We start from the raw sequence: 118,309 nt of genomic DNA, 5'->3' as shown, positions 1-118,309 counted from the left end.
AGGCCTTTGGGGATTTGGGCAGAATAGGAGAAACATTTCTGTGCACAAAGTATCTGCTCAGACTCAAACTAGGGAAATGTGCAGAATATATTAAACATCCTTAATATCCTTTAAAAAAAATCCTTAAAATTTTTTTTTTTTTAAATATCCTTAAAAAAACCCCAAACAGACAGGTTTTTTTTCTCAAAAAGGAGCTCTGTACAAAAAAATAAAAGTCTTCCTGGTATTTCTCACTTCTTCACTGGTAAGCATCAACATTCCACATCATCTACAGCATATAGAAATAATTCTCACAATCCAGTAGCAGAGTTTGCAAAGATGAGATGTGGGAGAGAAGATTTGACAATTTATTGTTCGTTTGAGGTCTATGGCCATTTCTCCACTGGTGACATGTAGCATCTTCATAACATCAACCATAATTTCAGTGATATAAAGCCTGTCTTCATTACTGTTGTTTTTGCACTAATATGGTTGGATGGCACTAGAACAGTGTTTCTCAACCTTGGCAACTTTAAGATGTAGGGATTTCAACTCCCAGAATTCCCCATGCTGGCTGAGGAATTCTGGGAGTTGAAGTCCCCACATCTTAAAGTTGCCATGGTTGAGAAACACTGCTCTAGAAGATGCTATAAGTTGCTTGAGGGAAATGACCTCAGAGAACTAACTCCAAAGAAACATTTGTGATTTTTATTTCTTCCTGTCTCATACATATACATACACTAAAGCTGTTCAATGCCTCAGATTCAAAGGGAAAAGATGCTTTGGAACATGCAGGAGTGCTCATGAGGTTCATGTTGGAAACTCCTTAAAACACAGTACTTTTTCCTGGGATTGTGTGCTTGCCCTCCGGAGTTGCAATATGTTTCTGGGAAAAGATGTGTTGGTTTAAGAAGCTGCTGCTAAGTGACTGCAGATAACTGCAGATGGATTGCACAATGATTCTCTGGAAATATGTTTAAGATTCCTTGGTTGGAGCAACTGCTGAATCATATTGGCTCAGAGGCTAACTTAGACCTGAGTAGAATAGTGGGATATAAATTGAAATGGGCAACATACTTTAAATCCAAGCTAATTGGGTACAAAAGGGGAGGAGGACTATCACAAAGCCCATGTTTGTGAGCATCCTAAAAGCCTCTAGTCAGCCTCTGTGTGGCCCAAAATACTGGTTTAGATGGGCTTTGGCCTGATCCACCAGAGCTCTTCTTCCTATGAATTTATAATAATACCAAAGACTCTTAGCTGATAGAGCTATCAACTCTCTAATGTTGGATGCCTCTGCAGTTGGTTCATCCCTTGATACGTTATAATCTTCAACATTTATAAAAAGTCCTCTGTCTCCTCTCTTTTATACATTTTGGCATGACTAGAACTGAAGCTTGGACTGGGATTATAAAAGTAATCCTACATTTAGTGCTCAAATGTTCCCTCTTATATGAGACAAAACAGAGAACGGAGCCTGAAGGCTTGACTCCCATCTTCCATCATCTTCTTGGGGAGAAGAAAGATTGTGTCCCTATGACAAAGAGACCCTACCTTATTCTACCTGTTTTACAGCTACTTTGGCAACTAGCAACACCATATTGTTTCAGTACTTCCAAAAACAAGGCTGCATGTGTCCCCAAGAAAATTGAAAATCAGCTGCATGGCTTTCTGACATTTTGAGACAGAAAGCACACACAACCTGGAAGGGTACCATTCTAAAATGGTCTTAGTTTAAGGAAATGAACAAAACCCCAAACCATTGTCACCTGAAAGCAGAAAAGAAATCAAGATGTGGCCCCACCCATTTGTAACACTGGCTCTACTCACTTCAGTCCCAACCCCCAAAAGGATGCATACCCTATCCTAACAGGAATACTCTGTTTGGGATGCCAACCAATCAATAAATCGGTCCATGTTCCACAATATTGTGGCCCATCTTACGTCCCTCTTCACCACTCATTTTTCTATTTTCATATGCCAGTTCATCTTTTTTTTTTAATTTCTGCAAATTCCCCCAAGTTTATTAGCACCTTTCTCTTGTTTTCTCAGTAGGAAATACCAAAGGTTTTTAACCTGCTATTGGAGACAGGATGGGAGTTATTTATTACAAGACAATTATTGTTGTTGTTTAGTCGTTAAGTCATGTCCGACTCTTCGTGACCCCATGAACCATATTGCGCCAGGCCTTCCTGTCCTTCACTGCCTCCCTGAGTTTGCTCAGTTTCATGCTCATTGCTTCAGTGATGCTATCTAACCATCTCATCCTCTGCTGTCCTCTTCTCCTTTTGCCTTCAATCTTTCCCAGCATCAGGGTCTTTTCCAAAGAGTCCTCTCTTCGCAAGACAATTATTACAATTTTATTATTGTATCTTGCCCCACTCAAAGGCTCCGAACTGTGTAATAAATTACACAATAACTAAAATAAAATTCAAACAACTCAAAACCACTTTTAAAAAAGTAAAGATAAAAATACTGCTTAACCATATGAAAATTTAAAAACAACCTAAAACCCCAAATGTCCAATGGAATAGATGAGTTTTCCCCACTTTCCTGAAAGTTTTTGTGAATGTGATGATGTTGCAATTTTAGATATGGTGCCGTTTCTACCAACATTACCTTTAACTTACCTACTTTTTAAAAATAAAGCAGGCAAACCAAATGCAGAATTTCATTTGCTAAATTTCAACCTGTCAAAACACTGCAAAGCACTATATCACAGTAGCTGATGTAATGGCATTGTTTAAATATCACCATTAAAAATAGGAAGACTCCCAAACCTAAAACATGGGTGCTTTACTGTATTCATTTCTAAGAGCTATGGTTTATACAAAAGAGAAATATATTTGCAGGTAATTTCTTAAGAAGGTGCTCTCTTGCCCAAGTTAATATATAGTAGAAGAGAGTTTAGAAAGAAAACAGGTAGATCAGGTTATTCCAGATAAATGCTGGGAACTCAGAATTGTTGATGATCTTTGGGAAATGAGCACATTTGCCTACACGAATACCCTGAAGCACAGCAGCTTGTGGATCTGGGTGATAAGACCCAGTCCAAACTTGGTGAACATTGCAAGTTTTTTTAGACTTCTGTGTTTTCAGCAGCAGTTCCAAAGCAAACTGTACCCAAGAAAAAATGAAAAATAAGTGGTTGTTGGGCTTAATTAACTCCATATAAGTTTAATAAGAAATTAATGTATAGGGCAGCTAATCTCAGTTCCTTTTGTAATGAAGTATGATTGTTATCTGTTTGATCATTTTAATAGTCATTTCTTACTTTACAAAGTCAGTTATAGATAATACATATGGTTGCTAAGAGAAGCACAGGTGAATTGCAAACATATTTATTATTATGACGCAAGACAACTTAAGCAACTAATATAATTTGTATTAATCACCCTCAGCTTGGTGCCAGGAGTTTAATTATTGGAATTCCCCCAAAGCATCTCAACCACCAAGATGCCAGTCCTCTGTTGTATTGAAAAGCTCCTATCATTTTTGAAAGTGAAATGCAATCATGTCAGCAATTTTGAAACTACAGTAGTTGTTTTTCCCAAAAGCCCTAACTATAGTTGCATGTTTAATCAATTGGGGTGGGAGAGATATAAGTTCTCTTCCAGACAAGCACCAGGATCAGAATGTTGAATCTCTAACAGGTGAATGACAGAAAGACAGTAACAGCTGGATTACGTCTGGGAGCTAGCAAATTACAGCAAGATTTGCTGCAGATGAGAAAACTGATCATGCGGTGCAGTTTCTGATGGAAGGGCAGAAGGGAATGTGTGTAAGGCAGAATGAGCATGTGTGTGTCTATTGACATATTCCTATGTGCAAGATTGCTTAGCAGGTGTGTGAGAGAATGGCTGATAAATTCAAAGAGGAGATTCATTTATTTATAAATAGAATAATTTGTTTTATGGGCAATTGTAATGGTATGAGGGAATGACCTAGGGAGACAGGAAGAAGATCTGCAGGCTAGGCAACAGTCAGATAAGAGGCAGCTGAGCCTGCAGAAGGAATGCGGATATGGCAAACATCTCAGAAGGGACCCTCCCTAGTTTCTTGGACTGTAAAGGTGAGGGGGGTAGAGATGTACTTTCAGACTTGTAAGATTCTGTTACTGTAACCTTACAATCAAGATAGAACTAGTGCTTCTGGATGTACTTCTTGTCTGAACTACCTCACAAGGTTGACAGCAAATCATTTTAATCAGATGTTATATATTCAACAGCTTCAGCTGGTGGCTGTACTGCTGACCTTGTATAGGCTTAAGGTCAGTGCTTGGATGGGAGACTACCAGAGGACTACCTTCAGGCTAGAAGGAAAATTAAACAACACACCTCAACAGAAAGCAATAGCCATCCTGTTGCTAAAAAAAATTGCATGGGCATATCCAGGCAGTTACCAGGAGTTGAGTTTAACTCAAAAGATTGTTTTATTAATCAATAATTTATTATTGTCCTGGCCCTGCCCTTTTTTGGAGCATGTCTTCTGGCAGGTATATAGATAGACTTGCAGACATGTCTGTCTCTCTCGCGCTCTCTCCCCCCCCCCCGCCATCTGTAGACATGTATCCCAATGTGTCATAGGTACACATTTATTGGGGAAGGGAATCTCCAGGTTTGGTTTCATCTGGAATTGGCAATCTAAAGTTGAAAAGGTGGGAAATCAGGACACTGACAAATTTTTATACTATCCCACTTTGTTCTTAAATTCAGAGTCAAGTTTCTTCCAGGAACTATCATATTGGGTGGTAATGTCCATTTAGTTGCTGAGGTTGATTAATTCTTTTAGAGGTATTAGGAAGAAAAATACAGTAACATATATACAGTACAGTCAATTCAAGGGTGGTTTATTGTCCATTAGAAAGTAAATTCTGATAGATTACATCTGTCTGTTCAAATGTCTTTCTAGGCACCTCATCCTCAGGCAGTCTTCTGTAAACCAGGGGGCATATCAGGGTCTGTGCACGGTGAGAGTCCATGTAGATACAATTTGATCCAAAGCTTCTGCCACTTCATTCCAAGAGGTGACCAAGGCCTCAGCCAAAGCCTGGATCAGGGCCTCAGGGACAACTCCAAGCTCTGAAACCCAACTGGGTCCATTAGGTGTCGGGGGAGCTGATCAAATAGGTTCAGCCTTCCTGCAAGAGGGGGAGAGGTGTCCTGTAATAAACTCTAGGGTCAACAGGGAGTGATTTGTCCATGACAAATAATGTCCCTGAACTCCAGATCACATTATCAAGACAAAATTTGAAAACACTTATGTTTAACTGATTTAAACATAACTAATGCAGTACCATAATTACAGTCATAATGCACTGGTTATATTATAAAAACACTGATGAAAAGTTCAAAAGGCTAAATTGAAAAGGTCCATCTTGATGCCTTCCAATTGTAAAGAGTGGGCACCAACTGCTTCTTCAAATGGGGGTGAGCTTTAGGTGGGCTTCCTCTGCAGATTGTTCTGTTGGTAAGTTCAGAATCAAGCATTCACTCTTTCAGATTTCTAGGTCTTGAGATATTCTGGGTTTTAAAGATTAAAATTAACACCATGCACTGAGCTCAGGAAACAATGTACTGTTTAGCAACCTAATCTTTATATGTTGCATCAATTAAAAGTGCCAGATGTTTTGCAAAACCAACCTCATGTAAATTCTCAGACTTCTCAGACTTCTTAGACTTCTCAGGAAACAACAACTGAATGAAAAAGTGCTGGTGACCTTCTACTGCTGTACTATAGAGAGCATTTTAACCTGCTGCACCTGTGTATGGTTTGCTAACTGCACAGTGGCAGATAGGAAAGCGCTCCAGAGGGTTACCACCATCCCAGAGGATCATTGGTTGCCCTCTCCCCTCTTTGGAAGAACTTTATAGTTCCCGCTGCCTTAAGAAGGCTCAAAACATTCTTAAGGATCCATCCCACCCGGGACATTCTTTTTTTGAACTATTACCATCTGGCAGACGGTACAGGATAATGAAAACAAGGACAAATAGGCTGAAGAATAGCTTCTATCTTAGAGCTGTAACTATACTGAATTCTATCATATAGTGCAGTATTAATGCAGCATCAGGGGTTGTGCAATATGGAATGTGAAGGTTGTGTTTTATGTGTTTTATGTGTGTTATGTGTTTTATGTGTTCTATGGTTTTTATATTTTTAAAGTTGCACTGGGGTGGCATTTAATTTCGTTGTACAAGTAGTACAATGACAATAAAGATTTCTATTCTATTCTATTCTATTCTATTCTATTCTATTCTATTCTATTCTATTCTATTCTATTCTATTCTATTCTATTCTATTCTATTCTATTCTATTCTATTCTATTCCAGTCTTGATGGGTCGTTCTTAGGTGAGCTAACACAGCAGGTCTCAACTATTTAAAAAAATGCTCCTGTCCTCTAGGTTTGTGGGAAACGTTTTATGTTTAGGAGAGGAGGCCCCAAGTGGAGGCAACACAATGGGACAGGGTAATGTAATGGTAAAAGTGTTGGATTAGGACCAGAGGATCCAAGTTCAACCATGCAACTTACTGGGAGACATTGGGCCAATCACTTTCTCTCAGCCCAGTCTACCTCCCACAGCTATTGCTATGTGGACGACATTAGAAGAGGCCTCCATGAATTCACTTTTTATGAAAAGATGGATAAAAATGCAATAAATAAACAAATAAAATATCCCAACTTATCTTTTGCCTATAGCCAAGTGGAAAGGCTGCTCAGAGGAGTAGAGGGACACAGCCAAACAGCAGTCAGGTGGAGAAAGTGCTAAGAACAGAATGTTCCAAGAGAGGGGTATATCTTTAGAGAGAAAAAGATACAAGTTGTCCCATTCTAGAGATTCCTGTTTGGCCAAAACTATATTTTGCTGATTAAAAAAAAAAAAAGTGCAATCATGCAAACCTTGACTCCTTTTTAATCTGTCTCTATCATTTAAAGTTCATTTGTTCAGTGTTCAAAGTGGTTTCCAGGTCTTACTTCTTTTGTGTTAGATATTTCAGTGGAAGATTACATGAAAAGGTTACAATTTATACTTAGGAATTGATTCTCATGGATGAGATCTTGAAAGAGAGAAACTGAACTTTCCAGAGCAGGTCCTTTGCTGCCCTGCCACCCACCCACAAATTTCTAGCCCACAAAGACCTGCTGGACAGCCTTTTTCCACCTGTTGACTGCAGATAAAGATGATTTGCAGAGGTCTGCCTTGTTATGTTTGTATGTATTGTTACTGATCTTGATTTATCTCCTTTTCCAAATATTTTACATGTGGGTTCTGTATCCCAGGTTTCTCCTATCTCGTACTATTCTCCAAAAATGTTGGGGCTACAAAAATCCTACCATTTTGGAGGGCATGAAGTTAGAAGGCAGATATGCGTAGTTACCTGCAGGAAACTATCACACCCACAAAAAAAAACCCTGATCAATGCAACTGAGGATTGCCCTGTAATATATTTTTGAATAGTTGTGTATAAATGCTCACCCACATGTTGCCTTCCTATTTCAGGATCTAAGTCCAAACCTTGACTCTTTAATGCTCAAAAGAGACATCCTAATACTGGAGCCTAACTTCTGATGTGTTGCAAGAATGTACCATATATTCCTGAAAAGCAATGGTATCTTTCTGGTGTTAAGCAGACATTTTGTTTGCCCAGACAACAACAATGTAGAATGTTTTATGGCTAAGTGTGTGTGTATGTGTTTGTGATCGAATTGTATGATTGTACTGATGCTGCTAATTTTATCAGTTCCTTGCACCTGTGATTTTTATTGACTTTACATGGTATTTTATCGTATTTCTTTTATTGCATGCAGCCCTGAGTTTCTAAGCAATGGTCTATACATTTATTAAATTCAGAAGATGCTGCAAACAGACCACTCAGAAATAAGCTTGATGCGCAGGGAAGCCAGAACTGCTGATAGACTTTTCTGTTTCCGTGATAGTCATCTCAGCAGATTTTGAGCTGCCATGGTGAAGTTTCTGAGAACATAGGCTTCTTTCAGATACTTTCTGTGGCTTTACACTTAGATATTTTTATAATAAAAATGATTTAGAATGTCCTGTTTGTTAACCAAGTGATAAAGTATTAACAGATGGTGTGATTAGATGTGAGAGTGGAGAAAAACAATCATGCTGCTGGGTGTTGCTAGGAATTCAGCAATGTCTGAAGATTCCTGCCATATGAATGGATTGAACTCCCCCATTTCATCAAGTATATTCTCCACACACACTAAAATCCAACATTCATACTCACACTCTTTTCTTCCCTTATTGCTTAGTGCTCCAGAAGGCTTCTTTGAACTTTCCGGGGGAAGTGCAGATAAAGAAATTGTATTTCTGTAGAAAGTGGATTCTACAGATTGTACATAATAATGTACTAAAATCTTTCTTAGTGTAAACTTACTGCAAGCACAAATGTTTGTAGTGGCAGGAACTCAAAGCAGCTACCTGGACCCATGCAGACTTCTGGCTGGTCCACAAACCAGAGAAGAATGGTATCTGAACTCATGTTTAATGTGGCTAGTGAAAAGCTTATACAGAAGTAAGCAAATCATCTGGTTCCAGGTCCCCATATGTGGCTCTCCAGGCAATGGGAGTACAGAAAGCAAACGTAGCACCTTATTTTTGCCGTGCAGGACTGCATACAGGAATTAGAAAGCAATTAAAAGAACAATACCAATATAGTGGAGAGCACCAAGGAGAAGGATAGTGGTCAAGGAGATCTGGATGACTGCCAGTTGGTGATGAGATGATAATGGCTCAGAATGGGTTTATCTCAACAGATTGAGAGGACTCTGAAGCATATCTAGTGACTGCACATACTTTAAAAAACTGACCAAAGCTGGTGATTAAGAGGCATACCTAATAGTTCTCCTTAACTGGCAACTGGTATGGAATGGAGGAATTTATTAGGGTGCTATTAGTCTCCTTTCCTCCATTTCTGAGGTGCTAGGGGAAGAAAGAGAATTGATGAGTCCAATGTAAGTACATAGACAAATGTTGTCCATCTCAACTTGCTCCAGCAATAACCTGTAGCGCTTCTAAAGACAAACCTGTAATTTCTTTGGTATTGTCCATTCATCTTATCTATTGTCTTCCCCTACTTCTATTTCTATCAACCTTGGAAAGATTAGTTTTTTTTTCTAGTCCATAATCCTCTTGCATCACATGCCCAAAGCAGGTGAGTTTCTTCTTGCTGATCATGTCCTCAAGAGATCAATCTTTATTTGGTCCAGGACTGACAGACTGGTTGTTCTTCTGAGACCATGGTACTTTCAGTACAATTCCATATCTATAATTCAAAAGCATCACCTTTATCTTGCTCTTTCTCAATATCTAGCTTTCACAGCCTTACATTACCACTGGAAAGACCATTGCTTTGACTATTCTGATCTTTCTTGTCATAAGAATATCCCTTTCATTCATGATTTTGCCTATGTTTCTCATTGCCTTCCTCCTCAAGCAATGGGGAGTAATCTCCTCCTATACTTTTTCAGCATACAGTCCAACTTTATTCTTGAATTCAAGAAAACAAAACTATCAGCTTCCTTCCTTGTTAACTCTTCACTAAGAATGCTAGTTGATACTACCTTTGTCCTCATATTTAAGATAAATCCTTCTCTTTCATTTTCCATTTTACTTCATAATCAGCTCTTCTACATATACAGCTATTTTCATATAACAAAGTGGTGTGATCTGTATATATCAGCTTGTTAGTGTTTTGGCCTTGTAGCTTGATTCTAGCCAGTTGTGCTATTGTTAAAATAAGTTAAATCACTTCTGAACCACTCTTTTATACACATTCAGAGCTGTACTTTCTTGTTGTAAAGGTTCCTCTGAAAAATAATTAAATGTTCTGGAATACCTATTAGCCTTAATATAGTTCACATTCCTACACTAAGGCCTTGAAGTGGTCAATAAAGCAGCAATAAACCTCATTCTTGTGTTCTTCATTATCTATCATATGTTAGCTATCTATCTTATATCCTCTGCCTTTTCTTATACCAGCCTGTTTATTTGGTATTTCTGTCTTCATATATAGACCTATGCTTCTTTGCCTGTGTGAAAAATTAGTTAATAATTCCATAATATACATATTATTGCATTTCTCTTCTCAGAATAAGTTTGTCTGATCTCTGGGCCACACGGTATGGTTCTATGTTCACTGACATAGAGCTGTCAACATTTTTAATTGGCTCTTCTGTAGCTGAATAGATATTTCATCTGTGCCTGCATTATTGCATTTACCTAATCCAAATCTTCCTGTAATTCCAGGTTTCTCAATTTCCCCATGTTTTTGGCATTTCAATTACCCATTAGTAGTACCGTGTCCTTTCTTAAGGATACTTAGCCATGCCCTTTTTGAGTAACAGTATAGTACCATGCCATTCCTTTGTATGGTCTCATGACCTGCATAGCATATATCTGATTTAAGATGGCCAATTCCAGTCCACCTAAGTTCATTTATTCTAAAAACATAATTTAATATGCTTTATTTCTGCTTGGACAATTTCAAATGTTCCTGGGTTTTATGCTTCTCATATTTCATATTCTAATTGTGTATATCTTTATAAAAAAGGAACTCTTCTTTCAGGACTAAAACCATCAGTGATCAGACTTCTTTGCTGCTTTGGTCTAGCCATATAATCATCTCCAGATCTGCTCATAAAAGTTTGAGCTTGTCCTCAGCAACTAGAGTGATGACTTCTGATATGGAGATCTCATCATCTGTCACCAGATTCCTCTATAAATTCCATACAGCTTTCTTGGCTAGAGTACAGAAATGGTTTCCTATTGCCTTCTTCTAGATTTGGTTTTGGAGATCCTTCCACTAGATGGGTTAGCTTTCCTCTAACTGCAGAGCCCTACCTGCTCTCAACCCCATTGTGGATTATTCTTAGCTTCACCCCTCCCTTTTCGACCTTACCAGCAAGGGTGACCCCACCAAGGTGTCTTCTCCTGCCAGTTTTGATCTAAGGATAACTGAAGCTACTAAGCAAAGTGTCAAAGTTGGTAATCCCTTTGGAGTATAAGAGAACAACAGCAACAAGAAAAAGCATAACATTCACCTAGGCACTTATAGATGCTGTGGAGAGAAGTCCAACACTGCCACCTTAAGGTCAAAGATTAGGATATCCAAAGGATCTAGATTGCTCCATATTAATTTGTGGTTTTAAGTTTTAATAACTTTGTGATCTGTTCAGTTTGTTTTTGACTATTTCTCCTTGTTCCATTCCCTTGCTATCAAAGGTAGGTATACATCTGACTCTGTGCTTTCTCTGTTATCAGGCCTGACCCAAGTTTTATGGTAGCTTTATAGCTGTGATGGGGAGAAAGCCCAGTTGAACCAACTTTGCAATTTTATTCCAAATAAAAATGCTTAGGATGGTGCTGCAAAATAGACTTGCCTCTCCCTTCCTAACTAATTAATAATCTCCTAGGAAGTTACTTGCAGAAAATTTGCTGGGATTAATGGAAACTAGGCATTATTGTGATGACAGAAAAACTTCCATTGGATTGCATCTCTTGAATTAGATCTCTCTGGACCTTCCATATGCAAGACCATCCCTGATCTCAGATCAGCACTCCTCTGGTATGTCTTTAGGATGCTGTGGATTTTACAGCTTTCTGGAAAGTCCAAATTGATTAATTCTGTAAATTCATTAGCTTTGCTTCCGTCCCAGAGGAAATGCTAAAACAAGATTCAGTCCTCTTCCCAGTTCCTCCTCACCCAACTGTGTCCAGCTTGAGACCTCCTTTCTTGTGCCAAAGTATCTTAGTACACTGAGGTGGAGAGTTGCACAGGACAGAATACTGACCATATCTGATGCTTCCCATTGGCTGGCAGGAGGGATATAGAACATTCCTTTCCTTCTTGCTGCCTTCATAGCTACCTTCTCCAACGGAATCTTCTGGATGTGCTGGGACAATTCTTAAAATTCCCAATAAGCATCACTCTGCAAGCTCCCAGGGATAATGGGAATTGTGGTCTAGAGGAGGCTACCAGATAGGGTGTGGCTATCTTTAAAACATCTATGATTAGGCACTTAGAGCAACTGCCTCGTGTGGCTTACGCCATTCAAAATGTTATGGACTGCATCAAATTTTTAATATATTTAATTAAATTTATTAAACATTTAATATATTTACATAAAATTACTTTAATGTATTCCTTTTTTAAAAAAATATTTTTTATTGAAGAAGTTTTCAACAGAATAAAAACAATACAAATTTTGAGTTGAAGAGAAAAAGTATAGAGAAAAGTAATAAGAAAGTGAAAAAGAAATAAAGCAAAATAAATAGAAAAGAAAGAAAGAAAAAGTAATAAAGAAGGGGCTTCTGACCTCCTTAACAGCAGTTATAAGTATATTTATATTTTACCCTCTCTCTCTCTAAGGTTACATAATAATTTCCTTCTTTCCATAATCTACTCTTTCTTATAATCAAATCCATAAATCACCAGTTCATTTTTTTTCTTTTTTTCAGCAAAAAGTCCATAAGGGGACTTTAATGTATTCCTAATGTTGTGTGCTACCCAGAAATAGTACTGTATATAGATGGTATATACTTGTTTTAATAAATATAATTTGGCAAGCTCCATGCTTTTTCCTAAAGGTCTCCAAAAGATCTTTTCTTGAGCCATGACAGTTTTCTTTTATTACTCATTTAGTCCTATGATCCATCCCCAGAATTCTTTGTCAGTTTTTCTTTTTTTTTTTACATTTTTCGTCACCCTTCCTTTAACATAGGATAATATCTCCCCGATTTCATCTGCCCATCCTACCACATCCAGCAGAGAGGGCATTTTACGGGTTCCATCACCTAGGGAGCTATATTTGGCAAGCCCCAGGCGGTGGGCCTTTGCTATGGTGCCTGTGCTGTGGAATCTTCTCCCCCCTGAGGTGAGGTTGGCCTGGTCATTGTTGAGCAGGCTAGGGACCCCAGGGGACTGGGAAATTAGTGAGGTGGCTCCCTTATTTTTAACATTCTTTTATTCTCTGTTTTATTTTGCTTTTTTTATTTTTAATGTATTTACTGATTGTTTTTAGCTTTGTCGTATGCCGCCCAGTGTCGTCTGTGGTGAGATGGGCGGCTATATAATTTGGTTTAATAATAAATAATACATTACATCACATTATGCAAATTCCACATATATTCTCTTGAGAAAGCTCTTCAGTGGCAGGCATGTCATGTTTTCCATGCGTTCAACAGGTCTCATAGAAATGAAACTCAGTAAATTTCATCATGACTTCAACAACTTTCACCCTTCCATCAACCTCAGCCTAGAGCTATCTACAGAAGAATCTACTTCTTTGATGTCACTGTAAATTACACAAAGGATATACAGTATAAATACTACATCATACAGGAAACCTACGGATCTACAGATTGTCATGCATATCTATATGCTTCTTACTTAACCAGAACACACCGCCAAATCCATGATCTATAACCAGGCTCTGTGTTACATCCACATTTGTTCTGACCCCCTTTACAGAGCGGCTCAACTGATAGAATTAAAACAGGCATTCAGGTGACTGAACTACTCACCCAATGAGATCAGTAGACAAATCAATACAGCCAGGGAATTTCCAGGAAATTTCCAGGGAAGATCTATTAAAATACAGACCATAGAAACAGAACACCACTGGTTGTCATTTACTGTTCACAGCTCAAACCACTCAAATACATTATTAACAGGCTATAGCCCATACTGAACAATGATGTTGCACTTTCGAGGCACTGGTGGCAGGTCTACACTTGCACACAGGCAACTTGCACACAGACCCTACCTGAAGAAGTTTGTTTCAAACAACAAGAAACAACAGGACAATGATGCCTGCAACAAACCCAATTGACTACTTTGCACCCAACATCTACACCAGCAGTGCCATCACAGGCCCTAACAAATACACAGGATGAGAGGCACCCTCACATACTCTTCCTCCAATATGATACATGCCATCATCTGCCAGCTGTGCCCCTCTGGTTTCTACATAAGACAAACTGGACAAATTTTGTGAAAAAGAATTAATGGACACAAGTTTCACATCAGGATTCAAAACAAGGCAAAGTAATATCAGAGCATTTCAACTTCCCAGGACATTCTACCGCAGACCTCAAAGTGACTGGTTTGGAAAAATGGGTCTTCAACAGCACCACTGAGTAAGAAATTGCCGAACTCACATACATCAAAAGGTTTCAGACAATCTCAGAGTCTCAACAAACCCAATGGATTTTTAATGCATTACAATCACTGCCAATTTTAAGAAAGCCCCATATTTTATTTATTCCCTTTAGCTTCTCCTGAATGGCCTTTCACCAGTGTATTCTGAGCTTTAACTGTAACTAATGTAATATCACAGCACATTGTTTAAACTATTCTGAGTCTGTGTACACTGCATGTTTCCTAGTTTGTGGGATATGGGCAACAGTATATTGGCTTTGAAAGTAGTCTCTAGATTAGAGATCCTAGCTTGCATTGCAGAGCGAGCATACTTTCAACAAAACTGGAGTTTAGTTGTGCTTGTGGCATACTGACAAAAAAGTGTCAAAACTGAGTAGATAGCAAGGAACACTAGATGTTGTGTGGATATGACTAAGTCTATACTTCTTCTATCTTACTAAAGAGCATTCTGTTAAGCCTCAATGACTAAAGCCATGATGGATGGCAGAGGTCAATATCTATGGGCCCATCTGGTGATAACTGTAGCATATGAAAGGTTGCAATTTGGAATGTCAGAAGAGCAAATGATAAAAAGTATGAATTAACAAATGACTTTGTTTCTACCTGTAGTATACCTGCCAAAATGTGCAGTGGGTGGACATTTTTCTATACAAGCTAGGATTTCTAATTTAGAGAATATCTTGCAAGCTGTCATACTGTTACCTGCATTCCAGCAACCTACATTCCAGTGAACTGGCAGAAATCTCACGCCTTTAATTTCTTTGGCTTACTACTTCATACTCCTTTTCTGCATTGTGCATAATAAGGAGTACTTGAAAAGGGAATTATGTAATGGGTATGTATGCATGTAAGTAGTGTTTAATTGCTGTTTGGGGATATTTATGACATGTTTTTGTTATTTCAATTTTATGTTTTTATCATACGTTACTTTATTGCTGTAAACCATTTGAAGCTTCTGTCCTAAAAGTAAGTATATGGAAGCTTTTCATGGTTTGGAGCTTGTGACATTTTAGGGAAAACAAAGGCAACAGTGTAGGGACTGTGGATGCAAAGTGGGGCAAGGCTGTGTCACCCAATAAGGAGGGCTGGGATCTTCCTTTTTTTTTCTTTCTGGATTTGATCCCCCCCCCCCACTTTTCTACTGTGAGAAGGCAATCTTAGGATCCATACAACAGGTTTATTGTATTTCCAGCTTCAAACAGTAGGATACGGTCTTACAGATTTTCAATGAAAGGTGGGACTTCCGGGTAAGCCACGGCTGGCTGAAGGTGTCTCCGCGAATAGCAGAGACAATGACCACTGAGAAGAACGAAGGTCTGGCAAGTAGACCGGTCCTTCAGAATCTCTCCAGAGAAGGGGAGAACAGGAGATTGTCCACAGGCACTGTGAATGGCAGCTGAGGGGACTGTAAAACAGCAGTCTCAGCACCAGGAGCTGAGGAGACAACATCTTTGCTCTCAGCAATGGCACAGCCTTTAATAAGGACACTAAGCCAGCTAAACTCTCTGTCTAATCACATTTGGAAATGTTCAATTTAACTACTTTATGGATATTAGAGACTTTCAAAATGATGAGCTTAATTTGACACCTGGTGAGTTTTACTTTCTTCTTTGGATTTAAGGAAATATAAACAAAGACTTAAGAGTTTAAAATAATATACAATTGGCAAAAAGCAAAAAAAAAAAAAAAAGATTTTGATTTGATTTTGATTTAAGAAAGTTTTAAATGGACTGGGAGATCAGACAGATTTGGAATATTGGTTATTTTTGCTGTAAGATTTGAAAAAACAAGTATATAATTAAATAATATACCTATGGGAAATGACTGAAACAGAACTAAACCCATATTAGGAACTGAGGCTTGATGAAAGTTGCAAATGGACACTAGAGGGAACTAATGGACCAGGCAGAAAAGAGTTAAAATGGCTAAGCCAGCTATAACCTTTACTTGTCTTAAAGAATCCTTCAGGAAACGCACTGAGATATTAATAACTGATATCACAGAAATGATACAGATTTCAGTGGTTAAACTTTTTTAATAATAATGTTATTAAAATTTGCAGTTACAAAGATAAAAGACTAATACAAACTAAAAAAGTATAAAAGAACGAAAAAGGGGGGATAGAAAGTGCAGAAAGAGAATATAAAGAAAAATAGAAGGAAAAAATAAGAATATAATACAGAAAAAGAAAAGAAATATATAAAGAAATTACTTCCCCCTTCATCACAAGTACAAACAATTTCAGTAACTCATCACCTTCTCTAAGAATACAACAAAAGATCTCTACTTCCCATATCTCATCTCTTATTTATAAACAAATTCTTAAAGCCTCATTGTTCAGTCCTAGTCAGCAAAAGTCCATTAACGGTTACCAGAAAACAACATATATATTTTAAGCTTAATCAAATAAACCAACTTTATATTCCTTCCCTATACTTTAACACAGTAATTTAGCACTTTCTCTAAAAGTACAACTGTCTGTCTGTCTGTCTGTCTGTCTATCTATCTATCTTTTTCCAAATCTTTAAAGCCTTGTCATTTGGTCCTGGTCAGCAAAAATCCATTAAGGGTTACCAGGAATAACAACATATATATTTTGACTGATCAAATAAACCAACTTTATATTCCTTCCCTTTAATTTTAACAATCTTGATCTTTAATCCCTTTAAATAATGTCCCAGAAGTTGATTTCTTTTCATTTTCTCTTTTTCTCTTCTCAGAAAATCCTTCAAAACTTTAATGTCACTTTTGTAAATCCAAAATAAGAAAATTATCCAAGCCACTCTTCTGGTTTGTTACTTGTATATCCCTTTTAATCATTAAGAGGTCAGCCATATCCAGTGTAACATCTTTTTCCATATCATTCTTATAACTTGTCATTTTTAAATCCACATTTAATTCAGCCTCAGTCTTAATCTTGTCCAGTAAAACTTGTTCCTCTTCTATAACCTCTTTTAAATCCAGTTTATTTATGATAGCAGACAATCTTAAGATTAACTGCTGAGTCCATTGTTCCCAAATATCCTTGATTTCATCCGAAGTTAAAGTATTTTGCTCCAATCGATATTAGTAAATTGAATCTAAGTGTTCTTCTCCTTTAGTTCCTTCTGTTTCCCTCTGGTGTCCAATCTTCAAAAGCCCATCTTATCTCTTTTTTTTTGGCAAACAACAGCATTTTCCCATGGGAAGATATTTTATATTTAATTTCAAAATTATTTCAAATCCCTCTGGATCCCTAATCCATTTATAACTTTTTAAAATCAAGATTCTAATCACCTCTTTGCTGTTTATTCCCCCCCACCCCCATTTTTTAAAGGCCCTTAATCTTGCACTTAAAAGTTCTTTCTCCAAGGATCAAAGGAGACTCACCAGTGAATGTTGTAAAAAGGTTCTTAATAATTGAAAAGCATTTAAAAAGCAATTCCAAAAGTGATTAAGAAATTAGGCTTGTCTGAGCTTTTTGTCCAACAGGCTACATTAATGGCTGTGAGCTTGGTGGAACTCCCTCAACTCCCAGCTGTTCCGTTCATGAGCTGACTACAATAACCTCAGTTCCTGCAGTCTACTCGCAAGGAGCAGCTGTCTGGAGTGCATGTGGGCAATCTCACAATCTCTCCTTTTTCTGGAGAGATGAAAAGTGGCCAGAATTTGCCTTCTGTTTGCTGATCTCTACCACAACGCTGTCCCCACTCCTTCAAGGATGTTCAGCTTGCCATGTCCTCACTAGAAGTCCAGATTTCAATGGTTAAACTTTTGGAAGATGATGAGAAAAATAAAAAAAAAACAACTCTTACTGACACAGATATTATCAAATTTAAAGGCATAGAAGACAACAAAACTGAGTTTACCAAAATGGGAATACAAAAGACAAATAGAAAAAAGGATCTGGACATGGAGCAGCTAAGACAAGAAATCCTGGATGATGCCTCTTTATGGGATTTACAAAGTAGTCTGGTGAAAGCTTTGAAGACTCCTTTTGAATGTCAAAGATTGATGAAAGATCAAATCCTGCAATGCCATTGGAATGATTTAAAGGCCAAATTTATGAAGAGCAAAAAGTAGGAATATAAAGTTGGACTATTTGATCAGGGATAAACCATTTATTTTATATTTCTGGTAACTCCTAATAGACTTTTTGCTGAACCAGGACTGAAAAGATGACAATTTGTGGATTGTGCATAGATAAAAGTTAGGCTATGGGAAGAAGAAGGGTTTTTTATTTGTAATTTTAAGAGAGGGTGAAAAGTTATTCACCCTCTATATTAGCTTATGCGCGATGTGATAAAGGTTGGAAGCCACTTCTTTGTTTCTTTTTTCTTTTCTTTTCTACTTTTTTCTTTCTTTTTTCTTTTCCTTGTTCCTTCTGAACTTTTTTATTTTTATTTTTCCTTCTAGTTTAGTTTAGTTTAGTTTTTATTATGTTTACTAAAAACTTCAACAGAATGATTTTAAAAAAAGATTTTCAAGCAAATGTGCTGTTGAAATTCAGTAGAAAGGTTAAAGAGCTTGGGGAGCTACAGGTTGTCTCCCTTTGTCTCAAAATCATTTGTCTCCGCAGGTGAAAGCACCTGTCTGGGCTTGAAAGACAAGCAGGATAGGGCTGCTTGGTACTTGAATGGGAGGCCACCAGCAGATACCAGGGCTGTAGGCTAGACAGGGAAGTAAAAAAGAATTCCAGAAGAATCAAGAAAATTGCATGGTTGTGTCCATAGAAACACCAGAATTTGAACTCAATTCAATGGTCTGTGTGTGTGCATGTGTGTATGCTTCTATTTATGGAATTCAAGAAACAAAAAAAAAATAGTACATAATGTTATTGATTGCGTGGCTAGGATGATCTCTCCCCAACCTGGCCCTTCAGGTCTCCCAATGTGCACTCATCACCATTGTAGTCCAGTTCATCCACCTTGGTGCTGACCACCTTCTTCTCTTTTTTTCCATCTTTCTCAATGTTATACACTTCACACAAAGTTATGAAAAAGAAAAACAAGGTTAGAGTGGCCCTGACCCTCCTTTCTTTTGAGAGGCTCTGAAGACATGGTTTTGTCTGGGGATGCAGTTAGGGCAGTGTTGTCCAAACTTGGCCACTTTAAGATGAGTGGACTTCAACTCCCAGAATTCCCCAGCCAGAATGGCTGGCTGGGGAATTCTGGGAGTTGAAGTCCACTCATCTTAAAGTGGCCAAGTTTGGACAACACTGAGTTAGGGTGTGGAGCCTGCTAGATGGTTGTACTGACTGATATATGACTTCCACTTTCCCGCTGATTACATTTTATGGTTTTAATTCAGGTTTAATGGGATTATTATTTTTATTGTTTGTCTGTTTTTTGTAGTTGTTTTAATTATGTGAGCTACCTAGAGTCATGAATGGGAGATGGGTAGCTATATATATTGAATAAACAAATACAGTCAGGTCCAGAAATATTGGGACATCGACACAATTCTAACATCTTTGGCTCTATATACCACCACAATGGATTTGGAATGAAACAAACACAATGTGCGTTAACTGCAGACTGTCAGCTTTAATTTGAGGGTATGTACATCCAACTCAGGTGAACGGTGTAGGAATTACAACAGTTTGCATATGTGCCTCCCACTTGTTAAGGGACCAAAAGTAATGGGACAGAATAATAATCATACATCAAACTTTCCCTTTTTAATACTTGGTTGCAAATCCATTGCAGTCAATCACAGCCTGAAGCCTGGAACGCATAGACATCACCAGACGCTGGGTTTCATCCCTGGTGATGCTCTGCCAGGCCTCTACTGCAACTGTCTTCAGTTCCTGCTTGTTCTTGGGGCATCTTCCCTTCAGTTTTGTCTTCAGCAAGTGAAATGCATGCTCAATGGGATTCAGGTCAGGTGATTGACTTGGCCATTGCATAACATTCCACTTCTGTCCCTTCAAAAACTCTTTGGTTGCTTTTGCAGTATGCTTTGGGTCATTGTCCATCTGTACTGTGAAGCGCATTTGTGAAGTTCTGCAGCATTTGGCTGAATGTGAGCAGATAATATTGCCCGAAACACTGCAGAATTCATCCTGCTGCTTTTGTCAGCAGTCACATCATCAATAAATACAAGAGAACCAGTTCCATTGGCAGCCATACATCCCCACACCATGACACTACCACCACCATGCTTCACTGATGAGGTGGTATGCTCAGGATCATGAGCAGTTCCTTTCCTTCTCCATACTCTTCTCTTCCCATCACTCTGGTACAAGTTGATCTTGGTCTCATCTGTCCATAGGATGTTGTTCCAGAACTGTGAAGGCTTTTTTAGATGTCGTTTGGCAAACTCTAATCTGGCCTTCCTGTTTTTGAGGCTCACCAATGGTTTACATCTTGTGGTGAACCCTCTGTATTCACTCTGGTGAAGTCTTCTTTTGATTGTTGACTTTGACACACATACACCTACCTCCTGGAGAGTGTTCTTGATCTGGCCAACTGTTGTGAAGGGTGTTTTCTTCACCAGGGAAAGGATTCTTCGGTCATCCACCACAGTTGTTTTCCGTTGTCTCCTGGGTCTTTTGGTGTTGCTGAGCTCACCGGTGCGTTCCTTCTTTTTGAGAATGTTCCAAACAGTTGTTTTGGCCACGCCTAATGTTCTTGCTATCTCTCTGATGGGTTTGTTTTGTTTCTTCAGCCTAATGATGGCTTGCTTCACTGATAGTGACAGCTCTTTGGATCTCATCTTGAGAGTTGACAGCAACAGATTCCACATGCAAATAGCACACTTGAAATGAACTCTGGGCCTTTTATCTGCACATTGTAATTGGGGTACTGAGGGGATATCACACACCTGGCCATGGAACAGCTGAGAAGCCAATTGGCCCATTACTTTTGGTCCCTTAACAAGTGGGAGGCACATATGGAAACTCTTGTAATTCCTACACCGTTCACCTGAGTTGGATGTACATACCCTCAAATTAAAGCTGACAGTCTGCAGTTAACACACATTGTGTTTGTTTCATTCCAAATCCATTGTGGTGGTGTATAGAGCCAAAGATGTTAGAATTGTGTCGATGTCCCAATATTTCTGGACCTGACTGTAAATAAAACTAAAGAAAAATTTTAAAAAAGAAAAGCATGCAGAGCCTACATTCACAGATCTGTATAAAATCCTAAATTTCAGTAAATGGCAACCATAGTTTATTATAATCATTAATAGCTAATCTACTCTGAAAAGGAATTTGTTCATCTGTTGCCCATTAACATCAACTCCATTCAGCACTGAGTAGTTGGGGTAACTCTTTTAGTATAAGCAAGGGCATGAAGAATCCACTCTGCCCCACTGTCAATTTCCATGATATAGAAATATGAACATCTGAGAATAAATCTTGTTTCATAATTGAATTAATACATGTAATAATGTCTTCCTGAAAAGCAACATTGATGGGAAACTGTACAAGCATGTGTCTAAATAAAACATTAATCTCATCGCATCTCTAACATGACTCAAACTATATAAGCACGATGGACTCAAATAAGTCTAAAATATTAATTTTTTGTTGAATAAGACATAATTTAAACATTTTAAATTATATGGATGTTTATTTTTCCCATTGTCTAGGCAAAAGGAGAAACCTCTAATTCTTTGTTTTATTACTGAAGTTTACATATCAAATTGATTCATCACCAACAATATATTATAAATAATAATTACTGTATAGGCTATTTGTGTCATAGGATTTATTATCTATATAGAAAAAAATGGAAGAACTATTGAAACAAGGCCTAGCAATATTCAGAATGGTAATTATTCTAGGTTCTTGCAGCAAAAAACAATGGATCTTGCAATAAGAGCCCATGAAATTTTCTATTAAAAATGGGCTAGTGCTCCACGCACAAAAAACATTCTGATTTTGTCCACCTGATCCAGAAATTATCAGGCCCAACCATCGATAAGTCTCCCTACTGAACCTATACATTCACCACCTTTCACTGTGAGAAAAGACGCCCGCCCCCTGCTTTTCGCAACATCTTCTTTGGACATTTTTGTCCGCGTTCTTTGGTTTGGCCTGATAAAAGTATTTCTGGATCTGGATGTTGGATACTTTCCTTGCTTTTTGTACGGGGAAACAAAAGGAACCCCAGGAACGCCAAATACCAGCGAGGAGCCCAAGTTCCGCCAGGAGGCGCTGAAGTCCCCCGTAGAGGCCTGTGCGTGGAGACGTCGGCGCCCGGCCCTTGCGTGCGGCCCCTCGCGCCCGGCCTATGCGCGCGAGTGGGCGATTCCGCGGGTGCGTGTGACGCAGGGGATGCCTGGCCCCGCCCCTTGCCGGAGCGCGGCGCCTGCAGACTCGGCGATCGTGGAAGGAGGTCGCGGAGCCCGTGAAGGGGAAGCCGCGGCAGGCACGTCCCCGTCGGTTCCTCGGCCTCGGCGCTCTGCCCCTTCACTGCCCCCTTCTCCAGAATGTCTTCCGTGCCGGACGCTGCCGCTGGGGACGAGCTGAAGCAAGCGAAGGAGATGGAGGACGCGGAGAAATACTCCTTCATGTCCACGGTCACCAAGGCGCCCAAGAAGGTGCGGGCCGCCGGTGGCCAAGCAGTAAACTCGGGGTCGCTCGGTGGGTCTCCCGGGGCGGAATCGGATTCGACTTGGGCCTGGAAAGGAGAAGTGCCGGCCGGGATTGGCGTCCCCTGAAAGTCATGCCCTTTCAATGGGAAACTCCTTCCTCTTGACCCCTGGGATGGGACTGGGGCGTGCTGCTGGCTAGCCCTCTGTACGTGCCCAGAGGAGCTCTTCCCCCTTGATCTGTCACTGGGGCTGGGGCCGAGACCTGATCCTGCAAACAGATTCCGCGAGGCGGAAAGGGAAGGGGCGCGGACCAGTCGAGAAGGAAAAAACTCCAGGCAGGAGGAAAAGGAGAGGGCTCTGGAGCTGGGCAGGCGGTGGCTCAGGCTATGGGAGCCTTGGACCCTTGTTAACGGCTGAAAGCGTCCCTGGTTGTTCAGTCTGTCAGGCCCAGGTGGGACTGGGTCCCCCAGTTGTATTAAGGCTTGTACCCACGTACCTTCCTCCCGGCTATCTAGCTGTTAGCCCAAATTTGCTCACACACTGGATGGGAATTTCATGCCTGTGGTGTTTTCTGTCAGTCCACACTTCTAGCTAGAAGCAGTGTGGGGCCAAGATCCACATAGGCGGCCCTCTAAGAAATAAGTGTTTACATTTCCCATTGACATTGTGCTTATACACTACTGCTGTAATTTGGAAACAGGCTTTGTGACATTGTATCTTTCATTGTTTAAGTAGGTTGCGTGCCATTCCATGCTGCATCTTTGTATCACAACCCCCAAGTATCTTCCTGTTATATCATTGCGGTAGTGCAGGATTAATGCACACCACCTTTTATAATCCTTTGTAGAGTCCATCTCTTCCCTAAGTGTGCTAATCCAGAGATTGCTATGAAAAAATCCCATACAACTTAAACGGAACTTAATTTGTACTCCTGTCTGCTTTAGACTTTTTTTAAAACCCCACTCTCTCTTTGCAACTATTGCTTTTAGCAAAGCTACACTTGTAACTCTTGAATAATGCACAGTTTAGAATTGCTTGGGAATTCCATCTGTGCTGAACATTGAGTCCTCTCTAATCTAGTTCATGACTTGAGTTTATACAGGATACTGAGGAAAAACTAGAGTCAGCAGGAGTGTTCTAGGCTAAATGGGTTGATAGTGAAACTGAAGCAGAATTGAACTTAAGATAGTTTCATTTTCTTTATTTGGAAAGTTTTTTCACATCTTACAAACACTTCTGCAGTTTTCAGTTAGTAAACTCAATAGGTTGACAGTAACTGAAGGAGCTGCATCAAAAGGTGCTTTAGCTGAAATGCTGTATGAACCTGAATGTAAAACTAAATCATCAAATCTTCTTAAAACATTCAATACTGAAAAACCTGCAAGAGTTTTTTTTTCCTTCGACACTGACAAATTAGGTCTTAAATATTAGGAATTCTAAAATATTAGAAATGCTTTAGATATCTATTTGCTATTTACTTATTTTTATGGACTATATCTGTAAGCAAACAAATTTAATTCACATTTCCAAGATAAGTGAATTAGAATGCATTCTGTGCTTATCCAAATTTTGTAGTGCAATTTTCCACTCAAAATTAGTGCATTATTCATGAATATCTATTTGGAAAAGTTTCATCTAAAATGTGATTTTTTTTAAAGCATGATTATGTGGAAATTTAACAGAATTATCTTATGATTGAAAATGGGCTGATTTTAATGTCCACATATCTACGCTGCATTAAGATTCAGAAGAGCTTAGGTACAGAGCATTTCCTTTAACTAACAACTTGCTTGCTTTGGACCAAACCATTTTGAACCTTATATCACCAAAATGTTTTTTACCTTAGGATGAAAAGATTTTGTTGTGTTTCTGATTTTACAAAGAAAACTTTCTCATGTTTGAGGCTTCTTCTATACAAAAGCAGAATTGTAATACTAATGGAATCCCATAGTGACTTTATTTCCAAAAACTGCATTTTCAGTGTTTGAGGTATGACATACAAAGAGATATCTGGACATATCCCTGAGATCTCAGATTATGGAAGAAGCATACAATCCAGTCCAGTTGTGCTGGCATCTGTCTCAGAAAAAATAACAGAGCACAGGGAATGCTGTCATTGAAAATGCTTTTTGCTTGCTTATATTTTATTGTATAGCTGTATTGATAAATTTTCTTATATTATCTTGCACATATTTACCAGGTAGTAAACCCTTTTGAAACTGGTAGGATTTGTTTACCATAGGATGTAGTTGTAGAAGAGGCCCCTAACTCTCCAATTTCTTGCCAGCAGAGATGGAAATTATTATTATTATTATTTAGATTAGTTCCAGAACCATTCTGTAGAATTACTGGACTTGAGGATATGATTGAAGACCAAGAATGCTTAAGATTCAGTAGGTCCAAAGCCCTTCCTGGGCCACTATGTCCTAGCCCATGACATCAGGAACTGTTGCTTTCAGAGTTTAATGGTGCAGTAGGAGAAGGATTTCAGTGTTGCATTTTCCAATCAGGTTCAGAATGCTTTCTCCAACGTCAGAGGGATGAATCTTACTGAATTCTGTGACTACAGGTTTGTATGAAAATTAAAGTTCATAACTTTTGTGAACTAAACAAACCTTTTAGAAAGGTTAGGGCCACTTAAATAGTTAGAAATCTACTTAAACTTGCTTAGTTCAGTGGGCTAAGATTTGCTTGATATATCGCAGTAATTAGATGATGCCTTTGTATAAAATGTGATACTTGTTCATTTCTTGTAATTATGGATCTTGCTCCTTAAATTCAACTTATTACTTGGAACTTTTGGCACATGAAGTATACAAGTATATGTCTACTAGTTGTTATATATTTTCCTAGATTTCTGGATTTCAAATTAATGGATTCCTGTTTAGCTTAGCTATCGATTGCATAGCATATATTTCTCTTGAAGTTTTTGTTTTTGTTTTCCAGATTGACCAGTTCTAGTTTATACATGTATATATTTGGTTCTTAACACAAACAAGGTATTCTGCTGTAGTTTTTTTTTTTTTACAGAAAATACACATTATGGTGATTATATTTCTTGACCAAAAAGTGCCCTCTATTAGAACTGAAAATATGATTGTATTTTATTTATGTATTTGTTCATTAGAGTTATATCTCACCTTTCCTTCAAGAGTTGAAAATAGTGTACATCGCACTCCATCCCTTTTTCCCCACAACAACCTTGTCAGGTAGGTTATGCTGAGAGAGACTGACTGGCCTAAAGTCACCCTGTGGCTTCTGTAGCTGAGGATGGGCTTGAACCTAAGTCTTTCCACTTCCAGCCCAGTATCTTAACTGCTACACTACATTTGTCAACTTGTTTTTGGTCAACCTTGTTTAGAATCTTCACTGTACATAATGGGCATTTATTATTATTACAATAATATAATTAATAATAATCTTATTCTTAAAACTTTTAATAAACAATATATATAAAAAAGGAACTAAGTATCTTGGCAAAATGAGATGCCTCTGAGAGGACTGAGCTTAGGAGCCCAATAAAATAAGATTTTGCACCAATTAGTTATTTTGATTAGGGCTTACGATAAAATAGTTTCTCCAGTAATAAATACTGCTTCGGCCTAGTTATATTTCATTCATTATTTTACAGCAGAATTGTCTTCAGTATTACTGCAGTTTTTAAGTTCTTAAAATTTGTAACTATAACTGTAATGACAAGTACCTGCAAACATACATGGCCTCTGAAAAAGTGAGGTCTATTCTATCTTAGCAGAACCCAGGTTCTTTGATAGATTGATGGGACTTCAGATAACAAAAGACTGAGAACCACTGTCATCAGCAATTTGCATTTCTACTTGGCTGGTATCCCAGCTACCTTTGCACTGGTTGGTACCAGTAATTTCTAGTTTTTCTGATTATGGAGTCAGAGCCACTGTGCTTGGAATCAGCTCATTCTTCCCACAGCCTTTTGTTTCTAAATAGAATCTGCCATTCACCTGAAGGGATGAAAAAGTAATCAGAGCAAAAGAGATTCTGCTGCAGAAGCAGTTGTTCTCTGTAGCCACTCTATGTCTCATGGCAGGAAGAGGAAGTTAACAACTAGTTAACTATTATTACCATGGTTTCAGTTTGTAGTTAAAACGTTCTACTTTACCCACAGTGTTAATTATGATTTGGAGTTGAATACTTGCTAAGCCTAACTCTAGAATGGCTTAGAACAGAGGTTCTCAAACTTTGCGATACCAAGACCCCCTAAAATAATTAATTTGTGTGTTCCCCTCATAAATAAAATGAACAATTTCATTGGATTAGGGATAAGCAAGAGTGAAATACATCACTTCAAACATTTTCTTTTATATTATTGCAATTTATAGAATATTCTTGAGTCATCTAACCATTGTTTTGCCAAAATAGCAGACTGGCTTTATATCATGTCATTGAGGGCTGGATGATGCGATAAATCACTAGTGTGGAAATGACCATAGATTTTCCTTTATCAGCTCTACTGGTACATTGGTACTCCTCAGTTTTTCTGTTACCACCCAAAAAACATTTTCCATTTTGAAAAACTAGGCATTTAAAATTACAGATAAAATACTGAACTTCACTAATTTGTACACTTCTACAAACTCTTCAACGATTATGTATATAGTACTACTGTATATAATGTATGTGCAGTGATTGGCATATGGCTTTGACAGATGATTAGATCCATGAATGTAGCCATCTCCCAAAACGTGTTCCAAGTTTTACTCTCTGTTTTGCCTGTGAAAACCAGCTGTGGTCTGGCCCAGGTAAATTGAAAGCAAATTTTGATAGTGTTCCCACTTTGCCTGGACAAATATGATAAACTTTTTTTTTTAATTGCAATCTTCCTCTTAAGTTGCTTGTGACCTCCTAGAAATTGTGACTCACAATTTGAAAATCCTGATTTAGAATATTTTGCAAATATACTCAAAGTTTGGCCTTACTTTTGTTAATGTAGTTTACCTAATTTCATTATGATTGATGTGATAAAAGATAAAAGTTGAAATATGAAAGCATAGAGTAAAGTTCATCAGTCTTTTTGAGTTGGTGGGTACATACAAAGCATCAGTTTTATTACAGTGCTACCCTCTCTAGTCTTTCCTTCCCCTATAGGACATTCCTTTTCACTGACTTGACTCTTTTCCTTTTTCTAGACAGATGGACATATTTCCAGACAAAGAACTAACCATTAGTTTCTTTGCTAATAATTTTTTTTTGGAAATATATTTCTGGAGGCTAGTGTTTAATTTTCTAGCATGCCATTTTCTGTATCAACATCTCTTATTTTAATGTAAAAAATCAGGTAGGGCAGGTAAACCAGAGGCTATCTAGTGAGATGTCTGTAAGATATTAGTGTCCCCAAGTATCATGTTAGTGACCTTCTGATTTGCATATAATCAGTTTTGTGTATAAATTCATGTCTAAAAAAATGCCATCTTGCAGCTAATGGCCATGATTCCCCATATGCTTACTATTAAACCAGCAGGGCTCTCTTAAAATATGGCTAAGGTATATGTTTCAAATTAAATATGCCGTATTTCCCCATTATGCTAAAAGATATGTGTGCGATATGATGGTTGGTCCTTAGAGCACTCTTGCAAAGAAAGCCATAAATGTTAAAAAGCTTTGTATTCAGACCAGTATTTAATCACTTGTAGCATATAGACATGATAATTATGGTAAATCAATCTTATTACTAAGGGCACAAAAGCCTTAAAACATTTTACCTACCTACCATATTTAGAACTTAGAAATAACCTGGGTTTCAAAAAATGCAGGTTAAGAAAAACAAAGAGTCCCAGTTTTACTTTGATGTAGTTTCAAAAAGATCACAAGCTAATATAGTCAAATTCATTACTACTGTTGCTGTTTTCAGTACCTTAACTGAACAAAAACTTTCTTTTTGCTCAAGCAAAAAACTGTAGCTTGCCTTATAATTTAAAAATGATTTGCTATATCTTAGATAAGAACTGGGGTTTTTTACTGTCAGGATTTAGGCTAAACATCAGAGTAGTGACTGACCTCTATGCATTCATAAAATGCTTTTGAAGTCACTGGATAACTATAAACAGTCTTGCATAGGTTTTATATTGTAATGTTTTGAAACAGGGCTTCCTTTTAAGACAGTTACATGCATGTTTTACAGTGCCTGCAAATGAAAAATCCTAATTAAAATTCTGGCTCAAGACAAGGAAAAAAAACCCCTACAACTGCAGGAGAAATATAATTTGCTGGCCAAGTTCTTCATTTTCCTAGATTTTGTTTAGACACAAAAGAAATAGAGGCAGCAGGACATACTGTGGAATACTTTGCCTCAGAACCACTGAGCTATCAACCTGACTGAATTTTATATTTAAGGAACTAGACCCACGCTACTGGGAATACATTGCAAGTATAATTTCATATAGGAACAATTTCTGATTATAAGTAATGCCTTTTGTGACAGGCCAGAATTAAAGTTATCTAAAACCATTAACCACTGTAACTACCAACCAACATTTAACTGTATGCACATTTCCTTTAAGAGGATCATTAAAACTGCCTTTCTCATTCTGTTTTTATTTTTGAATCAGAAAACCACACTCTTTGGAATGTCTTGTGGGCTAATTTATCAGATAGCTCATGTTTTGCTAGTTCTTGGATTCTGCAAGGAAATTCCTGATGTGTTGCTTTATGGAAAGTCAGAGAGGTGAACATTATATATGATTTTGGGAGCACTGACAGTGGCATGTGTTTGTTTTAATGTGAGAAACTGTATTTTCCAAAGAAAATGTATGAAAAGCATTAACTACCAGATCCTGTAAGTGCAATGGTATTAAAGAAAAGGGAAGTCCCTTTGGAGGAAAAAAAAAGCCATGTGTGTTGGAATGGAATTACAGTACTGTAAAATAAGAAAATAATGGCATAATAATCTGTTGCGTAACTCACTTGCTACTTCACTTCCAAACCGTAGCTTCCAGATTTGTACTTTGTTCAGATTGTAATGGAAAGAATAACTTTTTATTGATCAAATCTAGTCAGCCATTTTGATTCACAAAAGATACTTGAAAAATATGAAAGGGCAACAAAATATGCCACAACTTTTTATGCCAATGGAAACTCTGAATTTTGTTGTTACTCTTTCCTCTCTGCCCTATTAAATGTAGCTTCCTTTCCTGACCCCCTCCCCAGTATCCATTACCATAAAGGCATTAGTCTGTTTTTGTTCAGCTTTGTTTTAAAAATGTGTGATGGCATCAGTCAAATTCTGCTGAAGCTGTTGGTGTGTTTGTGATGCCAGGGAGAATGCTAATGCCATGCTACGGCTTTAACTTAGTACAGTACAGTGCAAACTGATGAGGAAGGATCATTCAGGGTAAAGTCAAACAAATGGGGGCACCAAGGAAGCAGACTGTGGCCATATATAAGGCAATATTTAATTGGTTGACTGAACTCAATCTGTGTAGAATGTACTGGGCACATTTATCTCAGGCCCTTCATAAAAAGCTGCTGTGATTTCCCCCCCTAGTTAATTAACCTTGATGTAGGAGTGTATTCTTGTAAGACACAGAAAAGGTTGCAGCTAAATCCTTTGCATTATAAATGAAACAATTGCCCCATAAAACAGTTTCTTTGGATTGCTATGGGTGCCACAGGGCTTGCTTTCTCTGCAGAACAAATAAGATTTACCTTCTTTAATAGATGAAAGGATATTTCTCACTATTGTTCTTTTTTATTGCACCCTTTCCCAAAAGCTAATCATAGAAACTACAAAGTCAGATATGTTTAAGTCTTTTATTTCATATAGGAAAAAAGTTAGTTTCTTCCTGTGACCTCTCATATTCAGGTACTTTTTTTAAAATCTGTTTGAATATTTTTATTCCTTCCCTCTTCCCCCTACAATTGTCAAAAGCTCTTAACTCTAATTTTAGAACCTACCTTAATACACAATGTTATGTTTTTCAGTTCCTGTAAAAGAATCCATGTCCAGCTAGATGGCAGTGGCTAGCCAACCTTGGCTGATCTCAGAAACTAAGTAGAGTTGGATCTGACTAGTATTTGAATGGGAGACCATCAGAAAATCAATGAAAAACCACTCAGTTTGTGGGAGTCTTTGTCATTTGTGTATGTATTGGCCTCCTTGCCCTATATGCACTTTTCTTGGTGTTCATATCACTTTAAAAGAGATCTCTTTTTATTGGTTTTAATTGTTGTTAATTCACCCTGAGGATCCACAAGGTCTAGAAGGATGGAATATAAATATATTTCCAGTCCAGTTACAACAGAGGTTGTCTTAATAAGTGGCCCATCTGACTGGGTGTTGGTGGTATTCCGTGTGTTCTGGATAGATTTATGGTTCTCCTAAATGGTCAGGGTTTTGCAGTCTGGGAGGTGCTGATAGACAGTTACTGGAGGCCCAAATGGCATGCATAGCAGATAGGATCTTTTGCCAACTAAGCAGTCCTTCCTGGACAGTTATGTGACCGTTACTTGGGCTTTAACATTTGCTGCAGTCCTGGTATGAATTATACAAAGAGCTGACTACCAGAGGAACCTTTTTGTATCATAAGAAATGCCTTTGTTTGCCACAAAAAGCCATTTTCTGAATTGTCCACATTAGTATTGCAAGGAATGGTGATCAATTCTCAGGCATGGTATCCTGTCCTTTTGTGCTCTGCATTTGATCTTCAGAAAATGCTTTGGAGTGTGTAAGTATATAAATATTAGCAGTTGAACCTGGCATCTTAAAGCAGCCACATGTTTTCTAAGGATCATACTCTAAAGCACTTTTTGAAGACATGGAATGCCTTCTCATGAGAAACATTGATTTCTTCTGCATGCCAGGAAAAACACTTAATGTTGCTGCCAAGAAAACCCAATGTAAAGTCACCAGGTGTTGACCCTGACAAGAAAGATATTTTACCTTGAAATAATTAATAAGCCTACAAGCACTTATCTGGATACCATATTTGCTTCTGCATGTACATTAATTGACTCTTGTATCTAGGTTCAGCTTCTTTCACTTCAGAATTCCACCATATCCTTTTTAAAGATTGGACCACCTTCATTCAGAACTATTGTATATTTCCATGTTCTCTTAGTTTTGTTGACACACAACATACCTATAATTTCATTCATTCATTCATGCTTCCCTTTTAGTCCTCTTACATTCTGAGTCACAATATTCCATATACCATCATCATTGCTAGATGGTACCATACTATTGATCTCTACCACCCATTATGACTTTAGTCAGTTGAGGCTTTCACCAGTGATGGAGGTACTAGTCATGGTTGGGCTCATGCTGCACTTTCTGCTAGCTTTAAGGAGAATACTGATCAATTTTGGCATGTTTTGGCTAGTCTGCCAAAATGCAACTGAAGCCAAATTTTATCATTTTACCTCAAGCATATTCACTCTATTCTATGCAAGCTGGGACCTCTAATTAGAGACTATGTAGTCCTCAGATAATGACAGCAATTGGGACCAGAATTTCTGTTGCTAAGCAACATGGTCGTAAAGCATGACGGCACATGACCATGCCGCTTAGCGATGGCAGTTCTGGTGCTTCCGGTTGCCATTAAGCGAAGACATCACGTGGTTGCTATTTTTTACCTCCTGCCAGCTTCCCCTTTGACTTTGCTTGTCAGAAGCCAGCAATGAAGGTCACAAATGGCGATCACATGACTGTGGGATGCTGTGACATCATAATTGCGAGCTGGTTGCCGAGTGCCCACATTGTGATCACATGACCATAGGGACACTATGATGGGCAGAACTCTGAGAACTGGTGGTAAGTACCACTCATTCAGCACCATCATAAGTTTGAATGGTTGCTGTATGAGTGGTCATTAAGTGAGAATCACCTGTAACTTGCAAACCAATGTAGTGTTGCCCAAATTCCACCAACTAGTAGGTAAATGCTGTACATTGGCACACTCAGGCAATGCATTTCTGTACTGCTCATTATAAAGAATCCTGAGTTGATTAATACGGTAAAAATCAAATAAAAATAATGCATTCAAAGAATAATATTAGGAGAATTTAATGTCTGGGAAAGGACAATATAAAAAGTTGGGGGATTGAAACAGGCTTAAAAAGTTGGAGGCTGGTGTTCTGCAGAATAGTCATTCTGCAAAATAAGTGCTATAACAAAGAAGGCACTCCTCTATATTGCCATCTAGTCTGTAAGTCATGGTACTTGCTTAAGTAACTTAAATAATTCAGAAGTTGGACAGATATGTCTGTACACTGATAAATCTCTGTATGCTTAGCTTCTGTTCAATATTAGAAGCAGAGTGACATTCTGAATGCTTACATTTATTCATTCTAACTCTTTGGAGCAATTGTGGAAGATTTCCCAAGAGTCTCATTAAATTTTCTCAATCAACGATGAAATGATGGGCTACTGATCTGTAGAAATAGATTATTTTGTATACATGTGGATGAGAGCCAGTGTAGTGTAGTGATTAAGGAGTTGGACTGTGAACAGAAAGACACGGGTTCTAGTCCTCCCTTAGGCACAGAAGCCAGTTGGGTGACTTTGGGTCAGTCACTCGCTCTCAGCCCTAGACTGGGAAGTCTTAAAACATCTATCATGTAACAGCTTTCAGGGCCTGATGGCATTAAACTTGCTATCTTTGGCTGTTCTTTCCTTTGTGAAGTTTCCTGAAACTGAGGCCAAGCTGCTTTAAGTTGTCATGTTGTTGTAAGGTCCTCCAAATGAAGCTTGATTTTTATGTTTTCATGGACATTTTCATGCAGTTTTCCTGGCAACTGTAAAAAAATGGTTTGTCATTGCCTTTTTACTGGGATGTTTTTCAACTTCCAATCCCCATTTATTATATAGTCCGGGTATTCCCTGGAGGTCTTCCATCCAAGTACTAATTTCACCCAAGCTTGCTTAGTTTCCAGACCAAGACTGCAGACCAAGCCAGTCAGACTCTGCCATCTGCTGAAGCAAATAATCATGTAGCACAATTTAAATATCTTTTCTTTAGATTGTATGAAGCTGAGCACACTTCTTTATAGACTGATAAAATTGTTCCTGATGGTGGAAATATATGTGATTTTCAAGGAATAACAATACAGTCTTAGTTTGTGGCCATATAACTACCTTAAATACCAAATAATCTTTTTTATTATTATTTTAGCAAGCTCTTTCAAAAGGCAGATTTCCTTTGACCTAGTTAAAATCCTGGACCTTATAGAGTACACTTTGCTGTCATTGTGAGCTAGTTGAACTATAATATGTGCTCTGATCAATACTGTGTCCTTGGTAACAGGCTTCTGCTGTGCAGACTCTGTTCCCTTAAAGCTTGTAGAAAAAAAAAATTCTGGCCAAGGATCTGGACTGGAAATGTGATGATGTATACAGAGAATCCTTGTGGATGAGATAGAAGCAGAGTGCTCCAACTTTTCATGTAAGTGTCCCAAAGTTGCTTTGACACTAGAAAAGGAAGGGTTGTATGTTTGGAAATCAGGCATCTGGATCAATGGGAGGTTGTTGTGTTTTTTTCTATTCATGTGTCTCCTTTTTTGAACATTTCTTTATAACTTTGAGCTGTGTTCTGTGGAAATATTTACCTTCAGTTGCTCTCCCTACCACCAATAGACAACAGTTCTCACAATTTCAAGCAGTTTTTTTCAGCCCTATAAGGAAAGTATTAACTTGATTGTTGTGAGCACTAGGTAAGAGCACGTCGCCAGTTAAACTTGGATTGAGTGACTGAACACACAACAAACGATTACTGTCCTCTGGCTTCATGAGACTGCTTCTTCTTTGTCTCTCTTGCTGTAGTTATATGAAATGAAGATTATACTCAGTAATTTAAGGTCAGTAATTAAAAATACCCTCCCAACCTGTACAAGAATAACCCAAATTTTCTTTCAGGCATAGGTTTAGAAAAATGTACACTTTCAGACATAGATTTAGAAAAATATTCCTGTGGCATGGAAAGTAGTTTTTGAAATCTTAAAAGTGTGTACAGAAGTAATGCAGGTGGGATAATTTGTCTTCTTATCTTGTGACAGTTGATGTTATACAAACTGTTGACCCAGTCTCTGTTACCTCTCCCATGGAGGCACAATAGAAGAAGGCTGGCACTTGAATTGAGTATGTCTGATTGACAATTAACAATTTCCTTTTGTTATTGGCAGTTGCTGTACATTCTGTTTCTGGGTATACCTGTTCCAGCATTGCAATACACAGCTGACAGTTCTTTCCTCTACTTAGCCTTCTGACAAAAAGATAAAATAATATCTGCTGGCAGTGAAGCGAATATTATTTGAAGCCTACAAATTACTACTATCAATCAATAAAGATATGGTGCCTCTGAATGCCTGTAGAATTTCCAGATAACTAATAATAGCAGGACAGCCAGTTTGGGATAGTGGTTTAAGGCACCAGACTAGAAACCAGGAGACTGTTAAGTTCTATTCCTGCCTTAGACACAAAACCAGCTGGGTGACTTTGGGCCAGTCCCTCTTTCCCAGCCTTAGGAAGAAGGCAGTATTAAACCATTTCAGAAAATCTTGCCAAGAAAACTGCATGGACTTGTCTAGGCAGTTGCCAGGAGTCAAGAATGACTCGAAGGCACAAAATATAATAATAGCAGAGCAGGCATCCTAAATTCCTTGAAGATCTCTCTCTGAAAATTAATCATTACTTTTATTTTGCTGACAATGATTTCTCCGTCACACTGTTGATGTGTTATGAGCTGCGTGCCAGTAATTGGTAGAACTAGAGCAAGACGTTTATAAGGTTAAGCCCAGAAGTATTTGGAGTCATTCATTCTCTGACTAGTCACACAACAAACTTAACTTGCTTACTGAATTAACCCATATTCTACATTTTCTCAATACACCGAACATGGTCTGGTTCACACAACTTGCTGAGCCACAAAAGAATTCTAACTAACTAAGATGAAAATTCATCCAGTTCAGTTTACTATGTATATAGTTAAATTTGTTATATGACACTATTCTCTCTCTGCTCCTTTTTTTCTTGACAGCCTAGTTTAGCTGTTTTAATACAATTTCCTTTTTGAGCATTTGTCCAAATCAGATTTTTTATATTTTATATCTTTTACATTTATATAGCCGCCCATCTCACACAAAGCAAATTTTTCCACCTCTCAGTGCTCTTGAGTGTGTTCATTAAAGACAATTGTAGGATATTTAGGAATATTTGTGTTTCATTAGCATTCTGATAATACTAATTATTATTATTAATTATTATTATTATGAAGGAGGCAGTGGCAAACCACTTATGAAAAACCTTGCCAGGAAAACTGCAGGGACTTGTCCAGGCAGTCTTTGAGAATCAGACACGATTAACAGATAAAAAAAGAAAGTTTTCTGATATTGTATAAACACTCCTCGACTTCCTCCATCTTGGTTTTAGAAATCTCTAGAACAGTCTGATCAGAACAAACAATAGCTCTTCGTATTGCAAAATACTCAACTCATTTCATAATTTTGCTTAAGCTTAAATATGCTGAAAGACTGGATTCTCTCTTATGAGGCTGTCCAACTTTTAGGATCTTGGAAAATACCCTTTTCTCTTTCTAACTGCAGTAGAGTTACATTTGGCTAGAATAGGAGAGCATGCTCTTCCAGTTCTGGAATTTCCTGCCAAGGTATTAGTGGCCTCACCAGTTGAATATTATTAATGCCAAAATGGAACCCTCTAGGACCCATTGTGATTGGACCAAGATGTCACCCAACATCATCTTCTGCAGATAGAAGCAGAACTATTATAATATTGTGCCACGAACATCCTCCCCTCAGAATGGCCCAAAAGATTACCATGTTAAATCAAGAAGAATCAAAGGGATTGTACTCTCACTTCACCTCTCCTTGTCTAGGTCATCCATTCAGGTAACCAAATCTTACTCAGTAACATAAGGCCTGAACTCAGATTGGAAGGGGTCTAATTAATCAGTTTTTTCCAAGACTATTGGAAGTTGCCTACACATTACCATCTCAAGTGACTTCCTAAAAATAGGTTATCAGTATTTCTGCCACTAGTACTTTAGACATCTTTTAATTATTTCACTGTCCGTATATATGCTAAAATCCTATGACCTGCTGTATAATACTATACAGCGTTGCTTCTTTCTACATGAAAAAAACCTGCATTTTTGTATATAACACAGGCATGGTAGAATCTAAATGAAAGAAAGTATGGATGAAGCAACTTCTTAATTCAGTCCTACAGACCAGCTATACAAAGACACGCTTTCACAGCAAAATAGGTTGTTTTGTTTAATTTATTAGAATGTTCTGAGACATCTTATATAAAGTTTGAACAAAGTCATATAGAACAGTTGTTGGCAAATCATATTCTGATATATTGATTGCTGACCGCCTCAGTATAATCAAAGCAGATCACGTCACCCTTGGCTTGTAGGTTTTCTTAACCCCTGCACATCTCATTATTCTAGTGTTTCATCTTGTTTAGTAAGAAATGATGGAAGAGTAATAGGAACCTCCACAGGAGAGGAGGAGACAAGAGATACAGAGAGAGGCAATTCTGGCCTGCCGGAAGGAAGGGAGCTTCAAAAGCATATTTTGATTAGTCTCTTTAGCACTGAGTATTAGAGGTGGGGAGGAAGATCATCCACAATCACAAGGGATTGACTGACAATTGAAGGACCCAAGCAAAAAGTCAGATAGATGCCTCTTGGAAGATTTATATAAGGAAGAAGGGCAGACAGCTGTCCAGCAAGGAGAACCACAGTTCTGTAATGTGGTGATCAAAAAATTAACTTTTGATTTAGATTTGATATCAGCAGTGTCACTACCAATAGCACTAAAAGTATTGATGGGCAGCAGCAGTCTTCCTTACTACTTCCAAGCTGGAACTGAGAATAGCTCCCCCAATACAAGTTTTATCTCATACCCCAGAAATATATGGAATGGATAGTCATGCCCAATGTTGACAAGCCTGCAAAAGCTCTGGATTCTAAATCAGTTGTTGACTGAATACATCAGGGGTCCTTAAAAATAAAAGACAATCAAGCTGCTAATCCATATCACAGGATAAATGGTCCCTGCACCGAGAGAGTTTCAGTGAATTTTGGAGAGATGGGAGCCACCTCAGTTGATGTGTTCACAACAATAGATGACAGACAAGTGTCATTTCTACTCCCAGTTCCAGGATTTTGAGAGAAATAAAACATGGTTTTGGAACTTGATGGAAAGGGCTAAACTACCTCCAACAGAATAAATGGAGGAAGGAATAAATATGATGAAATTATTTGGGATAAAATGAGGGTGTGCTGGAATATTCTAGAGATACATTGAAGGGTGGATCTGAAATGCATGATGTTCCCCCTCCAAAAAAAAAAAAAAAAGATGAAAGTAATAAATGCTGTGAGAATGTGGTTAGTTTATGATGTGCTTGTGCAGCTTGTATGTGAAAACTGCATCTGTGTCTGGTTGGTAAAATGGCATTATTGTTTCCCTATACAAAAATAAAGGTAGGAAGACTGGTTGCAAAAACTATAGTGAAGTTACTTTACTCAGTGTGCCTGAGAATATGTTTGGCAGAATTCTGGTCAAAGAGGGGACCCTGAACAAAATTTGAGAAGTGCAGTGCAGCTTTAGGCCAGGCAGAGGGTATGTAGTCCAGTTTTTTGCTTTTCAGCAGGTCATTGAGAAGTGAATGTGAGAAAGAAAGCTCATTGTACATGTTGATTTAAAGAAAGCAAATGATAAAGTGAATAAATGAACTATGGAATTTTTGTGCAACATTTGTTTGTTTGTTTGTTTGTTTGTTTAAATTGCTGCAGTCTTGTGATTCTTGGTCCTTTACAGAAATAAAAAGATCCATAAAACAACAATATAAATTCAAACAATAAGTCACAGAAAATGTTATCATTAAATTAAAACAGTATCCCAATTAGAGTCAGCACAGTGATATATTGCTAAATTAAAAGCCCTCTGAAAGAGTTTCACTTTGCCTAACTTCCAGTATGCCAGCAATTTTGGGGAAAGCCAAACCTCCTATGGAAAGCTGTTCTACAAAACAGGAGCTACAACAGAGAACCATATCCTCCTAATCTTGCCCCATTTCACAGTATAAGGGACAATCAGCAATTTTTCCCATATGGTTCATATTGGATGAGTTAATTCTGGTTGGAGGAGATGGGCCTCAGGGTACCTTGGCACCAAGCCATATAGGGCTTTATAAGTTAAAACCAGCACTGGCAATCAGTGGTGGACCTAAAGCACAGTTGTAATGGCATTTAGAACCAGTTAGGAGATAAGCTGCTCCATTTTGTACCAATTGTAATTTCTGAGTAGTCTTTAAAGGCAGCCCCTTGTTGAATGCATTGTAGTACTCCAACTGGATGGTGATGAAAATGTGAGTTATTGTCACCAGGTCCTCACATTCCAGGAAGGACCATAATTGGTACACCATGTACGAAACTGAAGATTGGTTTCTGAATGTAATAATGGGTGTATAAAGGAAAGCATGCCTGAGAATAAGTGAAACAGTGAATGTTCTAAATTGAGTAGGGAGTAAGAGGAATATATAATATCTTCTTAGTTGTTTAATGCATTTGTGGATATGAATAAGGAATGTTTGTGAGGACATTAGAGGCGTGTTGATTGGGGACACAAATATGAGTGTCCCTTTGTCTGCAAATGATGTTCTGTTGCTTATTGGCTGAGAACCTGAATGATTTCCAATGAATGTTAGAGATTGCTTGAGGCAATGAGGGGAACCATAGAAATAAATTGAATGTGATGGGTATGGATAACTTAAAAGTATGTGTGGTAAAACAAGAAGAAATAGGGCTAAGAGTCGATGTGGGATGAATTGCAAAACAAATATATGAAAGAAAATACAGTGGTACCTCGGGATACGAACGCCTCTACTAACGAACGTTTCGGGTTACGACCAGCTCCGGCTGCAAAAATTTACCTCGATGTGCGAACTCCCCCTCGGGGTACGGCCATTTTTCCGCCCTGACACGTGGTCTGCGGCCGTTTTCCCGCCCCTGACACGTGGTCCGCGGCCGTTTTCCCACCGCGCCGCGCCACACCCGGCCATTTTCCTGCCGCGCCTGGCCGTTTTCCCGCCACGCCCGGCCGTTTTCCCGCCGCGCTGCGCCACGCCCAGCCGTTTTCCCGCCGCGCTGCGCCACGCGGCGCCTGGCCGTTTTCCCACCCCTGACGCGTGGTCCGCGGACGCCAGAACGTATTAACGGTAATTACATTGAACCTTATGGGAAAATTTGCTTCGGGGTGCGACCAAATTCGGAGGGCGGAACGGATTAACCAGATTTACATTGAACCCTATGGGGAAATTTGCGTCAGATTACGACCAACTCGGGATACGCCCAGAGTCACGGAACGGATTAAGTTCGTATCCCGAGGTACCACTGTAAATAGGTTAAGAGGAAGAAGGTTGAGGAAATTGTGGCTGGATGGAATTGATATTCTCAAAGAGAGGTGAGGAGTTTAAAAGAACAAAACTAGGAAGTAGGTTGTTCATATGTGAAAACAAGGATCATTTGCAAGAATGAAAAGGTATACTGAATGGTGTTGGTGTAAAGTAGATTTGGTAATGTTTCCTTTTCTTTTTTTTTCTTATTGTCTTTGGTTCCCTTTGCTGACTATTTCTTTCTCCTTTGAACTTTACATAATGTTGCTTATCCCAAAAGGATATAGCAGGATACGAGTAATAAAATGTAAATTTCAGGAATGCTTGCAGGTGATGGGTTTATAAATACCTACACCAGTGTATGGTTTATAAATAGGAAAAAGACACACATAAAAGAAGTTAACTGAATTATGACTAGTTAGAAAAAAATAAATTATTACAAAAATATACCTATTTTTGTCTGCCAGTTTAGTTGCTATAGAAGCTGGCTCAGCTTCTTCTGCACAAAGAAGGGAAGAAAGAAAAAGTGGGGTGTTATTGAGCAGCAAGTATTTCTCCTGGATGACAGGAATCCTTCTTTCTCAGTTCTTGGGGAAAAGAGCCTTTTAGCTCTACATTAGGGAATTTAGTAAAAGAAAAGAAAGCCGACAAGTTCTCACTTTAAGATGGCCCATCTAGATCTGGGAAGTGAGAAAGAAGGCTTTCATTCCTCTTCCTGGGCTAAGGGAAGGGGGAAGAATAAGTAGATTCTTTAGCATAATTTGTTTCAGCTAATGAGAGACAAGATCTCTCAGTGGTTGTCCTAAAACAAAGGGTTTACTGTAAGAGATCAAATTGGGTGATGGCAGCAGGTTGTGATAAACTTGAACTCTGGAATTATGGATTATTTCAATGACTCAGTATTTCTTTGAAATCCAACATCTGACAAATAAGATAAATATAGAAGTTGTATCTGAGTATGTACATATATACAGTAGAACTAGCTTATAACCTATCGATTCAGAACTTTCCGGCGAGAAAAGCTTTAATTCAGTTGCAAATCAGCTGATCCCATCAGCAGTTTTTGAAGGCAGGTTTCAAAATATTCTCTGTAATTTATGCCTTTATCCATGAGGAGCAAATGTAAATGAGAGTATCTCATTATTTGTTTTACTGTCCTGTTTCTGCAAGGCCCTGGGAATAATTCTGTTATCTAACTTGCACAATGTATTGATCAGATCATTACAAAATCATTTTTCTTTTGTCTATTGACTATAATTTTCTTGGAGCTACAGCCCGATTTGCAGCTGCTCCTAGGGAGACATTTGTGCTGATGCTTGCAAATACAATCTCTCATAAGCATATGTTAGTACCTTGTCATGACCTGTTTTGTCTTGCTTATTTTTATTATTTGATTTTATCTTGGTTTATTATGACATAAATGCTGTACAAATAAAAATTACTATTACTGGAAGTGGAATCTATGCGCATACAGTACATTTATACAGTAAAACCAACATAATTTTTTTTCTCCTTTGACTTAAATAGGAAGGTTAAAATCAGCTTAGGTATTACTTGATGACTACTTTTGTGGCTGTTGCTCTTAGGCAATGTCTCAGGTTTGTCGGTGTTAACAGAGAGGAGGGTGGCAGCATTAAAAGAAGACAAAGAAGTTCATCAAAGGTACTTGAAGAAGTGTACATCCATCCATGTTTCTGCTTCAGATGTGTGTTGCCTGAATATCGTTAACGAAAAGTTTTCTCCTGGGCCTTTGCCAGGCTGGAATAGAACCTCCCCTTTCAACTTGCAGGCTATCTTTAAAACAGTTCCGGGGGGGGAGGGGGGAGTGCTTGCTAACAATAGATTGAAATACCCATAACTTCAAATTTGGAACTTATCTGGCTCTGTAGATTTAAGAACATGGAAAGTTTCATTGAAATAAACAAGTTTTTTTTTAACCTGTGTTCATTTGTTCCTTGAGAGTTTTCTCCCATGTGAGTGTCATTGATTTGATGAGGGAGATCAGTATTTGAGGGAAAGGACTTGAGTCAACTTGTGTTGTAGGAATAATATGGTTTGTACATTCCTATAAGAACAAATACCACCACATTATCTGTATAATGTGGTCAAACAGAATTTTTAAAAGTAAGGTTCATTTATCTAGATTGCTTTCCTTTCTCACTCCCATTGTATACTCCTTTGAGAAGGACAAACTGTTCATGAAGAAGTAGGTATCTTTCAGCTTGTATTTTATTAACTCTATAGAAATGATCCTAATTTCAATATAGGAAAACCCCTTTCAATGTGATTCTTTCAAGAGTTAACTTTCTATTGTTGTTGTTTCTGTCAATGATCTATTATTATTCATCAGGTTTTTATTAGATTTAATCTATTCTTCATCAGTATCTGACTTTTTAGCAGTGTTTTTTTCACAAAGACATTAGCCTGTTTTATATATTTCCCATTTTAAAAGCAGTTGGTTTAAACTGTTCTGGTTTTATTTAAGACCCCTGGGCGGTTTCTGACTACGCATCAGTAAAATTAGCATTAGTATGTACATTTTTATGGGAGGCCAAAGATTTGGAACGTTGAAAAATAAGGTTGTCTGGTTTCCCTTTTAACTCTTTCAGTGTAAACATTAAGAGTCAACAGTGATTATCTTCTCCAGTACTGTATATGTCAAGATTGACAAATGAAAGCTTGAAAACTCCTATTCTGCCTACCTGCTATGTCAAACATTGTCCATTTCTGGCTAATTTTCTTATTTTACTTAATATCTTTGCCATACTGAAGACTGGGGAACTCATAAAGTATAATCCTGGATTTTGTTTTCTAGAATGGTATCTCTCACTGTTTAAGAATAATTTGTATTGTAAGAACTGTAGCCCTTCCCTTTGTGTGTAATCTTTGGATATAGATACAGTTAATGAATTGCAGAAATATATATGTATGTTAGTGAATTGCATGCATGATCTACCTTTGACCAGCAGTATTTGTAAAATTATAATTGGGCTGTTAGAATGGGCAAATTTGATTGTACAGAGTCCTTTTCCTTCCACTTCTGTTTATTACATGTACTGTATACTATTGCCATTATCAGGGAGCAATGTGATAGTAGCAAAACATAAGAGAGAGACTATACTCACTGCCTGTGCACATTTTAACATAGAGCTTAAAATGGTTGCTTTCCTAAACATAAGCCCAGATTTTAACAGAGAAGACTTCGAGCTAATCTGCCTGTCATCCCCATTTTTATCATACTGAGTAATACCTTGTGGTTTCTACTTGATTGAGAAACAGCCATGCATTTCTATGATTGACAGAAGCAGAGCTGATGTAAAGGTCACTTTGTATTTTCCTAAGTATGATCACTTGCTTCCAGAATCAATTAATTAAAAAAAAATCAATTTAAAACCTTGGAAGAGGTGGGAACATAATGAAATAATGACTATTAAGCAGTTTGACTGACCACTACTATTCTGCAGCTTTCAATTTGTAGCACTGGCAATTTCATATTATAATTTCTGGATTTGGAAATGTTCTCCCTTCATTTTAAAAATTGTAGTAGCTTTAGTCTGAGACCTGAAGTTTTAACTACTGACATCAATTGAGTAAAAGAAAAAAAATGGAGGGAGGTGGGGAGCTGCCAGATCACTGGTATATAATTGTGTATATAAAATCAGCTTAATCAAAGGTTTACTTATTCTATGCCCTAAACCTGATTTTTTAAAAGAAATGTGTAGGTCTTATTCTCTTGAAATGTAAAAAAAAGTAGATTTGTATCAGAATGAATATGAAGTTAGGAGTGAAAACCATAGGTCAAATTAGAGAAAGCTAAAAAGTTTTACAGTATTTCTGTAGCAGTGTAGTAATAAAGTATCATGCCTTTAGTGCCACTGTACTATTGTTAGGGGAGTATCCTGGCCGCTATTGCTAGTTGTAGTGCCTGGTGCTTCTTGAGGAAGAAGAAAAATAATTTGGCTATTTCCTAAGTCTTGGCCAGCCTGGCACTAGTAAATATATATTTACTACCCCTAATGAGAAGCCTGTTATCTCTCTCTCTCTCTCTGTGTGTGTCTCATACACGCATACATACACACACACATACTCCAGTCTCATTTACATAAAATTATTGTCACCTTCAGTGCTAGCATATCAGATCTTTACTCAATGACCTCTGTTATTTTTCCTGCCTTTCAAGTATATATATTGTGCCTTTCAAGGCAGCCTTTCTGAACCCAGTATTCTCCAGATGTGTTAAATAACAGCTCCCAGTTTTCCCCAGTCAGCCTGGCCAGGGGCTGATCTATAAATTGGCATCTTCCCCCCAAATGGCTATATATTTTCCCTTACATGTTACATTCAATCTTACATAGTTCTCCTCCCACAACTTGGTTTATTTTTTCCAGGTTAGAATTTCTTCCTATCATTTTATTACAGCTAGCTGTTTATATACTTGCATTTCATAAGACTATTCAGGAACACAGTGATTTGTTTGGTTTTTTATTATTTTCTTCAAGATCTTGTTTATCTTATTTTCTGATTCTGAGGAAAGGGGTCAGTTAGTGTAATTTATTTTGTAAGAACCATATGTGCCAAACAAATAAGTCACAATGAAACTACATGCTGAGTTAAGATGTGTTCTATTTGTTCTAAGTGAAACTTAATGTGCTTAAATTAGCCAAGTAATCTCAGATATGTAGAGAATCAGTTCTGTACTGAGCAGCAGGACTTATTTGCAGCCTACACATTTTTCTTAAAAGCTCATACTTTCCAAAATAAAACCTCAAAGCTTGTAGATGTTTTCTTTCTTGCATTCAGTCACCAGCCAGGATTGTCTCCAGGAAATGCAGTGGTTCCCTTTCTACTGGCTGCCAGAGTGTGGCAGTGGGAAATTTCTATTTGGCCCCATTGCATTTGGGTTGTAGGGAACCTCAGAATTCTATTCTTGATCATTGGCATCCCCATGAAATTTTTAGGGGCAGGCATTTGGTGATTTTAAGAACAGTGTCATCAGTATATTGATGATATTCAACTTTTCTTCTCTCTCCCTGAGTCATGAGAGGCTATGCAAGTGCTTGAATGAGGTCAAAAAACAGAAGTTGAATCTAGGTAAGATACAGGTTCTAGTGATAGATAATTTTGGGGTGTGAGAGGTCAGAGGGACAGATAGTCCTTCTGAAGGAACACATGTTTAATTTTGGGACTCTTCTTGATTCCAGTCCGTTGGTAGAAATAAAGTTGGTCTCAATCTCTAGGAAAGCTTATGCCAAGCTTCCATTAGCACACTGCCTACAACCATACCTGGGCTGAGATAGCCTGTCCTCAATATCTATGCCCTAATAGTCTCAACATTTGGCTACTGCAGTGCATTCTACATGGGCTACCCTTGGAGATATTTTAGAAACACTGATCGATATAGAATATAACTAACTGCCTGTTAAGTGATAATGGATAAATGATCCTGAAAATGTTGCACTGCTATCTGTGAATTACCCTGTTTCAGTTTTAAGGCTTTGGTATTAATGTATTAAATCCTAAAAGACTTAGGACTCATGTGTTGATACACTGAAGGAGACACACATTTGTACGTTAATACAAGAACCAGATCACATAAGAGAGATCTTTTGGTGTTATGTCAGTTTATGCTGCCAGTGTAGATCCAATAATTACAAGTTCCCTGTATCAAAAATTCCCTAAATGTAGAAAACTAGCACATGTGAGAGAGAGCATGACTTCTTGTGTTTGGCATACGAATTTCCTATATTCCAGGATGGCTGCAGATTAGTTTTTGGAAATATATAGTTTCCATACACCTTAGTTATAAGATGGTAGTGTCAATAATTGGCATTGCATAGATTGGCCAGCTGCTTATGAAATTACCATGGGTTTGGCTTCATTTCTTCTGCCACCATCAAAGCAATTAAAAGTCTTTTCTGTAATAAGCATTATGTATGCAGTCTAGTTTTCAATTAAAATTACTGTTGCAAATGTAGAGTTCTGTTTGCCCTGCGGTAAACATTTCATTCCTTCAGAAGAAGCCTATAAAGTAGTTAATAAATTAGTTATGCTAAGTTGCCCCAGGAATAGTCTTATGGAACCTTAACAGTTAAGATACCAACTGGTCAGAGGTACTGTCAGTGAGTATTACACTGGTGGCAGTAAGGTTTCATGATTTCATTTTTTAGATTGTATACTTCAGCTGAATATGTTCATGGACTGTATTGTTACTTTATGGTTATATTTTCAATCTCTGGAAAAAAATCTTGTTTAGTAGGTGTAGCAAATTGGGTTTTGAGAATCTGAGACAAGTTAGTAATAATAGGGGCTAGGAATTCATTGAGCAAATCATTAGAGGTTTTTTTCTTATTCTCTTGGTTTCTGAAATGTCAACCTGTTCTTTGTTAAGACTTGTAATCAGCTTTTAAAATAATTTTTGGGATATTTGCCAAGCATTTCCAGGACAAACAAAAGTGACAATGTATTGTGAAAACCTTGAATATATATATACCTTAGTAGTATTTTAAGAAAGAATTTTCACCGATACAGTATTGTATTATGCAACAAAACAGGGGTTTTATTTGAAAGTTGAGAGCAAATGAACTTCCAACAATTGACAAATTAATGTAGCATCTAGCTTCACAAAAATCATCATCATCTGTAGTAGTCATCTTAATAAATAGCAATTAATAGTTGGACAATATATTTTAATATAATATATCTCTAAGTATGATTTTTATAGTTAGTGTCTCCTACAGATTAAGCGTGATACTGATTTTTTGATTTTTAGGATTAAAGCTCTCGGCAAGAACAAAATTACTTTCTTTGCTTTGTATTGAAGCTTTGGAATTAAAAATATTTTCTTTGCTGCTAAAAATGATGTTCCACCCAGTTAAGAAAGCAACTTCCAGTGGTAAAACTAGTATGAGTTCCAATAAAAAGATGACATTTTAAAAAATGCTCTTGGCTTTGAAAATCACCTTTTCTCCAGAAACTCAAGGTAGCAGACATTGTACCTCCACCTCCCATTTTTCATCACTACAACAACCCTGTGAGTTAAGTTAGTCTGAAATAAGTGATTAGCCCACAGTCACTCAGTCAACTTCCATGGTTGAGATGGGACTTGAACCTGGTCCTCCCCAGTACCAGTCTAACAGTTTAACCTCTGTACCATTTTAATACCAAAGCATTAAATATGAAGGCGTTTTGAAGGTTTAGCATGTGAGAAGCCTCTGTATAAAATGTTTGCAAATAACAATAACTTCTTTGGTGCTGGACATCTTTTGTCTTTTATAATGAGAGCAATTATAAGTCACTAACATTTCTTATGTAGTATTGTCCCACTCTTCCTCAAAGACTTTATTGCTGTACACTCAACTCTCCTTTCTTTTATCAACTTTCTCAAGTACAGTGTGTTAAAGCTAGAAGAGATTGGCCTAAGATGATCATGTAAGTTTTATGGCTGAGCCTTTGGTGACTTTGGAGCAACCTGCTGGGTTGCTGCTACTCAACTAATGAGTGCTGCTTTTTCCTTCACTGTTGCCTGGTTGATTAATACACCCTCTGCTTCTTATTTCAGAGCAAGCCCCTAGTTCTCATTAAGTTTTACATTAGGCAGAGGAGAGGAGACTATCAAGAGCCAGATCTACCTTCCAGCTTCCTGGCTGCCTGTCCTTGAACTTCATACCTTCCACTTTGAAATACCCAGCTGGCCCCTGCCTTTCTAAAGAAAGGAAACTCTGTAGGGTTATGTAAAACTTTCTGTCATGGGACATTCTGACCCCGAAGTAGATTGTTCTGAGTATTCTAAAAGCAGTCTGACCTCAGCATGGGCTCACTTCAAGTTCAAAATACTCAAACAAGCCCATTCTGAGATAACATTTTGTATCGCCGCTGTAGAGTCTTGCCTTCTGGGCCAAGCAGTCAAGGAGAAATTGTGGAGAGAACTTGAGTTTAATTGGAAACAAGCTATTCAGATTCCTGGATGGGGAATTAGTGTGAGCAGCAGCCACACACAGAACCAATGGGTACAGGCATCTCTCAGTTAATACCCATTGCTGGAAGCAGTGAGTGCTTCTGTTGCCAGAGATACAGTTTCAAATTGTGATGTAAACAAAGGAGAGGCCTCTGATAAGTTTCTTCTACATCCCTCCCAAAAGCATGCTGCTTGGAATTACAAAGCAGAACTCTGGTAAACCTAATCGTTGGTTGGAAGCTAGTGCTATTCATTACAAAAGTACATTCTCCTCTGGTATTTTTCTTTTACGTATTCATTTTTTGAGCCAAACTATCTTTGTTTCTAAATCACTCTCAAAACTTACTGGATGGCCTAGATTCGCTTTGAGGAGATTTGGAAGATTCCTGCTTTGTTTCAAATTCTAGATCTGTCCAAATCAGCATGACTGGACTGAGATTTGTTGTGGTATAATGCACTGTTTTTGTATTGCATTGAACAAGTATACACACATTCATAGATGTAGACTTGTGCATGGTTATGTGATATAAAACTGCAATTTAAAAAATGACTAAAATTTGGTCCAAAAATTGGACCAAATTGCTTTTTATCAATAGTTGAAATAGTGTTTTATTGACAATGCGCACATATCTTTCCAAGTTTTACAATATTTTTTTTGTCCATCCTTCATGCCCAGAAATCCCCAATTGTTGATGTTCTCATAGATTCCAAATATTGCAGTGACTTCATATACTCCTTTGTTGATTTAAAATGTTGACCATCCTGGTGGTTTCCTGAGGGTTTCAACTCAAAATAGAACAATAGAAGGACAGGCTCAGTCATGATTTAATATGAATATTCCAAAAGAGAGGTGATGGCAAAGAGGCTTTTACTAAACAGTCTTTAAGATGCCCAGTATCCTCAGACCAAATGTTCAATTGCAGTGGATACATTTCGAGATAAGGCACTAGTTTCACATTTTTTAAAGCAGCTATGTAATGCATACCTTTTTACAAAAAACTTTCTAGTTGGTTTTGGAATACAGCCCTAAGGAAAACTTTTGTGGATAAAGATTTTAATAACTAAAGCCTTGCCCAGCAGCTAGTTTTTATACCCTAGAGCATTGGTTCTCAACGGGGGCGGTGGGAGGATGCTGAGGGGCGGTGAACTTGTTTTGGGCGGTAGAGGGGCGATGAGCATGTTTTGGCATTCGAACTTAATTTTAAAACTCCCCCAAAAATTTATTAAATCGATTATCCGGTTTACACCATTTGTACCAGCAATAAAACGATCTTACGCGACGGCTGCCCTCACGCACTTCTAAGAATGGTGAGACGAATTTGTATTCTAGGTAGGCTGACCTTGAAGAACTCGACACTACGATTCTTCTCCGATCCCAACCACCACAGCGCATGCGTCAGCTGTTTTCCCGCGTGATTAATCGCAGCGCGTGCGTTGAGCGTCCTTTCAATATGAATGTTTGATTTGACCCGTGTTTCTTGAGTTGCTTTTCGTTTGCTTCATTTCTGTTTTTTCCCCTCAGTTTCGATTTACTTTCATTGTTTATTTGGCCAGTCGGCTAGGTAAGTGCGCTTATTAGTTCTTTATCGTGGTTGTGAATTATTAATTTTGAGAAAGAGCATTTAAGCATTTTTTTTTGCATTAGTCATTTTAATTTTAATAAAAGGAATACAATTACCTTCCAGGGCAAAAGTATCGAGTTAAATCGAACAAATTTGGTGTGTAAGTCTACTGAAAAAAATTACTTAAAATTTTTGCCTTTTATAATTCAGTAACTCCCCCCGCCCCATACCCTAAATTACAGGATTTTCACAAAGGGTGGCGTTGAAAAATTTTCCGCTCCTTAGGGGGGCGGCAGCTTCAAAAAGGTTGAGAATCACTGCCCTAGAGAAATGAATGAAAGTTGTTGGACCAGTCTGTATTTTTCACAATGGCATCCCCAACAAGTCTGTTTGTCACAACCACAAATGCTGTTGTTGGAGGTGGAAGGAATCAGAGCTGATTCATAACCTTTGTGAGACAACAAGAACTTCTATGATACTGCTATGGTAATTCTTGGCAATGCACAATAGCAATAACAATTCTATTTTTTTCACTAATATGAACATTTCCACCATTTTATTTATTTATTAGGTTTATGTTCTACCATTCAGAAATTCAGGTTGGCATATACAGTATAGCACTACCTCCTCCAATTTACCCTATGACAATAACCCTGTGGGGTAGGTTGAGGTGCAAGTGGCTGTTCCAGTCATCCATTAAGTTTCCATGCCTGTGGGTGGTCTCCCCATTCCTGGCCCCCATCTTAACCAATAAGTTTTAAATTCTGCCATATAACGTACAAATAATTGGACTTGAGTGTATTTAAGGTTTCAGTGATTTCAGTCATGATATGATCAGAAGAATTCATTCTTTTGGTCCTTAAGCTGGATTCCTTATCTTGAAATCAGTAAGAATGTCCCGGAGGTAAGCTAATCCTAATAATAGTGAACTTCTTTAATGTTCTCTCATTCATGTTATTATTTCTTACCCTATCTCATTAATCTTCTTCATTTTACATTTGTTTTAGTGTAACCTTGAACCATTCATATCAGTTATCCCAAAAAGCATGCATTTTTATTTGCCCAAGAAAGATAATTCATTTGTGGGGAATGCAAGATAAAACATTATTATTTAAACTGACCATTTAAAATCCCCCACCCCAAATGGCTTATTCAGACAATTTGTCTCATTATGTAAATGACTAACTTGTTTCATTTTGTGATCAATTGCAGTAAAATTATTTATAGCAGCCTAGAGCAAACTCTAAGTCTCTGTGCCATTTGACATTCAGCATTACTTATTTGAAGACTTGTTGGGCTGTTGTAAAATTAACGAGTTTTGATTTTCTTCTGATCAATGTACAGTTAGCACTCAACAAATGGCTGATGGTAAATAAATGTAAGAACAGTTCTTTCTGATATGGAAAATAAGTGTATGATTGAATTAAATATCTTTCATTAAGTTCCGTGGAAAAGTGACATTGCAATCCTATTTGTTACATGGAAGTAACAAATACTATTTTATGAATGGCTATACAGTACTGTTTAGTTGATAAAGTATAGTAATCACTTGTATTAATTATGGAATGCTTCCTCTTTCTTGAATGCAAAATAAGCTGCCTTTTTTTAGAAATAAATGGTTCCATTTTAAAAGATGAATATAATTTTGCTAGCGTATATTATAGCCAGATCCATTTTATGACATTATTTTCAAAGATAGAAACTTAAAATTACTTTTAAAAACCCCAAATGTAAAAAGCAATTTAAATAAAATCCTAATAGAAATGAAAATTATATTTTTAAACAAAATAATTTTATTTGTATTCAATTCTATATTGTAGTAGCCCAGTAGAAAACAATTCTTTTGAATCTGATCAGGTGAGTTTATTGTTATTCAGTGTTGTTATTCTCCCAGCTCTTCAGCTGGACAAAATCTTAATTTTGGCTCAGTATAGAATATTTGCTTGAAAGGTTTCTCATCTAGAGTCTGATTTTTTTTACCGCCATTTATTAATAAGAAGACTTACAACTTTCTAAGTACAGAAATCATTATTTCAAATCAGTAAGTTTTGAACCTAGTTTTTTATTATTTGATCATATATATGAAAGTTACACAAATCTGTACTAGGCATGTATTACAAGGATGTGTTTGACATAAAACAAGCACTTTTATAAATAATAGATGGTACTACAAAAACAGCTTACTATTCTACTCTTGTCTGGAGACATGGGAAACGATATGCGTTTGGCTCTTCTGAAACATAAATTCAATCAATAGGATTGATTGATCAAATATCACTCCTGCTCTAATATTTGAATGCACTCCCAAGCACTTTTAATATTAGAAAAGATTTTTGAGAACTCTATCAGAAAAGGGAAATGTAATTTTTTAGAGGTTTTCAGTTAACAGGAAAGTTATATGCTAGAACTGGGGAACCTATCACAACCATAACCCCTGACCATTAATTATAGTGACAAGAGTAGATGGAATTAGAATCCAACAATATCTGAAGAACAGTTGCTACAGAAGATTCCACTCCACTTTTTGCAGTGTTACCATTTTTTTGTTATCTGACAGTATTGAGATGGTTTTGAAATTGCACCAGTCATGATAGGAATTCATTAATTTATAATGAAAACATTGGATTAAAGTCTGCATTTCTGTGTAATACAGAAAATGTGTGTGCCAATCTGGAGAAAAATCAAAGTAGTTTATTGCATATTTGTTGGTTTTGAAATGTTTTTGCAATTCAGGAAACTTCTTTCCCTGAAGATTCTCGTATTTCAGCTCTGGCTCTTGGTACCCCCATTAATATGTTCTCAAATTCACACAAACAACTCATGGGGCTGGTTTATTGAAATAACCAGATCACAGTGAAAACAATTGTTATGATGCCTGAATTGTATACTTTAGGGATAAGTGTTGTATTTTTATCAATGGGATTGTTTTCTGATTCCAAGTGATTTCCTCTTCATAGATTAGCTATTAATACTTGCTTTCTGAGTATAAATGTATGTTTTGTATAGACTACCAACAGCTGTCAATGCAGAATGTATTTCTTTTTTGTATCTAACTAAATGAGAGAGGCCATGTTGCTTCTAGTTAAAACAGATTTTGCAACAAATACTTGAATAGTTGGGGATCAGGAATATTCCCATCTTTTTTGTTTGTTTGTTTGTTTGTTTCCCTTAATTAGGTTTTCTGTTTTCTTGTGGTTGCGGGAGTCAAGTTCAACTTGAAGGAGAATTTACCTTTAAGCCATGTTATATATTCACCATGTTTTCCTGAGCAATCCAGAGTTAGTCTTGCAAAAGAGTAAAATAATCATGGTTTGTTTAGCCAGTTCCTGTTTTGTTTTTCCTTCTTTTTAAGTTACCTCGCTTTGCACCCCTGTGGATTAGGCTGATAAATAAATGAATTCACAAAAGTGCACTAGTTCACGTCTATTACACCACCGTTGCAGTCAGTAAGCTAATATCAAACTTGTTTTCAGTCTGTCCAAAACAATTCATATTGTATTCATTTGCTGAGTTCACATAGCATATTAAGCAAACAAAACGACAATATTGCTAAGTATAATATGTGAAAGCAACATTTTATGGAGGAGTAGATCTCTCTCTTTTCCTGAGACACTTCTCATGCTTTTGATTGTGAGTTAATCACAGCCAGATGTTATTGTTATGATATCACAACTTCACCCTAGGGTTTTAATGAGAATATGCAATATATAAGTTTAAGTTGTTTCATTATGGAGATTGGAATGTATTTCTCAGTGTCTTTAGAATCTAGAATGGAAGCAGATGATTTCTTAAGTTCTCACTCAAATGTCTTCTGACTAATTCTTATTGAATAGTAGCTACAGAAAAAATATTTATCAGATATTCCGTTCAAAACATTTAAATCTGTTTGATGGTTATTACTTTTATATTATACTCTAATATAGTAATATTATATTTATACTTTAATATTATATATGAATGTATTACATGAATAGTGCCAAGTTCATGGTTGAATAATATAACTGATTAGACTTAAGGGTGTGGCATATTTTTGTATGAGACAAATTGTTATTATAGGTACAAATTGGGGTGGCTGCCTAGATTTTGTAGTCATATTTGCTTTCATTATTAGCCATGCATGATAAATTGCCTGCTAATAGAAATAACTTGCTACAGTATAACTCTACTGAATAGAATGCATCAAATCATCTGTTGTATTCAAAATGAATTAATTGATCTGCTAATGAATTTCCCTTTTTACATTAATGGAGGAACTAGCATGAATCTTGATGTGTCATCTGTTTACATTTTCTGGTACCATAAAATGCTATATTTATATAGCAAGCATTCTTCTTTGGAATATGACTTGTATTAAATACTGTAGAATGGGATTTTACATTGCTTATTTTTTTCTTTTGTGATATATGTGGAGAAAGAAACTTGTTGGTTTTAAAAAAGCAGTAGTATCTTCTTCATTTCTGTATATAGCAAATCCAGTTTGCAGATGATATGCAGGAGTTCAGCAAATTTCCCACCAAGACTGGTCGTAGGTCCCTATCTCGCTCCATTTCACAGTCTTCCACAGACAGCTACAGTTCTGGTAAGTGTCTCTCTTTTAATCATATTTATTTTCCTTTTGATTTATGTTCTGCTAATCCAGGACTAGGTAGCTCAAGAACCACATTTGGTTCCTTAACTCCTTTCTTGCAGTCTTTGAATACACACACACACACAGAGTCATATTGCTAAAATTCAGCAGTGTGATTTTTGTGAGTTATTTAACCAAGAGAAAAGCAACTTGTATTAGGATGTACTTTACTTTATAAGACAAATTCCAGAATAGAAAAAAAAAAGGCCAAAAAATTAAGCCATACCCATCCTACACATGTCAACATATTCTTGCCAGATCCCCCGCAGCTCTCAGAGGTTGGTTTAAAAAACAAAAGTTCCTACCCTGGCCTCAAACAGCTTGCCCACTCTGCACTTATTCATATAGCTGTAAGTGTTAATTGGTTCATTATATCACTAACAATGGGACTCGTAGGTAGTTGCTACCCACAATGCAGAGAAGAATCTTGACTTGGTTACCTCCTTAGTTCCTCAGTTGAAACTGACATGGACAGACTTAATCATAGTTTCAACTGGGAAACTGTCAGCATCTTAGACCAAGCTAAATCCAAAAATGTGAGGGAATTCCTGGAAGCTTGGTATTCAGACAAGGCACCCATCAGCAGGCACATAGAGTTAAACAACATCTACACACTATTCAAAAGAGACAATAAAAAGGAAAACAAAAGACCAGAATATCTTCTCACCAGCAATCATCACCTAGATAAGCAGAGATTAACACCAAGATTATCACCAGACATACAATCAAGCAGTAAACAATACCCTAATCAAGGAAGGGGGGGGGGAATAAAACAAAACCCACAGTCCCACAGGCAGGACAAGCCACTGTACAGTATATAAACAGAGAGCAAACCCCATTCCATTCTAGCACTGAAGATGTTACCTAGCCGGGTAATGAAACGTTTGCAAGAAAACAGCCAAGCTCAGAGAACACCAGGGACTCCCCATATTGCTCATCATTCCTTTTTTCTGTCTCTTTACAACCATATAGGATGAAGATTTAGAATAAAAAGCTATCTTTGTAATTACCAGAAAATTGAGTTGTAAAAAATAGCAATTTCTTTTTGTCATATCCATTTAGGGCTTTCAAAAACTTTACAAAATATTGCACTGCAAAATCATTAACAATACTGTACTTATGAATAGAGATAAATGTCATAGCTAAACCTTTTGTTTTAGTTCATTTTTTCTCAAGACATTGGCTTATTAAGCTTACTGTGAGACCTATAGAAAATTCCAGTTCTTATCCTCTTAAACGTTCTTGAACAGCTTGCTGAAAAATAAACTCCTTGTGTTTTTCTGACTTTAGTTGTTGTGATTATTATTATTATTAGATTTTTGTCCCACCTTTTCATTATTAGATAAGTCACTTTTTCCTCTTTGAGTAATATGTGGCTTATAGGAACTCTGCTGTCTATATTGCTTTTTAGACCAGATACATGATCTTATGCAAGATTGAATTTTCATCGCTGTACTATTTATTAAAAAAAAGTTTTCCCATGTATTTTGCTTTACCTTAACTATGACTTGTACAAAACTCTTAAAGAATTTGTTTTGTTTGAAAAGGCGACCAGCTTTTGTTTTATTTTTTTACTAAGTAAGATGGAAGGTGTCTGTCAGTAATCAAGAATGTAGTTGCAGTAGTTGAAACCTACATGGTACCAGCTTGTACTTCTGGATAGAAGCCAGGAACTGAACAAATGAAATGGAAAGCTAGATTAACTGGATACTTTCCCACTTTAAGATTAATCATCAAAATGGTTAAAAGAACATAGAGGGCAAGATGATGACAGTACTGAGACATAATCATTGACTTAGTTTCTTTCATCTGTATTTTGTTCTCATTGGACATTTTGGTGTTGTTTTATAGCGGCATCCTACACTGATAGCTCTGATGATGAAGTTTCCCCAAGAGAAAAGCAGCAAACTAATTCCAAAGGCAATAGTAATTTCTGTGTTAAGAACATCAAGCAAGCAGAGTTTGGACGCCGAGAGATAGAGATTGCTGAGCAAGGTAAAGCTCAAATTGCTGAAGGTCCTCTTCTGGGTGCCATAAACTATATTCCATTAGTCAGCAAACACCTTGGTAGAAGTAAGCAATTTGCAATGTCCACAAGTGATGTAAATTTATAAACAAAACCAAAAGTTTTGGATCCTTCTAACTAGGTGGTATTGCACAATCCTTATAAGCACCAAGAGGTGATCAGTGTGATTTTTAAAAAAAAATCAGTTGTGTGTTAGGAACAAATTAATTGGATCTTATTCATGCAGTTTCATTTTGAGCGATTAAGCACACCTTGACAGAGCGGGTATTCTTCAGATACGCACTAGAGCTGTTCAGTGATCTGGATTCAAAGATGAAAAGATGATTTGGACTATCTTGTACTTGTTGACAACTTTTTAAAGAAAGTGCTTCTTTTTCTGAGTTCATACAGCTGCTGCCATGTGATTCCAGGAAAAGACAAGTTTGACTTAAGGAAACACTACTAAATACAACATGTGCTTCCATGAATGCTCCAAATCACTTTTTTCCTTTCAGTTTACTATACAGCTTTATTATATGCTACTTTTTGGATTCAGAGTAGTTGATATTAAGTAAATACGTTTTATTATTGGAACCATGGGCCATAATGAATAACATAGCATAAAACACAGTAAAACAAAATAACAATAAAATTAAGTAATAAAAAGAGCATTAGATACTAAGTGGTCAAAACAAGATAAAGCCAGGGCTATGATTAAGGGCTTAAAAGTTTCTTTCTGAGGTTAAATGGCAACAAACAAAAGTAGGAATCTTACTACTAACAGTTGGAAACACACCTACAAGAACATAATTCAACTGTTTGGAGGTCTGAGCCCTTGAATTCACCTCTCATCAGTAATTTGGCCCTAATCTCATTGTAAATAAGGCAGTGGAGGAGGTAATAAATAATGTCCTCCACTTGACTGGCACCACAGGGAGACACACGCTTGTTCAACAAGGCACTACAGAATCTCCCTTGAAGAAATGCTGAAGACACAGTCTGCAAATGAACAGATGTAAAGTCCTTTCTCAGTGGAGCAAATAGTTGATACTACTTTTCTTTCTCTTTCTAGAGCAATTGTTCTCTAGGAGTTCTTCACATCCCTGTAGTTCTTTCTGGGAAGTCAAGATAATTATTGTTTGCTCAGTAATTGGCATGGGTTTTTGTTAATGGTACCTCTTTTGTTTTTTGTAGATATGTCTGCACTGATTTCACTAAGAAAACGAGCTCAAGGGGAGAAACCTTTGGCTGGAGCTAAAATAGTGGGATGTACACATATCACAGCACAGACTGCAGTGAGTGCCCCTGTTTTGCCATTTGTATCTCTCTTTTTAGCTTTTTTTTTATCCTGCCTTTATTATTTTTATAAATAACTCAAGGCACCAAACACACCTAATACTCCTTCCCCCTCCCATTTTCCCCACAACAACCCTGTGAGGTGCGTTGGCTGAGAGAAAGAGTGACTGGCACAAAGTCACCCAGCCGGCTTTCATGCCTAAGATGGGACTAGAACTCACAGTCTCCAGATTAGCCTTAGCTAACTTAACATTTTAAGATCTTAGCCTCCTTTCATTTTTACTATTTTCTGTGTGGGCCCTATCTGTCACCTCCAGCATAGGAGGTAAAAGACAAGGGATCTCAGTTCTATAAAGGACATAATTTAATTACTAAGTCATCTTGATATATATTTGTAAGTACTCTGCAAAGACAATTGTCCTTATGGCACCTCTTGGATCTCAAGTAGCTGATGATTCACTGTGGGTTTTAACTGATAGCCACAGTTGTTTGAATTGGAACTGCAGTCTTGAGTAGCTCAAGGGAATGGAAATAAATGGTTTGGGTCTTAGATAATCATGTTTCTTATGTTCTAAAGGAACTAGGATTTGTGCTGTTAATTAACAAATATAGTCCAATTAAGCCTCTAGAATTAGGTGGTGTGTAAAGAAATTAAACCTCTGGAATCAGGTGGTCTGTAAACTGAATTAAACCTCTGGAATCAAATGGTTTGTGAACTTTTTCATTCTTGAGTTTTTGTTACCGCAATTCAGTTAGTAATTACTGGAGCTTTTTAAGTTGATGCTGCTTTCTTTATCTCTTAGGTCTTGATTGAGACACTTTGTGCATTGGGAGCTCAATGCCGTTGGTCTGCTTGTAATATTTATTCTACTCAGAATGAAGTGGCTGCTGCCTTGGCGGAGGCTGGTGAGTATGAACTAGTTGTACAAATAATTGCTGCTAGCCTTAGAAATTATTTATGTATTTGTTTTTGCAGTATTTACTCATTATGACCTCGGTACTTAAGAATACATGGCATACCAAGATACTTGGTTGTGCAAGAAGCTGTTTAATTTTTTCAAGTACTAAAACTCTGTTATCTGTTTTCTGAAGCTTATCACTAATAAGCTTCATATCTTCAGGGGAAAAAAAGTGGATTTCATTCAGATGAAGAAAAGTAATTACTCTTGAAAGAGGACTCTGATTACTTAATGAGTGCCAAATTTAATCATTGGAATGTCATTTGTAAAAAACTGAGCATAGGTATCTTATCTGTGCCGATGTGGAAGCTATGTAGAAAAAAATCTTTAATTCCGTGATTAAAATCACCAGCTAATGGATCAATGCTAAGTGATGAGTAGGACACTAGATCAGATTTAGATCCTGAGATATGGCTACAGTAGTTAATATTTTCTGTTGCAATACTTGCTTTCTATTAGGAAGATCTTGTTGTATGACATTAGTTAAATATGTCATTGCAGGGAAAAAAATTAACAAATATGATACTTACAAAAGTGATGACAAATTTAGGCTTTTCAGATAATAATTCTCTTTGAAAAAGAATACAAAAATGTTTTCTCTACTTCATTAGATATATTGAAAGAAATACAACTGTGTTCCTTATTTGGTTCTTAAAACTGTCGAAAAAATAGAGTCAGAATACTTTTGCTAATATCCTTTTCCTAATATTTTTATAAATTCTCTACATGCCCAAGCTGTTGGGAAATCTGCCAGACCTTTTCAGAGAAACATTCCACAGTTAGGGAGACTCCCTTGAATCTGTTGGAAGAGAATGGGTAACAGTGAAGAGCGCTTGTTAGCTTTTAAGTTATTTACTCTGTTCTGCATGCATCTTTTTCCTGTGAACATTCACGTCACAATGAATATTTTGGTCTTAGGGTGCCACAAAATGTTGTTTTATACCATTCCTACTCCTGCATATTCTGCCAAGAATTTGCTCTGATGGATTTTTTAAAAAACAAGTTACACATTGTCTAACCATTATTACTTGTATAATTCCAAGAAATCTTAAAGCAGTCTGTAAATGTTTCCGATGGATTGCTTTGATATAGCAGCTTTTTTCCCAAAGAAGATTCACATGCTGTGCTCAGTTCTAGTTTTAATCATGGTGGTCACCATAATGATTGTGATCTGATTCACACAAACAAATTACAAGGGCTGGTTTAACAAGCCACAAGCAAACAAACCACACAATGGCTTAGCATGATGTGTGAACTCAGCCACTATAATGCTGAATTAGAATACAGTTTAACTGAATTTTTTACTTTCTTATACTGTAGTAGCTAGACACTACCTCTAACAATAGATTACTTTTTTTATATGTGTTCTGGAGATTAAAGCCTGGTTCATGTATAGAACTAAGCCATAATATAGCTTGTCTCTAGCTTACTGTTCAGAAAATGATAGTTAATGAATTTTGGCTTAGCGTTATGTATAAATCCCACCAATGTCTTTTCTAATAATTCATTCATTTACATTTGCTAAAAGCAAGAAAACAATGTGGTCAATTAAAGTTAGCAAATCTATTGCCTTAACAATGTAGCTCTTTCCAAACATGAAAAGTATTCGTTTTCAACATTCATATGGCTAAAGCATGTGGAAATAAGGGCATGTTACATTTGCTATGTGTCAGTGGTATGCTCAGCTAGGGCAAAATGCAAGAGACCCTACTTTAAAAGTCAGTTGGGGGCTTTGTTGTTGTTGTTAGGTGTTGCTGTGTTTGCCTGGAAAGGAGAATCTGAAGATGACTTTTGGTGGTGCATTGATCGCTGTGTAAATGTGGATACCTGGCAGCCCAATATGGTAATAGATCATTCCCCTAAAGTTCCCCTGTTCTCATTTTTGTTGCCTTCTCCCAGAGGATCCAAAGAGCTACTTCAGGAATGCCCAAGACTTTGGCATGCCGAGTGGAAGCACTGCTTTTTTCTTTAACCCACAGACAACCATGCCATACCATGATCTCAGATGGTGATTACTGAACGTGCAGAATATTTAAACTTAGTCATTCCTGTTCATACAGAACAATTCCCAGGTTCTCTGAATTTAGGCTACAGGAGCACAATGGTGAATTTCTGGAGAATATTTTACAAAAAGCATCATTTCAATAGAGAACCAGTTCAGGGTCATGGAAGAGTGTTGCTTAGGGGCCCAAGTTAGTCTCCACTCTCCATGAAACTCGTTTGATGGCTTTGACTAAGATACCCTCTTTCAACTCAACCTGTCTCGGGTTATTATTGTTCTGTGGGGAAAAAGGAAAAATATAAATATTAGAAATACCTCCCAGTCAAGGCAGATCACTTTGCATTTCATATCCATTCTTAATTTTGTACTTACAAGGAACCTAACGGAGGCTGCTTCATTTTGTAATCCTGTGTCACTGTGTAACTGAATAACAAACCTGAGTCACTTGAAACAAATTGTTTTTTAATGTGAACAGAACTGTTTCGTGTGCTCTATTAAAGATTGCTCACTTAGGGAATACACCTGGCCTTTTTTGCCTTAGAATAGTTAAGAGAGGAGAAAAATTGGGTGTTTTACAATTGCCTTTCACATTATCTTTGTAGCTAGTGTCAGATTATATTTTTTAAAAATCTGTAATTTTTAAGACAGCCAAAGCCTCCTGCACTTTCTTGTATCTTCACTGTCTCCTTTTGCTAATGAACTTTGTGGTCACTAATATAGCAAAATACTTCCATATTGAATACTGTATTGGTCTGGGTTACTAAGAACAGAGATTGATGATTACCTCCCCTGTTCTGGCTGTGCATTTTATACAAGTCTTCTACCTGAATTTGCACAATAATTAGTACTGCTGATTTGCACTTTATATCAGATTTCATAACAGTGGAAGTTTTTCAATATTTGTATTAGAAATCCAACCCAAGTAAGTAGCTAGGATAACAGTCCTGATCTCCTAATCAGTATTTGATTTAATTTTTTTTTTAAAAAATCATATAAGATGAAACTCTAGTGTGTATCCTAAGGTGAAGTTAGTCAAATGAATAGCAGAAGATCTGAACCAATTATATTTCCCATATTTGTAGATCTTGGATGATGGGGGAGATCTGACTCATTGGGTTTATAAGAAATATCCCAATGTATTTAAGAAGATCAGAGGCATTGTGGAAGAGAGTGTGACGGGTGTGCACAGGTAACAAAGAAGAGCCTCTTCTTTGTCTCTGTTCTTTAAATATAAAGTTTTAGCTGTTTTAGGGCCTATTTATTTCTATTTTGTAAGCACATACTTAAAAATCTTTTAAAAGTTCACTATCATGAAGCCCCTGTAGAATAATAGCTTATGATAGGAGTGGGAGAGGAGTGGAATAAAGCTATAGAATAAGTGTAGAATAGTGCTGAGTCAACATGCATTTTTTCTTCTTATTTAATTTTCCTGTTAATGCATGGAACTTCACATTATTTTAAGATAAAAATGGAGGAGTTCTTCCTTTTAATTACTTATACCACATTTTGTGTTTCTAAAGAAGAAAAGTAATGATCATATTCCATTTAATATTCTCTTAATTTAAAATTGGTTGGGGATACCATGTTCACATTTAATTCTGTTTTACACTGTTCTCTTGCTCCTATAGTTTTAGTATTAAATGTCTGTGGGAAATTCAGCCTGTACTAAGTTTCCAATAGTAACTCAGGGACAAAATGACAAACATAGGACATTGTTTTATACCAGATCTGACAATAGTGCCATTTAGTTCAGTATCATCTACACTGGACTTCAGCCAAGAACCTTTCACAGCAGTATCTACAAATCCCAAAGCCTAAATAATTGTGTTACCACTGAACTGTTACTCACAATTGAATAAATGGGCAAAGAGCATGATTCCTTGGGTGATGGCTGTTTTTGCTTCCCTCTATGTAGTATAGCTATCTTTCATAAACTTGATGTAGTTGGCATTAAAAAAGATGTTCCTTATATATATGCTATTACACATATCACTAGCTGTATACTTATATGTTCATTAAGACTCTAGTTACATTGGGCTAAATAAATCTTAAAGGTTCATAATTCTTCTCTATTCTGATCTTTTAAAAATTAGAACTCTGTGCATACTCAAAAAAGAATTTCTTAAGAGTCCCATATCTACTGCTGCTAAAAGAAAAGATGTCAAACTTTGCTTCTAACCAAAAACTGTAATAATGTCTCTTTCTGATCATTGCGTTTCTGATCTAATATTTAATTAGGGAGCCCATATCTGGGCTGCAGAAATTCAAAGACCACTAGATGGCAGCAAAATAATGTACAAAATATAACTGCTTGCTGCCAACTAGTGATCATCCAATTTTTTGCAGCTGAGATATGGTAGTCCTACTTTAATTCTGAAATATTCCATTCCTCCCCCCCTTTCTTTTTTCAGATTATACCAGTTATCAAAGGCTGGGAAGCTGTGTGTTCCTGCCATGAATGTAAATGATTCTGTCACCAAACAGAAATTTGATAACTTGTACTGTTGCAGAGAGTCCATCTTGGACGGGTGAGTTTGGGCTGGGGAAAAAAATTGAACATCTAGCTTTCGTGCCATATCTTTATGCTGGGTTTTATGCCGAAAGGTTAAATCAGTACACTGCTGTGGTATACAGTGACTTCAAATTACGGCATTATTGAAGAATCTAAGAGCATAGTGTTGAATGGCCACCTTTTCAAAGCGGGTTGCTTTCTTTTCTACAGCCTAAAGAGGACAACAGATGTCATGTTTGGAGGGAAGCAAGTAGTAGTATGTGGCTATGGTGAGGTGAGTTTTAGAAGTGATTCACAATCCTAGTCCTTTTATGAGCTCTCACGAGTGCAAGTAAATAGCTAGCTTTGTGTAACCTTCATTATTGGTTGTATTCATTATCTGCTTTTTACTAGTAATTCTTTCTTGTGCGCTGAATAAAAGCACCATTAGCAAGCAATTGTGTTGTAACAGAAAATGGTATATCTAATTGTAAGCCACTCATAGTAATTGCAAGCTGCTGTTACCAGCAAGTATTTTTTACATCGTTACAACTAATAATTTATATGTAATACATCAGATATTATATTCAAGATAATTTTAACATGCGAATGGATTGTACTATTTCAACATGGATTTTAGGTAGCATATGAATGGCAGCACAGAATTCTGCACATTTTAAGATTTTACAACAGCAGCTCATATATAAACTGTGGCAGTAGTGCAGGTGCTTGTTTATGCAAAAGAAGTATAGTAACAGCAAGAGGAATCTGGTGATGTGGAATTCTTCCTGCAGTCCCAGTCTTCGCTGTTCAAAATCAGTATTGATATGGTTCCTCTCCTCTCCTCTCCTCTCCTCTCCTCTCCTCTCCTCTCCTCTCCTCTCCTCTCCTCTCCTCTCCTCTCCTCTCCTCTAGTATATTTTTTCCATGTATTCTTGTGCAGCAAAAATTGGTGTGTGTGAGTGTGTGTATTTTTCCCCGGGGTGTGAGTCTTCATTACATGGTTTAATTGATAGTTGTCATCAGCTACAACTTAGTAATAAGATGAACAAAGGAACCATTTTCCTTAGTGATAATTTCTTGGCCACGTTTTATTTAAAAAACTCCTCTTCTTTCCTGTTTCCCCTCTCTGTTGTGATTAGATTTCCCAATTCAGAGTGTAAGTCACCTTAAAATATTTTAATTATTCTTTTTTCTAAGTTGTTGGGGAGGAAGCTTTTTTTACTGAGAAACAGCATGGTGATACCCAGGCTATTTAAGGTTTGTAAGATAAGAACATAGAGGGGCTGAGCTCTCAGATTCTTCTTCATTTTGTTTCTCTTCCTCAGGCACGTACACATTATCAGTTACATTTTCTAATTGCATCAACCATATATGTTTATGAGATGGGAGTCAGTAAATAGTAATAGTGCAGCTATGAATAAAGGCATGGATAGAAGTAATGTCTTCATGCCATAGTAACAGGAAGAAGGCTACTAAGAGTGAGGCCACAAGTTACTCTTGAGAGTTTTGTGGCCATTCCATCAATGTTCATCAGTTAAATCACTGATTATATACATTTCAATTTTAGTGTAGAAACTTCAAACCATGTTTCATTGTTTTCTACTGCTGCTTTTGAGGTAGACAAGACATTGTTTTCCAGCTTCTGATTTTGTATTTATTTTTGGGTACCACAGGTTGGAAAGGGGTGCTGTGCAGCTCTGAAGGCTCTGGGAGCAATTGTTTATATCACAGAGATTGATCCCATCTGTGCCCTTCAAGCCTGGTAAGAGATGAGCCGTTACAAGCATTCAGTAGCCATTTTTCTCACTTTTGGTTGTTCTTCTGGTGGCCACTTCAGAAGGTTGAAATGAAACTAATCTATTAAAAGTTCCTCTATCTAGAACTTAAAATCAAAGCTATCCTCATAACAGAGTACAAATCTTCACTAGTTGTGTGCTCAAGTGTTAGCCTTTTAAAGGCTTCATGATTAAGATTGCTCCTGAAGGTCTGGTGCACAGTTTGACTGAGGCCTTGGTCACTGCTTGGAATGAGAGCATGGCTGCGGCTTAGGACTGGCTTGTGCCTGTGTGGCTTTTCCCTGAAACATCATAACACCCAAGTTTTGCTTGGTCCCAACTTTACTGGTATTTTCTAAGTCCTTTAGACCTGGATGTTCCTTCGGGCATGGGGCCTGCCTATGTGTTTTTTCTTCACATGACTGTATGTAACTCAAGTATGTTGCTTGAGTTGGATTGTCCTCTGATACCACTATGCTATTACTGTGTTATTACTGTTACTGGTATTTGGCAGTTCTTATTTTTGTTTTTGTTCTTTGTTTTTAATCCTGTATTTGCTGCTAGAGTTGCTGTCCCAAGATGGGCAGCTATACAAGCAGCTTTATACATTCTGTCTAAACATGCTTATTTCATGAGTTCAAGAATATTCTGCTGCAACATATGCTGTTTAATAGCAGTGGTGGATGACTAGCTGACTCAAACTCTTGTACTGATATATGAACAGTGGTTGCAATTGTTACTGAGGCTCTTGGAATATTCTATTTTTAAAATGTAGGTGTTGGCTAAAAGGAAAATCTCTACTGGATAAAAGAGCTTCCTGTAAACAAAGGAATAAAATTGTGTACAGCCCAATCACTTTTACAAAAGTAGTAACGTTCTTGGTCACTGAAGATGGAGCCTACAGGAAAGGGTTAAATCCATCTCTTCTCACAAGGAGGCAGGATGTAAAAGTTCTTTCTGCCCCGCAGAGGAAGCCTTTGTCCTTCAGTTTTTCCTTTGCCTTCTGGGGAGAAGCAGCAGCTTTCCCATTGGCTCCATTTTTAGGGTGGAAAAAGAAAGAAGAAAGAGCAGCACTGATAGCAAAGCTATGCCCACCAACCATCTTCAAGCTAATCAGTGTGCCAATCATAGGCAACAGACAAGAGGGTACTTGGCAGCTGAAGATGAAGACACTGGGGAGAAAGTGGTGCTATCAGAGCCGGCCCAATCAATTAGCCAGAAGGATTGGGCCAAGCTAGAAGGTGAGAGCCTCCTGATGTGAAGCAAAACAAAGGCAAGTGGCAGCGCCAGCAACACAGCTACTAGCGGTACAAAAAGGTTGAATGTATTTGTGCAGTTTATCCATACCTCAGTCCTCGTAGTGGGCTCTAGGCACTTTACAGATAATAAAATAATAGTAATAAGTAATGTCTTACATTGAACCATTTAGAGAGCCAGCATGCTGTATGGTTACAATGCCAGACTAGGAACAGGGATTAACAGGTTCTAGTCCTCCCTTAGGCACAGAAGCCAGCTGTCTGACTTGGGACAGTCACTCCCTTTCAGCCCCAAATCAGCACAGAGCTCTTCAACAAGCCATCTAATAAACAAAACCTCTCGTTGCATCATGCATTGATAGTTTTGCTGTGAAGTCTAGGTGAGCACAGTGCAAAAACTAATGGGTCCTGCAGCCATTCAGGACAAAGGCAAAGAAAAACAGCAATCACAACCTTACAGTGAATATTTAAAACTACAGTAACAAATACAGGTAGTCTCCAGTTTAAGTATGAGTTCTGTTCCCAAGATCTGTACTTAAGTTGAATTTGTATGTAAGCTGGAATAGTATTATTGTATAATACTGTATAAGTAGTATTGTGTAATGAACTTGAACCATTAACTCAAATCATTGTGTATTTAACTCGAATTTCGCTACAATAGGCTCCGTTTTTAACTATGGGTCGTCTGTAAACCGAGCATTCTTAACCCAGGGACTACCTGTATATAGATACCTGTGGCACCACAGTCAGTCCCTAAAGGCCTTCCAAAAAATCCAGGTTTTTAGCACTTCCATAATGCCATATAAGATTCAGAGACATCCTCACTTCAGAGGGCAGGCTGTTTCACAGGAGAGGGAGTGCCACAGAGAATGACTGCAGTCAGGCCCCCTCCTGCTGCACCTCCTGGTAGGTGATCTCTGGTTGTTTGAGTAGGATAGGCAGAATTTGTATGGAGAAGGTGGTCTCTTATATATCCAGATCCTGAACCGTAGAGAGTTTAAAGGTAGTGAACAGCATCTTGGATTGTATTTGGAAACAAACTGGCAACTAATGTAACAATATTGAGACTGGCCATCTGGGCTACTATTCTGGACCAGCTGAAGCTTCCAGGTGCTCTTCTAGGGCAGCCACATGTAGAGCAAATTACAGCTGCATCAACAGCCTTAAAAGACCTACTAGATTTTTATAGAGCAGAGGCATGGAAACAATCATCTGCCTTTTATTATACCTTATAAAACAATTAAGTTCATCTCTACAGATGCAACTTTGGGTCACCGTGTTACACAACTGTTAACCACTCCTCCCACCCAAAAGCGGGAAATTCTCAACCAATTACACCACAAGGTTGGAGAAAGAGACATAAGATTTTAACTTTGCTATATATATGGCTTGTAATTTATATCTTTCAGTTAATGGATTTCTTCATTAATGGCTTCTCTGGTTCTTGCAAAAAACCCCAAGTTTATCAACAGTTTTGTCCTTAAATCACTGCCTGTGAGGCTTCTAGTTCCAATACTAGTTGGGGAGAACCCTGACAGTTATGCAGAGTGATGTGCAAGGTGAAGCTGTTGTTTAGGAGATCATGGTTTTCTATCCTAGTGGAGATGAGTGAGGAGCACTTCTAATACCTCCTGAAATGCCCAGACATGCTTTCTCAGTACTTGATTCTACAGATCTGGATTCTACAGCTACTCAGATCTGAACTACCTACAACTATATATGTGCAAATTGAAGGGAAACATCTCATGAGCTCTGGCTTTCTGGGTTCAGTGGTAGAAATCATCTTGGCTTCAGGTTATCTGGCTACTATCAAAATCTATCAGCTAATGTGATATGCCTTTGTGCGGTGGTATAAAAAACAGAAATTCATATTACACCAAGTTTCCTGAAGTGATTGGATTCCCACAGATGGAGCTGGAGAAAAGACTAGCAGCAAATATATTGTGTAGACAGTGGCTGCCTAGTTAGGCAAGAGGCACCACATTCTAACCATCAACATGTGTAGCATTTCCTTAGTGGCACCTCACACCTCAGGTGATTCACCATTTCACTTTGAAGGATCTGTCATTAGTTCTCAGGACTTTAATGACTGGTTCCTTTGAACTCATTAGACAAATTCCCATTAACATCCTTACCTTAAAAAATAATGTTTTTGGTAGCCCTAATCTCCAACTCTAATTCCCTTAGAGTTGGGGAATTATGGGCACTTTTAATTAGAGGGGATCTATGTGTATTCCACCAAGAAGTTGATGGTGCAACTAGATCCCTGCTTTATAACAAGGTCAAGTCTATTTCTACCTAGACTGCCCCCCCCCCGATAATGGATGTGGAACGAGCTAGATGTGTGCAAGACTCTTAAGAATCTGTATCAGACATATTTTAGAGGATCAAAGGGCTGGTAGCTTGTCTCCTTCAAAAGAGAAGATCAGGGAAGATGAATTACAGTACGTGATCCACTATTTGCAGATGGGTTAGAAAATGTATTGTTTTAGCATACCCAGCCAGCAAGAAGTAGAAGCGCTCTTCCAGCACCATAGTTTACTTGACAAGGAGGCAGCTACATCAACAACTTCAACAACAGTACTAGACATTTTGTAGGGAAGTAGTCTAGAAACAATCAACCATCTTTATTATACACTATAAAATAAATAAGTCCATCTTATACAGATGCAGTCTTGGGCTACCCAGTGTTACAAAAGATGTTATAACAGTTATACTGACTCATGCTGGGAGTCCTCCAGGGTAATAAATCCTTTCCTGTCAGCTTCATCTTTGGTAACCAAGTAAAGTAGCTAGACTTACTATGAAATACCTTTCTAGGTACCAAAAGATGGACTCAACAGTCCCACTGTACTGGAGGGGAATAAAGTTAGAGAGAATCCAAACATACAGGTTCCAAATACATATTTGGAATGTTGTTGTACTGCTGTGCTTTTGTTCATTGTTTTACACTGTTCTTCGATTTCCCATGTATTCTTTGCCAGTGCCAAGTCATGTTACTGTGAAATATTTCATGAAGTAGAAGTGGAAATGTATTCATTTGAAACAATGCATGTGATTGAAGGGAGGGGGTTTCTTCCACAGGATAGGAAGCCCTGCTTTCCAGCCATTAGAGGTGGGTTAATCCTTTCTGTTGGGTCTATCTTTCAATTACCAGAAAGGTACTTCATGGTACAATAACCATTTAACAGGTGTGGCTATTTAACTTTTCTGAAGTTATTTTTTAATAGAATGGAATGGAATGTAACTTGAATTCTAGAAAGGATTCAGACCATGCTGAATATTGAACCTCTGACTTGCATACTACTCTTTTAAGACTGTCATAATTTATTTGCTCTTTTTTCATAGCTGGCAAAATATTATTTTATGTGAACAATGTTTGCGTATTACATATATAGTGTATAAAAAAACAATCAAGTAATCTTATATGTCTTAACCTAATATTAGCTGTTCTGGGCTACTTTGGTTTATTTATTCTATTGCTACTGTTTCAGACAATGTCAGTCAATGAAATCTATGAAATGAATAACCAAATTGCCAATAGGAGAAAGGTACTGGTCATTGGGAATTGGAAGTAATTTGCTGTTGGGAGTGTGGGAATCTGTGTACTTCATGGAGTATTTCTCCTCTTTTATTATTCAAAACAGCAAAACAGATTGGTTTGGACTCTTAATAGTTTGACAAAGAGACCCAGTTCTTATTAATATTGGTATCTAACTTACAAATTCATATGAACAATTCCATTTACATTTCAGTAACAGTAAAATTATCGTTATTGAGTTCTTAATTTTTAACACCTCTGAAAATACCTTTGTATCAGTTTATTTATGAAATTAGTTTTTGAACAATACCATAAACCAAATAATAATTTAAGAATAGTTCAGTTATGCTGTGACATTGCCAGTGGATTCTTAATTTATTCAATTTTGGGGAGTTGGTTAAATGGACAGATTAGATTGTTCTATTCATTGTTTTGCAGTGTTGTGATCAGTGTCCCTTTATTCTTTCATTTCTGTGTGGTAGCATGGATGGATTTCGGGTAGTGAAACTCAATGAAGTAATTCGTCAGATGGATGTAGTCATAACCTGTACAGGTAAAGCATTCTGAGAGGGACAGGTAATGTGCATGTTTAAAGTTCATGTTACTTTCCACCAGTGAAATTTTTCTGATTTTCTGTTTTTGGACAGTTAACAAATAAGACTTCCCTACTCAAAGTTCAACGTTAAAATAGTATGTGAATCTTCTAATGAAGTGTTAGGAAATATTAGTTATATAACGTGCTACTCTGTTCCATATGTAACTTTGGAATTAAAATTTTAGCGACAGGCAAGGAAAAATATGATAGCTGAAGGCTGTCACCAACTTGCTTTAGGTGCCTTTTTTCAATGTAGGGAATAAGAATGTGGTGACTAGAGAACATTTGGACCGAATGAAGAATAGCTGCATTGTATGTAACATGGGACATTCCAACACTGAAATCGATGTGGTGAGCATTTATTATCCTTGGTTACTCTTTTCACTTCCCCAGTGAAATCTTGTAGTTGAGCCTCTCTCAATGTTTCCTTTCTCAGGCTAGTCTTCGTACCCCAGAACTTACATGGGAGCGGGTACGTTCTCAAGTGGATCATGTAATCTGGCCTGATGGCAAACGAGTTGTTCTACTAGCCGAGGTATGTCTAGGAAGATTCAGATATGTCTTAAACTGCTTCTCAAGATCCATGAATATGGTGTGGTGCCTAGCTATATATCATTACAAGTAAGAATAAATGGTTCTATTGGCAAGAGATTATGGAACTGAAACAAAAAACGTTTTTCTGGACAATTCAGGGTATTTTGGTTATGCAGAAATACAAAGCCAATGAGACCAACGTGGATATAAATGTCATCCTCATTGCTAAATTGTGCAATTCCTTTTGGGTTCAGCTGATACTGACATCTGAAATTGATTCTTTTCCCAATGAAGAGTTAATTTCATCAGGATCTAAACCATATAGGCCTATCTCAGTTCTTCAGGACTTAAAAGATTTAAGGTGGTATTTAATAAGTTCAGGCCAGCTTCAGGTTTATTGATAGTAGGCATTTGGAAAAGTAAATTGAATCTAAAATATTGTCCTCAGTTTTAATGGTTCTAATCCATGTTTGCCATTTGCAGCTATCTCAGAGGTTTCTTTTTTATGTTCTATTGTATTAGGGGCGACTTCTCAATCTAAGCTGTTCAACTGTTCCTACTTTTGTTCTGTCCATCACGGCTACCACTCAGGTATTCAGTTGCCAAATACTTAACTTGCACACTTTGCCTTAGTCTGTATTTTCAATGTGCTGTTTGTCAGGAAGGAAAACAGAAGAAATCCATACATCACAGGAGAGGGAATTTTGCTGGTTGTTGAAACCCCCACCCATTATCTATTTGAAGCATGTCCAGCTTTCCTTTTATTTATTTATGTATTTATTTATTTATTAAATATTTATTTATTTATGATTTTTTCCCTGTCCCCTGCCCCCATTCATGTCAGGTGTTTTATTATAAGAGAAGTTTAAGTTCCTCGAGATGCAAATCCTTATCCTTGCACAATAAATCCTTAGACAAGATCTTAAAGCTACTGCCTCTTTCAGTTGCCCTAATTGTCATCTTAAAAGGCAGTGTAACTGTCCATTATTTTGATATTTATGCCTTTGAAAGCATACTTGATATATGTAAAATCTATACATGTAAGGGGAGGGGATTCTTCAGTTAAATGGCTTCAGTTACACAAATACTACAGTTTAGGTTAATAACATGTTCTCATTTTTTCCCCAAAACATTGCTTGGTCGTTATGGGCAAGATAAAGGGATATCAGTCACTTCCCTTTCATATAGAATGTATTGTGTCTGAAACAAAAAAAAAGAATGTATTCTGTCTGTCTGTCTGACAATCTACATATATAATCTTAGTACTCTCTTTAATTATCCATAAACACTAGGAGTCCCACAATCCAGCATTTAAAGTAGATGTGCTATTTCTAAGTAAATGTCTTTACCACCAGGCATGTCAAAACCACAATATAAAGTCTGCAGTTACTGCTAATTTCAGCATCTCTCTGATCTTCATAGGCTCTGGCTTTGATTGAGCTTTACAATGCTCCTGAGGGAAGATACAAACAAGATGTTTATCTGTTGCCTAAGAAGATGGGTAAGCAAATAATAATTGACTTCTTAGCTATAATTCACTGATCACTGAACAATAGCCTCTGCCTTTAATGAGCCCTTGAAATGCAAGTCATATATATAAATCCAGTTTCATTATCACATGAATATAAAGTATAAATGAGTTTTTGGAGTAGCCGTGCTATGAAAATAGAAAGGAAATTCTGCAGTAGTTTAGTATACATGTCGTCAAGGTCTTGTGAATTATATTAGACCACTGAGCCTTAAGCCATTTTAATTCTAATGTTTTTATAGTTTTTTAATCTAAATTATTTTATTACTTTTTAACTACTGTATTTGTATTTCATTATTCTGACTTTGAACTTGATATAAACTTGGCATATCCTTCCTTGCAAGTAGCACTATCAAATAATAGAACATTGCCAGCACCAAAATAGGAAATTTGATAAGGAAATTGCATAAAATCTGAGGAAATTGCATAAATAATTTTCATGGGGCTCTAATAAAGTTGCTATTTATGCTGATTAGTACATGATGAGACATCTTCAGTATGAAAACAAAGCAGAAGCAACTGCTATCCCTTTAGATAAGAATTAGAAAATGAAATTTTCTTCAGCATTGAGTTTAGAATGGGAAATGTCAACATCTTTCTACCTCTTAAATTATAACTTGTATTTCAAATTGAAATGTGAGAAAATAAAAAATCCAGATTAGAATGCTGAGGGAGAACAAAAGTCAAGAAAATATTCAGTATATTATCCTTCTGCCTCAGTGTTCATGTAATCTGTAATAATGGCTCTGCTAGACTTTGCAGATGGTCTCATATAGAGACTAATGTTGGAGGGCACAGCTTTCCAGATCAACTTCTTAAAAGCTTTGAGGCAGTGTAAACAGATTTTTTTTTAAAAAAGCTTAAACTAATAGCTCTCTGTCTTTGCTCTTCCTAGATGAATATGTTGCCAGCTTGCATCTGCCATCATTTGACGCCCATCTGACAGAACTAACAGATGATCAAGCAAAATATTTGGGACTCAATAAGAACGGGCCATTCAAACCAAACTATTATAGGTAACAATCTCCATGAGTTTAAATGAGAACGAGACTTATGGCTGTAATTTGTTACAACAGGATGAATTGAAGAGTGTTATCGTTTGTCAGTGATAAGCTATTATTATTGGCTTTTTGATCATTCCCAGCCTAACCTGAATAATGTGGTTATAGAACCTCAGAGAGAAGGCTGTATTTTATTTAAACATAGATAAAATATAAAACTAATTTGGCTTAATTGTTTATAGTGCCGGCTAATGTTTTTATATGTTGAGCAAGGGAAGATTACCTTTGGTGGAGGCAATGTTCTTGATGCCTAAAAGGTACTTGATTATTGCATCCTGATGGAATCCCTAGTGCTTAACTTTGCCTTCCTCTCTTCTTTGCTTTAGGTACTGATGGACCATAACGCTGAAGAACCAGACCACATAATATACCCAAGAGCTTTAGCAAGAATATTTTTAAATAACTTTGTGTGTGTCACTTCAGAAGACTTTTGTTTTATCCATGTGATTATATTATCCTGTCCAATTCTTTTTAATATTTCCCTGTCTCAGTATTGACCTTGCAAACAATTTGGGATTCCTTGCTACACCACCACAAAATTAATGTGGTTTTAATTCTCTTGCTCTGCTACTGGGGAGAGGATTTCCATTGGTGATGTGGGGCATTCTCTTCATGTGATTTTGTTTTTTTAATTTAAAATTTTCAGAGCACCTTAGTTGTAGCTGGTAGAACTGCAAACTATTAAGAGTACTATTTTTTCTGTGTGAAAATTAATTGCAAATTCTAAATTGCCTTAATGAGCCCCTATTTATTAGCTGCTACATCAGTGTTCCTTTTCCTCCATGGGAACAGACTTGACACCTTGCGGCCAGTTGGGTTATAGGTGTATATTCCACAAATGCCTAGTCTTCATTCTTTTATGTGGAAACAAGTCCTCTTGATTTCAGTAGGACAATATCACCTATTATTTATGATCAACTAAGATATTTTTTCCTACTTTCAGTGTAGCTGCATGCCTGGTTATACTAAACTAGGCAGTTTTAACTTCTCTTTTTAAGTTGCTAGGGTGCTAAACTGAATTGAAATGGATATAGCTGTCCATTTAATAGCATTTCAATTTTAGATGATTTTATTTTATTTTTGCTGCTTTAAACCAAGATGTACCCATATCTTATTCTAAAAGGCAGTGGGTTAAAAAAAAAATCCCTTTTGCTTCTTGTTTGGAAAACTAGAGAGACTATTTTAGTTAATACTTAGCAGAATTTTGGGACCACCAACAACCAGATCAGCCCTCTTGAACTGAGATGGCATCTCACGTTCTCCATTCCTTCATTCGCACAGCACAGGAAATATTTGAATGATGATTTATGGTAGGTTTTAAGATCCTATAGAGAGTTACTCATTGTGTAAGGCACTTCCCCCCATCTTCAGGCTCCATTTGTAGCAAATGAATATTGAAGGTGGATCCCTTTCCATTGGCACTACTATCTCAAGTGCTCTGCTGCTTTAATTTCTTATCCAAGTAACTAGCCTGTTCTGTCCAGTTAACATGATGCACTGGTACCTCTCCTGTCAGATGACAGTGCAGCCCAGATTTCATATTATAGTGCCATGAAAGGGCAGCGGGGCGGGGGGGCCTTCAGCATTAGGAAAAGCAAATGTCAAGTGAAAGATGGTGAGTCAGTTGCTGGGGTCTGATCTGCTGAAGTGTCAAGGGATAGCATCAGTGAGCCAGGGACTTTGTGAACATAATGACGGACTTTGAATTTTTCTGCCTTTTTATGTAATCTTTGTGGAAAACTAGATGTAAATACTGAAGATGTCATTCTTAGCTCCTTCGTAGATTTTGCCCCACTATTGTATGATAAAGGCCTTTTTGGTAGTCCTTCACTGAAGAGAGTAAAGTACCTGCAGTTTGATAAGGATCCTGAGCCACCAAACATTTGCACATCCAACATGCTTGCTCTCTATTTCTACATGACTCTCCCAGACAGGTATCTGATTCCTTTGTGGCAGTGGCATAGTGACAACTACTAGTCCTGCAGAATGATGCTGGACATTGACTTTAGTACAGAAGCTTACCCTGCCTTGAGATGCTCATGTTCCCTTCCGTTTCAGAATCTGACTTTAATTATAGCCAAGGCAAATGAACGATGTTTTGTTTTCTTGATCATATGATAATCCCAGGCTTGAACATACGTACTTCTTTTGAATCTTTCATTGGGATAACTGTCTTGAATTTTATTTTTCACTTTTTACAGCACTCTTACAATTTCTCGTATCAGAATTAGGTAAATCCAGCAGAGTGTATTCCAGAAAGGCCTCCAGAAGCTTAGGAGGACTTTTTCATTCCATTTCTCTGCCTCTGTGTTGCAATGTCGATAAATACTTAGCTAAGGGCTCCATCTCTGTATAAGCCATGAAATAAATTCTCATACCTAGCAACACCTCAGTTCAATCAGAGGGAGCATGTTATAGCATTAGTCCAGATGGGGATAGGTTTATTTTGTATATGAATGATTTTTAATGAATGCAATATTAATAATCTTGCAAATGAGCAATAATCATTACGCAAAGTCTGAATAAAATGATTAGAAAGCTATCTCTGACTTCAGTACTCTCTTCTTCTGCTTACGTAATGCCACATTACTTTTTTACCCCTTTTTTACTGGCAACCTATTCATCCTCTTTTGAACAGAATAAGAGAGGTATGGATTGAGGAAGATAGGTATTTTCCTGCCTTGAGGCACACCTATCCTTTCCTCCACTAGCATGTTTTGTGGGGAAGAAATAACCTATGTTGTGCTAACATTGGAAACCACTTACAAAACATCAAGGGAAAATATCTGTGCTTAAATTTGCCTAGAAAAGATCCACATTAGATCTAAGCTAATTCGCATTGATCAGCAGGGTTCTTTTTTGTTATTGCCTGTAGTCTTATTACACTATATATCACTTTAAATTGAATTAACTTTAAATTAAACTAATGAAAATAATTAAAGCTGGCCTAAGATAGATTCATAGATTGGATACTGCTTGAATATTCATTTCTATAAAAGTATGTTTAAAACAAAGGATATAAATTCATGCTTAGCTTAAAACTGCCTTGAATCAGCCTCAAGTCATAGTTTTTCAGTTAAAAGGGTAGGTTTTACATACCATCTATCTGCAGATTTAGATACTGTTGAGAACTCCAGGTTTGTTAGTTAGGATTTTTTTAAAGTTGCCTTTCAGTTGAGCTGGTGACTTCACAGCCACATCAGTGAAGTGGCTTGCCATGGCCTAAGATTCTTTTAATTTTTCAGTTTAGCCTACCAGCCCTAGGATTTCCTGCTGGCCTCCCATCCAAATACTAACCAAGTATTAACCTGCTTAGATGTAGATTAGTTAGATCAAATGCTGCCACCTGGCTGAGCAGAAATAAAAATGAAATGTCCTTAAATTGAACTTGGCTCTTGATGATGTCATGGAAAAAGTCATGCTGTTTTCTTGGCATAAGTATAGAGGTTCCCACTGTTACCTTCTGGAGTTCGGTTTTGGTTTTGGGTTCTCCACCCCCAACTTCCCACTCTAGATTTCAGCCCTGGAATAAGAAGCTATTCTAAAAATTTTTAACATAGTTTACCTGATAAAAATTATAGAAATAAATGATACAGAAAATGTGATGCAGCATAAAAATCAGCTTCATCTTAATCAAGGAACAGAGGATAAAAATAGGGGCTAACAGATTTTAAAGGATACAGCAAGATTTGAAAGGTCCGGGAAAATTAAAGCATCTTGGGCAAATTTGTCAGCAGTAAGCATTCCATTACTAGGGGTCTATTCTTAAAATGGTTCTTTTACTAGTAGCCACTTACTGCACCTCATCTCATTGTTCAGAAGCATTCATAGAAGGGCCTCTGATGATTTTACAGCCCAGAAAGGTTGATAATTGATAGAGGCAATCCTTTGGGTCCCAAATTGTAAAGGCCTTCAAAGTCAAATCTGCATTTGAGGGTGAAGTGTTAGATTTGTTTTTTTAGTGTGAAGCGAAAAAAGTACATGAGATCCCAATAGAATATGGAGGTCAAAAATTTTAAATGAATATTTTTGGGATCCTTTGATAGGAAAAAAAGCAAGAAAAGGGGTACAGAGCAATTAAAAATAGAAAAGACTTGTTAGAAATCTGAAGAGACTCATGGACTACATCCAGAAGAAGTCAGAATTTAGGACTTAATACTGGGAACTTTAAAAACTGCAGCCATAAAATCAAGGATGGATCTGGCCAGTGCAGTAATAGCTTGTCTATGAGAGGATGTGGACTTGGCTTTCATTAGCATTCTAGCAGTATCAGCTCAAATTGGGGATTTTGCTATTTTTTTATTATACAGGTAGTCCTCAAGTTACAACCATTCGTTCAGCGACCATTCAAAGTTACGACAGTGCTGAAAAAGGAGACTTGTGATCAGGTCCTTGAAGTTGTGGCTGTCTCAGCACCCCCACGGTTATGTTATTGTGATCTGGGTGCTCAGCATCCCATTTGCGCTTACGGCCAGTTGCCAAGTGCCTCATGATCACATGATTGCCATTAGCAACCTTCCTTGATGGCTTCCCCCAAGCAAAGTAAATGGGAAGCTGGCAAGGAAGGTTGCAAGTCTCCGGGATAGGTCTCCCCCCACCCTGGTCTTCCTCACTCGCATGCACTACACCCTCCTTCACTCGCACACACCCCGTGCCCTCTTTCCACGGCCTCCCTGCGATTGCATATACCCTGCACCCTCTTTTGACGGCTTCCCTGTGACCGCATGCACCCCACGCCATCTTTTCTTGGCTTCCCTACGCTTGCACACAGGCACCCTGCGCCCTCTTTCCACAGCCTCCCTGCAATCACATGCACCCTGTGCCCTCTTTCCTTAGCCTCCCTGCAATTGCATGCACCCCATGCCTTCATTCCCCAGCCTTTCTGAGCTTGCACCACGGCATCAAGCACCCCCTCCTCCAACTCATGCATGGCCTGTGCCAGGTGTCCCAGGGCCTCCCCCATCCTCCTGTGGCACTCCCACATTCCTTACCTGGGACTCCCTCTGCTTCCCACTTAACAACCTGTGTGTTTTGGGTTACGACAACAACCAGGAGTGCCTGGATTGCTGTCACTAAGCGATGCGGTCACGTGACATCGCACTTTACAACTGCATCACTTAGCAATGGCAATCCCAGTCCCAACTGCAGTCATAACTCAAGGACTACCTGTAATGCAAAATTCTTATGTCTTCACTATCTTTGGCTGAATTCACATGAGAAATACTAGTAAGCGTACTCTCTGTATTGCTTCTAAATTCAGTATAATATTCAAAATGCTGTTCTAACTCCACAAGTCAATATAATATATTGTAATATGTGGATGTTTTGAGATGTTGGTTTCTCCTGTACAAGAAAGTATGACCTGGAGGTGAGCAGAAGTAACTTGTATTCAGGTGCATTCTTTTATTCCACCGTGTGTGAATAGCATAAGTATTAAGAAGCACAAAGGTTGCAAAAATATTTTCCTTAAATTGCAGTAATTGGGTGAACATAGTGTAAAGAAATCTCAGTTGACTACAATCCTATTTCTCAAAACACTCCTTTACACGCTGACTATTCACATAGTCTTCAGGAAGCACACATGAATAAATTAAACTTTCATCACCTGGAATACTGTACCTAAAGCTTGGCTTCCAGTAGGTTAATGAGCATCAGTAAGTTTCCCTCTGTCTAGAAATATTACAAATACTTAGTGTTAATAACATGTTTTATCATTTAATACTGAATTGGTTGTTGATAGATGAAGTAACTCTTCATAACCGTATAATAAAAGGCACAAAATTTTGAGCTCCATTTTTATATGTAATTAGAAAGTACTTTTTCTACTAATATGTGTACAATATTTCTCTTGGTGTGTGTCAGCCCAGTTTAAAATACCGTGTTCACACTGAATAAATGCTCACCTACTTAGAAAAGCAATTGTGTTTGATTTGTTATGCTTTAATAAGGCTAGTGTATCCAATCCCCGCTAAAAATCCGAGCAAGCGTTAGGGCAGTAGAAAGGGCCCTGGAACTCTTTGCTCCATGTAATGGGCGTCCGAATTTTTGCGGGTGAGGCCTCGTTCCCCTGGCAAATTTCATTGTAACAAGGTCTTTCTTCAGCAATACAGTAAACGGTAAAATAAAAAAGGCTACATGGATCAACGTTACATCATTTCTGCTGCACACTAATACCTTAAAGTAAGCCTGCGAATCTGCCTGGACTGCAAAAATCCACATGACCACTGCATTGCAAGGGTTAGCATCCAACGGTCATTTGGATTTTTGCAACCCAGATCTCCTAGTTCTCCATTTCAACAGAATACACAGGCATGAGGATTTAGTTAACTAAACGCATAAGATAATGCACGCAACCACCACCAACTTCCCTCCAGACCCTCTTAACAGCCTCTTCGAACCACAGAACGGTAGGTCTAAGGTTGGTGTGACGCAACCAAGAGGGCTTCCGCATTCATTCCGCGTTTTGTGATTGAATGCAGCAACGCTCAAGATGGCGCCTTGACAAAGCCGCCCCCCAACCGCCACGCTCAAGATGGTGACGCTTCCTCCGAGATTCCCGCGCTGCGTGTCTCAATTTATGCGAGAGCTCCCGGCGCGTCGCGATGGAGCCGGGTTGCGGTGGCGGTCCGGGCTTGCTCATCGTCAATAACAAACAACGGAGCGGAGGGCTTGGGCTCACGACGACGACGCCCCCGCCGCCGCCGGGAGGAAAGGGCCGGGAGCCTAATCGTAACCAGCGCAAAGACTCGGAGGTGAGGCGGAGCTGTGAAGGACGGGGGCGGGCGGGGACTCGCCCACTCGCCCCTTGGGGATGACGCTCCTGGGCGCCGGGAGGGAGGCGGTGGCCGCCCCCCGGGGTGCCTTGATTTCGCGGCGGGCCTCCGGGGCGAGCCAGGTCGGTTTGGCAGCCCTCGTTCTGTTTACGGGCGTGGGCTTCTATTGTCAGTACTCAGCCCCTCCTTCAAAGCCCCTTCAACCGCTTCCACGCGAGTTTTCCTTTTCTTTCGGATCTTGTTCAGACGAACGGCTTGCCCAGGAACCCACTAGAGCAGCATTTCCCAGCCCTGGCAACTTTAAGATGTGGGGACTTCAACTCCCAGAATTCCAAGGCTGGGAAACACCACACTCGAGTGCTGTTGGCGAGTCTGACCTGCTTCTGTACTGTACAGAGCTCTTCCTTTAAAAAATAGCTCCCTCCTAGTGATCTAAATAATAGAATGTCAAGAATTTATAGTTCTATCATATAAATATCATTGTACTGAAATAACATAATGTATCAAGATGTATGAGGACACAAAGAGGAAAAAAATAGAATTACAAAATAGCTCCTTCCTCAGTTTTGATATGAATAACTGCTAGTGGAAGTGAAGAGTGAAGGTGTTCATCTGGAAAGAACCCATTGAAATTAGTGGGTTTGGTTTTGAGGATAGGGTGGTGCTGTAGAGCTAGGGAAGATGTTTCTCCTGGCAAGTCTAGAGGGGGCAGAAGTGCCTGAGCAAAGTAGCAAAAAATAAAGACTTTTTTTTGTTTTGTTTTTGAGCTCTGCTCCACTCCTGATGAATGTACCAGTTTTGTACCCATGAGTTACCATGGTAACAGTGAAGCTGTATGGGGAAGGTTAAGCATTCTTTAATTTAAAAAAAAAACTGCCTTGGAAAACAGTTTAGTTAAGCTGTCATCTTCTTCCAGGGCTATTCAGAATCACCAGACTTTGAGTTTGAATATGCAGATGCCGACAAGTGGACCGCTGAGCTCTCAGGTAAAGCACGAATTGCTTGAGTTCCTTTGCTTAAGTCTGACATAGTTTCCTTTCAGTGACCCACTTAACACAAAAGTCAAACCAGTTGCTATAATTTGTAGGTCTCAATAGGGCTTCAGATTCAAAGGGGACAAGGTTAGGCATGTGTGTAAGCAGCTGTCAGCAACTTGGTAAACCAGACATGACTTCCTGAATCATGGTATAGCTCAGCGTTGCTGACAGGTGCAGCAGGAGTGTGCCCGTCCACTCCTTTGAACCTGAAATGTGGAGCAGCCTATTAATTTCCACTTCCACTTTCTGTGTTATTAACTTTGCATATTTTTTGTGAGGACTGCTCTATAAGGCCAGTTTATAAGGCTTTAATGTGGAAGTAGCATTCACGTGAAAGGTGTCAGTTGACATTTTTTTATTTCTTTTGTATCTTTTAAGTTGTACATTCCAACTGTCAAGTCTCTTAACTGCAGAACATGCAGTCAAGGAAGCAAGACTTACACCAATGTTATTTAATGCCAAGAACAAGGAGTTATAGAATACAGAATATTCTGTATTCTATATCTGAGAAACAAGATAGGAATCCTCCAGCCCCCCTTTATTAGTGAGTCCATTAGGATGGGTGTCTCTTTGAAGAATTTGAATCTCTTTTTCCCAGAATGTTTGCTTGATGGACTGAGTCCACTTATTTGATATGCCTGTAAAGAAATCTGTCTGCTGATGGTTTATGTTTAAGGTATTCTCTTCTTTGTTTTTCAGCCTTGGCAAAGTCTCCTAGTCACTTCTGCTAAATGTTTCTGCTTCTGAATATTAGTCAATATTCTTAATATTAGTCAATTAGTTAATATTCTGTGATATTCTGTGAGTTGCTGGTAGGAGATCATCTGAATTGATTCCTCTAGCCCCCAATCTAGTCTTATGTATTCAGACTTTACAGTACCTCCATAAAAGGGAAATATGTTGTCTCCAGACATAATACATAAACACACTCTGTTTATGTAGCTAAAGTTGACGGTTAGAACTGAATATCTAAACTGTTATTAAAGATTGGCTGTTAACCAACATGTGAAGCCATTGTTTAAAATCTGTTTTCAAATCATGCTTTGTGTTATCGATGGTGGATCAGCACCTTCTTTTCCTGCCTATTTGCTTGTAGGATGTTGAACAGAATTCTCTGGGATGATGCACCCTAGCAGGGCCCAGCTAAGCTTGGTAAAACTAAACTTTGACAACAGTTCAAGATTGCAAGTTATCTTTCAATGTTAAACTCTTACAATGGATGATAGACTTGATATAAAATGAACTGCCAAGAGTCAATTCTATTTGAAATAAATAAATGTCTAGCATCATAAAGTAGTGTGTTTGTGTTCTCTCTTTGCAGAACTGTACAGTTATACAGAAGGTCCTGAATTCCAGCTCAACAGAAAATGCTTTGAGGAGGATTTTAGACTGCATGGTAAGACTATCACTTTTTCTCCCAATGGAATATCTTGTAGGCTTGGTCTGTATGTGCTGTATTTGAAATGGGATTAAACAAGAGAGGGTTGATTATTTTAGTATCAAGTATGTTTTTATTTGTTTTCATGAGTCTTTGATTTTCTTTTAACAAAATCTTGATATATTTGTGTTTTAAATAAATCATAATTCACCCCAGGGTTTGGGGAGTGCAGTGAGATGTATGTAGATAAATAAAATGGCTAGATCACTCAGTATGGAATGCTTATTGGTGATTTTTCTTGTGGAAGGGAGTGGCATTTCTGAAACTGAACTGTCAACCACTAATTCATTCTTTGTGATCTGTAATGTTTAGGGTGAGATAGAAGTTTCTTGTTTGGTTAACATTTGATGTTAAAACTTGGCAATAATGTGAATGGCATATTTATTCATTAGCCTGTGGATAATGTTAAATTATACCAGTTCAGGTCTTTGCTAGCTTCTGGCTATGTTCATGTATTATAAATACATTATGAACTAAATGTTGTTGATAGTGCTAAAAACAGTGTAGCCCAAGGATTAGCAGCATGGCACCTATGACATAAGACCTTGTTATACCATAAAGTTTGAAGCTGACCAAAATTAAATTAAAAATTAAAAACTAGTTTCATTAATTACAGTTGGCCAGAATCTTGTAAGATCACAAAATCTCATTATAAATAAGATGTCACAACGTTTCATTGATGTTACATAAGATGGTTGAGAACTTGAGAGAAATAGTTGAAAGCTCATAAGATTGCAACCCCTTTTTTAAGGCTATTGCACAAGATTATGTTGAGTTTTTTATGCTGCTAAAAGTTACTTTTTTAAAAAAAAAAGGGGGGGGTACATAGCTGTATTATAATTTCAAATGACTTGTCTTTCCAGTGTTGGATAAGAAGTGGACAGAACTGGACACTAAGCAGCATCGTACTCATGCCATGAGACTTCTTGATGGCCTTGAGGTCACAGCTCGGGAGAAAAGGCTCAGGGTAGCTCGAGCTATCCTCTATGTTGCACAAGGTATGCCTGTTTCTTTCAGAGAAACTGCTTAGTCTTAAATATCTGCTAATTATGAACATGGTGATTTTAATAGAATTTTTTTCACACCAATGTTTCTTTTAATAACAACAAAAAATGCTGTCAAAACTAGCAAAGCTTATTTATTGGTATTTATCCTAAATACCAAAAAATATATATTTCCATTCAGCACAGTAATTGGATTACTGGGCTAGTTTCATTTTTGTTCTTAGCTGTTAGGACTGGATTCTAGAAATACAGTCACTTTGATAACAGACCAAAAGTAGTAAAAATCTATCTTTGTGCCTGAACTTTGGGTGCAAAAAGACTTTTCAATTTTTTACTGTCAAGCTCTCTGTGGTTTCTAGTTGGTTGTGTAATAATGAACACAGAAGCATTATCTTGCTTTAATCCCAACAGAGGTTCATCTGTATATTGTCCACGGGGAGTCAGTATAATCAAAACTTCTCAACACTCATGTTTTATTATGCAATTCTATAACATTTTCCAGCTTGGTCCTAGAAATGGTTTGTAATGGCTGTGATTCCAGATATTTTGGGAAAATTGATATTATAATTTCTGTATTAATATTATTTTACATTTCTTTTATTATTTGAATTTGTAGCCTAGTGTGATCTAACAAGGGCCATCTTTTCTGAAATAAATCATTTTTACATTTCAGGCACATTTGATGAGTGTAGTTCAGAAGCTGAGGTTCAGTCTTGGATGCGATACAACATTTTTCTTCTGCTTGAAGTTGGGACATTCAATGCTTTGGTGGAACTTTTGAACATGGAAATTGAGTGAGTTTCATGTTGCCACAGTATGGGCCTCTGCAAAGAACGCAGGCTGTTTAGATAGCCTAGTTATGATCTGCTCACCAGGATATATATTTTTACAGCTTGTGAAGGATAATCAGATGCCAAACTTAGCCTGTTATCCATCCATCCAGTTTTATATGATTATTTCATAGAAAACTACTGATTTGAAACAATATCAAGCCTATAATTTAAAAAAATATAGTAGGCAGTGCTACAAGTATTTTCATCTCCCTTTCTGCTTGTTACCTTTAATATAGGACAAAGAAAAATTATCTGGAATTGATCATTTTTGAGGCTATCTTTTGTGACCTTGCCAGCAAGAAACTAATCTGGACCAATTAAAAAAAACAACCCTTCTGCTAAAATGAATATTTGTGCATGTCCTTTGTTTAAAATTGAGAGGAAATAAAGGCTGAAAACAGGCTGACTGGATGTGGGAATCTTTTAATTTTATTATCTCCACACACAACATACAGGTAGTCCTTGGGTTATGACCACTCGTCCACTGACCGTTCAAAGTTATGACGGCACTGAACGTGGGGGACCAGTCCTCGAAGTTGAGGCCATCACAGCATCCCATAATCATAATTCAGGCACTTGGCAACTGGCTCACAGTTACAATGGTTGCAGCATCCCACAGTCATATGATTGTTATTTGCAACCTTCCGTGCTGGCTTCCCACAAGCAAAGTCAATGGAAAAGCTGGCAGGAGATTGCAAGTTGCTCCCATGCCTGCTGTTTTTTCTCCCAAGGAACCCCCAGGCGACATGGGGATCTTGCACTCTGTAGCACTTGTACTCTGTAGCACAGGCCTGTCCATAGCTCTCGCTGCAGCCTCCTTCCCTGGGACACGGTTTCACTGCCTCTTCCCACGTTGCAGTAATGTAAGGTCCTCGCCTAGTGACCCGCACAGTCCTTGCTTAAAGACAGCAACAGGGACTGCCGGGATTGCCGTCACTAAGCAACGCAGTCACATGACGTCATGCTTTACAACTGCATCGCTTAGTGATGGAAATTCTGGTCCCAATTGCTGTAGTAACCCGAGGGCCATCTGTATAGTTTTGAACAGGGAGATGTATGAAGTTTTATTTAATTTCCAGGAGAGATAGTCTGCCTGTTCTGTCATAGGTATGTCTGGAACTGAGCTCACAGTACTACAGAACGAGGACAGTTGAGAGGACAAAAGAAGTGAACAAATCTAATTCAGTTACTCAGAGCCCTGTTTTTGCATTAGTAGGATCAAACATGTTCCTAACTGATTATCTAAAAAGTAACTAGAAGTTGCTACTGAATTTCTACCAATTTCATACTATGGAGCAGAAAAGAACATATCTAACTGCTGTTAGATAAGAGAGGGAATTAGAAGAGGATGAATGCCCTTGCAGAGCACTGTCAGTATGCCCACCGTACCCATGTTGCTTTAATCCCATAGTTTGTCTAATATCCAGTGTGACATTAGTTTCAGAAGGTGTGGCCTAGAAAACAGAAGTTTCTTCCTCTTTTTCCAGTAACAGCGCTGCCTGTAGCAGTGCAGTGAGGAAGCCTGCTATCTCCCTGGCTGACAGCACAGATTTGAGGTGAGTAATATTAAAGTATACAATATTAGCAAACTGAGATTTTCCTTGACAACAACTTGTATTGGTAAGAATGCTTTTCTTTTTTTTTTACCCCATGTTCAAGTTATATATTCTTACTAATAAAACCTGATTTTCATATTGACATAATGTATTGCATGTCTTTATTGGGGCAGTGAAGGAGAGAAATCAAATAAGGTCAGATACTGAATAGAAGATGCTTAAAGTGAATACTCAGTACTAGCATGCATCAATATCTGTGTCCTCATCTGTGTTGGATTCACTATTATTTTATAATGGTCTGATCTCCCAGAAGATAGTACAAAACTTTAAATCACACAGCTTGGTGAATGCTGCTCCTGAGCCCCATTTTTGTGGGCACAGAATCTCCCCAAACCACCAAATTACAGCGGTGTAGTTTCCCAGCATTTTTTGGTGGGAAACAAACAGAAATAGATGTGTTTAAGCCTCCAACTTCTTAATATATCTTAATACACTTAATGTTAAAAATATTGCCACAATTTAGATGACAAGGGTGGGCTGAATTCAAGCTGTGGCTTCTTCAGAGACATTGTTATGTCCACCATAGCCATCTGCTGGTGAAAATGTCCATTTAAAAAAGGGCAACATGATTATAAAAAAAGCCTAGCACACCCTTAGTTTATGTAGGGACCTTTTCTGTAAAGAGTGCATTTTTCTTAGAAAAGTATAGGTTGCTAAGCAATAGTCATCCTCAAAATAATGACATGGACCAACAATAAAATGTTTAGCTATTATCGTAAAATTTGTTGTTTTTTGCCTTGACTTCTTTTTGCCTTGACGTCATCCATGGGAACATTATGAGGGAATACTTTGCTTGGATGGCTAAATTACTTTGCTTATTGTTTGCAAAGTAATTTTGAATGAAGCAAACAGTCTTGTCAGGAATTTCCCCTTCTAACCTGCTCAGTCTTTGCAATTCCTTTGCAGGGTGCTTCTGAACATTATGTACCTCATTCTGGAGACTGTCCGTCAGGACTGCGAAGGAGATAAGCCTGAGTGGAAGACAATGCGGCAGACCTTCAGAGCAGAGCTAGGTATGTCTTTTCATCTTGCTCATGATTTAGCTAGAATTTAGCTCATTAAACAGCATTTGCTCAAAAAGATGGGCTATTTTGTTGTAAGAAAAGGCTGTTCTAATACGGGAAGAAACCTTTTTTTCCTTTTGGACTAATCAGTGCTGCCAGATAGTCAGAGTCAGCATCCCTCCACTGTTTAATAAGGCAGGTCTTTATTGGAATGTGAGGTTTATTCCTAAGATCTCGGCTCATGATTGCTTCTGCTATGTCTCTCCTTCTCCATTGCCCTTTACAGTCACTATCATTGTTGTCTGCCCTGCTTGCCTCAGCCCATCAGGTATGCTTCTTATTTGGACTGTGCACAGAGAAAAAGTCATCAACAGCCATGTTTACCTCAAAGCTTCTCTTCATCCTCCTCTCTGATGGGGTTCCAGGGGACTGATGGACAAAGTTTAATTGGCAGTTTTCAGGCAGTTTTGATCTTTTGAATCCCTTCAGAGATCATTGAAGCTTCAATGCTGAAGATGTTGTATTATTATTATTATTATTATTATTATTATTAATAATAATAATAATAATAATAATAATAATAATATCCAGAACACCTTTAAAGGCTGCCAGATTTACAGTACAGTCTTACACATGTCTACTCACAGATCAATGTTATTGAGTTAAGTGAGATTTACTCCAGGGTGCAGCAGAGTCAGGACTTTAACCTTCTTGAACACAGTGGCCTGTGTCTCACATCACATTAAACCATTGTTTGATTAACTATCATTTGTTGAATAAACTATAGCCAGCTAGTAATACAATACCCTGAACCAGAATCAAACAAACCATTATGGCTTTGCCTAACATGTGAAGCCAACCAGTGTGGCTTTAAAAATCTGGCTTGGATCTGCTTTTAATCCTAATTTTCTTATGGGGAGCTGAGGCTTCAATTTGCATATGTAACATAGGAACATGAGAGGTTGCCTTCTATTGTGTTCCCACTTCTCGGCTAGTATTGCTTACTGTAGTCCAGTATGCTAATCCACTCTGATGGGCACTGGCTCTTGAAAGCCTCAGGCTGGAAGAAAGATTTTTTCCTTGCTTTCTACATAATTATTCTGAATGGGGTTCAGCTTGGTTCTTCAGTGTGCAAAGCATAATGGGGTAGGTAGAATGTTAATCTAGTTCAGGGCAGTTCTAGGTTCAGTTCTCCAATAACTCTATAATTATGTATATAGTCTTTTTATCTAGTATGATCTTTTTAAACTAATTTAATATGAATATTTATATTTTTTTACTGTTTTTGATATTTGATTTTAATTGTGAGCCACCCAGAGTCACCCTTTGAGGGAGATGAGTGGCATATAAATTTAATAATAATAATAATAATAGAACATAGTTCATTGGATTCAGTTTGATTTAACTCACAGAGATATTGTCTGTGTTCACACAACACAGTGAATCACAGACTAGCCAAATTTTAGCCTAATATGTTGTGTGACCCTACCTATAGTCCAGTGGGTTATGTTGTAATTATAGATACCTACACTGAACAAGAGTCTCAACTAAATGATCTCCAAGCTTCCATTGAACTTTAACATTTTGACTGAATTCATACATCACCTTAAGCCATGGTTTGCTTATTAAACAGTAGTCTTTAGAATGATGACTGAGCTAAGTCTTTGACTCCTGACACTACAGGGCAAATCACTTTTTAATTTACTCTTGGGAGAAACTAGAACATCTGTGTGAGGAGTTGTAGAGCTTTAATGGTTGATGGTATTTGCTGCATCACGTGATATAATACATACAAATACTGAGTTCTGAGTTTTGATGCTGGCATCTGCCTTCTAGCTTCTCAGGGAATAATACTGCACACATCTGATAAAGCAGATAAGGAGACATGTTTTTCCATGAGGGCCTTGATTCCTTCTACTCCCCAGAATTATTGTGTCCGCTGGGGGCGGCATCAAAACAGGCAAGGTGGGGAAAACAGTGTGGTGATGATGCAACTCCCACTCTTTTCTGTATCCAAAACCACCACCCACACATAGAAGCTGCTGCATGCTCTCACAAATCGAGAATGTGGGTAGAAGGATGAACCTTGATGCATGGAGACTGCCTGCACTAATTACACTACTAGAGTTAAATGAACAGCATCATTGCAAATATGAATTTATTATTTAACTGGCCAAAAAACTATGTACAAGAACACAAAATGAGCAGAAAATTATTATGAAAAAATGTGGCAAATCAGCTGGAAGCTTTATTGTAGAGAATGATGTTCAAATACTTGAAGCAAAAATTCAGAGATTTCATGTAACATGCTTATTACCAACATACTGTTTTTCAGGGGCGCCTCTATATAACAATGAGCCATTTTCTGTGATGCTCTTTGGCATGGTGACCAAATTCTGCAGTGGCCATGCCCCACACTTTCCTATGAAGAAAGTTTTGCTGCTGCTCTGGAAGACTGTCCTGGTAAGAGGCTCCTGTCTGCAAATATGTGATGCTTTAGCAAGTTGCTTCTAATACAGAATCTAAACTGGATTATACAGACTGGTTTGTTATTGTTGGTTTATTTAAAGGATTTATATGGCCAACCAACTCTCAAAAGTGTGACTCCAGATGGCATGTAATAATAAAAACAGAATTACTATGTCCCCAATGACAAAAACAACCAATTTGTTATAGTTTTAGACTGGTAATTGGTACAATGCTAAACTGATGGCAATATTGTACTTTAAAGCTACAGAGCATACTTAGATCTAAAGTCATTTTTACTATAGCATGTTATTATAATTAAACAATAAGTGTAAGCCATTGTGAGGTTGTCCAAATACTCCATTTGTATGTTCCTTATCCTAGATCAAAATAACTACAACCAATGGAAGTTCTCACATTATCACACCCTCTTTATGAGTGCTCAGACTCATGTGATTGGAGTGGTATATAAATTCTGTTAATAAATAAAATAAACACTGTGTAATGCATCTATTAACTACAAACATTGATAACTGAGGTAAGATCCTGAACAATGGCTAGAAAAATATCTCTGTTCTGTATCATAGTGAGAGAAATAAGCAGATACTTATTTTTAATAGTATATCTGGCCTATAACCATATTCTCTAGGTAAATACAACATTAAAGTATAATATACAATAATAAAGCTATTAAATTTGAAAACAGTTCCACTGTGATGCCTTGGGCTTATTCTATTCCTTCCACTGAATTAAATTACAGCCGTACTATTGCCAAGACTGTTATGTATTCCTGGAACAATGCTGCTGCTGCTTTCCTATGTTCACTGCATAACCAGACACCTCCTGACTACCAATTGCCTGAGAAAAAGCAGGTGGTGTCATGGAACTAAACCTGCAAACTTCAAGCTGCCATTGACATTTTAACTAATTTAGTAGATGAAATTGCTGTAAATATAAAATGAGACCACTGATTCATTTTATTACAATTTGCCAATGTATGTTGTTAACAAAAGACAATACATATTCATTTGGCTAGCATATATATTTTATGAAGAATTTCAGTTTAGATAGGGATTGTAGGTGAAACACACTTGGTGAGATCAGTGTAGCCCAAGTTTAATGCATAGTTAAGACTTCCTTCATAGCCTTCCATAGCAGCCATGCTGCTACCAGTTCAGCCATCTGCTGGAAAGTGCTGTGGCACTGGTGAAGAGAACTTCCCCATATAATAGTTTTCATTCTCCAGCAATAATCAGTTCTTCAATGAACTGTTGGAGGGCTCTTTCTCATATTGTAGCAGGGCTGTTATGGGCAGAGGGATAGCTTCATTCCTTCATCATTCCTAAATATCTTATTTCAGTTGCTGCCTGCCTTTCCAGGAATCCTATTCATTAACAGATAGAAAGCAGCCGCTGTAAGCTGAATCCTTGGGTGAGAGGGTCAATTCCTTCCCATACAACAGTCTTTAAAAGTTAATTGGAAGGGGGGCTGTGAAACAGATTGAGTGCTAGCTACAGCCCTTTAGACAGAGAAGTTGGTCATTCTGGTTTAAATTCTGAAAAGATCAGCCCATTCCGTTACTTCCGTCTTTTAATTTCGTCTTCTTCTTAATTAAGTACACATAATTATTTCTAAACATTGCCTAGAAAAATCACAACACTGGGGACAATAAATTAATTTCAAGTGAATTATTGTAATACATAACTGAACAAGACCACAAGTTATAAAAGCATGGTAGAATTACATACACACAAAAAAATTTCAAAGATCTTGATACTCCACTAGCTGACTGGCAGCTGAGGAATAAATCACAAGTTCGGTATGTTTGCTATCCTATATAGTGTACCCTTGGAGGATTTGAGGAGCTTCAGGATATGAAAGCAGAGAAACGAGAGATGCTGGGTCTTCCCCCACTTCCTGAGGATAGTATAAAAGTGATCCGCAACATGAGAGCTGCCTCTCCTCCAGCATCGGCTTCTGATTTGATTGAGCAGCAGCAGAAACGGGGTCGACGGGAACACAAGGTGAGTCTTTGAACCAGAAGGTTTAGCAACTTCCAGATAGGTATGGCAAACTGAAGATGGCTCTTTGAAAGCAGAGCCGACAACCATGGCAAAAACCAAGGAACCAGTGAGTAGACTAGTTCCTTGGAACCTCTCTGGATAAAGAGAGGACAGGAGATTGCCCACATGTGCTCCAGATGGCTGCTCCTCATAAGGAGACCACAGGACATTAGTTTTCTGCAGGTTATAACAGGATCAGCCATCTTGCTTGCAACTGCGGTGGAGCCTTTTAAAGGACGCTAAGTTCATAAATACCACTTTCTAATCACTTTTGGAAATTGCCTATTAACTACCTTAAAGCTATTAGAGACCTTTGGAATGACAAGTTTGCAAAGTCTTCATTGGGTGAGTTTATCTTCAACTCTGAACAAAAGAAAAATTAATTACAAGCTTAAGTTAAAGATTTTAAAATAAACAGCGAAAAGCTAAATAAGATCTTGATCTAAGAAAGTTATAAACAGATTAAGGGTCCAGATAAACTTGGAATATTGACTTTTACTATAAAATTTTGGAATTAAATATAAAAAATAAACAACTTCTCATGGGAAACAGACTTATTCTGGCTCTCCTGGCAATTGCAAGTCATAACAAAAGATAGTGATGATTTTAGAGCTGGACACTAGAGGGGACTAAAGGTTTTAAGCAGAAGGAAAAAAAAATACAAGCCCGATGTCAGTTAATACTGGGACTTACGAAATGATACAAAACTTTATAACATCAGAAATATTAAAGGAGATTTTTGAAAAATGGAGCCAGAAGTTAGTGAATACAATATCAACACTGTCAGTAATGATGTCTGGTTCTGTGGATAGACTGTGTCTAAAAGATAATGAAGGAATGACAAATGTGGAACGAATTTTATCTGACAAGATAAAGTACCAAATATGGAACTACAGATGACAGGCCAAGGGAATGATTTGGAAAAGGACTCTTTACTGGATATGCAAAAGGAACTGGCTGAAGTTTTAAAAATTAAAAGGGAAATATAAATGATAAACCAGAATGACCTGGAAAATGTTTTTTTATTGGATCTACAAAAGAGGCTTGTTAAAACCTTGAAGAAATCTGTGCGATGGGATAAGAAGAATTGAAGAGAAATCAAATCCTACAACAATATTTGATTGAATTAAAGATTAAGACTGTTAGAAGTAAAAAGAAAGAATATAAAGCTGATTTATTTAATAAAGGTTAAAAAAATAATACTTTTTTTGTAATGTTCTGGCAACCCTTTATGGACTTTTTGCTGACACCAGGATTGAAAAGTTGTTGTTTTATGGATTTGCTTATAGATCAAGGGCTGAAGAGTTATTAAATTTGTCTATATTTGATGAAAGTTGGAAATCACTTCTTTATATATTTCTTTTCTTTTTCTTTATTCTTTTCTTTTTCTTTTTTCCTGCAATTTTAATTCTTTCTTTCCATTCTCTTTCTCTAAGTTTAGTTTGAATTAGTTTTTACTATTGTAATTAAAATTCTTTTTAAAAATTATATATAAAAAACTCAGAGGGCTTAGCAGTAGAAACAAATAGTGTTGAGAAGGAGAAGGTGAGCTAACCAGCCTCTCATTGAATGTTTGTTCTTCCAGGCTCTTATTAAACAGGATAATCTAGATGCATTCAATGAGCGAGATCCCTACAAAGCTGATGATTCCCGGGAAGATGAGGAAGAGAACGATGAGGACAATAGTCTTGAGGGAGAGACATTTCCTATTGAAAGAGATGAAGTGATGCCTCCTCCTGTGCAGCACCCTCCAACTGACCGACTGACTTGTCCAAAAGGTTTGCCTTGGGCACCCAAAGTCAGGTCAGTGCCTACCCAGGACTGATGAATTGAAGAAAAGCCTTTAAAATTTAGAGATCAGCTTCTTGAGCTTCAGACTGTGCTGAAGTATTTGCCTAATGTGGCTAATAGAAATCAGCAAATGAAACATGTGCTTTGACATTATGTTTGAGAAAGATGATGCAGAATAAGCTGCGGGGTTTCTGTCTGTGTATTACAGTGATAACCTTTATAGGTTGGTGATTTGGGGATGGTTGAATTGGGCAATCGTTTATCCACTTCCTATTTTAATTCCAGGGAGACTTGTATTGGATAATCTAGATGCATGGCTACTTTGTGAACAAAATACACCAACAACTGTATAGATTTTGGGAGTCTGAAAGACTGCTATAAGGTCTCCCAATCACCATCTTCAGTCAAGAAAACTAATAGCACCAAAGGCTTTTTAAAGATACTTAAAGTACTACAGGTAGTCCTCGACTTACGAGCATTTGTTCAGCGACTGTTTGAAGTTACCACAGCGCTGAATGAAGGGACTTATGACCCCTGCCCAAAGTTATGGCCATTGTAGCGCCCCCACAGTCATGTGATCAGAATTCACACGCTTGGCAGTCCACCCACACTTATGACCATGGGGCACTTCAACTCCCCCCACCCACCTATTTCCCCCCCATCTATGCCCTTTCGGCCCCATGCCACCCTGTGCTCTGCCGCCCCAGCTGACTTTCAGCGTCGTCTTGCTCCCGCTGCTGACAAGGTGTACCTGGCCTGGTTGCTGAGCCAGGCTGGGGCTGAGCTTTGCACTGTGAAAAAAAAAAAAAATAGCCGAAAGCAGTCTCAGAGCTGCAGCACTCCAAAAATCCCTTTTGCAAAAAGCTCCTGGGCAGGGTTGAACTTTGTGTTCAAAAAAAAAAAAAGCCAGAAGCAGCCACTTTGCAAAGAACTTTTGGGTGGGGCTGGGCTTCACGTTCCCCCCACCAAAAAAGCCAAAAGCAGCTCCTTTGCAAAGAGCTCCTGGGCGGAGCGGGGCTTCACATTCCCCCCCCCCCACAAAAAAGCAGCAAAGGTAAAGGGCTTTTTGGCATGCCGTGGCTCAGCTGCTCTTGGTTTTTTTTTTTTTTTTGGTTGCAGCATGAAGCCCAACCCCAGCCCAGCAGCAGGAGCAATAAGATGGCGAATATCAGCTGGGGCAGTGATGTGCAGGGTAGCAGAGGTCTTGGAGTGCAGGGTGGCAAGGATGACTGGGACTGGACTGAACTGGGGTGGCTGTGGCTTCCTGGGACATGGCAAGCAACCCTAGAGCCATGCAGTTCTGGGGCTGCTTGCTTCCCTGCAAGGCAGGGTGCAGGGTGGCCAAAAGGGCAGAGTTGGGGGGGAGATATGCAGGTGGGAGGAGTTGGAGGCAGTCTCTTACCTTACTGAGGCTCGGGGCTGGAAGGGACCAAGCCTGGAATGGCTTGGATTGGGGTGGGTACTCACTTAACAATCCATGATTCTCGGTTAATAATGGCAACAGGGAGTGCCGGGATTGCGATCAATAAGTGAAGTGGTTGTGTGACATCTCGCTTTATGACCACATCTCTTAGCGATGGAAATTCTAGTCCCAATTGTGGTCGTTAGTTGAGGACTACCTGTATAAACAACAGAGCTATTATGATATATGCAATGTCTAGTGCTTTCAATGAATTCAAGAGATGAGTAATTGCAGTGAGAAGGATATGTGTGTGTATGTATGACTGCTCTTGGATATAGAGTTGGAAAGGCCATGTCTAGAGCCAGCACTGGCTAGTCCTCCACAACCGATTCCTGCTGGAACAAGTCTCTGAAGGTTTGATTGATTGTTGATTTGATTTCTTTTCTGTAGGGAAAAAGATATTGAGATGTTTCTGGAATCTAGTCGAAGCAAATTCATTGGCTATACTTTGGGGAGGTAAGTTAAAGCAGCTTCATTTGCATGTTGTCCATTAAGCTAAACTAGTTGGTAATTTGAAATGTATATGTGTGTTAAGACATCAGGATATGAAGCTTTATTGTCTTTTAAACATTCTTGCTGGTACCATTACTGGAACATTCATGTATAAATTTCTGCTCTAGTATTGCACATTCTGCCCAGTAAAAAGGGATTCCCAGCTCCCTCTTTTCAAATAATTTCATAAGGCATTTCAAAAGTATAAATGTAGCAGTAACCTTTTATGCTATTTTAGATAACAATTTTTAAAGGTTATGTGTTTAGGTGGTCCTCAAGTTACGACTTCTCATTCAGTAATGATTCAGACTTGCAATGGTGCTGAATGAGGGGGTGTATGATGGGTCCTTGGAGTTCTGGCTGTCACAGCATCCCTGTGATCATGTGACTGCAATCCAGGTGACTGGCTCTCAATTACGATGTCACAGTGAGCCACAATCATGTGATCATGATTTCTGATGTTCCCTGCTAGCTTCCCACAAGCAAAGTCAATGGGGAAGTTGGAAGTCACAGTCACATGAGGTCCTCACTTAATAACCCTCATGGTCCTCCCTTAACAATGGCAACTGGGACTGCTGGGACTGCTATTGCTAAGCAACACAGTCACATGACATCACTCTTTACAGCTGCATCACTTAGCGATGGCAGTTCTGGTCCCAATTACCATCATAATCCAAGGACTACCTGTAACTTTTTTTTTTTCAATGCCTTTGAGTCAGTCTTGTTTCCTGGTTACATGGGCAAGTCCATGCAATTTTCTGAGAAACATTTTTCAGAAGTGGTTTGCCCTTGCCTTCTTCCTAGGGCTGAGAGAGAGTGACTGGCCCAAAATCACCCAGGTGGCCTTGTGCCTAAAGGGACTAGAACTCACAGTCTCCTGGTTTCTAGCCTGGTGCCTTTAACCACTACAGCAAAGTATCTTTCATAACTTTTTAAAGAAAGACTTAAATATATTAAAAATAAAATATAAATGTATATAAGGTGCCTTTATTTAAAATTTATTTCTATTTTATTTAGGTTCTGAAATAGCTAATTTCATAAGTTTAACATAAAAAGAAGTATATTTAATTTATCCATCTGTTATATTTTTTCTTACATAATATACAGGGCTGAACACATGTCTTTCTATAAAAGCCGTTGTTTGTAACTCTCCAGTTTTCAGGTTTATCAAAATAACCTATTTTTATTTTTAAATTATTTTTATCAGCTGACTTTTACAGTTTTCCCTTTTCTCTCTAGCGACACCAACACCGTAGTGGGATTGCCAAGACCAATTCATGAAAGTATCAAAACTCTGAAATTGGTGAGTTTCCCATTGCCCATGCTTTTTCATTTTGAGGCTTAGACGACGTCTCACAGAGACACTGATGTTCAGTTCTATCCCATTTGCTGCTGCTGCTGCTGCTGCTGCTGCTGCTGCTGCTGCTGCTGCTGCTGCTGCTGCTGCTGCTGCTGCTTTCTCAGGCAAAGTAATATAATCCCAGGCAGATAACCTTTTGACAGTACAATCAATTCAGTCTTATGAAGTAAACTTCCTGTGTCTTGTTACTTTGTAGCACAAGTATACATCTATTGCAGAAATTCAAGTTCAAATGGAAGAGGAGTACCTGCGTTCTCCCTTGTCAGGGGTAAGTGTCCTAGGAAGGATGCCTAGTGTTGAAGAAAGGCATCTGTATGAAAAAAGAGAGTGATGGGGAAGAGAACCTCATTCTCTTATGGAATTGAACACATCACTGACACTCTTGTCTGCAGATGCTGTGTGTAACCCAGGCCCTTCATTTTTTTCCCTTTTCATGTGCTTCATCATTTATTCCTCCTCCTCCTTGAATTCATGCAGGACAGTGTGAAAAATGGCAGAAGGAGAAATGGTTAAAAAGCATTTCTCCCCCTTCCTTAAACAGGAGTTTCCACAGAGCTCAACAAAAGTAGCTGTTCCATTCCACATACAGTTGCTTGTATGTCAGGATGCTCTGAAATTGTTGTCTGCCTTTGGAAAACATTTTTGGGGTTAAAGGGATGCTTTAACAAATAACAAAGTGTTCTGAAATAACAAGATGTTCAAAATATGCAGGTTAACCTTGAATTGTGGGTGAAAAATCTGTTGTAATCATCTGCTTGTGTTAACAGGGGGAAGAGGAGGTTGAGCAAGTTCCAGCTGAAATCTTATACCAGGGTCTTCTTCCTAGCCTGCCTCAGTACATGGTGAGTTGTAGTCTCTTTGGGTGCATATTCATTCTTAAGAGGTTTCCATACCTGTTTTTTAATTATGTTGCATTCTCTCCTCATCATTTTCATGTGGCAGAAATTAGCTGCTTTCTTTAGCATTCCATTGTGCAGATTCCTCTCTTGGTACACCACAATTTTGGATTACATTTTTTATTCTCAGAGGCTTCATGTTAATTTCCTGCCATCACCTATATCTGGGAAGCCCCCTCTTACCCATGTATGCTTTAGAAAGTCTTTGATATAACATTTAACTAAACTTTGATTCATAGATTGCCTTGCTGAAGATTCTGCTGGCTGCAGCACCCACCTCCAAAGCCAAGACTGATTCCATCAACATCCTTGCAGATGTTTTGCCAGAGGAGATGCCGTAAGTCTTAGTCCTAAGCCAAAAGCAAGCAGTGCATGTAATGGATGAAGAGAGAAAATCACAAATAGATAGTGATATGATTGTCTCTGATTTAGAATTTTATTGATTTAGAACTTTGGTGCCCCTTTATAAGTAAATTCAAAATGACTTGCCAAGTGAGTCAGATATATTGAAATAATACATGCAGTAACACTACTATCCAAAAAGAACCAGATTTCAAAAAAATTAAAAGGGGGGAGGTGAAAATGTTAAATAAAACTAAAAGCTCAGTTTAAAAGGAAGTATGCCTGAAGCTTAAAATAGAGACACTAGGTGTACCTTCCTTGAATGGGAGTTCTGGTATTGTCTTACACTCTGACCAATTGTGTTTGGAAAATGATGGAATGTATAGCAGATTTCTGTTGTTGAATGCATTGGGCAGGCAGAATCATAGACAGGATCTTCATTTAACCTGGTCTCAAAAAAAGGCTTTGCAGCACCATCTGTTGCACATAGAAACAAATCTGAAGCCAGCTGAAATAGCTGAACTGAAATATAAATTAAAGTCTACTTGTGATAATGTCCTATTACATTTAACTTAGCAATCACAAAAATTAATATTGCTGCTCTGGTTTCCAGAACAACTGTGTTACAGAGTATGAAGCTGGGCGTTGATGTAAATAGGCATAAAGAGATCATTGTAAAAGCTATTTCTGCTGTGCTGCTGCTGCTGCTCAAGCATTTTAAGCTGAATCACGTATATCAAGTAAGTATATACTAGTGTGAGCCAGCATTACTGGAAATGGGATGAGGTGGTGGAAGAATTTGCTTCCCTAATACACTCTGTTTGTTTTTCTTCACTAGTTTGAATACATGGCTCAACATCTAGTGTTTGCCAACTGCATTCCACTTATATTGAAATTCTTCAATCAGAACATTATGTCATACATCACAGCAAAAAATAGGTAGGTGGGAATGATAATAGCAGATGAGTGCCCCATATTCAAAAACGCTATGTGTATGGTACTAAATATATAGCCTTTAAAAAAACAGGTCATCCACCAGGTTTTAGCTTTCAGGTAGGAGTATGCCACCGAGAAAGGCTTGCTGAAGAAATGTCTGTAGTGAATAGCTTAGAGATGTGTTGCTTGAACAAAAAATTGAGCTATGATTGAGAGAGAAATCCCATGGAAGTTATCATTACTAGTCTCTACAAATGCTGTTCATAACTGGCTGTAAGATGAGTTCATCTCTCTCTCTTTTTTTTTCTTGGCAATGTCTAATTGTCTGGGACAGGCAGAGGAGGAAACTGTATACATATCAAAGTCTCCTGATTGTTGCAGTCTGAATCATATTTCACATGTTTGTTTATTTATTAAATTTATATGCCACCCGACTTCCAGTGACTCTGAGTGGTTTCTGTTCATATTCGCTAATGAGAAATAGCTTTAGTGGAGACAGAAACTTCCTGAACAAATTCTTGGCATTGGCTATTTAAACCAGCCATTCTTGTAGATGTTACACTTGACTGGAAGAATCATCTCTTCTGATCCATCTTGGACATTCTTTTAAAAAAAACAAATAGAAAAAGCAAGTTGTAAATAAAGAGGTTTACAAGCACTTTAAAATTGACAAGAAAAAAAAAATTGTAAATCTACATATTAAAATACATTAATTTGAAAGTCAAAATCAGTGTTAAAATAAATCAATATTAAAATCAGATTATTGTACAGTAATTGACAGCTTCAATCAGTATGATTCAGTTTATAAATTATAAACTGAGAAAAATTGCAATAAGTTCTGTCTGAAAAATTTAATGAATTTATCAAATCAGGGGAAAAAAGGAAAAAGGAAAATCTAAATGTTATAGTTATGAGTTAGGAGAAACCCAACTTTTGGTGGTGGTACAAACGTATTTATAAGATTATGTGCCAATTATGGTTAGCACATTGAGTTAAATTCTATATAAGCTTTGTTTAAAAATATGAATTTAGTTTTAAGATTAATGCATACTTTACCTAATTTACCAGTCTTCTACAGAAGATATTATTTGTGCTTACCAATAAGCACAGAATATTCTAGCAGGTATTATCATGTACCATGTACAGTACATGTACTGAACCGTGTTCAGTAGGAATAAAAGGTTTAGTAATATTTAATAAAATAAATAATGGGCTGGGAAAATCAATACTGGATAATATATCATCAGTAGAACATCTTATACCAATTTCTTTAATAATAACTGTAAAATTGATATTTTTCTTCACTTTGTTGCACACCAATTGATCTGTTCAGATTCTGCATCCATTTGATCATACAGTCCTTAACTTTTCACTTTCTTAATTTTATCTCACTAGCAATTTACTTGGGCATTCTTATGTTTCAGCATTTCTGTTTTGGATTATCCATATTGTGTTGTACATGAACTACCAGAGTTGACAGCAGAGAGTTTGGTAAGCTAAACTGCCTATAATTTTACTTGGACAGGCACATGCAAAATCAGGGGATATAAATAGCATTATCAGTGCTGGTTTCTGCTAAGTCTTCTGTTCTGGTAATTTTTTTTTTTTTTTGCTTTCTCTTACAGGAAGCTGGAGACAATAATCAGTTTTGCTGGCGGAACCTATTTTCTTGCATTAATCTTCTTAGGATACTGAATAAGTTAACAAAGTGGAAACACTCTAGGACCATGGTGAGCAGGAATATTTCCATATGTTTATATCTCAGGATATAGATTTGCTGTGTATGATGCTCTGGACCAGTGTTTCTCAACCTTGGCAACTTTAAGATGTGTGGAACTCAACTCCCAGAATTCCCCAGCTGGCTGGGGAATATTAATAATATTAAATCTGTTGGGCATTTATCATAATCTTGATCCTGGGCATATAGTTGGTGATAGAGGCAATGATGTAGCCTTAGGCAACTGATCTGCTACATTACCTTTCCAGATGTTGGTGGTTTTCAAGTCTGCTCCCATTCTAAAACGAGCCCTGAAAGTGAAGCAAGCCATGATGCAACTATATGTACTGAAACTTCTCAAAGTGCAGACAAAGTACCTGGGACGTCAGTGGAGGAAAAGCAACATGAAAACTATGTCCGCAATCTACCAAAAAGTGCGACATCGGCTCAATGATGACTGGGCTTATGGCAATGGTATATATCCTGTGTCTGTCTCCTCTCATTACCCCCGTCCTCCCAGCCTCACTCTAAGCCTTTCAGGAATGCTCATTTGTTAGTGGCAGTCCATGTCCCTTAATGAGATAGCCTTCTCTTCTAAATGAACTATAATGATATATTGCCTGCTGAATGGACATGCTTTGCTAAGACAGAGTGGTTCAATAGCTTTAAATTCAGATCACCACAGCCTTGGGCAAGCTGCTATTTCTCAGTGAAAATCAATTTTGCAGCTAAGTTAGTTGTGAAGAGCAAAATTAAAGAGCCTATGTAGGTTACATTGTTATGGTTGGTCGCACAGTTAGCCAGATGTTTAGACTGGATTTAGCATTTTATATTATTATTATTGTTGTTGTTGTTGTTATTATTATTATTATTATTATTGAAAAATGGCGGCATGCTACATGTGAGATGTCATAAATTGAGGAAATATATAGTGGAAAATCACATATGTGCATTTCATCCCTAGTCATATTTCTTGAGTATCTTCCATGTTGGAAGTGTTGTAAATAAATATTAGGAGCCTATATGATGGCATTTTGGAGCTCTTCTATCAATAACATTTGGTTGTGATGAGCAAGAGATTGTAAAGATGAAAAAACTTCTACATAGGCTATAGGTCTATGTTGTAAACATGTCAAGGACTCCCTGCTGTGCTGTATTGAATGTCAAATTGCATTGATGCTTTGATGGCTGGCATGCAAGACTGAAACTAATTGAAGCCTCTTAAGTGTATCCTTCATGGAAACGGGGAAAAAGCTGGAACCTCAAATTCAGAAGCACAGACCACAACAATTAGGGTTCATCAGGAGAGGAACTGGGAAAAAGTGCTATTCCGAATGGTTCATATTCTAGGAGAGATCTGTTTTCTTTGTGCAGCATATCAGCAAATAGTGTGGCTTCGTATGTGTTTTCCTTAGCCAGATAAATATGTCTCTTCCCCAGAGAACAGTATTTAATTACAGGGAACCACCTAGCACACACTGTAAAAAGCATAAATGAACGTGATTAAAGCTGCCGTTTATTTATCCATCCACAGTATTGAATGAAAAGCTTCAGCTCTGGGAAAATACAACTGTCTTTCTCTTACAGATTATTCTGAGAGAAATCCTACAGCATTCTCTCATGTCAAGCCTTTTGAGTTATACTGTCTTTGAAAGTTAAGTTTGTGTCATGCTTATTCCTGGTCCTCTTTCAGCCGAAGATTTCTCCATAGGGAGGAAGGAACAATTGCAGTAGCTTTCATTCCAGTTTCTCTAGACTTTTCCTGTTCTTTCACTCATTGTAGAGGACATAGAGAACGGTCTTGAAGGACAGGAGGAAGAGCCTCTACAAGGCAACAGATGGGAGAGCTTGAGCCCAGCCAAGAAAATAACTTGAGAAAATGTCTCAGACAAGCTCGTCCCTAGTTTATATGAAAATAAAGTTGGGTGGAGTGTGTGTGTGTGTGGGGGGGGGAGCGCATTCAGACTTGCAAAATTCTGTTACTGTAGCAGTTACAACAGTGTTTCTCAACCTTGGCAACTGGAAGATGTGTGGACTTCAACTCCCAGAATTCCCTAGCCAGCTTGAGAATGAGAATTCCCCAATGAGAATTCTGGGAATTGAAGTCCAAACATCTTAAAACTGCTGAGATTGAGAAACACTGTGTTACACTAAAAGTAGTCCTGGCCTATATGGCATTGGTTTCTTAGTCTTGTAGGGTTAACACTCACAGAATATAAGCCACATTTGACAGGCTTGTAACCCACTGGTGGATCTCAACTAGCTGTTTTGGGACAAACTCTGTTTTCTGTGATTGTGTCAATATTATTCAGTGAAAGTCTGAGTTTTCTTGATGAGCTACCTGAGCATGTCTAATGCGGCAGCGTAACTGTTCTCGGTGAATTGCATTCATTGATAGTCTGCCTCATGACTTCCACAGATCTGGATGCACGTCCATGGGACTTCCAAGCTGAAGAATGTGCTCTACGGGCCAGTATAGAACGTTTCAACTCTCGACGCTATGACCGGGCACATAGCAACCCTGATTTTCTACCCGTAGACAACTGTTTGCAAAGTGTGTTGGGCCAGCGGGTGGAATTGCCTGAAGATTTCCAAATGAATTATGACTTGTGGCTGGAAAGGGAAGTTTTTTCTAGACCGATCTGCTGGGAGGAGTTGTTGCAATGATGATTTATAAAAGGAAAATCTTTCAAGACACAGAGTTAATACATGTGCCCAAAGATAATGTTCCCGTTCTTCAGTCAACCAGGCATAGAGGAGATAAAATTGGTTTTTTGTGACTTATAACCAGCAGTTCTTCCTTTTTCCTCCAGGTGGCAGCATGTACCCGACTGGCTTTCTTACACCTTTGGGGCTGCTTCAGTTATTGATTGCTAAATAGGTACAGAGTAGTACAGCTTGAGCCCTGGGCCGGTTGTGGCAAAATATCACTATCAATGCTGATTACTGTTTACTAGACATGGCCAGCTACTTTGTTCCAAAATTACAATGGCAGCTTTTTTAGCTACGTCCACCACCCTTGTCCCAGAAGGGCAAAGTGGCATCATTTTCTTACTAGCTTCTAAGAGAGAAAGTGATTTATTAGTGGTGCAGATAGAAAGAGAAAAAGATAGAAAACTATCTAGTGCATAAGTATATAGTCTGATTAAGAGGAACAGAAACTGGAAATAGGATGTATGTATAGTAGTGCCAGAGAATTCTCAGCTTCTGGGACAAGGACGGGGGTGTAAGCGCTATAGTGTGTAAGCTCTATACCGGGCTTACCTCAGTCTTGAGAGAAGAGAAAAAGCAACTATTTTGATCATGGGCGTTGCCCCATTTTGTGTCTCTGATTGAAGTCACACTCAGTGTTATTGATATTGATAAATATTATTGAATATGAATATCCATTTTGTTCCACTGAGTAATTTTTTTTTTTTTGAGAGAGAAACTATGTTGCTTTTATATTTCCTAAACATCCTTTTTCCTGTTGTAATTGTCTGAAATCCCAAGGAGTTTTAAATTAATTTTCAGCACAGGTGCCGATGCCTGTGCAGCTTCCTTAATTTGGCTCAACATGATCTATCCGGCCCCAGTTTCCTCAGTCTCCTCTTGCAGAGCCAGACAGGTCTGTCCTCTGCGGATGTTCCACTTCAACCTAATTCTTGCAAAGGGAAGCAGGTGTATTATTTCCATTGCTGTTTTGTATGACACAAGCTCTGAGTCCCTGCTAGCTGTATTGTGAATGAGATGGAAGAAAAGGCATCTACTCAAAGAAAGTGATAAAATGCATTTGTTAATAGGGTGGATGATACCTGTTTCCTAGGAGATCATATCTCCTGTGCTAATAGACTAAACAGCCATAGCTGTTGATTGGATTTGGTTATATTTATGAGCATTCAGGAGCCAGCACGTTCAGCTGATAGCACAAAATATTGCTCTCTGTGTGGCATGTTTGTTTTCTAGATTGTTTTGTAACTTGATAACAAGCTTAGATTGCAATACTAAGACAACTTACTTGGAAATAAGGCCCACTGAAATTAACGTGACTTCTAAATAAATACATTTAGGACTGGAGTTGCGTTTATATGCTACTACGAAAAGCCTGGTTTACTTATACCCAAACGCTCCTGTATGGTTAACTGAGGTATGACTGAGGTTGTAGAGTGTCTCTTGGAGAAAGAACAACAGGAACCAAGGGATATTTTGTCTATTTAAGAGTAAGAATTAAGTTTAGCAAATCTTTACTTCAAGATACTTACTTTAAACAAGACGCTGCAGGGACCTAATGTAAGAATTGCGGTATAACGATAGTTGGAGATTTCCAGCTTTTTTCAGCTAAGAAGGTAGCCTTTTCCTTACCTCAGCATTGTGAATAGTGTAATGGTGATATACAATTACATGAAAAAGCAACAAACATTAAAAACAGCAAAATACCTTTTATTTTACAATCAATGTTTTCCTATATGAATTGTGGAGAATTTTTCTACACAGTGAAAACTATGGGCTTGAGAAGATGGGTAAAAGCTCTCTTTCTAATATAGGAGCAAGTTAATGAAGGCATCGTTGTTTCAAAGGTTATGCCTTTTTTGCTGCTGCACTGAAACCTTTAAAACATCAATAGGAAATCCTTCCATAGCCATCTGATGTAGAGTATAAATGTGATGATATATATTTGCTTGATGTGGGGGTGGGTGGGCATGAGATATCTGCATTTGCAAAGAACTGCTATTCATAAGGCCACCCTTGTTCCCCAATTGAGGGTATTAATGAAATATGTTTGGTAGAGCATACCTCTTTCCTAAGTCATCTTGGGAAGGATGGATCTACCATGCAGTCTGTTAGTATGAAAATAGGATATTTTTCCTGGTTTAGTTGTGACAGCACAAGTTATTTCTCAGGAGAAAAGTTGCTACTCCATCTGAGATGGGATAAAATTGATTTCCCCATGTTTCTTGCAGGTAAGTAATCCAGCTTCTACACATTCTTGTTTCTCTGCCTGTGTGGTCACACTTCCCATGGTGTCTTCTTTTATGCCTAAAATCCTGCAGTTTTTGCCAGAAAGAGATATGTGTCAGTTCTGGCTTTTCCTTGGTAGCCATTGGTTTCATCAAAGCAGGAAGTGAAATGAGCAGCTGGGAGGTTATTGCATCTTGACAGTTCATGCTCTTGACTTGGCTTGCTTTCCACCTAATTACATTTCTCTGCAGGTAGGTAGAGTTGGGGTGAGGGGGTGTTTATTTTTCCAGTGTTGAATGGAGATAGATGGAAATTAAATGAATATTGTAATATGGTTTCAGTAATGCTTGGTTGCAAAAGTTTTGCTACAGGAAGTTTGTGAAAAGAACAGTTCTTTGGCATTCTAATGTATTTGTTTGGTTTGGCTGTAAAAATAATTTTGTTTCATTTCTGATGTCAGCAAGCACATGACATTTTAAATCTTTTCAGTTCTGATATTAAGGGCACTTTTTAATCAGTACTTATTTATCTATGACTAGTCCTCATAGTTGATGGGGCCAGTTGGAGAACAAGCAAGCTACAGTCTTGATAGCTGATACAGTGGGGTAGGGTGGGGGAATACCTGTCTTTCTCAAGACTCCTTTTGAGAAAACTGATTTATGTGCTAACTGTGGTACCAAACAAGAAGTGGTTGTGCAATCCCTGCATTGTCCACAGTAGACCATAGTGGTTGATAATTTTGAAAGAGGTTTTTCATCAAGTAGAAGCAACTGAATTTCAGTTTATTTGCTCTTTTCCTTCTTTCTCTTAAAATAAAGCTGAACACAATAAATCATAATACATTTCTTGGGGATCTCTTACCTGAAATGGCAGATTAGCCATTTGTTTTAATTGCATAGAAGTTGAAACTCTCTTTGAATGACTTGCACTGTTTAGAAAATGAGTTTTAAACAGCCTGTATTACACCTGAGCACAAGAAAGGATTTTTTTTTTTTTACTTGAAACGAGAGGTATCTTTATAACTGTAAGAACAAACACTTCCTTTTGGAAGTGAGTCAATTTTACTGAGTAAGATTTATTGCTAGTTTTCTATAAAAAACCTGATAATCTGGATAAAAAACAGGAAAGGCCATTTCAAATGGTTTGCACCTCCTACATACTCTGTTTTCTACAGATTCTTAGTAATGATGACTTTTTGAGGCACAAATAAGCTTGTCTTATTGTAATTGGAATACAAGCATAATGAGGCTGTAATTTTGGCCTGAAGGTACTGCTCTGTCACGCAAATGAAATAGTCCTATGGTGAAATTTATCTAGCCCCACTGAGTGCAACCTTTCCTTATTTTAGCCAGAGATTCACAATCTGAGGCCCTAGATTTGCAGATAGCTTAAGAGTAGTTAAAAGTTATTACCAAAATTGTAATTTTAATGTGATGGAGGGAAAGGGGGAATATGCACAACTAAAGTTATCACAGTTTTTCTCTTGTCCCAGAGAGCAGTTGTCTGGCACACCAGTTTGTGCAGTTCCAACTTAAAGAAATCTATCTCTACGAGCCAAGCAAGGCTTTTTAGTTGTCCCACACAAGAACACAGCATGCCAATACTTAGCACAAGAGCTGGGGGAGGGGGGCACCTTACTGAGTAAGCATAACTTCCCTCAGTCTGTATGATGTGCAATAAATGCAGGGATGATTACTGGGTAAGAGGAATGAGTTGGCTCCAAAGCTAGAATTCACAATGTATATATTATATACATTACCATTCTCTCTTACCCACTCCAGTTTGGGGAAATTTCTTTGGTAACTCTTGTTATTCATTAATCACACACAGATTTGGAGTTTGGTCTTTATTCTATGTGAAGATTAGATTTATATCCAAAGAGCTGGAGTGGAACTTGTAAACATTGTGGTGGGGTGGAGTTGGTTAGAATGAGAGTTATCTGAGCCGTCCTTTCTGCATGTTGTTACTGTGTGTAGTGTAAATATCAATCATGAGAAGGCCTGCAGAATCCTTGTTCTTACAGCTAGAACCTTGAAGGAGTTCCTGTGGAAGAGACAGATTCCATAATCTGCTTCAATGTACGTTTGGTACAAGGGCAAATGACAATGTCCAGTCTCCTAAATCTGGAAGCGGGGACCTAGTTCTTGTTTCCTTAGGATAATAGATCTATACTAGTGTGGGGAGTGCTGTTTGGAGAACCCTTTTCACTTTCTTCAGAGAATCCCTTTGAACAAAAAGATTATTAAATTGACAAAGGTGTCAGTTCATGGAGAGTGGCCAGATAGCTCTGCACTTATCTCTTGAGGATGTGGGAATATTGCACACAAGGTAATATTGTGTAGGGTAAGGCTTTGGCCATGTGTGAAAAGGTTAGCCTTATCCTTGAGCCAAGTTCTTTCATTGTGTTTAAGTATACCACCATTTAGGACTGGGCTACTTGAAATCTCCAAATATTTTCTTTAATTTAGTGGAAATAGAAGGCACCTCTTTTGGTCTTTTACTTTGATTTTTATGTTATATCTCCTCCATAAAGTGTCTTGTTCACAGTAAATTATGCATAGCTTTAATATATTTTGGAAACCTCTTACTTTCCCATGTCTTTCTTGGAAACTTAGCTTCAGCCAAGGCATAATTTGTTTTTTAAAAGTGTGTCCAAATCAACCCAAGTCATTTTTTACTGAGTTTAACTAGCGTGTATGGAATCTGTATGCCAGTTGCAGAGCACTTTGCTTGAGGAAAAGCCTCTGTTTCTGCTGCCTTTAATCCTGTTTTCTCCTCTTCATCCTCCTCCTCCTCCTCCTCCTCCTCCTCCTCCCCTTCAGCAACAGGCTCAGGTTTCAAGAACCATTTCACTAGGCAATTTGGCTTCCTAATTACAGCAATCACGGCGCCACTTTTGCTTTGGTTCTGTAATTACGCTTGCTTATTTTCAGTCCAATTGAGAGAAACAGCTGAGTAGCAAATTTCTAAAAATGTTATTTTACACCACCAATTACCAGCGGGCAAACTTAAAAAGATAACCCTAAACAGGGTTTTCTTTATAGCTATTGTGGAAAGATTTTTTTAAAAAATCAGCATTTTGTTTGCTTGGGTTAAGTGCTACAGTTGACGTCTATATTATCCCTGAACCATCCTGAATTGTTCAATTTATAAGAATATGAAAAGGAAGTGGCAACTTGAGGCTTTTTTTTTTTCGGTGCAGTTTCCCTGCTTCGTTCATAGTATTTTATGGGTGGTACCCCGCCCCCCGCATCTTTTCCTCTACTATACACATTCTGTTGAGAGTTGGCTGGACTAGAAATGGGGAGAGTGTGAGTTCTAGTCCTCCTTTATGCATGGAACTGACTGGGTGGCTTTGGGCCAGCCATTCTCAGCCTAACCCACCTCACAGGGCAAATTATGGGGCAAATAGGAAGAGGGACCATTATGTACACAGTTTTCTGTTCTAAAAAATAAAATGCAAATCAAATGAGGGTAGAACAATCCAGAATATCTTTATTGCGATTGTTGGGAGTTGGCCATCTGGAATCACTCTAGAAGGCATTCAGATACAATGCTAAACCAGGGCTGCTTCTGAACAAGCTATGGGGCTTGATGTTCACATAACTCTAACAGATTCTATGCACATTGTTTCGTGTTAAGGCAGAGGTGCATGACCTAAAGTCCCAGGGTTCCATGGGACCCCATCAATCCCTTTAAAATTGCTACTAATTTGTAAATGTTTGTGACAGAATGGGAAAATAGTTAAATACACCTAAACATGATTACTGTAATTTCAATTAAATGTAAATGAAATCAAAATTTGTCCTGGCTGCACATACTACTTCATCTTGCCTCCCTCAGTTTTTGGTGCGTGATTGAATGGTTCTTTCGCTCAAAAACCAAGTCATTGTAGTATTTTTATTGGTTATGCACCCACAACTTTGTAATAGCCTCAGCTCAAAAGAAGTTGTGTACCCTGCTGTCAGCTGAATACAAACTCTGCTGATTTAGCAGTGTATAGGAGTACCTAGGGTTGGTGGTATTCCACTCATCTCTATGTAGTTAGAACTTCTCAGAACCAGAATTATGCACATACTAAATAGAGTATAGAATAGCCTGTTGCAGCCTTAGTAAATTGTGGGACAGGTGTACAGTCATAGAACCTTTAACTAGGCATTTGAATTAAACTCTTAATAGAAAGGGTTTAGAATGAGCCCCACAAACACTGTTTTGCTTCTCTGAAAATGTCAATAATGGTGGAGCTAAGGTTACATTAGGCAGTGAACCTTTGGGAACTGGAAGCAGTCTTGTACACAGACAGAGCACTGTTGCAATTATTCTGTTTTGTTTTGTTTTTGGCCCTACTCTTTTGTGCCTTTGAATAGGAAATGGGACTCTTCTCTTTCAATATAGCAGTTGGAACAGTAGGTTGAAAAAATACTGATATTTTATGACCAAATTAAAACCATTGTTTCCAGTGTAGCTTCTTGGGGAATCCATTATTTATATTCATTCATTCATTCATTCAAAGTATTTTCCTTTTTTTTTTTTTAAAATACTTTAGCCAGGTATCAGAGGACTTCTTTTATTTTATCCTTACTAGGTTGGTTCAAATATCTTTAGTGGGGGATTAATTCATTTGGATTTTGAAAATCCAAGTAAAGTTCATGAATTCAGAAGGGAATAATCCCCCAGAATCATGACAACTAAGCAAAATCACTATCATTTGCTTTTTCTATGTCCTTTCCTGCTATTGATTTTCAGTCAAGGTCTGTCTTTTCAGCCTATCAAGCAAGGCAATGTTGATACAATGAAAAAGAAGCTTGGAGAGTGGTATTGACTCCAGATGCTTAATAAGGAGAGGATCTCTCTGGATCAGAAGGATCCAAAAGAAATGAATGTCCCTGAAAGCCAGCAAGCCTTGCTTTTTCAGGACAAAGTACTGTAAGGAGAGACAGATTATCAAACTATTCTATTGGTACTGAATCCATCCTATATCTGGTGAGATTTAAAAAATTGAGCAAATTTATCTTACAGAACCTGCAGACCTGATCACAACCTAACCCACTCAGTGTAATATGAGCTTTTCCAAGTTCTAGAGAAATATTTTGGAAGATCTGTAAGGAAGGTGGTGCAGGAAGAGCTGTAGGTAGCTGAAGAGCTTGCTAGAAGGAACTGGGCTAGGATCTTCAGAATAAAAAGAGTTACAAGAAGTCTAGCAAGTTGATTTTAGGTACCTAAGAGGAATGGTGAGTAAAGGCAAGCTTTACTTTATTATATGGAGAAGGACAGAGCCAGGACTATTGTTAGCATGAAGAACAGAGGTGTGCCATATGCATAGGTGAACTGCTTTAGCATAAAAGGGAGCTGTTTGGAGGAAGCAACATGTCTTTTGAATGCTTTGCCTCAAAGTATGTAACTTACTTATGTTTCCCCTGTCAGTAGGTGCTTCTAAGTCAATTCTTCCAAGTTTATCCTGTTGGTGATAACCTAAACAGGGATCAGCTATTATGGTGATCTCATCACATCACATAACTAACCAGACCTGAACACATGACAATATCACTAAGACCAAATAAAGTTGTTGTACCATCCTAGTGAATGAAGAACATAAAAGAAGAATTGGTTGGCTGTGTGACACCATTCTATAATGGCAGTTTAATAATTCTATATATAATGCCTCAATGTAGGAATATCTACCTTTCTTCTTTTGATCAAGAGTGCAGTGTTCATTCCCTGCTCCCATTGAACATTGTCATATATGACTGCTATAGAGAATGTACAGGCTGCAACTCCCCACTCTCTCAGCCTTCCTGGCACCCCGATGCATGCATGTGTGTGCACGTGTATGTATACATACATACACATATATACACATAAACAACTTTGAATATACATCTGGGCATGGTATCTGTCAGCAGAAGAGGGATTCTCCTCACCCCTTCCCTCCCTCCAAGACATAAAGGCTTTGTTCTTTTAAAGTAGAGTATTTCTGGGAATGAAAGATAAGGTGGGGGAAAGGAGACAAATTTCTTCAGTCAATAAAAGAAAAATGTACAAGAAGCTGAAAAAAAATTGAAAGGAAGCAGGAAACTCTAGCTTCAGCCATCAGATCATCCTAAGAAACATGAACCCAGCCTAGCTAGGAATTATGTATTAAGTTTAATTTCTATTATTCTATGTGCCGAAGTCTACTATTTTGTGTCTCATACTGATTTTCTCTATACAAGCTCAGTATATGTGTATTTTATATCACTTGGAATTTCTTTACATTGGAGGTTTCACTAATTGGAAGTGGACCAGCAATATGTTTTCCTTTATATTTTTCTACTGGAGATGATTTTAAGAAATTGCCTCTGATCGAGTAGCTCTATATTTTTTATCTCCATTCTTGAATTGTTTTATCTACTTATTTAAAATTAAAAGGGGATTTTTACCTTCTCTGTTTTCCTTTTTAAAAATAAAGCTTTAGTTTATTTAGCTCTCATGAGATTACTCAATTTCCCAAGGGGAAAGTAAAGAAGGATTGATTCTCATCAATCACCCCTTAATGATACAGAGCCAGGAGATAGTAGATAATTAATTTTTTTTCTCATTCTTTTTCTTTTTAATTTGCTAGAAAAGCAAGACAGGTTGTGGGAGCTGTATCTCATTCACATGTCAGGATTAGAGGGAGGACACCAGATGGAGCACCCCCTGCCAAAATAGGTGGTGGTAACTGTGATGACCAAACTGCTGTGCCAAAACAAAAAATATAGTGAAATGGATAGACCCAGAGGGATTCCAGGAAAGGAATTTGAGAACTCCTCCATTTCAACTTATGTTTCAGCTGTACCACTACACAGGCACATCCTAAAAAATTATAAAAGTCCATCTGAGAGAGCTGCAAAGATCCGTGTAAACATAAGGTCCTTTTTTTCAATGTTGTTCTAATAATCATGTTGCTGAAGTCAGTAAAAGTGCATAGCTCCATTTAAGCCCTTTCTCCCAAGGTGTTCATGTTACATCTGATTCAGTCCATACTTTGCATATGATCAATCCTTGGTTTAATTTTTAGCACTGCATATAAAAAATAAGTAACTTGAATACTACAGTTAAAAATTTCCAGAAATAATTCTGGAAGAGTGGGTATACTCCAGGTCCCTTCTACACTATATGTTGTCATCTTATGGGACTGAGGAAGCGTGCCTTCTCTGTTGTGGCCCCCCACTTTCTGGAACAGCATCCCCCAGAGATTTGGACAGCACCCTCTCTCCTAGGGTTCCAAAAAGCACTTAAGTCTCAGGCCTGGGGTTCATATATTTGTGGGGCCCCTCATTTGGTTTGATTCATTATTGTTTGATTGTTTTAGTCTGGGCTACCTGTGGGGTTGTTTCTTTTTAACTGTTTTCATTGTTTTGTATTTGTAAGCCGCCCAGAGTCTATGAAGTGGATGGCTATAATAAATTTAAAATAATAATAATAATAAGCTGACAACACTGCATGATATGATCATCTTTGGTCTGAGTTGATTCTGTATATCAGTACTTTTGTATAATTGTAGCCCTGTCACTTTTAAAACACACAAAACACAACCCTGTGTAAGTGTAGCTGGTTAACTTGCAGTATCACAATCAACTCTAGTGCATGTTGCTGTATTCCAGTTTTTGGTTACTTCCTTCACTTGATGTCCCAACTGGTCCTCATCGATGCCAAATGCAACCCATAGAGCTCTGGGACTCCCTTAGTCAACCAGACTGATTAGTTTGCAGTTTCCTTCCTGCTAATGGTAGGGGAAGTTCAGGAGCCTGAGCAGGATAGCAGGGAGCAAAGGAGGTGAGAGTTTTCCCCACCTACATCAACAACTCTGCTTGCAAATGAAAATACCACTTTTAATGTTTCTAGGTACACTATAGGTCAGTGCTTTGGAGCAGTCAAAGACCCTGTTGAGAAGAGCTTTAATAATGAGAACAGTAAAGTGTCTAAAGAGAGTTTCCCAAACTGTGAGATGTACCTCCCTTGGGGAGGGGCAGACAGAGTCCAGCAGAGGTGTGAAGAACCTTTGCTTTTTTATTTTTTATGTCTTTATTAAAAATAAAGTTTCATTGGATTGTTTTCTATGTTCATTTGTGTTCATTTTGGTGTTTGGATTTTTAAGGAAAGGGTTTACACTAAGATTATACTAAAGGAAGTGTGATGGCAAAAAGTTTAGGAACTTCTGGTCTAAAGTTTCCTCTTGGTGACCCTCCTTAAAAATCTCTTTGGGAGGGAAGGCATTCACTCATTCATTCATTCATTTATAGAACATATATGGCCACCAATCTCATAATGATCCTACATGGCTCACAACAATCAATAAAAACAGAAGTAAAAACAAAGATACCAGGTGACAGATCAAACAGCCTCCTGGCTCAACCCCCATCCTAGCCCAACACTTGGGAGAAGAGCCAGGCCTTTGCAGCCTTCTGAAAGGCTAAAAGGGTAGAGAGCCTTTGAATCTCTTGTGGGAGGCTATTTGAAAAGGCTGGAGTGCCTTTCATGAGCTTTACCAAGAAGGCATGCCTCTGAGGCCCCATCAGATGACAACATTTAAGGGAGGGGATCTGGAGTGCACCCACCCTATCTAACCTTTCCCTATTACCTGGCCCTGTGCCATCTAGGGCTTTAAAGGTGATAACCAGCACCTTGAATTGCATCTGGAAAGCAACTGGGAGCCAGTATGGAGGAAGAGGTTAAATGTATGTATGTGAATGAGTAAGGACAGAGAATGAATGAATGAATGAATGAATGAATGAATGAATGAATGAATGAATGAATAGGTGTGCATATCTCTGCAGCTGCCCACCCTGATCATTGAAGGGACCTCTTGGGATACCAAAGTTTTCTCCCCCAACTTTAAGCAGAACCATCCAGTACTCCAATTGTTGCTGTATCCTTGGGTATGCTGCAGGTAACAAAGTAAAGAAACTCTTGAGTTTAACTCCTGGTGGCTCCCTGGAAAAACAGCCATGTACTTTCCTTGGCAAGAGCATGGACATGGTTTAACCAAGGTTTACTGAATGAATAAACCATAATTGGATGGATTTTTAAACACCCTAAATTGTACACCGTCATTTACAAATAGCATTTTGGCTGAACATGTGTGACCCAGTTTGCTTTTTTAAGAGAAGATCAATGCCATGAAGGCTGATACATTTTCTAATATTACAAAGATAGCCCACTGGCTGGGGAATTCTGGGAGTTGAAATGCACACATCTTAAAGGTTGAGAAACACTGCTCTACATTATGCAGTGCACAATATGGCTGATCTAGGGAATGTCCAGACTAAAGGTGGTTGTACTACAATGCCCTAGCAGTCTTGACCAGCCTGGCCAGTAGTGCAGGTGAGCATACTAGGAATTAATGGTTCAGCCATATGGTTGGAAAGGAATTAATGGTTCAGCCATATCTGCAGGATCAGGAGCTCTTCACCTCTGTAGAATTTAATCTTCATATTACCTGAAGTAATATAAGAAGCCACCTCGGCTCAGTTTTAGGCATTCCTGGCTGTGATAGTCAAAGGGATGAGCATTGATTTAAGGTATCAAGAGGACTGAGCTCGCCTTGTGCCTCTGCTCTACTAACAGAGCGCCAGACATTGGCAATAGTATTCTACCCTCCATAGCACCATCAAACCATGCAACGTTCCCTAGGAATAGAATTAAATTGGCAGCAACTGAGTATTTAATTAGCATGCAGCAGTAATTCTGTTTGTAAACACCAAATCCAGTGGAATATATGCCACCACAGAAACTCGAACTGCTTAAATGTATTTGGAAAATTGTAGCTGTGGCGGTGGGGATTTGTCAATAACAATCAAGATCTGAGGCAGCTGGTCTACTTCTGTAGCATCATCATCCAGGCATCAAAATGGCACAAGAGAAGAAAACCTAAATGCAATCCACAGCAGGGCAGGCATCCTTGGCTTTGTCTTAAAAGCTGCATATCATAGATCAACACCCAGCTGATGTGCACTGTAATGTGCCCGAATCTTCAGATTCATTAATAGTTGTTAGGCTCTACCTCAGAGGCAGCTGAATGTCTAGGAACGTGATCTGCAACATTCTCAAAAGAATACCATCCCAGTCCCATCATAATCATTCCGTTTAATTCTAGGGACATCATTCACAAAAGGGGATGGACTGGCCTGAGACATTTGGTACTGGAGGCCACAGTGAGAATGACCCTTCCCTCTTACTTCCTTCAGAAACAGTGCGGACTGGCAGGTAACTCTTATTTCAGTGCTGGCAAGCAGGCTAGCTTAGAGGGCAGGCAGCTCTCCCTTCCTTACTGCTGCCTGCTGCTTGCACCCCTTTGCCTCTTCAAACCAACGTGCATTACATGGATAAAGCATTGCAAGCCAATGTACAATCTCTACTGGCTGCAGGGCCTGTTGTCTACAGGTTGGGCAGGTTACAAAACTGAAGATAACCAATAAGTCCCATTAAGAGAGGTTAAAGGGATGGGACGTGTTTAGCCTGGAGAAGAGAAGACTGGTGGGGGGTGGGGATATGAACCCTAAGAGCAATTTGACAGTGGAAGCAATTCCCCAGAGAGTCAGTGGGCTCTCCTTTACAAGTTCGGTTCTAGTGGAAGCTAGACAGACCTTTGGTGAAGATGGTTTAATTTAGATTTTTGTACAGAAGAAGGGCTGGGCAAAACCCTAAATGGCCTCTTCCAACTCCATGATTCTAGATCAACTAATGATCAGGCGCTCCCAATTGCTCCTGGCAGCAACAAAATGGCCTACAATTTTGATGGAGTCCTTTGGCATCTCATGGAAGAATTTCCTAGGAGCGATATAATGCTGGTTGAAGCTGTAGAAACCATAATTTTGGAAATAAGGATGAACTTCTGTTAGTCATTGGCCAGGTAAAGTGATAGCTCTATTCCAGTCATATTAGATACTTGATAGCAGCTTTTTTTTCTGATCTTTCATGTCCTAGAAAATGAATGGGATTGGAGGAAGTAGAGTACACATAACAAAAGCAATACCAAAGAACAAACTGGCTTTCTTCCACAATAGACACCATTCTTTAAAATGTTCCATTTTTCTGTTGATTGTACTAGCTGAAGGCCTGCCACTTGAATAAAAGTGGATCAACTCAATCTTCCTTGTTGACTTATGAAGTGACATGGGTGCTGGAGTTGGGTGCCTGATACCTGAAAAACACTCCATCTCTACAAATGCTGTTAATGCTGTTTTTCACTCACTGAAAACTGAATAACAGAAGCAAGCTGCCAGCTAGGAAGAGCTCCAGCAAGAAAGATGGGCACTTGGATGAAAGACAAACTGAGAAATCTGTCATCCCAGCAATCACCACCCACATTTTTCTTTGCTTTTCCTCTCTTGGCATTTCATCCACATTTAACTGGAGCTGGGATGAGACAACATCGGGTATCAGTGATTATCATCCAAGGTCTACAACTCAGCAGACCTTTATTTCTGACTCCCAGAGCTCCACGGCAGTACATCTCCTTATTGTTGCTGTCCTTTTGCTTTCCTTCTCCAAGATTTTGACTGAACTCAATAAAAGAAAATGGAAAAAAACAGAGGAAGTAGGAGCAGCCCCTAGTTGTCTCACTTGCCCTCTCCTGTTGGGCAATAGTCTAGTGTGAACTCAATCTAGAAAAAAAGGAAGATTGTAAATGTTTAGCAGTGACAATGAAATAAAGAGGGCTCTCTTGGGAGTGCAACTCTCAGAAGACATTTGGCCACAGACTATCCAGAATCTTATGCCAACATTAGCTGGGGAAACCTGGGGGAAAATTTTAGACAGCTTTGCACATATGATGAAGATCTAGTAGAGGTAGCCAACGCTAGCCTGACTATTTGATTAGATTTCAGGAAGTTATCCTTCCTCGATCTGATGTCTTTCAATTCTGTTGGGGTGATTGATTGATTATGTGCCATCAGGTCATTATTAACTCTTAGTGACTACATAGATAGATTTTCTTCATGACAATCTGTCCCTAACCTGGTCTTTCAGGTCTTCCAATGGTGCAGCCATTACCACTGTAACTGAATGCATCCACCTTGCTGCTGGTCATTCTCTTCTCTTTCTTTCCATCTTCCCCAGCATTAGAGCCTTCTCCAGAGAGTTAGGTCTTCACATAATGTGTCCAAAGTAGGATAATTTGAGCCTAATCTCCAAGAATATCCTCCTAGCTTGGTTATAAGTAAAGGATTGTTTTGTAATTATTTTATAAACTGGAGATTACTGCCCACTAGCATATCAAGGCAAATGGCATGCACATTGGCCATGCTTGTTGAGAAATTCTGGGAACTATAGTTCCAACATATTTGGAAAGTATTAGGATATATACAGATCTAGTTAGTCTCTTGGTGCAATATGAATAATTATTACTGAGCTCCCTTTTAGCAGTCTCTCACTTCCCCAATGCTTAGTCCGTATTTCCTTTCTGTTCCAAAATCAGGAATACAGTACACCTTTTAGACATTGCTCTACTTCAACTCCCAGTTTCATTCATTATTTGATGTACTATTTGGGGCAGTAAGATCTGGAGGGACAGAGATTTCCAATCTCTATTTAAAACACACAAACACACACACGCACCCACACACTCCTATATAGCCTTGCCCTAGAGATAGTTTGATCTGTAAGTTCCCCTGATGACTGAAAACAAATCACTCTCTTTGTTTTTGCTCATTAAGTGGTTAGGATTTAGCTTATTTTATTAAGCATATATCTTATTTTAAGCACCTTTCATCACTGGGCTCTGACCATGTGCTAAGAAAAAGGAAGTTTGATATGGTCCTCCAGAAGACAGAAGGGTCTGACCAAGGAAGGAAATGTGTTTTCCTGATGAGAGAAGGACAAAACAGAAGATAAATGTAAACTCTCTTTGCCTATGTTGTA

The 118,309-nt window shown here is 38.0% G+C and overlaps 2 protein-coding genes across 3 annotated transcripts; both read left to right on the top strand.

Moving 5' to 3' along the window:
- Window positions 1–22,347: 22,347 nt before the first annotated feature.
- On the top strand, window positions 22,348–75,801 carry AHCYL1 (adenosylhomocysteinase like 1). Of its 2 annotated transcripts, none has more exons than XM_025167742.2 (17): window positions 22,348–22,690; window positions 54,054–54,165; window positions 56,065–56,208; window positions 57,413–57,513; window positions 58,318–58,420; window positions 60,222–60,316; window positions 61,558–61,664; window positions 62,887–63,003; window positions 63,198–63,261; window positions 64,643–64,731; window positions 70,024–70,094; window positions 70,393–70,487; window positions 70,573–70,671; window positions 71,193–71,261; window positions 72,093–72,171; window positions 73,094–73,214; window positions 73,586–75,801. In XM_025167742.2, exons 1-17 carry the CDS (start codon window positions 22,580–22,582, stop codon window positions 73,590–73,592), a joined length of 1,584 nt encoding a protein of 527 aa, XP_025023510.1. In that variant the 5' UTR covers window positions 22,348–22,579; the 3' UTR covers window positions 73,593–75,801. The 2 variants fall into 2 exon arrangements, with proteins under 2 accessions (XP_025023510.1, XP_088010728.1); XM_088154602.1 differs by lacking the exon at window positions 22,348–22,690 and adding an exon at window positions 22,707–22,733.
- Window positions 75,802–79,704: 3,903 nt separating this feature from the next.
- On the top strand, window positions 79,705–113,503 carry STRIP1 (striatin interacting protein 1). Its single transcript, XM_007429893.4, has 21 exons — window positions 79,705–80,011; window positions 80,949–81,018; window positions 82,391–82,465; window positions 83,371–83,505; window positions 84,185–84,305; window positions 85,832–85,900; window positions 86,867–86,973; window positions 89,300–89,427; window positions 91,272–91,454; window positions 93,079–93,296; window positions 95,137–95,202; window positions 96,478–96,541; window positions 96,795–96,866; window positions 97,366–97,440; window positions 97,734–97,831; window positions 98,450–98,576; window positions 98,675–98,775; window positions 100,197–100,263; window positions 100,398–100,502; window positions 100,759–100,963; window positions 102,909–113,503. Exons 1-21 carry the CDS (start codon window positions 79,862–79,864, stop codon window positions 103,154–103,156), a joined length of 2,484 nt encoding a protein of 827 aa, XP_007429955.1. The 5' UTR covers window positions 79,705–79,861; the 3' UTR covers window positions 103,157–113,503.
- The last annotated feature ends 4,806 nt before the right edge of the window (window positions 113,504–118,309 follow it).

The sequence above is a fragment of the Python bivittatus genome, unplaced genomic scaffold (assembly GCF_059951505.1).
Source record: "Python bivittatus isolate LINGU-HERP-01145 unplaced genomic scaffold, Pbiv_v1 ctg000700_np1212, whole genome shotgun sequence".
NCBI classification, from domain to species: Eukaryota; Metazoa; Chordata; class Lepidosauria; order Squamata; family Pythonidae; genus Python; species Python bivittatus.
Note: the sequence above shows the minus strand (reverse complement) of the source record. Positions and strands in the feature narration are given on the sequence as shown.

Coding starts and splice junctions, on each gene's coding strand:
- AHCYL1 (XM_025167742.2), top strand. CDS start 22,580: ATGTCTTCCGTGCCGGACGCTGCCGCTGGGGACGAGCTGAAGCAAGCG. Junction 70,488..70,572: donor CCAACACTGAAATCGATGTG/GTGAGCATTTAT, acceptor TTCCTTTCTCAG/GCTAGTCTTCGTACCCCAGA. Junction 72,172..73,093: donor TCTGTTGCCTAAGAAGATGG/GTAAGCAAATAA, acceptor TGCTCTTCCTAG/ATGAATATGTTGCCAGCTTG.
- STRIP1 (XM_007429893.4), top strand. CDS start 79,862: ATGGAGCCGGGTTGCGGTGGCGGTCCGGGCTTGCTCATCGTCAATAAC. Junction 80,012..80,948: donor ACCAGCGCAAAGACTCGGAG/GTGAGGCGGAGC, acceptor ATCTTCTTCCAG/GGCTATTCAGAATCACCAGA. Junction 89,428..91,271: donor TGCTCTGGAAGACTGTCCTG/GTAAGAGGCTCC, acceptor TATCCTATATAG/TGTACCCTTGGAGGATTTGA.